This window comes from Mytilus californianus, unplaced genomic scaffold (assembly GCF_021869535.1).
Source record: "Mytilus californianus isolate M0D057914Y unplaced genomic scaffold, xbMytCali1.0.p SCAF_5, whole genome shotgun sequence".
In the NCBI taxonomy this organism is placed as follows: Eukaryota; Metazoa; Mollusca; class Bivalvia; order Mytilida; family Mytilidae; genus Mytilus; species Mytilus californianus.
In genome coordinates, this window is record NW_026262701.1 from 83,054,262 (window position 1) to 83,198,440 (window position 144,179).

Here is a 144,179-nt window from a genome sequence, read left to right on the forward strand (position 1 = left end):
GGTTTGTATCGTCAATGTCTTAGATGAGTTCGAAAATCTTTGTACCTCAATTATTTTTAAAAGAGTTATGCCCTTGGAAATATTAATTATATGGAAAATTGCATCTTTAGTGTACAATTCTTGCCAGAATTTTATGAAATTTATATCATAGGTTTATATCAGCAATTTCTTTGACACTTTTGAAAATAAGTGCTGATCAAATATTTTTAACCAGTTATGCCCCTTTGAAATATTAATTTTATTGGAAATCACATTGAATTTGCTCTGAAGCATTCCTTTCTCAAAGATATTTATCAACAGTTTCAAAGAACGAAAAAAAAAGGTTTATTTATTAGTTATTGCCCTTGATCCTTGGATAGAAAAAATATGTGCAATGCAGGGGACATTGGAACTCTGTTCTTTTATTAAATGTTAAACAGTAAGTTTTTTTTCAGAAAGTATGGTAGATCAACAGAAACTTTGAAAAAAAAGGTTCAGCACTGATGCTGGTAAAAATAAATAAATAAGCTATTTGACTGCACTCATAACCGCTAACACGACTTCCTTGAATCCACTTTAAAAAAGCAAAAACCTAACAAGAAACCCTCAGAATGATTAAAACTAAGTTTTGTTCTATTCTGCAGTGAATTAAGATATTTCAGAAACAATCTACGTATGGTAGACGACAAAATCTCACATCTGCCTTTTAAACTAAGAGAGCTGAAAGAGATTTTTGTCTTGCCTGCCCTAAATTTCATGGTTCAGTGACTGCTTTGAAAAAGTTTTAGATTCTTTGTCATGTGAATTTCTAACTTATTATGAGTAATAGGATAACTATATTTGGTATATGGGTTCCTTGCAACGTTTACATGTTCACCAGACAGGGTTCAGCAGACCTGACCTCATTGTCAAGGTTAAAGTTACATGATTAGGTTTATTTCTCAAACACTATAAGCAGTAGGTCAATTGTATGTGGAGTATGGAATGATTGTAAGGGTACGTGTCAGTCTGTCAGGTTTCATCTGACCTTGACCTCATTTTCATGGTTCAATGGTCAATGTTAAGTTGTATTTTTTTTGGTCTCTTTTTCAAATACTGTAAGCAATAGGTCAACTTTATTTGTATGAATTAATTGTAAGGTGTACATGTCTGTGTGGCAGACATCAGTTGTCTTTGACCTTATTTTCATGGTTCATTGGTCAATGTTAAGTTTCTGTAGTTTGGTCCTAATTTCACACACTATAGCTGAAAAATCAGCTATAATTGGAGTATGGAATGATTGTAAGGTTTATGTGTCTGTCTGGGAGGGTTCATCTGACCTTGACCTCATTTTCATGTTTCATTGGTCAATATTTAGTTTACCTGGTTACGTCTGTTTTATAGATATTATGAGCAATAGGTCAAGTTCTATATTTGGTGCATAGAAATATTGTGAGATGTACATGTCTACTTGACAGGTTTAATTTGATCTTGACCTCATTTTCATGGGTTATTGGTCAATGTTAAATCTTCCTGCTTAAGTCTGTTTCTTAATTACTATAAGCAATAGATTAACTATAATTAAAGCAAGGAATGATTGTATGATGTACATGTCTATCTGCTATGTATCATCTGACCTTGGCCTTTTCATGGTTCATTGGTCAATGTTAAGTGCTCACAGATTGGTTTATTTCTTTTATATTATAAGCAAAAGGTCAACTATATTTGTGTATGGAATGATTTTAAGGTGTATATGTGTCTCTTCTAGAGTTTATCTGACCTTAACCTTATTGTCATCGATCAGGGATTATGTTAAGTTTATGTGATAATTATAGTAAAACCTTTTATTTTTGTAGACTTTCAACATTAAATCAATTATGGTCAGTACAGCAGGCAAGACATTTCAGTGTGTGCACTCTTGCTAAGATGATGATGATGGATGGCTGGTTAAAGTCCAGCGGCAAATTATTATACATATTGAGGATGAGAACAATGTTATATGAATATATTAACCCTGCTTTGTACAAGACCGACACACTGAGCCGGATTTATAATGTGCTAGTTCACAAGGTAACAGTCCGCAGAAAGACGTGTCGCCTTATCTGGACACATTATTTTGACTCCGAGACGACCAGTCCTTGCTCTTAGTCTCGTGCTTAGCGGAGAAGCAGCAAATACCAATTTTAAAGTCTTTGGTTTGACCCGTCCTTTGTTTGAACCCACAACCTCCCGCACTTGAGGCAAACACGCTACCACTGAGGCGATCTCTTGTTATTAAAGAAATACAAATTATAAAATTTAACTTTTATTATATTTATTCTCAAAAACAAGTTATGTTCATTTATAAAATATATAACAATGTCAATATGGCAATCATCAATGAGAAAAGATAATAATTTGGTAAATATTGAAAAGGGTAGTAAAGGGTTTTTTTTGTGCAACATCTTTTCCTATTTCACTTAACATGCAAGAGGATCCTTATTCAACTTCTTAATTTTATGCAATATATTCATTTGCTTTATGAAAGGGATAAAATTATTTCTCATTTACCATTTATAAACAATTTTAGTTTCAATCCTTCTTAAACATATTTTTTTCTTTTCACAATCTAAATTGTATAAAAACAATCACAACAGTTGTGTTCTAAAAATTCTAGACAATATCTTAATATTGTTACAAACAATTTAACTTTAAATTCAGAATAAACACAAAAATGAGACTAAGTTCACATTTCTTATTTAAATATGTATGTTTCATCAAGCATATATTTGACTTCCATTGATAAATTCACACTTCAGTCAATATATTTTAAAGTTTGCATTAATAAATGTGCGTCACAATTTCTATATTCACAGTGCCTGACGAAGCAACATAATATTTTATGTTAAGTTGTCTACCTGCAATAACTTGAAAGAGGTTATTGATGGGGTAAAAAAACTAGAGGCTCTAAAGAGCCTGTGTCGCTCACCTTGGTCTATGTGCATATTAAACAATGGACACAGATGGATTCATGACAAAATTGTGTTTTGGTGATGGTGATGTGTTTGTAGATCTTACTTTACTGAACATTCTTGCTCCTTACTATTATCTCTATCTATAATGAACTTGGCCCAGTAGTTACAGTGGAAAATATTTTGTAAAAATTTACAAAAATTTACAAAATTTATGAAAATTGTAAAAAATTGACTATAAAGGGCAATAACTCCTTAAGGGGTCAATTGACAATTTTGGTCATGTTGACTTATTTGTAGATCTAACTTTGCTGTACATTATTGCTGTTTACAGTTTATCTCTATCTATAATAATATTCAAGATAATAACCAAAAGCTGCAAAATTTTCTTAAAATTACCAATTCAGGGGCAGCAACCCAACAACATGTTGCCTGATTGGTCTGAAAATTTCAGGGCAGATAGATCTTGACCTAATGAACAATTTTATACCATCAGATTTGCTCTAAATGCTTTGGTTTCAGAGATTTGAGCCAAAAACTGCATTTTACCCTATGTATTATTTTTTTGCCATGTCGGCCATCTTGGTTTGCGGGCAGGGTCATCGGACACATTTTTTAAACTAGATACCCTAATGATGATTGTGGACAATTTTGGTTAAATTTGTCTTAGTAGTTTCAGAGGAGAAGATTTTTGTAAAAGATTACAAAAATTTACGAAAAATGTTTAAAAATTGACTATAAAGGGCAATAACTCCTTAAGGGGTCAATTGACAATTTTGGTCATGTTGACTTATTTGTAGATCATACTTTGCTGAACATTATTGCTGTTTACAGTTTATCTCTATCTATAATAATATTCAAGATAATAACCAAAAACGGCAAAATTTCCTTAAAATTACCAATTCAGGGGCAGCAACCCAACAACGGGTTGTCCGATTCATCTGAAAATTTCAGGGCAGATAGATCTTGACCTGATAAACAATTTTACCCCTGTCAGATTTGCTCTAAATGCTTTGGTTTCAGAGATATAAGCCAAAATCTACATTTTACCCCTATGTTCTATTTTTAGCCATGGCGGCCATCTTGGTTGGTAAGCGGGGTCATCGGACACATTTTTTAAACTAGATACCCCAATGATGATTGTGGCCAAGTTTGGTCAAATTTGGCCCAGTAGTTTTAGAGGAGAAGATTTTTGAAAAAGTTTACGGACGACGGACGCAGGACGACGGACGCAGGACGACGGACGACGGACGCAAAGTGATGAGAAAAGCTCACTTGACCTTTCAGGTCAGGTGAGCTAAAAAAAGAGAATAATGAACTTAAAGTTGGGTTTAGACTATTATTTCACAATTTATAAGTATTAGCATTCACATTTGAAGAATATTTGACAGTCTTAAAAATATGATTAAAACAATTACATGTTAACAGTAAAAATGTAAATAGCAATATCATATATAATCCTTTGATAAAACATTAAATACATAAAATTAAAAAAAAAATAAACACATACTATCAACAATTCTCGACTATCAGTTAACATTTTAATGAATGAATGGTAATTTCCTGTGTGTAGTTTGGACTGGTACCTACATTTTTTCCTTAAGTCTATAGGGGCTTTGTAGTCACAGAAATATATACACAAAAAAAAAAAAATTTACCCAATATTACCAGTTATATCATGAATTTTTAAAGAAATAACATGTCTTCCAAAAAGACATAAGTTTACATGGAAGATTAACTGTACAATAGTATTGCTTTATAATTATGTTTTGGACAATGGCTCTAAATTCATCCAAACTATTGCTGATGATTTGAACAATCAGGGGCAGATCCAGGATTTTTGAAAAGGGGAGGCATAATTTGCAATAACAGAATTTTTGAATGATTTTTGCCAAATTATTTTTCAATCAAACGATGGATATATTTATGAAAAATAAAAATTGGTGTATTTTTCAAAATTATATATATTAATCTTGATTTCTCTCATCATTCAACACATAACATTTACTCATATACAGAAGATTCATATTATTCACAGCACCAAATTTCGATAACATTATAAATTGCACAACTCTGAACTAAATTTTTCTATCAGTAATAATTTACAAATTGAAAGTTTGTAAATTTATACCAGACAAGCAGTTCAAATGTCAAAACGAAAACAAACATAAAAAATAGATTAACAGCAATATTGACTTTTTTTGGTCCCTTGTATATAGCAATGATATGTATATATATGTACCAGAACTCTGAAAATGCCCTTAATTAAACATACTCTCTTTTTAACAGATATCACTATTGGAAAATAAATTCATAAGAACACAAGATACACAAACATTTCAGTATAGAAAAATAGGTCTTTATCTGAAAAAATTAAAACCAAAAGTGCTGAGTTATCATTAATTTTACAATTGCTGATCAAATCATAATAGAAAATACCTTTTTTTACAGTATATAATGATATTTTTACCGTAAGTACATAGTACTTAAAATATTTTATGCAGAGGTCAGTATGTGTAGATAGTATTATGAATAATATTGACTGAAATTGTTTTCTATATTTTACTTACAGCAAAAAAAGGCAAATATTACTCAATATAATATTTCGAGGCAGAATGAAAAATAAGAAAATATTGCATCTGAGTCATTTTGAGACAGCACTGGGATTCTAACATCAAGGAATTCATTTTGTCTTTTAAATTCTTGAAATTATAAAAGTCAACATATGATATATGTAATAAAACAAGTATGATTCCCATGTGAAGGACACATGTTTCTGGAATAACCGTCATCAAGTAAACTTGAGACCCAAAAGTTTGGAAAGCAATGAATATAAAACATTTGAGAGATCAAATTAATATAAAATACATAGCATTAAGGTGTCAGACCACCACTTCAAAACCCCTTTATAATCAACCAAATTTTTCAATTTCACAGTTTTCTAAATATTTTACATTGAAACTAGGTATATTCTGAATTGTACATGTATGGCCTGTCTATATGCCATGTGTAAAGTCTTGTTCAGAAGACAACTGCTAATTTGCAACTGAATGGTATAGATAAAACCTATACTTAACTCATATAGTTTGAATTATGTAAGTTTGGTAGACATTAATCTTTGTTTTATCAAGTTTCTATGACAACTAGTTTAAACAATTTTAGGTTAACAAAATCTTTCAGTTTTTATCACAGAAGCTGAGTTTATTTACAAATCTACCACTTCTTGATTGTCAGGCTTGGAAAGAATATCTTTTGAATAACTTTCCAATAACAGAATAAAAACAAACAAACAAACAAAACTTAAAAAAAAAACAAAAATAATAACAATTCAATCTTTCAATTACAGAATTTTATCTCAATTTTAATTGACAAAAATACAAAATGATTTAAAACACGATGAATAACGAAATAATAAATGAAAGACAATCCATGGAGTAATAAATTAACCTTGTCAACTATTTACATTGTTCCAACAGTATAATGGAAGACAGTATGATAACTTAGATCAACATCACTGTTTAAATGTCCAGAGATCCTTTTGTTGGTTTAACACCATATAAAACTCCCCATCTTTGGTCACCCTGTGATGTTCTCACTAGCTTGTCATTCCATCCTTGTACCAGGTATTCATAATCTTCCAATGAAAATTCCTGTAAAATTCAATAATTGCATTTATTACAGAAGTTTGGCAGCATGAAAGTTTTAACAGTGGTAGGTTTAATAGATATAAGAAGATGTGGTACGAGTTCCAATGAGACAACTCTCCATCCAATGTTCACCATATTTAGAAGATGAGACTAATGGCCCCCAGTGACTTTTATAGTTTTGCTGCTACTATAAGTCAAACTTCACCCGGAATACCTTGAACAAGGTAAACTCGCAGGTGGATTTCCTGCAGATGATTGGAGCCTTGTGTGAGTGTTTTAATACAAAAAAAAGTGAACAACTGGTATCTAATTTGTCATAATTTTTTGTATAATAACATTCAAATATGGCTAGTATTGTTTACATGAAATTTTTCGCAGAAGCTTGCACCCCTGAAGGTAATGGAGGCATAGCTAAAGACTCAGTGATAGCAAAAGATAACAAACATGCATAACCGATCACCGACACAAAAGCTGGACTACGTTTTAAGTGAATAAACTAGAACATTTAAATTTACTCAGTAATTTACGTGACCAATGTTTTGAATTTGATAATAAAGTAAAATATTAGCAGTTAAGAATCAGTATTATTAAAATCATGGCAAATCTTCATTAACCATAACAGTCATATATATGCAGATGACAACACAAATAGTCTATGTCCAAAATGGAAAAGTTAGAGGGATGAAAGTACCTTTTCCTGGAATTTGGGATTGAGCCTTGATATTTGCAGGAATTCTGGAATAGCCAGTTAAATCGTCAGGAATTCAGGAATTTGGGATTGAATTCTATCTTGATGCGGTAACGGACACATTATTTTCATTGGAACTTGGGATTTGGCATTTATTTTCTCTGGAATTGGGGATGAGATCCCTTTCTTATAACCCCTCCTCTCCCCCTCCCCCAGGTAACTTTTATATAACGTTGGTTTTACCTTTACAAAATCATCCTTTATTGTTTCAAATTTGACCAGTTCTTTCTTCAGTGATTCTACGAACAGATCTGTACTGTCGTCTGCTTTAACTTGGGTAAATCCAACATCTTCTAATACCTAAAAAAAAGCATTCAAAATAAAAATTGAGTAAGATAGTTTAACAACAGCAGCTTCTTATAGTAACGTTTTAAGATAGTGTTATATTGACAAAAATTGTAACCTAACAAAATTAGTTTGCACTTTTTAACTCTAATCCAATTCATCATCTTGTCAGTCCATGTTTTTTCATTCAGATATTTTAATTGTTGAACTTTAATGAACAAAATTACCTTTTGACCGATGTATTCAGATGTGCGCTGCTAAACTTGTACAATCAATGGAATTTGAATGAACCTTTTTTAAATTTTTAATTGTGTAAGCTGTGATTAAAACTAAAATTTTTAATCTCACTTGTCGCCTTGTGCATTTTATATCAAGTAGAGGTCATTCCACTTTTTAATGTTTCCTAGAATTGTTGGGCCATCTCTCCATACGAAAATGTCACAATTCTGGACTGTACTATGGCTATGTCTTAAATTTATACCCCATTGACCTTATGACTTCAAAAAAGCATCAATCAGAATTGGTCTGTAATCTTAAGTTATTTCTCTTTTTTTTCTTACATTGTATTTTTAATGACAAACAGAAATCCCTGTAGACAACACATATGTCAGTTTTGAAAATGCATGAAATAACTGCTGTGGGACAGTTAGCAAAAAAAAACAATCAATTAATATAAAAAACAAAAAGTGCTGAATTATTACAGGACAGCATTACCTTTCCATACGATTTTGGTGATAAGAGATTATATCCTCGCTGTTTGACATAAGCCTTGAAAGCCTCAGTGTGTTCACCCTCACTACAACAGTAGTCAGATATAAAAATAATTCCTCCAGGTTTTAGCACTTTCTGAAATTGGATAAAGTATGGATAGAAATATATTCAGTTGTGAAGATCATCATTTAACTCCAATTTGTACTCAGTTTATTATGATCATATATCTTATTCAAATAAATCAAAGATATTTTAAGATAGAATATTTAATATGTAGTTGTGCAAAGATTTTTTGTTGTTTACAGAATAGTTTTTGTATACAGCTAATGTCCATATTTTTTTAGTCATACATTGAAATAACTTTGTAAACAATAGAATTTTATAAAATGCACGAAATGGGAGATAACTGTTGATTTTTAGAAAGATTTAACTGCTTCCACTTTTCATAGTAATTGTCTATGCATTAAATTTTGGTTGGATTTTATAAATGGGTTTCAAATTTTAAATGTTGACATTGTTGTATAACTCAGTTTTAAAGATTTAGTTTTTTAATTGCATCTGAATGTCAAAATAAAACATTTTTTTTAAATGAAATCTTTTTTTGAAAGATTATATATCACACCTATAGAAAAATAAACTTTTAAAGATATGTCAGTATGATTGTTTATCAGATACAACTGGGACTAATACATCAATTGGTCCCATGATACAAGCATTTGAAAAATTTACACTTTTAGCAGAATAAGAGGTCTCTGGATTTTTCATATTTGAAAAGTATATCAAAAATAAAATGAACTTCAAAATGTTTAGATACCAGAGGTATATTTGAGATGTGAGTTTTTCAAAAAATTTTGATAAATATAGGATTTCTAGGCATATGCATATTCTTGGAAAAAGCCAGATGGAGCTCAGAAACATGATGGAAAATTAAAAACACAAAAAGCAAACATTCACGACTTATAGAAATACTTACATAGAGTCTTTTGAATAGACCTGGTTTATCGTTTATATGTAAAATGGTATCCCTGCTGTAAACAACATCAAATGAATGGGGTGGGTATTCTCTCTTTGTAGCATCTGCAACTTCAAATTCCACTTGCTATTAAAAAAATATATATCAATAATACGTAGTATTAGCTTTAATTTCAGATAATAATTTGTTGTCTAATTGAAATTAGCTGAGTGTCAAATCCGAAATTATTCTAACTTTGAGATTAAAAATATCCTGAACTGTCATTATTAATACTTTTTAAAATCAAATCAGCAACTGCAACAAAGCAGCAGTGATGTGAAAGTATAAAATTGAATTTTCCCATCATAACTGATCACTAATGATTTCTTGACAAATGTTTTATTGGAACAGCTGTTACTAAAGACAAAAAACTCTTTATTTTATCTTTTCTTTATAATTACATTTTTAAGATATAAAAAGAAAACTACAGTCTTGATAAAGTATTCATATAACTTCAAACTTTTTTTGTTAATTGTTAATTCATCCCAAATCTTGCTTTAGACAAAAACAAATTTGTTTAAAGGGAGTTAATTTCTATTCATAGTTTATTCCTGTATGATTCTTTTGTCGATGAAGAATTATGAAAAAGTCTTACATTTAAAAGTTGCAGAAAGGGAGACAATTCAAAATTCAACAGTATTTAAAGTAATGTGATATCTGAAGATTATTTCTTTTGCTTACTCTTATAAGGAGATTTATAAAAAATATTTACCCGTGTTCCACACTGCATTTACAATTTTGGCAAGATAAATAATAAAGAAATACATTTAAATAGCCGGTACATAAAAAACTGTTATAGTTATCCCTTAATTCAGCAGCTTTGAAAAAATAAGCAGCAAGCAAAACAAACGAAATTAGTTTTCAGAACGACTTATTCCCTGAGACAGTTAATTGTGTGTGTGCTAATCCACATTGGCATAAGTATATATATATATAGCAATCATAGTTTTTTCCTTAATATGACATTAAGTAGGAAAACGCAGTTTTCAAATACACTACCTCAACAGAAACTCCAACCTCCTCTCGTCTTTTCAAAGCCAAGTTAATCATGTTTGAAGACAGATCTATTCCAACTACTTTTACACCAAAATCTTTAGCCATATAGAATGCACTACCACCAATCCCACATCCAACATCTAAAACTTTCTGTCCAGGTTTAAGATTTAGTCTAGATACAAATTCCTGAAATAATATAATGCAAATTACTAATTCTGACTATTAAGATGGGTCAAGATAAAAAGTTAAAGCTGCCGTAGTAAGATACAATTAGAAAAATCCCCATAAGTCCTTAAAAAAAAAATGCTATTTCTTCTTGACAAATACTAATGCATTTCAACCAAATCCTTGTAACTGGTCAGTTGAAAAATGAGTAGGTACCATTTGGGGGCTTGCCACAAAAACATATTATTTCTAAACAAAATCGAAAAGTTAAAGTGAAAACAATTCCTTTTTATGACTTTTTCATGTGCGTTCTATACATTTCTTCTCTGGAGGTATGTTTAGATACATAATTTTGTTTATTCTCAGAAGAACTTCAATGAGTTCCTGTGTGTGATCCTTAATGTACAAAAATCTTATAAAAACCTGAAATACAGCCCAATTAGGTAATGTTCACCTTAAGTGAAGATCCTTGAATCAAAATGAAATGCAATATTAAAGTTATTTTACCCTTTCCTCCATAATGAGGACTTTTAATGTGTCCCCTCTCCTCCATAAAGACACCTTTTGAAGCCCTCATGTGATATCCAGTTGAAAGTTTTGCCATTCAAAAATCTGCATCATTGACTTCATCAAAGTTGAATCCAATGTTAAAAAAGTACTTATCGGGATGTTAGATATAAATTTCCTTGATGAAATAATTTTCTTGCCATGCATTATTATTTAAAACATGATGATTTACAAAAAAAGTTGCTGTAACAATTTCTATTGAAGTTTTTATTTCATTAGATAAAGCTTATTTTCAACATTTGAAAAAAAAACTTTGCAAAATATGTTTATAAAAAATAATTCTCCATAAAAATAGTTTTAAAAGGGCAATAACTCCAATAAGCAGTCAATGGACAATTTTGATCATGGGGCTATATTGTAGATCTTGTATTGCTGATTAAGGTCAAGTAACAGTAAATAGGCTAGTGTCACAGATTTTGGTAAAATTTTGCATACAACTTTAGCTCGTTGAATTATATCTGAAAATTGAAAAAAATAATGCCTTTATTTCTTTTATTTTCTGAAATATTACTGATTGAATTCTTTCAAAATAGGTGAACATTTGTATAGAAAGCACAAAATCAGCAAAAAACGTTCATATAATTGTTAAAATCATCAAATCATCAAATCTCCAATTTCGAACACATAGATTTTTCTTTTGTTGATACATAAAATTCCGTTTTAATGACATAAATAATCACATGGTCACCGACTTCATTGGTAGTGAAAAATGTCAAATATCGACATTTTACTGTCTACAATGCGATGCTATTACATTTGTACCTTTATTTTGACATTATGTGGTATTTTTTTCACCTAGTACAACACTTTGAATGATGAATACTGTTAAAACGAAGTTGGTGACCCTACTATTATTTTACATGATTAAAACGGAAATTTGTGTACCAACAACATATAGTTTTTTGGAAAATCTATGTATTAAAAATTGGAAATTTGATGATTTTAAGACAAATTTTAGAACTTTTTTTAACAATTTTATGTGCTTTCTATACAAATGTTCACCTTTTTTGAAAGAATTTAATCACTAATATTTCAGAAATTAAAAGAGATAAATGCATTATTTTTTCGATTTTCAGTTAAAGTTCAACGAGCCAAAGTAGTATGCAAAATTTAAAGAAAATCTGAGACATAGCCCATTTACTGTAACTTGACCTTAAAGTTACTTTTTATGGTTTCAAAATAAAATTTGTGGTATAATTGTCAATGAGACCACTATCAACCAGAGACCATATGACATGGATGTAAGCAACTATAGGTCAGTCTTCTGTGGATACATTTATAAATTCATAGAACAAAAGATATTTGTAAAACTTCAACTTTTTCTATATTAAACATATTCTAACCTTTGTTGTTTCATATCCACCAGTACTTATATAAGTATGTCCAAAAATTCTTTCATATCTTAACACGCCATTCATAGAGTATTGTTGATTATCTAGAAATTCTCTGAATGTGACAAAGCCGTGTGTATCTTCTTGTCGTTTAACTTTCTGTACTAACCATACTACCTGGTTATTGTTCTTTTTGTGCTGTAATAAAAGTAGACATAGAGTAAACATCAATAACACAGAAACCCAACAACAGAAATTAAACAAATCAGACATCTATTGTTTTCTATGCTGTCTTTCATAATGGACAAGTGTCCGCAATGCATAGAAAGAGGGTAAATTTCCCTTGAAAATGATATAATTTAGATTTATCAGCATATTAGAAAAATCTTGCAACAGTTTATTCCATGTTGGACCTAAAAATTAGAAACTTTTGGCCAAAAGAGTATTTTGTAAGATTGTCCATACTATGCTTTTCAGGATAACTCAGTTGTTCCTTTGCTGGATAATGCTTTAACATTACCTCAGAACCTTACATTGACACTCTAAAAGATAAAACAACCTGAGGGGAATGACACAGGTGTATATATTTCTCCCATCATGCAAGTTAGCATACAAAATACTCCGCCAAATTTCCACTTTTTAACCAATTTTTTACTCCTTTCCCAGTTCTGAAAATCTTCTAAACAAAATGTTTATGTCTTTGAATTATCTTTCCCTTAAGAAAAGTATTGATGCTAATAAAGATTTTGGACACTAGATTAAAGTTAACTTATTCAGTTAGCAATTAGCGATTAGTGATTAATTATATTCAGCCTTGCAGACAGTTTATTCCTGGATACTCACTTTAACATAACAAATAAGAGGTTTCATGCAGACCAGATTATTTCCCCCTTGATATACTCACTTTTACATAACTAGTAAGAGGTTTCCTGAAGACCAAATCAAGCCCATACACCTTCCCTTCTTCTTCTGATGGCATTGTGACTGAATTAAAGATGGCTTCATATAAAGCTGGATCACGATAATTTGTTGGGTTTTGATCTCTTGGTTTGTCACCTGTAATTTAGATCAAAAAGGTCAACTTATTTTTTATTAAATCCATTTGTATTTGATTAAATTAACAATTCACAAGGCTTGTTTTTTTTTTAACACAACGAAATTTAAACAATTTGTAACAATTTGTAACACAAGCATTTTTAGAATCAAGCATAATATCATTACTTACAATTTATCGTACCTCTCTCTATATATATATACTACTATGTATTTTTCTAATATTGAGAAAGAATTGTTAATAAGGAAAGGGAAATAACCCTTGTATTTGATTAAAATTGTAAATAAATTTCCTGAATTATCAAGTTGTTATAATTCTCTTACTATGATTCCTCCATTAAAGGCGAAAGAATCTGAGACTGTGAGGGCTTGAATAATTCAAGTAACATTATAAAAATTATTTCTCTATGATGACCTTTTAAAACTTTTTTAACATGTAAAACAAAAAAGAATTCTATGTGTTTCCTAAAGTATATATAGTACCTGATTGATGAAAACAAGATTCTCTACAGAAGAAATAACCATCTTCTCTTAACCAGGTCAGTGATTTTCTTAATAGGTCTTGTATCTCTTCATCTTCCAAATACATCAGAAGCCAGTTAGAAAACACCAGATCAGTACTGAAAATATTATCAGTATTATCAATTAAAATTATATTTTATTTTTTAGTTTTCTATGTTGTGTTTTTTGTACTGTTGTTTATTTTTTTGTCGTTATTTGTTTGCCATGGCATTCTCAGTTTGTTTTCGACTTATGAGTTTGAACATCCCTCTTGTTTCTAATTCGCTTCTCTTTTATCTTAAATTCTAATTGGCTATTCAAAGTTGTAATGAAATACAGAGAGTTACCTCCCCCAAGGGTGACTGGGGAATAGAAATATGGTCACCATTGGTCTTCCTTCGACCGGCGGTAAAACCTTCGCTAAAGGGGGGGCGTCCGTTTGGCTGTGTGGGATGTACAAGTTCGCAGTCACGTCCGGTCAGAATGGGGATGTTAAATCTGATGCCTCGTGTGAAGAGAGTGCCACGTTCTTTGCACGTTAAGAACCCTTGCAACAACTCTTTGAGGGATCCGTAGGTGGCCTGTTGCAAGGCTAAATTTCTGTCCTCATCCAATATACCCTCATTTTCCCGTGGCAGTCCAAATTTCTCCGACCTTCATCCTGGACGCCCTCTATTACAGGACCTACCTATTGTATTTATTGTTAACTTGTTCTCGTCCTGAACATGCATGAAATATTTGCCACTGGACGTTAAGCAACCAACAATCAATCAATCAGAGAGTTACCTACAATTATAATGACAATGTTGTAAAAGTTACTTCCCAATGAACTGCTGTTATTGTTATATAATTTAATTTTGGATGTAACACGTCTTCTGATTGGCTGAAAGTATTTTGTCTATCAGCTCATAGACATAATTTTGTTTTGTAACCTTGACGCCATCATTTTTTATGATTTACTCCTTAAAAATGGAATTTAGAATCAAATTATTAGGAATGGCTGTAATATTTTTTCTGTCTATTCGAAATGACCTCCAAAATGGGGTGCACACTTTTAAATAACTCGCTACACAGGGCTTTTCAGTGTGCACCACATTTTTTATTTTAGTGTTATTTTTTCATAGACAGAAAAAATATTACAGTCATTCCTTAAATATACCTGCTGTTATTGTTATATACACCTGCTGTTATTGTTATATATACCTGCTGTTATTGTTACATATACCTGCTGTTATTGTTATATATACCTGCTGTTATTGGTATATATACCTGATGTTATTGTTACATATACCTGCTGTTATTGTTATACATACCTTTGCTCCAGAAGTTGTAGTTTTGTGACATCAGAACACATGTAATCTATGTTGTTAAATTTACAGTTGTTTTCCATGTTTTTATTGAGAAATTTCTGCATAAAGTCAACAGCTATAACTGATTTACTCTTCTCAGCAAATATTGCTGAGTATCTCCTAAAAGTTTTAAGATAAGAAATTTCATTATGTATTTAAGGATTTGTTGCTATTACTTATAAATACCAATGATAGAAAGGAGATGTGGGGTATATGTCAATGAAACAGCAACCTAACATAACAAAAAGACAAAAAGACATCAAAAACCTTTCAATATTAATTTCAGTCCTTTCTAAATTCTAGCTAGTCTATGTATCTCTTAGGAGGAGTTACGCTAACAAGAGACCTTTATCACACATTGCAATATTGAAGAAAGTAAGTTAAATGCACATTCTCAGGTGTTCTATAACTGTATAAGTTTCATCAATATCTGTCTTGCTGCTTAGGAGTTTTGCTTACCACAGACCATTTAAAAAATATTGCAATACTGAAGTAAGTAAGTTCAATTATCTCCCTTTTACATGTTGGACCAGGATTATATTCCTGTATGCACATCCTCATGAAAAGTTTCATCAACACCCGTCTAGCAGTTTAGAAAGAGTTGTGGTTATAAGAGAATCCATTCAATTTATAACCACATTACAAAATTGAAATAAGTAAGTTTGATAACTAATCCCTTTAAAGGGGCATTAGCTTTAGATTTAGACAAATGAATTGGGAATGTGGCAGATGATGCTCCCGCTTGCATATACAATGTAACGTTATAAAGGGACATAACTCAAGAACAGTAAAAGTGACGCTACCCAAATTTGTACTTGATCTGAGTTTTGTGGTAATAAGTATTGTGTATAAGTTTCATTACATTTGGTTGAGGCAAACTAAGTTAGAGAACGGAAGCAAAAAATTCAGCAATTTTCCATTTGTAAAGGGGCATAACTCTAAAATGTTAAAATTCATGCCACCAAAAGTCAAATTTCATCTGTGTTTTGTGGTAATAAGCATTGTGTATAAGATATATAACATTTGATTGAGGCAAACTCAAGTTAGAGAATAGAAATTAAAAACTCAGAAATTTTTCCTTTTGTAAAGGGGCATAACTCTAGAAAGGTAAAAGTGATGTCACCAAAATTCAAACTTGATCTGTGTTCTGTGGTAATAAGCATTGTGTATAAGTTTTAAAAACATTTGGTTGAGTCAAACTAAAGTTAGAGAACAGAAACCAATTTAGGGACTTACAGATGGACATACAGATGGATAAGGGTAAAACTACGGCAGGGGCATAAAAATTCCGAAAAGACTGAGAATTGTCTATAAAAAAAACCAAACATATGGTAATATAAAATGAAAAAAATAGGAAAAAAGTTTAAACAACTCCTCAATGGGAAGTGCACAACTTCAATAGGTTGAAGTTTCAGAATTCTAGGTTAAAAACTATAGGATTTGATTAATTTTTTGCTTAAGGTTATCTTCATGAAATAATTAAATCATATAACTTAAGTGCCCTAAAAGTCTGAAAAATATAAGTTAATTAAAAAAAAAAAATCTTGGGTTTGAATTAGTCCATTTATCTGAAACTCTTTGCCATGTCAGCCTCAGAATAAAATTCTAACTTCAAAACCTTTCTTATTATGGAATCATAAACATCTGTCCTGACATTTATTGAAATATACACACCCAATGCCAGCCCCCAGTTCCACTACATCTTTACTTTTTAAATTTGGTAAATATGAAAGAATTTCTGGTTCTTCATCTTTACACAGATCTCTGGCTGAGGAATCCAGCATCATTTCCTCTAATGTTGCATCCTGGGAATGCTCCTCCCAGTATTTTGTCATAGCATTTCTTGCTGAAAGTAGAAATATAAAAATATGGATGTCTTTTGGTTATTTTTATTGTTGGATTGTTGTCTCATTGAAATATAACCATCTTCTTTTATTCAAATATCAAAAGCTGTTTTATTTATATGACAATATGTTGGGTTTTTGTATTGTTAATAAAATTTATTTATTTTCTTACATTTACCATTATAACCTAATAAGGTTATACATTTGTATTGAAGGATCCAAGGTGCCTGATGGCAGAGTAATATAAGTATTTCTTCTAGAGTAGCCTGTTAACACTGAGGTTGTGAGTTTGAACCTGGCATGTGTCAGGCACGTGGCAGATGTGTTCAACTCCAATCAAAATTGACTAGGATTGCCTGCCAAAAATCAATGAACAGCTTATTATTTAATCATTATGGTTCTATGCAGGCACTCTGGCTTCCTCCACCAATAAAAACTGGCCACTAGTGCTAAAAATGGCATTAAACACCAATCAATCCATGATATTTATACTGTGATTTCAATGACTTCACTTTTTTCTATATTTAGAAATATTTAGCCCCAATGACTCATGCACTTAGATTATTAAAATTCACCATTGTACTCAGTTAAAAAACACCAAAAGTGTTAAAAGTATTAATATAAGGAACAAATAGTCATCATGGATGATCTGTCCTCAAATTTGTTCTATTTAATGCTACCTTATACATTTTACTTCAAATCAGATTTAATTTTATAGAAACCATTTCCATGACCAGATATAAAATGTGTAAAATTTTGATTATGTCACTGTATAAACATGATACTGAATATTGATGGTATAATAATAATTTTGCATAACTGTCAGTCAATACACAATTTTGATTTCCATGTTTATATTTAAATGGGACAGGGTTCAAACTAGAAGTTGTGACATTAATCAACATCATTATCAATCCAGGAATTTTTAACAAATCTTTGTTATGCAAACATCTGTGTAGATGATTATCATTCACAAGTTTATTAAGAATTTCCAAGAGATACAAACATCACAGGAAACTGTGATGTTAAATTGCAAAATTTTTTGAATTTGAAAAAATATAATTTTTATTGGTATTTGTCTTACTGCATATATGACAAGAGTTTCATATTTTTTCTTCTATAATAATTATTGAGAGTCTTGAAAATAATCAAAATTAATCAAAACTAAACATTTTGTTACATTTATTGGATGTGATTGTTTACTCCTTTCCTATAGACTGGACAGATCACACCAGAGTTTTAAAAAAAATCATATTTTTTCAATCTTTCACTAATAATTGTTTCCAGAATTGATGTCACAGAGTACTTTCTTACCCCATACATACTCCTAAATTTTGTATTAAAGCGAAAACTGCAAACTAATCAAAATTATTTTAACTGGGACAAACTTTTGTGTATTGAAACTAGGACACCTAACTGTTTGATTTATAAATAGGATAAAGGAATGATTATATATGGTTGGAGTGATCTTGGTCAAAGTGTATGGACATACACTAGCCTTGAACTTAAGATTTCAAGTATACTAAAAATTCTAATTTATTTTCCATGTACAGTATAATTAGTCCCTTATTGAAGACTATCAAGTAGTTTCTTTATATGGGAACATTTTTATTCAATAGCTAATTTATATTTCACACAAACAAAATATGCAAACATTTAAATAGCTTATTTTGTTCCTTTAAAATATTACAGTTTTTATTAAATACATGATTGAATAATAGCTTGGGACAATTGATGAAATCTCTGTATGACCAAAACCTGAATCTATCTTGATAGTGCTGAAATTATATAAATTAAAAAACAAATTTAGAAAATATTTATTTTGGTTTGAATGTGTTACACAGTTAGCCCATTAAAGTTTTAGCATATTAAGCAAGATAAAACTAATTCTTAAATATTATTCACTACCACCCCCACCCCCTTTATTTATATTTTTTGCTTACTAAGGCGAGACATGACTTGTAATAATTGTAATTTTTTTTAAATGACTGACGTTTAAATTTTAAGTACAATGAAATCTCATTAAATTTGATCTTTTCGACAATCCACACATATAACTTCTTCATCGGGAAAATTTTCTTTGACCAAATTTGACCGAAAATTTGTCCCCGATAAATTCATCATAGATTACCTTAGCCTTAATATAGTGAAAGTGACTTATTGAAGTCAATAGAAAGGTCAATATATGGTATAGCCTAGACTTTAGATTTCTACATAACCCATACATTCAGCATACTTTATTCACCACATATTTCCATAACACTGAATAAACTGTATGATAAAAGTCCTCAGTTATTGACCTTTTATAGTGTACGAGTACTAAAAAAGAGACGGCGCAGTTACTTTCCTAAGTTATGTTGTACGTCATTATTCGGTTTCCCTGTTCTCGTCATCATTTCAGAATACATAATAAGTTAATAAAAACCTTAAATAAGGGAGTAACTAATTTATATAAGGCATAGCACTCTAGAAGATGGTGTGAATAGGGGTTACTGAATCCCATTTCCCTCCCCCTACTACGAATTCCCCAGTCTCCCCTTACTCCCAGACGTTCCAATATGTCCATATGTTTTACTCCCCTTCCCTCTTCCCCCGTTTTCCGCCCCATTTACCCCTCATTCCGAGGTTCCCTTATCCCTGTCCAACCCCTCTTAGAGGATCTATAATTTCTAACTTGTATCCGACCAATTTCCCCAGAATTTCAATCTCTAGCAGAGTCAAAGTCAAAAAGCTATTGAAATTTATAAGAATTTTGAAACTGAATAGTCTAAAATATTCCAAGGATTTTTCCGACTGTAAAATCCTTGATACTACATATTCAATATTTTACAATCACTTTACGCGTATCTATTAAATCATATTGTTATCCAGCGTTAGACATTGTTGTTGATAGCAATTTTGATTAAAATATCGCAAATTTTACTTGTCTTTTTAAATTTTTACCAACGTGATTTTTTTTTAAACTCGACCTCTAATTTAATTAGTTTAAGAATGTCTTCCTTTTCTTGCGATAAAGTTTCGCAAAATTTGCCCAAATCGACCAAGATTGTAGTTTTAAACGCTGGTTTGCAGGCATTCAAAACTTTTGTCACATGTAAAGCAATTTAGTGTTAGAACCTTACAGTACACATATGAAGCTGTTATCGGCTGTGAATTAAAATAAAAGTTTTAAAGACTTATTGAAAGTGACCCTGAGGTGAAAACAAATCCAGGGGAAATTGGCCCTCCCCAGGGTACGTGTTAAGGACTAATACTATACGTTTAGTCCCAGCTCTATAAATAAGGGTCTGAGATTAAAACAGTTTATCTCATTAAAACGATAAACCAATTTGATGAAAGAGATAATTTCACATAATCACATAGCTTTTTCTTTCATCAGATTTAAACAGTGTGTTGATGAAAAAAGAAATAAGATATGTGCTGTGAAATACGTTTCAGTTAACGAACGACCGAATCAATTCTTTCATTAACCAGTAGTTTTATTTCAAATATATAGTAAAATTATGAAAATTTAACTTACGAAACAAGTTCATATTAAATATATATACGCTCTTTGACTATTTTCACACAATAAAGTCTTACGATACTCGAATGTCATGAACAGTTCACGGTATAAATAAGCTCTTTAAATGTTTTTATTTTGTGAAAATAGCCACTGCCGCGCATGCTCAAATTTTTTAATCAATAATAGCAAAATTTCTATCAGATGATTCTGAAACATCTGGAACCATTATATAATACGAGTGCTAGGCTACATTAGAATTCAATTTGTTGATGTTTTATTTGTAAGAATAAGTCTGAAGCAATCTTTATAGTTACTGGGTAAGCCGTTTTGCTAAATACTATAATTTTTCACATTCTTTTTTCCAATTTCATACTATTGATTTTTATTACGTCGCTGAGTCAAATGACTGCCAAGATGAAACCATGATTTACTTCAAAGTTTTAACAACACGCCTTGCAACCCCCTTTTTTCCCCAAACCACCACCATCACCACCACAACAAAAAAAAAAATAACCAAAAAAAATAACCCCAAAAAAATAATAAAAAAAAAAACAACACACAAACAAAAGAAACAACAAAAAAATAAATAGTAATTATATTTAAAAAATATCTATACCTGAACTTTCTGTCATTTTGTCCGTTTTAGTTAATTGTATGAACAAGTTTAAATTTATTTGGAAATTTAACGAATCTGGCGATTTTTACTATTTATATGAACTGACCAACGAATTTGCTATGAATATTGATTTCAATTACTGCTACTGAATATTCATGACGCACACTTCAGTGGTGGGGAAAAACGTGACGGACAGATGGATATGTAGTAAAAATTTTCCGTTGGCTTAGTTCAAGGATAAATATGTCAGTCTAACTTAGAAGGGACTGTTGTTAGTAGGTATTATCTACGCACTTATATCTGCATAAAGGTGTAGTGGAATTAGTCATATGAGGCCATTTGTGAATATCAGGGAGGTGTCTCAATATTTGATCAGGTTACTGGACAAATACTTAAAGCTTAAAGAACAGTTACTATATTATTAGTTGAATAGATAAGAACAAGAGCATAATTATATATTAAGAGAAATTAATTGAATATTAAAGCAAATTGAATAAAAATGCTCAAATACAAAAAAAGGAGCGCCAGTGGTTCTTAATTAAATGTTTTAACATCTAAAAAAGGATTCAGGTTTGCCATAGGATTTAAAAAACCGAATGTATTTATAGTTTTTGTATAAGTACACGAAGCAGAGCCTAGACAATTTATCGTTGAAGCGAGATATTTCGATCCTACATTCGGTCGTCGGCGGCGGCGTCAATATTTAGGTTGAGTCAGTGGTTATTTTTTTTTATTAGACGTCAATACTTTTATCAAACCTTCATGGAATTTTATGAAACCTGGACATAAGCTTTTTTATGATCAATCTGAGATAGTATCCACAGGGAAATTTTGACTGATGATATATTTTTCCGTATTTTACGAACTTAAGTTTTTTTTTTGCAGTTATCATAAGATACATAAGATATAGAATTTCAGCTTTCAGACATCAATAACGTTGTAAAACCTTCATGGAAATTTACCAAACTCTGACAGAAGCTTTTTTATACCCAGTGCAATTTTTTTTTTCATATTTCCATCTTAAATTGTTGAGCAATTAAAATTAAGGTATAGTCTGGGGGTTGAAGTTGTTTAGACATCGACTGCTTTAACAAACTTCAATTTTATAAAACTTTGACAGAACCTTATTTATGATTAAGAGATCATGTCATGAAGCAAACATCTGAGAATTTTTTTCTTCTTATTTTCCCCACCTTTATTGATAAATAAACTTATATTTTTGCAGTTAATATTTCAATAAAGTCTGATGTTAAAAAAAAATAAACTTCAATAACTTTTGCAAACTTTTTTATAATTTAAGGAAACTTTGACAGACGCTTTTTAGAAATAACGTTTAAGGCAAAATTTAGAAAATACCTTTTTGTAATTTTAAGTATAAATTACTCATAACGAGATAACAATAGTGTATCCAAACTACAGAAAAGACCATATATGATCATGATCATCATATAAAACTCACAAAACATTAAAAGAATGATAAAGTAGATCGTGAAGCGGATTCGTGTGGTGACTTTACTGTGCTCCTCTTATTGAAGATCTGTCCAATAACAATTAAGAGTCAAAGATTATACTTTAACATCACAAGGAACCAAAGTAACACTAGTTTTATTTTCTTTTATGTTGCTACAAGTTTTAATATAAAAAACGATAATTTAAGAAAACAGCACAATAAACATACAAGAAGAAGGACTTATCAAATCAAACCAATATTGTTATGGCCCAGCCGCATTGTCATTTAACAGCTTCTTGTACGATTGACAATTAAGTTTTGATTTGGTATATGGCGGCCGGATGCGGCCATTTCGTCTTGATATTTTATAAAGCGAAACGCGAAAACATGAAGGCGAATACGCTAAATGTATTTTTTTTTTAAGTTCGCATTTACATGATTTTCGCGTATTTCATTTTCACATTTTCGCCTTTTCGTGTTTCGAGTGTTTTTAAGATATAATTTACAGAAACATAGTTATTACCAGTTTTAACCCCTAAATGAAAAAAAAATTAAATTTTTTTTTTTTTTAAATATCTAGTTTTAACAGTTTTAAAGTGTTCTTTTCTTTATTACTTGTAGAAAAGCGTTATTTACAGATACAAAAAAAGAAAAATAACAAAAATATCGAACTCCCAGGAAAATTCATAACGGATAGTCCCTTATCAAGTGGCAAATATTCATTTTATTCTATTTTAAAGTAAACTATGTTACAAGATCGTCAAGCGGATTCAGATGATGAATAACTGTGCCCCTCTTATTGAAGATCTGCACATTAACAGTTTTGCTTTAACTTCACAAGGCATAATATTGCATTTTTTCATTAGCGCCTAACATGCGATGTTGTTTACCGAGCCCGGAAATTTATATACGATCTGGGTAAACTTATCAATCCTTTAAATAAACTTATTTTAAAAGGTTACCAATTCAACACTGTAATTATATCTTTGAATATTGTTTGTATTGGTATAAATATTGATTTTGTAATCAAATTAAAATCATACTAAATAGTATTGTTATACACATATGCTCATTAACGGTACTACAATCTGTCGATACCTTTATTTTTGGCATTGCACAAGTTTATGTTTTTTCTCTGACTGTTAATGACGGCTTAACACTAAATCCATTGGATGTTGGATGTGCACTGATTGATATTTTAGTCTTTGATACATGATTTTTTATTAATTGTTATTGGCTTTGAAATAGCTGCCAATAACTGCGAGTTCTCTCAGATATGTCTTTTTTGTTGTTAGGGATGAGGGTTGTATAAGTACACTGCCACGTCCGGTCTGTGTTTTTGTTTGATGTTTTTTCTGCTTTGTATCGGTCTGATGAGTTAAGCCTTTTTCAACTGATTTTTATAGTTTGTTCTTATGTTGGGCTGTTACACCACTGTCTCAGGTTAGGGAAGGGTTGAGCGCTTACAAACATGTTTAACCCCGCCTCACTACCGTTTGATATTTTGACAGGTAAATGGTAAAAAGCCAATAATTAAGGCGACTTATTAGAGGCAGTATTTCTGGGTCTCTCAAAAAATCTTCTAAACCACGTACTTTTCATTTAAAAATTACAAAAAATTAAAGTTTTTTTTTTTATTCTTCACAGTGAAGTACTGCGTTGACTTGCTCCATATTTGAATGTGTATGGTTATGTTTTAGTTAATATGTAGTTAATCATATACTATAATCATTGTTAAATAGAGAGTCTTTAAGTGAAATACCACCGAAACATAGTACGTCACAGCCGGTTTCATATCAAAATTGTCGAAACAAAATATTCTCTTAATTTTGACAGTTGTAGGAATTTTACCCTGCATTTCATTGCAGAAAACTGTTCTTATCATAAACACATATCTTGGGTGTTTCAATACACCATTCTTTTTTATTTGATGTTCCTTCAAAATATTTTGGAACCTTGAGGTGACATGGTTACTAAAGCCTGTAAATTGGGAAAAAGGGACAAAAATTTGCTTGGTTTACTTCCGGCGATGATTATTTTCTTATATGCAATGAAATATTATGAGAAATTTTTACTGTAGTACTGGACAAGATTAAATTTTACTCATACCAAGTATTACTTTATTTGAAAGAATAAAAATTCTGCACATTTTTTTTCTCAGGAAATGCCAAGTTTACAAAGATTACTGGGGGAAAAATAATGGTTGTATTACCTCTTAATGAAAATTTGTAAATAGTAAAATAATAATGATAATAAAAAAGAAAAATGATAACAGTAGTTATTATTGCTATTATCATTGATCAGGTTTAAAAAATTGATGTTTACTTGACTGCCAAAGCATATTTTCATTTATTTAAAAAAGAAAAAGAAAAAAAAAAGCAAATTAAACTAACATCAATCTATGTAAACTTTGTTTCAAATCACTTTTCATTGTCCTATATAATAAAATTGAGAATGGAAATGGGGAATGTGTCAAAGAGACAACAACCCGACCATAGAGCAGACAACAGCTGAAGGCCACCAATGGGTCTTCAATGCAGCGAGAAACTCCCGCACCCGGAGGCGTCCTTCAGCTGGCCCCTAAACAAATATGTATACTAGTTCAGTGATAATGGACGTCATACCAAACTCCAAATTATACACAAGAAACTAAAATTAAAAATGATACAAGACTAACAAAGGCCAGAGGCTCCTGACTTGGGACAGGCGCAAAAAATGCGGCGGGGTTAAACATGTTTTTTGAGATCTCAACCCTCCCCCTATACATCTAGCCAATGTAGAAAAAACAAACGTACAACAGTACGCACAGTTAAACTCAGTTTAAGAGAAGTCCGAGTCCGATGTCAGAATAGGAAACAAAAGAAAATAAACAAAATGACAATAATACATAAATACATAAATAACAACAGACTACTAGCAGTTACTGACATGCCAGCTCCAGACCTCAATTAAACTGATTGAAAGATTATGTCTTCATCATTTAACCTCAATGTAAAATTTACGTCAAACTATAATGATATTATTAGCAGCTTTATCAGCCGGGACAAAAACAAATTCCTTGGCTAGTTCTTTTAGTTTATGTTTGATACGAGAAATAGGAAATTTATGGTTGTTGTCAAGAGTAAAATGTTCTTTAAAATGTTGTATACGTATATCAACTATCTTCATTACTGAATTGAAAAAGAGAGTCCAAAGATTTTTTGTCAGCTTTTTCCCGTTTTATCCATTTCAAACAGTAAGCACGAAGTGAGTCGTGGATGATATTACGACACTCATTCCAATTAATAATTGACGGGGGACGATATTTAGGTCCTTTACGGAGGAATTATTTTAACTCTCGGTCGCGAACGATGTTAAGGTCTCCTGTTATAACATGGGAAATGGGCCATAAGTGTATTCGGAATTACTACAATTACATGACGTAGGTGTATTTTCACTGATATTTACATCTTTACAGACTTGGCTATAATTAAACACAAATTTTCGGGTAGATTTCTTGTAAATATAACAAATAAGAGGGAGTTCAGTATTATCAAAATATCCAGGAATTTGTTCTTTAACAGAATGGTCGTTAAAAATACCGGCAATATTTACAAAATCAAAACCTTTATTGACATACTTAATTTTAATAAAATGTTTTTTTATGATCTTCAGAGCGATCAATTTTGGGAAACAGTTTAGAATAACAATATGCCATTATAATTTGAACGATTTCATACTTCGGACTGCAATATGAAATTGTGTTGCAATCCTCTAAAATTTTATTTAATTTATTTATAGGTAAAGAACAGAGCTTGGTTAATAGATAATGTCTGCCGTTGTTTTTTGAAATAGAAATTAGGTCCGAAATATTTGTATGGTTGGTCCGAAATTTTCTTTGATTGCGATTTTTTCTACGCCAATGAGAACGGTTTTTACTAACAGTTTTAGAAACTATATCCAAAATGTTAACAGAATTGGTTCTTGATATATTATCAATTACCGTGATATTATCATTAAGACCGAGAGGGTAGACTGTCTGTAATTTTTTAATCCAATTTAATTCAATTATTTTCCGTGATCGTACAAACTTTGAATGAGATTCACCAGGCTGCTTATTTACTACTTCTAAAGGTTGAACTGTTAAATATTTAATAGGATGATTGTGCTTTTTAAGGTGTTGATAAATGATACTTTTGAATGTATTGGGTCTTTTAAAATGATACAGGTGTTCTTGCGTGCGTTTAGCTAAATATCGTCCAGTTTCACCTACGTACTGAATACCGCATCCCGGTTTGTTTCGTGTGAGTAAATAAATAATACTGTTTGTTTTTCAAGTTATATCAGTTTCAAAATTTAAAGAAAATGTGCGACCATTAAACGTAGACCTTACCGTATTGTTGGTGGAAAGACGGGGACATGTAAGTCATTTTTTGGCATGACACTTATCGATAGAAGGGTAACCACGATTTTTATTGTTAAAAATGTTAGCGATGGTAGTATTTTTAGATAAGCGATTTTGAAGATTGAGACGTGTAGAACGAGTTTAGTATTTAATATTTTTCCATTTCTAAGCTTCATATTTGTTTTTTGTTATGTGGATTTTGTTTAGAAAGGAGCAAAGACTGGCGTCCAGAATATGAACCAGCACACAATAAATTGAATTATGTGAATATGATAAAACTGTTCGGCTAAAGACGTCAAACGCTATCCGTCTTAAATTACCCGAAAAATAAAACAAAAGATAGGGTATATCAGGGTAGCGACTGACGTCTGACTAAATAGAAGAATGGGGCTGAATGTGAAATACTACTTTTTGATAAATATTCCTAACGATATGAACATAGAGAAGTTCTCGCTCGGACACACACTCCATAATCTAGTAGTATAGATTATTCTTTAGGTTTATTCCCGATTGTCCCACTTTTTAAAATTTTAGAGTTCTGATTGTCCCACATGAAAAGTTCTGATTGTCCCACATTATTTTATGAAGTAAAATGTTCTTAAATAAACAAGGTATATATTGTTTGTTTTGCTAGATAAACAAGAATTAATTATTGCATGTTCAAACTTTTATTTAATATAAATTTTATAAAAGCATAAGATATGATTTTTTTGGTATATTATCAGATTAATGCACTTTTGAGTAAATAATATAACATTTATGAGTTATATTTATAAGCTTACGTTTATTTATATAAAACAAATATCAATACTGTGATTTTAATTTAAATTTTTTTCCGAAAGTTTTTAAAATGAATTAAGATATAATCCATGCAATTTAAAGAAAAGTGTAACTTAAAACTTAATTACGCTGTACACTATACACGCACTAGTTGATGGAGAGATGTTTCCACTAGTCTTTGCACTTTTACCAGTGAAGTCAGATGCCATTTACACAAGATTCTTTATCATACAGAATACAATCTGATGGTGGTGACGGCAACACCGTTAACTATTTGTAAAGCTTTATATTTCAGGGGGTAGAGGAATCGGATGGCTCATATTTTGTATATAGATCCATTGTGTTACGAAGTTCCCGTCTGTCATATAATCATTGTCCTTGACTTCATGTTCATGGTTTGGTGACTGCTAAAAACTGTATAGCTTGTTTTCGTCATGTGAATGTCTCATTTATCATAAGTTCTAGGATAACTATACTTGGCTACTAGTCTAATATATGGTATCCTTGCAATGCCTACATGTCCGTCAGACATCATCGTTCACATGACCTCGACCTCATTTTATGGATCTATGAACAAGGTTAAGTTTCAATGGCCAAGGCCATATCTCAGATGCTATAAGTAGTGGGTCAAATACTTTTAGTGTATGGAATGGTAGCAGGGTGTACATGTCTTTGTGACAGAGTTAATCTGACCTTTCCTCATTTACATGGAACATTGATAATGTTAATTTTATGTAGTACTAGTTGTCTAATATAAAAATAAGGAGATGTGGAAGTAAGCATTTATAGGCAACCGTATGGCCTTCAACAATGAGAAAGCCCATACAGTATGGTCGGCTATAAAATGCCCCGATATGGAAAATTTTATATAATTCATTTGAGAAAACTAACAGCCAAAATAACTAAACAATTTACCAAAAAAATTATGACAAACATGAACCAACGACAACCACTCAAATACCGGCACGATACTGACTTGGGACAGGCATATACAGAATGTATAATCCTTTTTTCAAAGACTTAATTTCTACAAAATACAGTAAGTTAGTAAAACATGCTGTAATAGTAGAATCCTAGTTTTTACGGTAACGATGTTTATGATCATACTTTTCTAAGACTATTGATGACGTCCTTACATTAGCTTTCAATAAGGGGACGACCATTTGATTTCGAAAGGGGGAGGGGAGGAGGATTTTGAAAATGAATAACTTGGCCTGGTATTAACTGAAAATAAATGACTTTGCACAAGACAGGATGAAAAATTGATATGTGATGTTTTTTTACTTAATATTATATTCTATGATTGATGATACTTCAATTGTACACTGATTGTTTACCTGTAACTATTCCTTCTACACCCTATACAAACAAATTAATCACTATCAAAACAATTCCGGATTGTCCCACATTTAAGCTTCCCAATTGTCCCACAAACATATTCCCGATTGTCCCACAAAATTTCATTACTTTTTTACCTGTAATTTTAAAAAGTGGGACAATCGGGAAGACACCATTATTTAGGGGCCAGTTCAAGTCCGAATTCGGGTGCGGGATTTTCTGGCTGTGCTGAAGACTCATGGGTGGACTTGGACTGCTCTTTGGTCGGTTTATTGTCTCTTTGACACATTCCCCGTTTTCATTCTCAATGTTATAAACATTAATTTAAGTCGAGTTCCACACACAACTGTAAGGTATGTGGTTTCTGGAATATATGCTCCAATATAGATGTTTTTTATGCATTTAACCCTGTGATAATTTTTTTCTCTCATTTTTTCCCAACCTACAAAGCGATTTACATCCGACCAGGAACATATATATTGACGTTAGATATACTGTTCCCAGATCCGACTGTCTATTAAAAAGTATTCGGTACATCTCCGCAGATTATACATCTAATGTTTGATGTATAGGGTAACAGAATCCACGGTCAAGGATGAATTAATTGTTTGGCAGCAAAAAGCCGTTTTATCAAAATTCCCACATTAAATATAAGATAAATGATGGCACATTTTCTCTTAAAGCAAAGTAAAATATGTATTTATTTTGACATTCAAATAAGCTATACGTCCTGGAAATGTTTATAACCAAAGTTTGCAATAAACTGTCTGAGCCATCAAACTTTAAATTTGAAAATAACGATATATTGTTTTTGACTAAAAATGCCATTACTGTTGTGAGCAGAATGTCATCTAAATAAAAAAATTCCGACTAAAAAAGGTGAGTCAACTGAAACGATTTCCATTCATTATCACTTTCAAAATACATTTGAAATAGATAAAGTCAAATGGAACCTTAGGCGCCCAGCGTCTCCAACATGGTTAAAAGCAGTCGATACTTGACAACACATGTAGGGCCTGTATGCGCAGAAAGACCATAGAATCAATTCAGAGTTAAGGTGGTCCGGGTTCCTCTTATGGCCGAACATATCTGTGTTTTAGTACATATTTTTTTTTTATATTTGACAGCCGCCCCCTTTTTCGACAAAGTTTTTTGAAAAACCTGGATCCGTCACTGACCTATCGACATATCAAACATATCCTATGACGAAGCAGTATGTCATATCATTCGTCAATTTATACTACTAACACATTTTATAATCGAGAACAAACACTAAACAAAGGCGGTCAACATATATATGACATATAAAGTCTAGATAACCTCATTCACACACAGCGAAATGTAATAACGACCCTATGTACATATTTACCCTGATAAATCCAGGGGAGTAGCGAGTCTTTTATAGAAAAGCACAATGTATTAAAAAGATATTCGAAACCGAAAGTTTCTGCGCCAAATTTCTCGGTTCATTTAGTACTGCTATATATCGGTCCTAAATTATACACACAGACAAGAGGCGACTATTGTTTAATTCAGGAAAATCAACTAAGATGCATGTAAATGAAACTAAAAGTTCCATAGCTATATATATATATATATAGTATATCAGCCCAATTGTCCATAAACTATACTTGCTATGCCGATAAATTAGAATATCTGCTTGGCAGAAGTAGAACAACTCCCCTTAATTTTAGTCGTTACAAGGTCGTTTTGTCGGGTGTCTTAATGACTCAAACATCTTATATATACTCCAATGTTGCCTCCATCAAAGTATGCTAAACTGCAGAGGTAATATCAAACTGGTACATGGGCCACATTGATCCTATGTTACACTTCAGCGGAAACTATCGAACATAAAATGTTGTTTTCTACCTTACTGAATACAGTTTTAGAATTGACCTGTTTGAGAATTTGTCCCCATATAACTACAGCAAACAGTAGTTATTTTTTCCAAGGTTTAATACCGTTAAAACCTTTTAGCTATTTACTGGATTAAATCAAATCGAAATCCGTTATGTTACGTTATTTTTTTTCTTTGGTCATGTTTTTTTCATCTTGCTATTTTGTCGCCAGTTTTCGTCGACCTCTGTTTTTCTTTTATTTCCTCTTGAATTCTCACCTTTTTAAGAGACGAGTATTCAGGATGTTCCGCCTGCAAGGCTTCCGGTCTGATGTTCGTCGATTTTTACGTTGGAATCAATTGCCACGTTCCATGCAATATAGTTTAGGGTTTTAAGAATATGCTACAAGAATATGCTCTGGTTCCTATTTTATACCTTTAACTTTTATGGTTATCAAATGAATATGGTTTTATCTAAATGTTATTCTTTACACACACACACTATTTTTTTTTTTTTGGGGGGGGGGGGGGGGGGGGGTAGTTTGTAAATTGCAAATCATGCGGCAAATTTTATAGTTGATGCCAGGCAAACAATCCTCAATTAATCATGAAGGACTGATAGAAACTGAAAGAAGAGAAGGACAGCTAGACCTCCTCCATGTCCTTACTGGCGCTTGCCTAAACAAAATCTTTTTTGTTGACTTAGTTTTTTTTATTAACCATGTATGAACACAAACACTGTAAGAATCTGGAATAAAAGCGCCATATCCATTTAAAGACAACTTTGAATGACTGCATTAAAATCTTGGAGATTATTTTTCGAAATTAATAGAAAGACAAAAATACATATTGTTGACCGTCATAAAAGGGAGTATATAATTGAAAAGAAAGGATATGGTGTGCCCAAAATCACTACACGCACACGTTAAAAGCAAAGGAACAGCGAAAAAATACGAAATCACAGTTTTTGAATTCACAAATACTGATACTTTTTTCCTGAAACATTTGCACTGTATTATGTCACAGGCCAAATATTTGCCTTGGGAAGTTTTAATGAAAAAAAACATCGGACGTTAGCGCCAAAGTAGAGTCACATTTAAAGGCCAGATTTTTAACCTAATTTAGCAAAAAAAATAAATTATCAATACCCATTTTGGTAACAGAAAATTTATATATATTTATTTATCATAGCATGATAGATTTTAATTTCAAAACAGGCCAACATTAATATGTCATGTTCATTAAAATGCAGCACTTATAAAGTCTCAATCTGATTACTGTGCACACTAATTGGTTTTAATCTGCTTCAAAACTGTAAAAATCACCGGTTATCATTTCTAGTTCATATATGAGCAACTTTTTTAATCATGTTTATCATACTATAGTTTATATACATTGCTCCAATAATAGCTGTATTTAGTATACTTGCCCTTGTCTCTAATTTTTTTACCTATATACTGTGTTATATTAAGGAACATATGTACATAGGTACCTTTTTTTAGAGACAAGTGCCTGTGAGTAAACGTCACACATTGTATTTTATTTCCCTTGGTTTGTTTCGTCAACATTTATATCCATATTCAACCAGATATAACAAAAATAAATAAAAGGGTAAGTATTATTTATCGTAATATTGTTTTCTCCTGCATTGTTTTAGTTGTAATCTCTGTTCTGCCTTTTTTTCACTCTATTCGGTCCTGCCTTTTTTTATTAGTTTATCCTGCCTTTTTTGTTTTGCCATGTTGCTCATCCTGCCTTTTTTTTTGCCATGTTGCTCATCCTGCCTTTTTTTTTTACTCAAAACTCCTGTCCTGCCTTTTTTCAAATTTCATCCTAGCCCTCCATAAAAATCAAATGGTAGCTCCCTAAGCTGTATTGCTTTTGGAAAAAAGAAAATAATATACACATACATGTGTAACTCGGATATCTTTCAGTTTTCGCGAACTGGTTTTCGTGGTCTATCGACAATACAGGTGAATGGACTAATTCGGCTTTAAAATGGGCTATAATGTTGGCCCTAAATGTCCACTGTTTTGCTAAAATGTCCTGCGCCTACTATGTCATATGTACTTTAGTGTGCAAGAATGCTAGTGGAAAATTTTAATCAATTATGGCCTACAAAAATTATTTTTGAAAATATGACGTAACATAAAATTGTGCACGTTTATACAATCACCTGACAATTTACATATCAAATTTGTTAATCTGTTTCTAAACAGAGATAATGATGTATCTATATATAAATGACAATGAACTCAAACACAATTGTTTGTGATTGTGGCGATTGTTCTTTTTTTTTTCCATTTTATCAAGCAAACAAATATAGATTAGACCGTTGGTTTTCCTGTTCGAATGGTTTTACACTAGTCATTTTTGGGACCCTCTAAAGCTTGCTGTTCGCTGTGAGCTAAGGCCCCGTGTTGAAGGCCGTACTTTGACCTATAATGGTTTACTTTTACAAATTGTGATTTGGAGGGAGAGTTGTATCATTGGCACTCATACCACATCCACTTATATCTAAAGATTGTGAACGGTAGGCGCCAGTAAGAACCAGAGCTAGATTATGCACGGAATCAAAATGTCCAAAATTCAATATACACTTGTAGTTTTTAACTTCTACTTCATTTGGTACCTTGTGGAAAGTTGTCTAATTAGCAATCATATTATCTCTTTAATTATGTTTTATAAGAAGTTGACTTTTCTCAAATAAGAAAAGATTCATAAATATTGTCAAATACAAAAAAAAAAAAAAAAAAATTAATAAGATTTTTTTTAATTGTCGAAGGGAAGCTTGTGAGTTATTCAGGTCAGTGGAAAAAATCTGAAAATAAAATTAGAATTTTTCCATGTGTTTTCAAAATTTCAATATTTAATATAGCTATTTAATCATTCAGCCTATCTGAAAATTGCACATATATATATAATAATTCTATATTTATCTAATTTATATTGACACCTTTAAAACAAACCTGTATCGAACTGATAAGTAGTTATTCATAAAAGTATCTTTTGTGGTAAAGATTGGATGACTGGTGTCAAGCTATCCAGCAATTCTCATCCTGCAATTCTCTTTATAAAAAGCTATCCTGCAATTCGTCATCCTGCAATTGCGTTTGGAAAACTACTCGAGGGACAATTCTATTTTTTTCAAAATTATGGTTTTAGACTTTTTTTGTTCGAAAAAAAAGACTGATATAGAAAATCAAAGATTTTTATATCCAATTAACAAATTTTTAATTTTAGTTTACAGATTTCCAACCCCACATTTACGGTTTTGTACCTAACATTTACATTTAAAAAAAATTATGATGACGATTCAAACAAATTATTTTCTGTTATGTCCATGATTTAATTCGTATACAGGCTTATTTAACCAAAATAGCGATTTTTAAACTCACATTAACGACTAAAAAATGTAGAATTTTGATGTAAAATTAATTTTCTCATGGAATACCGACAATAAAACTTCTATTTAAAACTTCATAACTCACGTTTGTGATTTTGTAACTCACATTTACAGTTTTGTAACCAGAAATTTTTAAAAGATAAATCATGTTGACGATTCCATTAAGTTGAGATGTATTTAGTCCATATGATATTATTCGTATTTACGCCGATTTATCCCACATTTGCGATTTTCTTACTCATATAAACAACTTGAAAATGTAGAATTTCGGTTTGAATTCATTATCACATGTAAAACCGACTTTTTAACATTTCTATACAGATTCAGAACTCATTTTTTCAATTTTTTTTACTCATATTTTTGACCGAAAAATTAAATATTTGAAGTCATCGCAACATAAAGTAACGAAATCATATTTTTTTTCTTTCAACATCTTAACTCACATTTGCGATTTTGTAACCCATATACGACTTAAATGTATAAAATCGATGTTAAACTTATCTTTACATCTATTACTGACAATAGAATTTCTGTTTACATCAAAACTCGTATTTGTGACCTTTTGAAAATTGTTAACGACATAACAACTCACAATATTGAGTCAAAACTTGCAACTTTGAAATGCATACTTGACCAGTAATTCATATTTGAGATGTCTAAAAAGCTTTTTATCTATAATTCAGTATGATTGTATCCAAATTTTGACAAAACAAGTCTAATGAACCAAAATATTTCGTCCGAAACATGGAAAAAAGGCAAATTCTATAAAATGCGCATTAGGGGTACCCACTTTCCAACCCATTGTTTCGGCAGTTCTTTATGGCTAGGGATTACATACTCTGCTTTAAAAAATAGTATTGGATAGTACTACAACGGAATAGCAAAGAATTTCTGGGGTAAGCATTCTTAAAGGCCGGAAAAATTTCATAAGACTTGTTTTGCCATAATTTGGATACTATCATACTGTATTATAGATAAATAGATTTTTAGACATCTCAAATGTGAATTACTGGTCAAGTATACATTTCAAAGATGCAAATTTTTGTTTTGCTTCAATATTGTGAGTTGTTTTGTTGTTAACAATTTTCGAAAGGTCACAAATGTTTTGATGTAAACAGAAATTCTATTGTCAGTAATAGATGTAAAGGTAAGTTTAACGTCGATGTTATACATTTAAGTCGTAAATATGGGTTACGAAATCGCAGATGTGAATTAAGAAGTTGAAAGAAAAAAAAATATTTTTGTTATTTTATGTTGTGATGACTTGAAATATTTAATTTTTCAGTAAAAAAATTGAGTGCAGAAATCGTAAAAATGAGTTCTGAAGTTATATAGAAAAGTTAAATAGTAACTGTTACATGTGAAAATGAATTTCAATCGAAATTCTACAATTTTAAGTTGTTTATATGAGTATGAAAATCGCAAATGTGGGATAAATATAATAAATACGAATGAACTTTTAAATAGAAGTTGTATTGTCGGTATTCCATGAGAAAATTTATTTTACATCAAAATCTACATTTTTAGTCATTAATGTGACTTAGTTTAAAAATCGCAAATATGGGTTTAATAAGCGTGGATACGAATCACATCATGGACTTAACAGACATTTTTTTGTTCGAATCGTCATCATGATTTTTACAAAACCGTAAATAAGGGGTTAGAAACCTGTAAACTAAAGTTAAAAATTTATTAATTGGATATAAAAAATCTTTGATTCTCTACATAAGTCCTTTTTTTCGAACAAAAAATGTCAAAAACCATGATTTTGACCAAGCGGAAGTGCGCTCAAGTAGTTTTCCAAACGCAATTAATTGCAGGATGAGGAATTGCATGATAGCTTTTTATAAAGAGAATTACAGGATGAGAATTGCTGGATAGCTTGACACTAGTAAAAAATAATCGTTTAATATAACAGAGAAAAATCTTTAAAACCACCGGTGCATAATCATATCGTTATCATAAAAGAAATGATTGTCATAATAGAGCTACATATATGTTTTCGCAGCCTATTTAAGTTCGCTCCAGTTCAATGTTATTTTCCAGTAGTGTAAAAAGGCCGATTCTGCGGCACTTTCCATTCTTAAGGGGAAATCTAGCATAAATCCAACTTTTTTTTTTACAATGAAAAAGGATCAGCATTTTAATTAGTCTAAGGGTAAATACAAATATGGCTTTTGCAAACAATGGTAGAGACACCTTAAAGGGATGTAATCCTAGGGTAGAAACAAATTATGGCTTTCGTACAAAAGATGGAGGAACTTAAAAGTTCAAAAATTACAGACAACGATTTTATCAACGATAATGTTTTCGAGGAAAAGGCAAAGGACCAGAGCCTGGAAACCCTGAAATGGAAGGAACTCCCAATCGGAGTGATTTATAAAATCCTGGAAGTGGTAGAAGTAGATGGGAAGTTTGGGAGGAGTAAGATCCTCACCTTGAAAAACAGAGAAGGAGAAACGACAAGGGTGTGGGCTTGCAGTATACTGAACAGAGAGAAGGAACCCTTGGAAGGAGCCTTTGTGAGAAGTACAGGCTTAGAAGTCAGCAAAAAGACCAAACAGGAGTACTTTTCTTGCAACCTTGTGAGAAAGTAAGTCAAAAAAAAAAAAAAATAATGGGCCGGGTGGGGTACAAAAATTTTTCCGATCCGACATTTTTGCCGGATTGGAAAAGTTTTTTTTTTTATGCTTGAAACGGAGCACATCATGAAGTGAAGCGGAATGGAGCACATCGTGAAACGATGTGTGGAGTGAAGTGTAACGGAATGATGTGTGACGTTTTTTACGGCGCATGCGCATTAAGGCCCTCACTAAAAGTGGTGGAAGGTTGTCGGAGCTTATCTTTTTCATCGGAGTAGTTTTTGAGGCAGGTGGTGATTTTCCCAAACTCAGCATCATCAATTTGTTCATCACCAGCCAAAGCAGTACTAATACATTGTTCAACCAAAAATTTTGTGGACTGTGCCAATTGCAAGGTGTCGCGGTGTTTTTTCTTCTTTTTTATGATACGCCTTGAGATCAGTGTGAGTACCATCACGCCAGTGGCACTCAAGCAAGCAAGGGATCCTAGGGGAAGGGAGGATATAATACCTATACTGGTCAAAGCTGAACTCATGGTGCAGCTGGTTAACACCAAACTGCCTACAGAACAAGCACCCAGTGCTGCAGATACAAATTTGTCCAGACGTTTGTCGATCTTCAAGGTACGTTGATACTTATGAATATCCGCGTTGAGTTGGTCTTCCATACATTCGACTTTGGTCTGTCGGTATCCAGAATCTAAATCATCCATTTATTTATAGGAGCATACCGAGGAGGGGAATATTTTTGAAGGGGCTGTTAGCACCTAAGATCAGACCAGCTCCGTCGTGGAATTGCTGACCACGCTTCAAGTAGAGTCCATCACCATAGGTGATCCGGGCGTTTGAAGGTTTGAGGTAGAGACCGTTGCCACTAGGTTTAAGGTGCAAACGCATCCACCACGTTTCAGGTACAATCCAGACCCTAAGGACTTGTTGACAGCTACACCACCAAGACCACTCAAGGCTTCAACACCCAAGGCGGGTAGAATGGTTTTTGCTAACATGGGGAGTGCCCTCATTGCCAGCCCCGCCAACATGGGTAGGAAGCCACCCACCTTCTGCATGTTTTCCTTCAATTGGGTCGCACTCAACTCTAGGACCATACCACCAGTACCCTTTTGTAGGAGCTTGGCGATCTTTTGAACCTGGCGGGTGGTGAGCCACATCTTGTGTTCACCTTGCAGGTTTGCGTGGGACAAACGAATGGAGACCGGACAACCTTTCTTAGCCGCCCGTTGTAGTTTATCAGCTTGACCTTTTGTCAAACTCAAACCATGTTCGTGATAAGTCATTTATTTATACCTCACGAAGATGAAAGCGGATGGTGAGATGTTCACCCCTGAAATCGATGGGCCTACCATCTTGATCGGTGAGATACGTTTGCATGCGATTGATGGTTCGCAAGGTCACCGGCAAGTATACTAGATTCTTTGGGGTTTGAATGATCTTCATACCAGGACCGTCTGCGGGAAAGAAGCTGTAGATGGTAGACTGCTGTGTACCATTTACATAACTTCCATGGATGATATCACTATTCACCAGAATGCTGTTGATGCTGATGATATTTACAATGTGTTCCCCTTCCGTATAGCCGTTTGTGATCATATCGAACGTGTAAATCTGCCGCTCGAATCCCAAGACGGTGTTGATGCTATTGACAACGTTGAAGTCTACTTGATAGTGTCTGGCGAGGGTCAGCGTTGCTCTTAGGGTCGCCCGGTTGGCATCGATGATGATCTTCGTTTTGTGTTTGTTGAGCCGTAGCCGCCGCTGGATCTCATTGTTGATGTCTTCGATGTCATAGGAACCTGTGCTTAGTGCGATGGGAAACCAGTTGGCACCATCGTCGGGGGAGTAGCGGAAGGAATTGTTACCTGTATGAATGTTGGGGATGGAGTTATAGGTTTCCAGGTTTACTAATGCTATCTCGTAGGCCTTGGATTCCTTGAGTTGTAGTGGGGGGGTTGAACCGGGTAAGGATTTGGCTTTCGTTTCCAGAGACGATGAAGGAAAGCCCATGCTTGTGGTCGGTGTTATTAGCAATTTGCTGCAACAATGTGTTATCCATTTATTTATGGTAGACCATTGTCACATATTTTTACTTCCACTCTTCGATACCGTCATACTGCTCCTTGAGTTGTTTTCCAGCTTTCACCACGATTGCATAGACCTCGGCGGGACGACTGGCAAAGAGGAGTTGTAGGTGAATTTTATCTATTTACTTTTAGTACACAACGTTCATCTTCTGACCGTCGGATTCAAACTGTAGGATTCTGTCGGAATTGACAAGTGCAAACGCTTCGGTGTTGGCTGGAACATTACGGGCGAATTCGGCTCTGATCTGAATATCCACCGTGGATTCTTTAAGACGCTCAGACTGATGACTCACATCAATCACAAACAAGGGGTACAAGTCGATGAAATCGGAGGGATTAATCCCACCATTACTGAGGAGACTGTCCATGTTATGGAATTTCTTTCTGAAGTCGGGGGCCTCTTTGAACACTCTGGCGATCCTATTTTCGTTGAAAGCTGCATTATAGTCGACTGCTGGATAACGTTCAGCGTTGAGGGTGACATTGATATTTCGCAATCGACAGTGATCGAACACGGCAGCATTATGGGTTTGGTCACCACTTTTGTTGGTTTGGAAGACAACAATGATATATCTAGGCTTTTCGCGACCACTCTTGGCAGCTAGGCGCCAGTTAAACTGTGAGGCTTGGGGAACGGCTATGGAATCGCACTGCCTCATTCGAAATCCACAGTGGATCTTGGATTTACTTTGGATGGTTTTGTACAGTTGCATCTTATTTTCGTCTGAGGGTGTGATGTGAGGGACGAACCACGATAGTTTACTCAGGACAATCTTTGCCGGATCGTTGACGGCAGCTGCTCTCAGAATGGCATTAGCATTTGAATCGCGAACGAGTGAGAGTTCGTGCCTGAACCCGTACACTATTTTGTTGTAATCATCTGAGAATCCAAAAATATGTTTTAGGGGGATGGCAAACGAAAACGATCCTTTGTTGGTGGGCTTGGTGATAATGTATCCATGGCGGGCTGCAAATTCAGTGTTCTCAGCCTCAGCATCGGTGGAAGAATCCTTATACCACAGTTGGTTGAGACCCTGCGATTTGGAGAAGTCGTCGGGGTAGGTTAACATTCCCAGCATAGTGGTGGCAATGCCGGGGTTGTTAATATGTTCGATCTGCTGACCGGAAAGCCTGTAACTGATGCTCTTGAAGAGATACATGATACCATTATGGGTGAGCGACACAAGATCGCCATCGACATATGCTGTGTCATCATTCTTGAGAAGTCGACCTTCCACCACGAGATAACTTTCGGCGGGGTGTAGGAACAAATCCTGGGTTTCGATGTTGATTCGGATTTCAGCACCGGGATTGTTCAGCTGGGCACCGGCTTGTGGTTCGTATTCTCGAACCTGATATTCCTGGAGACTTTCGTCGAAGGTCAATCCTTCGGTGATTGTAAGAATGTCAGACATAATGCATTTATTTATAGCGTTAGACGAAGTCGTAGATGGTTTTGATACCAGAGCCGGAGATTAGATTGTTTAACCGAACTTGTTCTGGCTTTTTGCGTTGAACACTAGGCTGTTGAGGGGTTTTACTGCGTTTTCTGGGGCGGGTCACTTTATCAACCACATGGTCGACGGCTTTGGAGGCTCCTTTTTCAACACCTTTCAAGGCCGCATAGGTGGCAGCACTCACGGCCTTACTTCCTAGGGTTTTGGCGGCAGAGGAAGTTAACATGCGTCCAGCCAAACTGGCGATTGTGTCAAACAGTCCTTTACCACCGTAGGCGTACTTTCGAGCGTAACCTTTCTTGATTTGCAACATTTATTTATAGGATGCTACGATAAAGCGCCTTATATTCATCGATTCATCGATATGTTTACCCTTCTTCATAGCATCGATAATCGACACAATTTCGTTGCGCACACCATTATTTCCTGCTCGGTATGCTGCAGCACACAGTTCCAAGCGATCGAGAAGCTGCTTGAAGTTGGAAGGAAGACATATGGTTTGCAGCCCACTACCAAACTTATCCTTCTTGTAGATGTGGGACACGATTTCCTTCCACTTGTAACCCTTATTCGCCTTCGGGGTTCTCGAGAGGGTGGAATTGCCTTGATACGTGGCACCGGAACTTTTCAGGATCTGTGCATAATCCTCTAGGTCTTCGGGCTCGAACGATTTTGGATTCTTTTTTACCATGAGTTCCCAGAGGCCAAGGGTTCCTTTGTACCTCACACCATCTACGAAAATATCATCATCGTCAAAAGTAACTGGTGAGCTTCCGATGAAGATACAATCGTTTTCAGATCGCAATCCAAAGGTGTGGTCGGCGGAAGGAGTCATACTGAGCTGCAAATACTGCTGTGCTCGAGGTCCGAGGACGGTGTTTGTAGGTGGTGCGATGGGTAGTGGATCAGCAAACTCGGGCGGTGGAGGAGGGAGGGCTGGCACTGCTGCAGGTAAATCTTCGAATGTTTTGGTGATTTTTGAAGCTGCTCCCCGCTGAGCCTCAACCACAGACTTGAACACCCTGGAAAGGTCTCGGCTGAGTCCAATCTTGTCGAGACGATGCTGCATATTACTGGCTTGAATCTTCCGCTTGGTGTCTTGCAACTCCCTGGCAAGTGCCTCACGCTGCTTAGGGTCGGTAATTTTGATAAACGTCATTTATTTATAAGATCGAACGTTGTCGAACGCCCCTAAGCGTTGGTGTGAACGCCCCTAAGCGTTGGTGTGATCGCCCCTAAGCGTTGGTGTGAACGCCCCATAGCGTTGGTTTGAACGCCCCTAAGCGTTGGATCGAACGCCCTTAAGCGTTGGTGTGGACGCCCTTAAGCGTTAGGAGAAACGCTCCCAAGCGCCTGGGGGAAGGTTCAGACGCCTTTCCCTATCGCTAGGGGTATCGACCGTATCCACTACGGTTCCCTTTTTCTTTGCAAGATTAAAGTGTCTGCCGCATAGGTCTTTACCAGGGCGGCATGGGTGTGTGCACTGGTGGCCTCGAATCGTCTTGGTAGGGCATTGGGGTTGAGAAAAGCGCTCCACCTTACCATATAGACGGCCAGAGTTCCACGCGTCGAAATCACCTCCACTGCTATCGATCGTGCGGGTGATTATGTGACCGCATTTCAAACACATACTTATCATATCTACTGGGTTCCAATCAAACTTACATTTGCATGACCAAATACTCTTTGGCTTAATAGGATCCATAGGACCAAACTCCAGCTCCAGTTCCATCTCATTCTCCGACTCCTCACTCTCCGACTCCTCATTCTCCAAAATTTTGAATTTTTTTTTTGTAAGCATCCATATTACCATTGGATTCCATCCCTTTATTATAATTAGTTTACATAGAACTCTTCTAATTTGCGTCGGTAATTCCCTGCTAACTCGGTGCTTGTGAGATCGATGGTTACAAATCCATAGGGTTGGGACCAGCAATGCTTACACAGAGCGTCAAATTGTTCCTTGGTAAGATCGTTGCAGTGATCGCGCCGAATATGATCGAGATTCTTAGCATCTTGCTGGAAGAGACAGATAAAGTTTGCATTTTCTCGGATCGTTTGTTGGGGTAGTTTGAAGTAGTTCTGACACAGGTAGAAACAATCGACGTTGTTGTGACGACCGCGCACGTAGTAGTCTTCACACGTTTTTTGTTTGCTCAGCATCAAGTCGTCGAACACCATGAGGTTTTTGCGGCTGGGATCGAGTTCCCGGGGGTCTGGTACATCGCTCCCTTGCTCGAAGAAAAAAGTGTCGATACCACTCGGGTGTCGTGGTGGTGGTAAGGCGTTGACCACATCGATCAACGAGTAGGGTGACTTACCCCTACACTGTAGGAGGTCTCGGATATCTTCCTTAGGGAAGCCTTTTCCCAGCGCTTGCTGCAACAGCTGGTAGATGGGCAGGTGAAGCGATTTTCCGAAGACGTATAATCGATCGTAGTCGAGCCATCCATCGCGCAGGAGTAGGTTGTTCAATAGCGTTGTTTTACCACAGTCCGACTTCCAAATGATCAACCCTCTGATCAACCGCTGCGGTAGGAGGTAGTGATTGCTCCTCTTGGGGGCGTTGGCACTGTAGGAAATGTCTTCGACGTTCATTTATTTAAATAAAATAACGATGATCTTCTGCGTAAAATGTCGTAGGAAGACGGACACAGTTAACCCTGGTGAAACAATTACCAGCAACGGGCGACGGAGGAAGTTTGGCAACTGCAAGGTGTGCGGTGCCAAGAAGTCTCAGTTTGCTGCTACAACCGATGCAGGGTTCATGAACAAACTAATCAACCGATTACCCATGGAAATGCATCTCCCCGGACACAACTTCACCGGGCCAGGGACTAAACTTAGCAAGCGACTACTCCCCGATGGCACCCGAAGGCTTGGTCCAAACCCATTAATCGAGTGGACCAGGCTGCATATCACCACGATCTTTGTTATGCCCAGCACAAGGATACAACCGCACGCAACTCCATCTGTGACAAAGCTATGCTAGCCTCGCTTAACACCATTCCCAACCCTACCACACGCGAACGCACGGACCGCAGCATCGTCGGACCCATCATCGGTACCAAAGCTCGATTCGGTCTGGGTGTTAAAAAAAAAGTTCGCTGGACCGATGATTTAGCTGAGGAGTTGCACAAACCAGTTCGACGTAAGTTTCAAAAACGCCGTGTGGTAGTGGGTGGTGTGGATGAGACCTGGGCGGCCGACCTTGTTGATATGAGTGCCTTTTCTAGGGACAACAAGGGAAATAAGTTCGTCCTGAGCATCATCGATGTCTTCTCTAAATATGGCTGGTTGATACCACTCAAAAACAAGAAGGGGGTGACGGTGCGGGATGCCTTTCAAGCGGTGTACAAGGAGCGTATGCCCAAGAAGCTTTGGATAGACAAAGGCACTGAGTTTTACAACAAGGGTGTAAATCAGCTGCTTCAAAAGCATGATATTGAGCTCTACTCCACCGAAAATGAGGAGAAGTCGAGTGTGGTTGAGCGCTGAAATCGCACCATGAAAGAGAAAATGTTCAAATATTTCTCGGCACCTACATCAATGTTTTGGATAATCTTGTTCGCCAGTACAATACCACCAAGCACCGATCCATCAAAATGACCCCTGTCGCCGCAAGTCACAAGGAGCATGAAAACAAGGTGTATTGGAACCTTTACGGCAGCATACCTCCCATAAAACCACCGCGATTTCATGCTGGCGACAAAGTCCGAATCACCAAGAAGAAAGGTACATTCGAAAAGGGATACACAACCCGATGGACCGAGGAAGTATTCACCATTTCCCTAGTGTTGAACACTCAGCCGCCCACCTATAGCCTCAAGGATTTCAGCGGCGAGGAAATTCATGGATCCTTCTATGAGCCCGAACTTCAAAAGACTGATCAAAACATCTACCGCATCGAGAAGGTCTTGCGCCGGAGAACCTGGGGAGGGATAAAAGAGCTCTACGTCAAGTGGAGGGGGTATCCCACGGAATTCAACTCTTGGGTCAAAGCTGCAGATGTGCAATAGACTAGTCAAGTTTTCTTGTCCTAATTCATAGGACAGGAAAACTCTGCTGTGTTACCTTATAATTTCATAAGTTTCGCCTTGATTCTGTCGATGCGCTGGTCCTCCTCAGATATGGAATCCAATTCGCGCCGGCTCCTATCCGTCGTGTGATAAGATTTCACCTTCTGTTCGATGGTGTTTATTTTCTTTTGAATCGCCATGCTTAGATCTACATAGTTCTTCGCATACCATCCTTTGGTTGCCGGTTCATGTGCCGCCACCCCCTCTGGAAGATTGACGATCGAGTATCCCTGCATATCCAGGGCACCACTCATCATACCGCCGGCCATAGGCAAACACTTCACCACATCTTTCTCGAGACCGTTCAGGTGTTTTTTCATCGCCTCTTTTGAAATTGCTTCAAGCGCAGCCTCCAGGTCATTGATGTCTTTTATACCATCTTTCATTTGTTGGGTTACCCACCGTTTTGTCACAGCATCCGAGCTGTCCTGGGGATGTCCTAGGCTAGTAATACGATTGTCGTTCATATCCAAATCCTGCAGCATTCGCCAAAGGGATGCGCGCTTTCTTGCATGAGATCCAAACTTATCCATTTATTTATAGAGTGAGAAGACCGCGTCCTCTAGCGACTTCCCCGCCGACAGCATATTCAACACGTACAAACAAAAGTGACCACACACCACCGAGCCTCGCTGCTGTAATTCATCGGTGCTATATCGAATTTCAGGCTGTAAGTAGTTCACCATCTCGTCAGGCGGTGGCAATCCATAGGAGTCAAAGTAATACTTTACCGGTCCACGTTTTTACCAGCAGGTCCAATGCGTTCCAGGACCTTCCCAGCTATCGTGATTCAAGATTCTACATTCGATGCGGCGCGGGCTGGGTGGTAGGGTATCTCGCATGAACACCCCTCTGAAACATGGGATTCCTAGGTCCTTGGTGGCTTTCACAAGGTCTACATTCGAAAGAGGTTTATTTGGAAGGGTTATGTTGTGCACACGTATGCTGCTCATTTATTTTATCCTAGCTTGCTGAGGTGTTGTAAAATCCTGTAATAATTTTTGGTAAATTCCATCATCGCTAAGATCTTTTCAGCTTCTTGTTCTTTAATCTCTTCAGCCTTTCTCTTCTGAATCTCCAAACGGTCTCTGAGTTTATCTTGTTTTTCATAGAGTTCCATCTTCTGGCGGTATTCATTAATACATTCTTGACCCGAACCAGCATACCTGGTGAATTTTGTATAATTGTTGCGTTTACTTTTACCCATTACTTTATTTATATGAATCAAAAGTGGCCTTTAGATATCCTTTTCGATTTTGTAATGTCCATGGGCAAGAGTACTGATCCCATCCTCCAGAATATGTCGCTTGTCATCCTTGGCCGAGAGTGCTATTTTGTTGATTTCCTCGGTGTAGATCTGGTGAATGCGGCTGCGGATGATGTTCATCGGCTTACATATTTCCAGCTGAGTGTCTAGGCATTGTTTGTACTCATCAAAGGTGATGTTTTGTTTGATGACAGACTTTGTTACTCCTTTTGCTCTCTTGGTGGTAGTGTGGTCGTTCATCTTGTAGGAGTATAACTTTGCCCGGAGACCTACAAACTCTGTCATCACTTTACCACCACACTCGTCCTTAAACATTCCAACCACCTTTTTGTTTACACCGGTGGGAATGCCTGAAGGATGTTCGGTAGGGTAGCTGGAGGTATCGAATTTTTCTTGGACGTGTGGTGTAATATCCTTGGTCTTAATCTCATAGGCCAAGCTGTCAGTGTCGGTAAAGAGCAGCTGGGCGTTGTCACCGTACATCTTCCTGATGAAACCGTAGTGAAAGTCATACATCAGGGTCTTTGAGATGTCCAGAATGCAGGCTCCCAAATACACAGGCCTATCAAACTTAAGCTTGATCTTTTTCATGTGGACGGCTGCTAAGTTGTTGGTAAAGACGACCCGACGATCGAAGTTGGGTTTGGCCACAAGCTTAAGTGCCTGCTTCTCACTATTGACCAGTCTGACGTCCACCCTCTTGCGGATGTTCTCCATGGTCTTTCCGTAAACTGAGACATTCATAAGTTTGAAAAAGTCTTTCTCAGAATCGGTCTTAGCTTTGGTGCGGAGAGCGGTGTTAAGATCGATGTAGTGTTTGAGCCATGGGGATTGTCTAAACCTAATAATCCGACGTGTTTTGGTGAGTTTCATGCCCATCGTTAGGTACATTTTGAGATTTCCGTAGTGGAGAGTATACTTTTCGCGCTTACCTAGGTGAAGCACTAGCTTTCGCACCTTATTTATCTCCACATTCTCTGGAGCTAGTGGATAGTCATTGTGAGCATCATGAAGCTTTTCGGGGTACTCCAAATCACACTCCATCATGGCACCATATTCATGGTCATCGGGGTACTCTAGGATCTCCCCAATCTCCTCTGGCTCTACCCACTCAAAGTCTCCCGTGGGCAGAGATTGTACCATCGCCCATCCGTAGAGGTTGTTGGCGTCAAGATAGGTCAAATACTTAGTTGGCTGGGAGCTATCAAAATTCTTCATGTAGGGATTGTTAGCCTTGCCATGTCGATGAGAGATCATGGCGACACCTCCTCTGGTTGCATTCTCAAACATCATCAGCATATTTGGGTCCGAGAGGAGTTCTAGTCTCACTCCTGTACATTTTAGCATTGCATCGTAGGATAGTCCTGGAGATGTGAAATAGTGTGCAGGGTCGAGTTTAAAGTTAGCCATACATATATTCCTGAAGTCCTCAAAAATATCCTCCAATATGGCTACATCACTTTCCAGGTATAGATTGTGGTAGTACCGCAAAGTCTTACACCTAAATTCCTTAAACACCTGCTGAGCATGTGCATAGTCCTCGTCGCTGATGTGTGTGCCATAGAGTTTGCTGAAGAATTCCTCCTTGGGTGGTAGTTGTGTTTCCTCTAGCTTGGCAGGTCCATCCATGTAATCATAGGGATATACTCCCTTCCTGATCATCAGTTCATATCGATCGCCAAAGCACTTCTTTATTGCCCCGAATTGTTCCTTTGTAAGATTCCCTGCCAAGGTTTCCAGGGAGTTCGGTAGAAACCTGTATGAATCTATGAATCTCATCTCCAATGCTCCATCTCTTCTTTCGAGAAGCTGATGTATTTCTCATCGGTTTTAGGGATGCAGTTTATCTTACCTTCTCCAACTCCTAATTCGCTCACAAAAAGATGGGCGTCGTATCCACTCAAGTTGTGGAAAACAATGGGTACATGTCTTGGAATTGGAAGTCCAAGTTGCACTGGTTGTGTGCTGCGCCGCGATACTTACCTGTGAGGTGATCGTGGTCGCGAACCTTGTCACCAGCTAATTCACCACTGCAAATGTGACAGTTTGTGGTTGCTTCAAAAATCTCCTTATCAGCGTCGGTCATCTCTATAGGTTTGTTTTCCTTGTAAAGCTTAGCAAACTCCTTAACTTCCTGCTCCATGCACTGTACAAACTTTTTAGCTGCATCCTTTCCACAGTAGATGACTGAGACTTTGTAATCACCGTGAGCATATTTCACCCTATAGCAAAAACCTGATGGTCGATGTTGTTGATATGCCTTTGTGTAGGCCTGTAATGGATCTGGCTGGCAAGTGTCGACCTTCTCCGTAAAACACTCGAAATCCGCATAAATGACGAATGGAACCCTCGTCAACTTTTTGTAGTTATGGAAGGCTATGTGGGTTCCTTCCTCTGGCATCTCGATCCTTACTGCATCCTTCTGACTGCAATACTCCATATGCTCATCCAGGATATCCTATCTTGAGAAGTGAGACAAACACCTGCGGCAAAAGAACAGTTCATGACCATGCTCTGAGATTTGACAGCTCAAAAGTCGAGATAGGCTCTTAATCCAGCAATAGTGTTGCTTGCTCTCATTGGTCAGGAACAGAAGATCCACATGTCTCGAACCTGTATTCTTAGATATTCTGAGGGGATATATTTGGAGGTCATCTTCTTCATCTTCACCCTTCTTTACACCGTCAAAGCCAAAGACGTTAATGTTTAGGTCGGTGTTCTGCCTCTCGAATTTTTCAATGGCCTTTAGCGTGACTGGAAACTCAATGCCATCAAAATTGAAATTCATCAGCCCACTTTTTGTACTGACCCACCCGTTTGGTACAGTTTTTGTCAACTTCCTCATGATGTAGGGCTGAAAGAATGGCCTAGCGTAAGCATTCCTGATCAGTATTCTGCACATTGATGATAGCTTTCTTTTGAGCGAGCGGTTTTGGCAATGCTATGTAGGAACTGCCCTTGAGAGGTTTAAACTTGTTTAAGTTGATTTCTAGCTTTTCAATATGACCAAATGTCCACCCACTACCTTCACGCGTGTATTTAGCCATATTTTCTTTGACCTTCTCGACCATAAATGCTATTTCGAACTCAAGGTCTGTGGATTCGGTGATGGTGGTAAGGGTTGATCTAAAGTGGGGAATGACGTAGATATTTTCTCCGGTCGCTGGGTTTGTTTTTACCATCTCCACCTGTAGTACTAATTGCACTTTTAGGGCCTTCTTTTTGGTGAGTGCATCTGAAATTGTGCTGGCGATAGTGCTTTGACTTACATTAAAAAACGTTAGCATATCATGCTGTTTCAAGGGTTCAATGGTGATTGTGCCAAATACACCTTTCAATGCATCGCGTCGGTTAACAATTTTGATTTCCTCTTCAACGGGGGCATTTTCAATGTTTTTTTTCACCAGTTCGGTCAGGTCAGCTCTCCCTAGTCGGGAATAGTTGGTAATTCCCCGTCTTTTGGCAATGGTCTTCAGTTCCTTTTTGGTAAAAACCTCTTCGCGAGTAAATTTGTGGGCAGTATTGGTCTCAATTAACTTAACCAATTTCCCCTTGGGTTTCCTACTATATCCCTTAAGACCCTCCTTCTTTGCGATTTTTCGAAGTTCTTTCATGGTGGTTTTCACCACAATATTCCCTACAACTGGGGTATCCTCCTGCTGGCGTGGTTCTTTACTGTGTCTCCAGCAAAGCCCATCTTTCCCTGGTTTACTCTTACAAAACTGCCCCTTCTTTCTATTTAGTGAAGCACCACAAGTTTTGAGTTCTTCATTCTCTTTGAACTGATCCATATTCATATCAACACTATTGGATGTCATCTCTTTATTTATTTCAATTTTATCCATTTCACTTGTAGCAACACGGTCCTTTAAGGTGTCTCTACAATTGTTTGCAAAAGCCATATTTTGTTTCTACCCTAGGATTACATCCCTTTAAGGTGTCTCTACCATTGTTTGCAAAAGCCATATTTGTATTTACCCTTAGACCAATTAAAATGCTGATCCATTTACATTGTAAAAAATCTAAAGTTGGATTTATGCTAGATTTCCCCTTAAAAATGGAAAGTGCCGCAGAATCTGCCTTTTTACACTACTTTTTCCACACATTTAGTCATAATCGTCTCTACTTGAGGATGTCTTCAGCCTCCACAATGAAATTTTCAGAACTCCATATTTCGTTATGTCAGGACCTACCATGAAGGTTGCTAAAATTGGGTCTTTTCGTGACATTCCCCATACGCTTTTGCCAAGCGCGAATAAGTGTCGGTATAAACTACCTTAACAAAAAAAAAGGAATGCATTTGGCCGAAATTTGTCGTACCTCCGATAGCATTTGGTGTAGTATATTTTGATAATAAATTAAGGTTTTATTTTTAAGTAGTTAATTGGTTTATAAACTTGCCGACTCACTAAACTGAATAAGGTCCTAAAGACTTAATGTTAAGTTGTGAGTGAAAGGCCGAGTTTACATATGAATAATTCACTGATGATAAAGATAATCTTTATTATAATGATTATTCTATAATGAAATACACTAAAATTTTCTCCAGATCTAAAATTTCTTAAACACTTGTAGAACCATTTTCCTTGCATAAGAATCATACTCGTGACATGTTGAAACAGGTTTAGGGGACGACGATTTGTTTTTATGTGTTGGGAGGGGGTGTTAAGGGGCCCGTCCTCCCTCATGGAGCTACCTACCTATTTGTACATTGTTAATGTATATATAATTTTGACATGTTCAACTCCAAAAGTTGCCTAGTCTGCCCCCCTCCCTCCCCCCACCTTTTTGAAAATGTTAGATCTGCATCAGGCCAAGGGGAGGAGAATTTATTTTGGGGGATCGAATGATTGAATTTTCATTTGCATTGAAAAAATCTTTCTTGTACACTTTCAATTCCTCCCGCCCCATCCGATCCCAGAATATCAAAAGTGTCATCCCCTTATACATATATAAACTAAGGGTTTCCATGACGCCTACAAATGACAAATGACATAGTATTCAACATTAGAATACTTTATTTACACAATAACAATGTACTCTGAATTTCATTGCACCAGTGATACGAATAATTACATGCTTTTGGTTTGTAGTTGGGTTGGACACATAGTATTCACTGTTTAGTTGAGCTAGAAATCCTCCATGATACACTATTTAATGTCAATTAACTTTTTTTTAACTTGTTTTTGGAGTTCGGTATTTTTGTTATTTTACTTTTTGCACAAAATTGTATTGAGATATAGCATCCTGAAATATATATTACATATATACATAAAATATAATAATATTTATTTGCTTTTGTATCAGTATTTTTACTTTTCACGTAACAATGCTGTGAGCACTTTAACAGTGTGTGTGAAATTTATTTTAAGATTACATAACTATTATCTGTAACCTACTGACTAAAGTGCACTCGACTGCAAATTGTTAAAGTACAAATCCTTGATAATATTTTTATAGCCTTGTATCTGCATAAAATAGTAGATGGTCACTGCTCCTACATTCTGGGTTGTATTTTTTGGATCGTTAGAGGGTAACGGCACGGTCTTTTGGCAAAAAAAAAATAGTTTATACAATATTTGTGGGCGTGGCATTTTATGCCAATTAAATTACAAGAAGTCGGTAGATAGGTCACTTCAACAGTCAGACATCATAACAACTAAGATCTCCTTTTTTCACACACAACATTCAAGAAGTCGGTAAATAGGTCACTTCAACAGTCAGACATCATAACAACTATTAGATCTCCTTTTTTCACACATAACATTCAAGAAGTCGGTAAATAGGTCACTTCAACAGTCAGACATCATATCAACTAAGATCTCTTTTTTTCACATGCAACATTCAGGAAGTCGGTAAATAGGTAACTTCAACAGTCAGACATCATAACAACTAAGATCTCCTTTTTTCACATACAGCACTGGTTTATAAAGATATTCTTCACCTCTTAATCACAGTTGATTTTTGTAAACTTTTTATGTTGAAACATCGATTAATGTGCGACCGCTGTGTTAGAGATGATTCAATAGTTTATAGTGTAATTTCACGGTGACATAGATTCTCTATATCAATTTGTCACCTTTTCTTCAGTTAAATACATTATTTAAACGACACATTCTGTTTAAAAATCAGGTGAATGAATCTAATACCTCTGAACAATACACGTTGCACTTTCGTAATATTAGTATTTTCGCACGATATAATATCTTACCTTCTATACATTTCTAGGAATATAATTGGTTAAAAGCGACCGCGTGGGACCGTGTGGGTTAGTATGCGTGGTTTATTTTAATACGTGGTTCGTAGTGGTATTACGTCCCTTTATAAAAACAACACGGCGTTGAGGAAAAATCTGAAACGTTTCAACAGACGAAGAAATTTATGATGAACGATTGAGATAAATGCAGAAAACACATTAAAAGCTAACAAGTTGTTATTGATGGCATTTGTTTTTGTATAGACCAATGAAAGTAGGTTCTTTATATTGAAGACTTGATCACTTTGATAGTTCACTAGTCTAAATGCCACCTGTTAAGAAATTCGGTAAGATAAATTCGTTACTAATACTAATATTATATATATATATATACAAGTCTAAATTGAAAACAACGTTCACACCTATGATTGCGTTGGATAAAAACCGTAAATTTTATACGTGAGCATGCACAATAAATTTCTTGTAAGAGGGATCTACATACAGCACAAACAACATTTTCCAAAAGACCAAAAAAGTGAAAAAGTATATTTTAACAAAACGCATTTGACTAACAGGTCGAACAACAAATGTTCTTAAACCCTGCATGCTGACTGCCATTGGCGATTGCCAAATAAACGGATCACCAGATGTAACAAAATGGATCTTATTTATCAATTTAATACCAAACAGAAAACAATAAATATATATAAATATACTGCAAACAGGACGACTTTCTATCCCGATTGTTAATTTTCTTGGTGATCAAACTGGACTAAAATAGTCCCTTTCATTTTTCTGTATTTGAATTCCGTCACATTTCATGCATGTTCGATTATATAAATTGTTATTTTAAGTACGAAAGACTGTTTTAAATAAGTATATTAAAAGGAATTTGGAATAACGGCTAATATTTCAAATCAATACGGTACTCTGGAAATATTTTTTAATGCAACATTTTAATTAATATCTTAATGAACATATCAGGGGATTTTGGGTAATATAAATCTCGATATCTGGTACTAAAAAGATGCATTATTGAATATAGAAATAAGGAGATGTAGTATGATTGCCAATGAGAAAACTAGCAATCAAAGACCAAAGGACGTCACAAAGTCGGATGTGAACAGCTACATGTACCTTGCAGCCTTCAACAAGGAATTATTAAGCCCATGCCGTAAAGTAAGTTATATATAAAAGGCCTTGGGTGGCAAGATCTGAAACAATTCAAATTAGAAAACCAACGACCTCGTTTGTACTATAAAATACGAATAATAAATGAAAATAAAAACCGTAATAGCTTAGGTATGTTGATCGACCTTTTGTCTCATTTTATTCATTTCTCTTTGCCGAGTGGTCTAAGTAGATAATGTGCAGAAAACAATAGTCTGTCAACACTGAAGTTGTAATTTCGAACCCCCACGTGACAGGTGCGTTTGACTCTAATCTAAATTTACTAGAATTGCCAGTTTTCCTCCACCAATAAAAATAAAGCCAATAGTACATAAAGTAGCGTTAAGCACCAACAATCAATCAACCAATCTAATTAAATTAATATGAGGCAGGCAATACCTGTGAAAGGGGACGAAGTCTATATAAAATTTTTTTTTTTAATTCAAACATATGTTAAGTTCTAAATCTGTTAAAAAAGAAACGGAAATACCGTAACGTTTCCGATTTTGGTTCTGTTGTTAGGGATTTTAGTTATGACGTCATATTCAATGTAAACAAAGAAACGCTATCATCAGGTAACGTTTTTTCATATCAAAGAATAATTAGAAATGAAATTGTTATTGTGTTCCTTCCTATATTTTACTGGACTGATATATACTTCACTCAAAGTCTCATGACAAACGAGACCGGAAGAAGGAAGTAGATTTCTGCGCAAATGCGGGAATTAAAAAAAGTTACAAAAAAAAAAAGTTAACGATTTTGAGTTCATTAGTACAATGAAAATTTCGGGAAATTTTCCCGATTTTTTTTTTTTTTTTTTTTTGGTTGATTTTTCTACTGTTATAGATGACCTCGTCCCCTTAATATGAGGCAGGCATTACCTGTGAAAGGCGACGAAGTTATATAATTTTTTTTTTTAAAAGAAACGGAAATACCGTAACGTTTCCGATTTTGGTTCTGTTGTTAGGGATTTTAGTTGTGACGTTATTTTAGTTATGACGTCATATTCAATGTAAACAAAGAAACGCTATCATCAGGTAACGTTTTTTCATATCAAAGAATAATTAGAAATGAAATTGTTATTGTGTTCCTTCCTATATTTTACTGGACTGATATATACTTCACTCAAAGTCTCATGACAAACGAGACCGGAAGAAGGAAGTAGATTTCTGCGCAAATGCGGGAATTAAAAAAAGTTACAAAAAAAAAAAAGTTAACGATTTTGAGTTCATTAGTACAATGAAAATTTCGGGAAATTTTCCCGATTTTTTTTTTTTTTTTTTTTTGGTTGATTTTTCTACTGTTATAGATGACCTCGTCCCCTTAATATGAGGCAGGCATTACCTGTGAAAGGCGACGAAGTTATATAATTTTTTTTTTTAAAAGAAACGGAAATACCGTAACGTTTCCGATTTTGGTTCTGTTGTTAGGGATTTTAGTTGTGACGTTATTTTAGTTATGACGTCATATTCAATGTAAACAAAGAAACGCTATAATCAGGTAACGTTTTTTCATATCAAAGAATAATTAGAAATGAAATAGTTATTGTGTTCCTTCCTATATTTTACTGGACTGATAAATATATATTTCACTCAAAGTCTCATGACAAACGAGACCGGAAGAAGGAAGTAGATTTCTGCGCAAATGCGGGAATTAAAAAAAGTTACAAAAAAAAGGTTAACGATTTTGAGTTCATTAGTACAATGAAAATTTCGGGAAATTTTCCCGATTTTTTTTTTATTTTTTTTTATTGATTTTTCTACTGTAATAGGGGACTTCGTCCCCTTATTAATATGAGGCAGGTGTTACCTGTGAAAGGGGACGAAGTCAGAAAACCTTTAGACTCCCGTTAAGGTGGTATGGGAGTATGAATTAAAAATTGATAGAATTTTTTCATACCATAGGCGGATCCGGGGGGGGGGGGGCCCCCTTTTGTGGGAAAAATTTGGTTGATCATTTAGGGAATAACTGAAGCATGACTGGAGCGGGCCCCCTTAATAGGTCAGCCAGTGCTCCCCATCCCCCCTTATGAAAAGTTCTGGATCCGCCACTGCATACTTTGCTTAAATGTAGTATATATTGTGATATGTTCAAAAATATAATAAAAAATGATAGGTTACCGAGCATTTTCTGAAGCTACAGGTTGTGACAAAATGACACATGGATTATACAGGGAAAAACATCATTAATTATGCGATTAGAAGCTACATGTAAACTGAATGATAGAATTGTAAAATAAATACGAGAAGACAACTTTTGGAAAATGCTTTGATAATATTATAAGAAAAGATAGGGTCACTGTACAATTTTTCGGGCTAAAATATAAAATAGCAAAATTTAATTTAAATTCCTTCAGAAAATTTCAGAGTTACCTCACCTTCAATTCATATGATTTAGATTTAAAAAATAGATACCTTTTCATATATTGCGTATGTGAAAATGTAACCTTTTCCCATAATGTTTGGGTTTCATGTGGTGTGTAATGTAGGAGTGGAATACCAAAATGTCAAATATGAAAACTTGGTTGATTAAAACACAGCAGGAACACCAAGAACGGTGACAGACGAAGAAGTTACGGGAACTTTATTGACCTTATCATATTTTTCTGATATTTTCCCGACCATTCCAGCGGCACATCATAGCACCTTGTATACAGGAAGTGCCACTAGTAATCTCAATTTATATGGAAAATGTGGAAGGTGATATACGATACTATTAAATATGGATGCCTTGGAGACATGTCAGACACACCAATACAATGGACAATAACACTATTGAAGCTAGTAAAAACTTGAACAGTTCTATGCTTTCGAATGGCAACTATTCAATGTCTCAAATAGCTTATAACTGTTGTCTTCTTAAAACGTACAGAAAAAAAGTAAAATAAACTGACGACTGCTAAAAAAAAAAAACACAAACAAACAAACATGTCGAGGCCTTTAGTTTTCTCGTTTGAATTGTTTTACATTTGTAATTTCAAGGCCTTTTATAGCCAAGTATACTGTATGACTGTATGGGTTTTTCTCTTTTTAGAAGGCTATACGGTTGCCTATAATTGTTTATATCCACTTCATTTGATCTTTGGTCGATAAAAATTTAATATAAGATGTCGTATGATTGCCATTCCAACAACTCTCCATAAGAAATCAAATGACACAGAAATTAACAGCTATATGTCATCGTACGGCCTTCAAAAATGAGCAAAGTCCATACTGCACAGTCAGCTATAAAAGGCCCCAAAATTACAAATGTAAAACAATTTAAAGGAGAAAACTAATGGCCTAATTGATGTACAAAAAATGAACGAAAAACACATATCATGTAACACAGCAACAAACGACAGCCACTGAATTACAGGCTCCTGACTTGGGACAGGCATATACATAAAGTTGTCTCATTTGCAATTACACCACATCTCCTAATTTTTATAAACATCTGAAAAACATCACACCATAAAACAGTATAGAAATGGGCTTGAGTCATATAAGTGTTACAGTTTCAGCTTCTATATACATAGAGTAGAAACACTCTAACAGTGGTCATGAAAGTGTCTTATTTTCTTGCTTCAGACTTTAAACTCTGATTGAAGGTTGTAAAATTCAATATACATCATATCTCATTGGGATGCATGACCTTTGAGTAATGGGTTTGCAAGTGGCTACTGTGAATGTAGAAGGTGATAACATAAAAACATTGGTCTAAATTTGTGTGACAAGGTAAATGTTGCTAGAAATAATCATATTTCATTGTTTCTTCACCATGTTTACTGCATCGCGTTATGTACAAATTTCTCACTTCTTGCTAATAGATCTGGTGATGTGAAGTTGATTTCTCTTTTTTCTTCTCATTGTATCATTTTCCTTTTTTTTACTCTTTTGTGATGGTAAGCCATCATGCATGTTATTGTATATAAAAAAACAAAAATTGTGTCAATTTTGCTCAATACCTCAGTGTAACATGTAGATCTAGGTACATCATTATGAAGATATGCGGTTGTAAATGACACATTCTATGTAGAATGATTTTATAATTTTGAATAAGAAAAATATATGTCAATTGTCATTATTAAAAATTCAGCTTCGTTTCGGTGTCACTTCTTTTTCTTTTGGCAGTAAGTTTGTCACTAATAAAATTATTGAAATATATGATAAAGAAGAGTTGTTCTGCGAAATCATTTTTGAAATTATTTATTAAAAGGTATGATTTAAAACTAAAAGATGTATTTTTTTTGTTAATTGTCTGCGTTTAATTTTTTTTATGTCATACAATGCTTATTTTTTATTCCTTGAAAGTTGTTTTGTATTTTTTTTTTATAAAAAGGTATTTATATATAACCTAACTTCAGAATCTGTTGAAAAAGAAACGGAAATACCGCAACGTTTCCGATGTTGGTTCTATTGTTAAGACATTATGTTGTGACGTCATTTGCAATGTAAACAAAGAAACGCTATTGTCAGGTAACGTTTTTTTTTTATCATATCAAAATCTGAATTAAAAGAATGTATATTTAAATGGTTAAAAAGACTGATAACTCTGCTATTTAAATGTAAACGAAAAGACGTGTTGCTATGAAGCATCGAGTTGATAAGGTACAGATATGTACCAAAACCAACGTGTCACAGTGATCCTTAATCATAGCGATCACCATTATATGACTTCATACAACTTTGAATCTGCATGTCTTTTTGTTAAAAGTATAACGAAAAAACAACAACATTAAAGCAAAGTCAACCATGAATTATAAAAAGGAAATTATAAGAATATAAATGTTATTGTTATTGTGTTGTCGTCCATACTCTTTCCGGTAATCATACATATTAATTTTCGGGAAATCGTATGACATATATTGCAGCGTCCGCCAGGGGAAAATGCAACTGTTTGAAAAAGTTCGAAAAACGTTTACGATTATGATTTTATCAGTATATTGATTTTTTATTTTGATTTTTAGAAGTTTTATTGATTTGCTTACTGATGTAAGGTACGTCCCCATAACATTTTACTGAAATCCCGAGCCAAAACGATACCGGAAAAGATTTCTGCGCAGATGCGGGAAAATAAAAAAAGTCTGAAAAAAAAAGTTAAAAAAAGTTAACGATTTTGAGTTCAGCACATTATGAATAATATGAGGCAGGCATTACCTGTGAAAGGTGACGAAGTCTATAATATGAGGCAGGCGTTACCTGTGAAAGGGGACGAAGTCTGTATGAATTATATTTTTTTTAATTCAAACATATTTTAACTTCAAAATCTGTTCAAAAAAGAAACGGAAATACCCTTACGTTTCCGATTTCGGTTCTGTTGTTCGGAATTTTAGTTGTGACGTTATTTATGTTATGACGTCATATTCAATGTAAACAAAGAAACACTATCAGGTAACGTTGTTTCATATCAAGCCATTCAAGGAATTATTAAAAATGGAATTGGTATTGCGTTCCTTCCTATATTTTACTAGACTGATATTTATATAAATTTTACTCAAAGACTCATGCAAACGAGACCGGAAAAAGGAAGTAGATTTCTGCGCAAATGCGGGAAAATAAAAAAGTCTGAAAATAAAAAAGTTAACGATTTTGAGTTCATTAGTACAATGAAAAATTCGGGAAATTTTCCCGATTTTTTTTTTTTTTTTTTTTTATTGATTTTTCTACCGTAATAGGGGACTTCGTCCCCTTATAAATTATTTTTTTTTAATTCAAACATATTTTTAAGTTCTTAATCTGTTAAAAAAGAAACGGAAATACCGTAACGTTTCCGATTTTGGTTCTGTTGTTAGGGATTTTAGCTGTGACGTTATTTTACTTATGACGTCATATTCAATGTAAACGCTATCATCAGGTAACGTTTTTTCATATCAAAGAATAATTAGAAATGAAATTGTTATTGTGTTCCTTCCTATATTTTACTGGACTGATAAATATATATTTCACTCAGTCTCATGACAAACGAGACCGGAAGAAGGAAGTAGATTTCTGGGCAAATGCGGGAATTAAAAAAAGTTACAAAAAAAAAGTTAACGATTTTGAGTTCATTAGTACAATGAAAATTTCGGGAAATTTTCCCGATTTTTTTTTTTTTTTTTTTTTTTTTTTGATTTTTCTACTGTTATAGGGGACTTCGTCCCCTTATCAAGCCATTCAAGGAATAATTAAAAATGGAATTGGTATTGCGTTCCTTCCTATATTTTACTAGACTGATAAATATATATTTTACTCAAAGACTCATGCAAACGAGACCGGAAAAAGGAAGTAGATTTCTGCGCAAATGCGGGAAAATAAAAAAGTCTGAAAATAAAAAAGTTAACGATTTTGAGTTCATTAGTAGAATGAAAATTTCGGGAAATTTTCCCGATTTTTTTTTTTTTTTTTTTTTTTTTTTATTGTTTTTTCTACCGTAATAGGGGACTTCGTCCCCTTATTACCATACAATTTATCTGTATTTACTACTAAGTATATAACAGCGTGACTGATATCGATGACGTGACGTCATAGAGTTGTAGGGGTTTGATAAAGCTTATGTACCTTGACTGATATCGATATCACGATTGTCATTGATTGTATTACACATACAGTACACTGTACCTGTATTTACTACTACGTATATAATAAAATGCTTATCAGTTTGCGTTCAAGAATATTTAAAGAAAAATATGCCGACTCGCACTTTCGAAAAAGTGAAACCATAACCCAATGGGTGTTATTGTTTTCTTACAGTATACTACTAGTAGCTTTTTTTCTCGTAGATTTGACGTGACGTATTTCATTGCAGTTTTGACGCGTTGAGTGAATTGTTAACGAAACACAACTTGCTTTCAACGTTGTTTTTACACCATGCAGGCTTCTGCTTTAAACTTCATTAAGATTATTCAATGCATTTCATATTTGCTTATAGTTTTTATACAGAAGACACCAATTCACTCTTTCCTAACAAATTGAAATGTATATACTATTGAATATAATTTCGGCAGAAAAAAACCTTAATTAATTTCAAATCAATAGCAAGAATTGATATGGATAGTTAGGTTTACATAAGTTTCGACCAATTTTGGGTGAACTTTTATGATACTTTGCAAGTTCTAAATCATGGAAAATTTTGGTATTGTTCGATTAATCTGGATTTAGTAATTAGTCCATGCTGGATAATTTACGTTATATATATGATTATGACTCTTCAAGGAGTTATTGCCCTTAAGTGATGATTTTTGACTATTTTTTGTGTTTTTGCTAACTATCTCGAAAACTAAATGTGTCAAAACTATTAAAGATTTCGAGATAACTAGCAAAAACACAAAAATTTGTTTAAAATCACCATGTAAGGGCAATAACTCCTTAAAGAGTCATCCAATGATTTCAGTAATATAAGAACTATTTTAGGTCTTGAATTGCTGATTATTTTTGCTGTCATAAGATTTTTATCTTTCAATCATAGTTGTTGTGATATTAGTCAAAAACAAGAAAATTAGTAAAAAATCTTCTTGTAAGGACAATAGCTCTTAAAAGGAGTCATCCACTGGCTTCCATCATTTCTCATGTTTGGAGATCTTGTATTTCTGATCATTTTTACTGTAAACAGTTTCTATCTATTAAAGTTTTCTAGATTACAGGCAAAAACCCCAAAATTAGTCAATATTGTCATGTAATTTCAATAACTCCTACTAGGAGTCATTTTATTTTATTTGGTGAAATTAATTGTATGTATATCTTGATTTTGGAGCTTTTTTGCCATTGTCAGATTTCTCTATCTATATTTGTATTGTGGTTTTCAAGCTATGAGACAATTAGTGCACTTTTCCCTTATGTTATATTTTAAGTCATGGTGGCCATGTTTGTTCTTAGACAGAAATTAAAAAAACAGAAACTTTGAAGTAAATACCCTAAGGATCTTTCAGCCAAAAGTTGAAATTATTCTCTTAGATTTGGAAAAGAATTAAGGATGCCAAGTGATGGCGACAGCTTATATAGCCTATAGGGCCAGGTGATCCTTAGATTGTACAACTGAGAGAAGACAGACACCAAGTGATGGCAAAAGCTCAAATAGCCCTTTGGTCCAGGTGAGCTAACTATGAATATTTCATTGACAACAACTCAAAAGCATGTCAGATTTTTCCAAGATGTTTAGGGTAGATAGATCTTGTTAAACTATCATTTTTGCAATTGACACTTTATCCTAGCTCCTACAATTTACAAAATACAATGTAACAGCAAAAAACTGTGAAAATCAGTAAAAACTTACCTTTCAGGCCAATAACAAATAAATAACAATAATTGTTTTATGGGTAGATAGAGGTTGTCACTCTGGTGATTTTTACATTTTACACTTTTAACCTAGCTTCTATAGATTTATGTATAATAGCCCAAGAACTGCAACTAGAGGCTATAGAGAGCCTGTTTCGTTCACGCCTGAACATAAAAAGGTGTAATAGACTTTCTCTTTTCGATGAAATTATTGTCCATTTTTAGGATTTTTTTCCCAGGAAACTGTCACCATGGGCAGAGATGCAAATTAATGCTTCAAAAAGATCAATCTTTCATTGGTGGAATGTATGCTTATTCACAGAAAAGATCCACATGTATTTGCACCTACCACAATCAACTTTTTTGTGAAAATTTGTCCTTTAAACAAACTTATTAGTAAAGGTTATCTTACCAATGTTGTAATTAGATCTTTGAATATAGTTTACATTGGCACAAATATCGATTTTGTCATCAGCAAATTAAAACATAACTAAACTTGTATTCTTTCAAATGGTTTTTTTTGGATGTATAAATACACATCCACATTCATTTTCTATATAGAGATTTCTCTATCTATATATTACATTATACATGTTTATTAACAGGTTAACTCCTAACTATCCTACTGCCTGTGGATACTTTTATTTTGGCATTGCACAATTCATGTCTTCTTTGACTGTCCATGACGTTAAAACATTAAATCCCTGGGATGTGTTTTAGTTGATTTTAGTCTCTGATCATCTGATGCATGATTTTTTATTATGAATTGTTTTTGGCTTTTAACTAGCTTTCAGTAACTGCAAGTACTCTCAAATCGTACTTTCGTGTTATTTGACCTGTTGATACAATTTGTAATGTATTTTGTTATTCAATGTTTACTTATTAAGTGTTATATCTCGTCTCACTATTTTTAATATTTACCACCTTTGATAAGTGTTTAGTATGACAATAAATTTTTTACTTTTGTTCTCGTACTAGGAACAACAAAATTATTTTTATTTAACTGTGTACGTTATTTTATTTGGTGGCATTTTGTCCAAGGTTATGCTTGTCTTTCTGATATGGTTTTAAATCTAACCCCCTTGTTTTATTAATTTTGTATTTACATTGTGTCATAGATCAAATTTATTCATTCAGTGTATGTTCACATGTTTTTGTTAATATGTCTTTTGATTGAGTTAAGCCATTTCAATTGATATTTTATAGAATGTCTTTCTATGTTGTGATGTAACACGATTGTTTCAGGTAGGGTGAAGGTTGGTGCCTATTAAAACGTTTAAACCCGCTGCATTTGTTTGCACATGTCCTAAGTCAGGAACCTGATGTTCAGTTGTTGTCGTTTGTTGATGTGGTTCATAAGTGTTTCTTGTTACTCGTTTTTTATATAGATTAGACCGTTGGTTTTCCTGTTTGAATTGTATTACACTAGTCATTTTTGGGGCCCTTTATAGCTTGCTGTTCGGTGTGAGCCAAAGCTCCTTAATGAAGGCCGTACTTTGACTTATAATGGTTTACTTTTACTAATTGTGACTTGGATGGAGAGTTGTCTCATTGGCACTCATACCACATCTTCTTATATCTATTTAATTTAAAAGTTTAAAAATATCATGAAGCTTCATACTATAATTTAAGTAAAAACACATATATAACATACATAAAATCCGAAATAATGCACCTTCATGAAACTTTAAAAGCCCATAGAAACAGATATAAACAATTCAAATATACCAACTTGGTCTTTTTTACCTTAAATACATGTAATCAACTCACAAAACTGCATGTGATGTTGTATTTATTCAATATCAATAATATATTTTAAAACTGTTCAATGTAAACACTGATTCAAACATTTAAAGTTGATTTCTGACAAAATTTTCCATTGTTCCAATTGAAATTTTTTTTTTTGTGTGTTTGACAAATAAAAACTGGAAAATGATGATGTTTAAATTAAGGCCTTCTTGATTGTATTCTATAACTACACAAACACAAAAAAAAATCCAATTTCGAATAAGAACAATGCTAAAAATTTTGTCAGAATCAACTTTTTATGATTAAATCAGTGTATATATTGAACAGATTAAAAATATTATTGATATTGAATAAATACAACATCACATGCAGTTTTGTGAGTTGATTATATGTATTTTCATCTATTTAGAAGATAATTTTTGCATCAGATAAATTAATCAATGACTGATTCTCTTAGAATAAATTTAAAGGTCCCAGTGATTAAACTACACAGAGAACAATAGCTTTTGTATTTATTCAATAGGACAGTTGAACTGATAAAAGTTTAAATATCTTGACCAAGGGGAAACGACTCTGTGGAAGAGTTTCATTTGGTTCGCAATAAAGAATCTGATAAACTGATAAAGCCACATAAACTTATCATTGACCAATGAACCATGAAAATATGGTCAAGGTCATATGAAACCTGCCAGACATACATTTACACCTAACAATCATTCCATACACCAAATATAATTGACCTATTACTTATAGTATCTGAAATACCGACTTGACCACATAACTTTAATCTTGATCACTGATCCATGAAATGAGGTCAAGGTCATGTGAACCCTACCTGACAGACATGTAGATGTGCAAGGAACCCATATACCAAATACAGTAATCCTATTACTCATACTAAGTGAGTATTTCACTTAACAAAAAACTGTAATTTTTTTCAAGCAGGCACTGCACCATGAAAATGAGCTCAAGGGCAATGGACAAATGACAGACAGAAACTTCGTAACATAAGGTATCTGTATACAAGGTTTGAAGCATCCAGGTATTCTAGGTTCTGAAATATAAAGCTTTAAGCAAATGGTTTACACCCTCGCCACCACTACCGCCGGATTGTAATCCCTATGCCTTGCATACGGCCATTTTTGTCGATTTAGAGACAAAAACAAGCAATGAACAATATGTTTCAGAAATGAGGCAGACATAATTAGTGTGTGTCAGGTTGAAATTAATTTCTGAGTCCTAAATGCTCCTTATTTTTGGTCCTTTAATTTATAAGTGCTAAAAGCTTTTATACTATAGTTTGTGAGTACTAAATGCTCCTGTAATTTGTGAGTACTAATGATCCTATAATTTGTGAGTATAAAATGTTACTATAGTTTGTGAGTAATAAATGCTCCTATAGATTGTGAGTACTAAATGATCCTATAATTTGTGAGTGCTCAATGCTCCTATAATCCATGAGTGCTAAATGCTCCTATAGTTTGTGAGTACTAAATGGTCCTTTAATTTATGAGTACCTAATGCTATAGTATGTGATTACTGAGTTGTCCTATAAATTGTGAGTATTAAACTGTAGTTTGTGAGTAATAAAAATAAAGTAAAATAACAAAAATATCAAGCTCCAAGGAAAATTCAAAACAATAAGTCCTTTATCAAATGGCAAAATCAAAAGCTCAAACACATCAAATGAATGGAAAACAAATGTCATATTCCTGACTTGGTACAGGCATTTCTGTATGTAGAAAATGGTGGATTAAACCTGGGAAGGTTAAAAACAGAAAATACAGTTTATATTTATGTAACTGACCTCCATTTGGAGTTACAACAATGTTATGTTTACATATTTAAGAAATACATATTTATATCATTGTTTTTTATTTTAATAAATCATATCAGCGACAAAATACACACATATTTTTACAATATTATTGTACATAATAAGCAATATGTCACTGAAATCATTTTGTCATAATTTATCAATTGAAGTCAAATCAAAGATATTCAGTACCATTTGGTGGTCAATTGTATATCAAATGTCTTTGCTTCATAGAACAACATTAATGAAAATTACTCCTTTATCAAACAGAGTACTATAAATTCCTATGTATTCGATATCAGAATGCCAGTTCTTATCATTGTGATATTCACTCGGTCGCAATAATTTCTCAATTCAAAGTACTTTTTTTCACATCTATCTGAATTTATGACTTTGAAAGTATTGTTTCACTATATATCCTTTCTAAATGTGTGGATGAAAAGCTACATTTCAAACAGTTGTGAACTTGTTTTATAATTAAAACAAACATGTGTACCCCCATAATGCTTTTGAGTATTTGGATGAATCAAATGATTTATCAGCATGCTAAAATAGATTTTTGTAAGACATCATCAATTATCTTGACTTGACCTCCTTGTAAATTTTTTTTTATAATTCTTGATAAATAATCATTTTAACCTCTATGTTTGTGATGTTTTTTATGTTTCATTTTATGTTTCATTTTATGTTTCATTTTATGTTTCACTTTGTGTTCCGTATTATGTTTAACATCATCAGAGGAATGCATTTTGTCCATTTTCAATCTTTTTACTTTCTTATGCTTTGATTTCTTTCTTTTTCTATGCATTTTAAGTTCATCATCAGAGGATAAAGAATGACAATGTTTTTTCTTCTTTTTCTTTTGATTCTTCTGTCCATTTTCCAGGTCAGAATCTGAAGATGAGCTTTCAATTAGTTCTTTTAACTTTTGCACTCTGAAACATACATAAAATTATATAATTAATCTTGTTTATTCTAATTTTGCAACTTTATAAGTTAATATACATGGAATGAGAATTATGATATTAATTTAAAATTTACATTGCAGATGGCAAATTTTGACATGGTTTTTATTAATATGTTCCCATATTTCAGACACATCTTGAAAAATATGTGATATTAAACTAGTTATTGATTGAATTGCACAAATAAATTGATTTTTTTTCAAGTTTGTAAAACAGATGCAATATTTTTGATGCCATTGTGATAAAAAATTATAATTGTAATCATGAAGTATATTTCAAAAAACTTGTTTACCAACTTTAGATGGTTTTATTTTCAGAGTATTGTGTCTTGACCAATAAAACATTCAAAATTTATAATTGAAAAATAAGCATGTCCCTAGGACACAATGCCCAACTTACATCTCCCTCATGCAAAGCTATCATTCCTTGCCTGGCTTTGGCTATACTTTTTGTCCATTTGATTTTCATTCGCTCTTCGATTTTTTAATTAGGTTTGGATTTTCAAATATTTTGGCCTCGAGCATCACTGAAGAGACATTTACTATCAAAATATGCATCTGGTGCAGGAAAAATTGGTACCGTTTATGTTATTACACTATCAATTCAACGGTCAGTGAACAGCAAAATCAGGGTCAGACCCTAATTTGGCATACGTTTTAAAGACTGGAAGACTTAATGCCTACCTACTATTGTGTCTTGGGCATTAAAACAAGTAATTGTTTAATTTTTATTGTTAATGAATCCGTCATTAGATCTTCAAATTTGTGAAAACACAACTTTTTAAGATTCACATTGAAAAATATATAAAGCTGCAATTACTTTTTAAAATGTCTTTTACCTCTCTATGTCTATCACCCATACACAATTTTAATATAGTATCTTCCAGCCATAAAACATTTCCCATAACTTACTTTTAATACTATAAATTCAGAAATTATTATATGCATTTTTTATTGGAATTGTTGGACAATCGACACAAATGTGAGTGTAATTATTACAATTTCCGAAAAATACTGCTTACAAATAATACAATCAAAGTTCATAATGTAATTTTTATTTTTGCGACACCTATCTCCTTGCAATTTTCACATTAATAATAAAATTGCAAAAAATTATGAATTTACAATTAGTTTGATCCATAAGTAGAAGTTACAATGACATTAGCCATGGTTAAATACCAAGAATGTTGATAAATTATCAGCTGATTAATTTAGTAATTTTGATGCTTTCTAAAATGCAACTCCCTCAGTCAAAGTTCAACTTAGTTGACATTGGACAGTTTTGGATATTCTTTCTGTACTGCTAATTCATATTCCTATGTATTTTAGCTTCTCCCCCCTCCCACAATTATAACTCTGAGCATGGAAGCACATCCAGAAATATGCATTAATTGCATCAACTTGCTACATTTTACTTCTATATAACGATAAGATTTTGAGTATGTAAGAAAAAATATATTTTTCAGCTGGAAAACTGTAAAGTTCAGGTATTACACCACATGGGAGGTAACTCTTCACAACATTTACTTACCTGTCAACAAAAATGGATCGTTACAAAACTGGAATTTCAAAGGACAAAAAAGAAGAAATTCAACCTATCCCCTCCCTCCAAATTAACTCTTAAGTACAAAAAACACTATTAACAAGTCATTTGTACAATAATAAAAATTAAACAAGAAATGTAAACTATGAGTATTTGGCATGCACATAAAATGGACAACAGGTCCTTCCCTGAAGTCCATGGTCCTCATGTCTATGACCCTCTCTCCAGATGTATTTCTCTATATACATGTTATAAGTGACCTCAATATAATTGGCACGTGTTTATAAAGTACAATTATGTGCCCTATATTGAGTGCCATTTATATTGTGATAAACAGGTTTCTGTAATTGCTAATTTCAATGATTTGTGTTTTTTTAATATGTGATTTCAAAATTTGCACTTATTACAAAGCACAGAAATATTATCCAACAAAAACAATGTAATACCCAAAGAATAATTATTCATAAAGAAATTTGTACCTTTCTTCTTTTTCTTCTCTTTGTTTTCTGTCTCTCTCTTCAAAATAGTGCTTCATTGGATCTTCAAAACTCTACAATCAACATCAGTTAATTCTAAACATTAAATTCTAATATTAAAACACAAGATACTTAGATGATTTTTACCTAAAGGCTTTTCATGGACTCAGACTTAACAAATGGACATTTCTTTGTCCTGTCCTCATGCAAGCTTTACATTTTATTCTCTGTTAATAACTTCTTAACAAAGACCTTTTTAGTCAAAACATTGGGCCAGTATATTTCCTTTTCTATAAAAAATAATGTTATTTGTTTTTTTACCTATTGAACTTGGTGGTTGAACCTTTGACCAGCTTATCAAATTTCACTACATCTGGAAAATTATCTATAAACATTTAGCATTACCAGTGATTACCATCTACTTTCCTATTCCTTGTACAAGCATTTTACAGATGAAAGCAGCTGGTTTTCACAGTTTTTATCTTTATTGTGTCAACTTAAAATTATCCATTTGTCCTATGTACGGTCAATGGGGTGATAATATCTTTTTATAAATGGTGTATTATTTATGACCTTTCAGATGTGTATCCAGAAATTTTGAAAAGGTGGGGTTCAGCCTAATTTTTTCCATTTTTGATGCAATTTTAAACAAAGGTCTGAAAATATGGCATTTTTGTGGGAGTTCCTTTTTTTTTTTTTTTTTTTAATTTGCATTTCCTGTTAATCTTTTATGAAATTATGAGGCTCATTGGTCTATAACAGTCTGCAGAGGAAAAAAATCAGAGTACTTATGCTGCCAACTTTAACTTGAACTCACCCATTTCAGTCTTTGGTGAACTTGTGGAGGTTCTATCTGTATTCCTTTTTCAGGACATTTGTCTTTCTTGTGTCCATACTTCTTGCATTTAAAACCTGAAATTATATATTCTTAATGGTATAAAAATGTTCACAGCATTAACAAGTAATGAAAACCTATAAATAGTGAGAGAGCTTCTTAGGAATTTCCCATACTGTAAGCATGAGCGATTTATTTAAGTGACTTTCACTTGTAGAAAATTAACATGAAAATAAATTGTCATGAATATGTAAAACTTGGATCTTACTTATTTAACTACCATCAAGTAAATTTGAAAATCATGAAATTAAACTGTCGTGAAGTGGGCTAAAAAGGACTAAATGAAAAATAAAGTATCAATGAAAATAAGTTAGTTTTACAGTATGCCATATTATTCATTGGTTTTTTTTCTTGAATCTGCAAATTTTCATTCTCAAGTTAATCTGTTTTATACATAGAACTAATCCCCAATTGATAGTCAAAGTGTCACTTAGATATATTTCCCCTTTTCATGGCCCTTCCACAAAGTGGTCAGGGCTATATAGTTTTACCCTTATCCGTCATTCCACAACAAACAGTTATACAGATTTTCTTCTAAATGCTTTCACATATTGAGCTGATTTTAAGTATGTGGGTCTACTATGATGAGTGTATGCTTGGTTCCGCTCCACTGATTTCTGCCGTAACTACAGGCTTTGGACTTTGAAAACAGTTATACACTTTCATTCTCAAATTTCAACTCCTAATAAAATGCTCCGCTGGGCGCAGCTTGATACGACCGCAGAGGTCGAACTGTGAACAGTTGGGGCAAGTATGGACACATCATTCAAGCTTGATACAGCTCTGAATTTGGATTGTGATTAAATATTTGACACAGAATAGGTTTCTGACACAGAATGAATGTGGTCTAAGTCTTAAAATTTTTTTAATTTACCTATTATGGTCCAATATCCAAAATCTAAATACATACACGGTTAGATTCAGCATATCAAAGAACCCCAAGAATTCAAATTTTGTTAAAATTAAACTGAATTTAATTTTGGACCCTTTAGACCTTAATGTAGACCAATTTGAAAACGGGACCAAAAATTAAGAATCTAAATACATGGTAAGATTCAGCATATCAAAGAACCCCAATATTTCAATTTTTGATGAAATCAAACCATATCATTATTATTTGCTTTTATATATAAATAAAAAATAACCAACTTAAAATGAAAATTTTAAAGAAAAAAAAAAGGAAAAAAATAAAAAAAAAATCCCCCTCCAATTTTTTTAACCCCCTTATGATTCATCATCCCCAAACTCAATCCCAGCCTTCCCTTTGAGGAATGGTACCTTGCAGTACAATTTCAGAGAGATCCATACACTTGAACACAAGTTATTGTCTGGAAACTAGAAAAATGCTTATTTTTGGCCCCTTATTCCTAAAATTTGGAGGCAATTACCCCCCACATCAATCCCAGCATTCCCTTTGTGATATGGAACCTTGTAGTACAAATTCATAAAGATCCATACACTTACACACAAGTTATTGTCTGGAAACTAGAAAAATGCTTATTTTTGGCCCCTTTTTGGCCCCCAATTCCTAAACATTTCGGCAATTACCCCCAAACTCAATTCCAGCTTTTCCTTTGTGATATGGAACCTTGTAGTACAATTTCAGAAAGATCCATACACTTACACACAAGTTATTGTAATGAAACTAGAAAAATGCTTGTTTTTTGCCCCTTTTTTGGCCCCTAATTCCTAAAATTTTATATACATATCAAGTGTAAACTTTGAAATCATAACGGTTCTCAAGATATAGAGTGGACACGATCTTTACCATAGGACATGGGGTTGTCAACTAAAAGCAAAGTTTTTGACCTAGGAAGTTGTACATACATTATGACACACCCTCTGATGTTGGTTAATATACATGTCAAGTATAAACTTTGAAATCATAACGGTTCTCTAGATATAGAGCGGACACAATTTGTTACGGACAGACGGGCGGACAGACGGACGGACAGACTGATCACTATAGGGCGTCCGCCATTCGGCGGGGCCCCAATTTTCCCCCAAAATCAATCCCAGCATTCCCTTTGTGATATGGAACCTTGTGGTACAATGTCAGAGAGATCCATACACTAACACACAAGTTATTGTCTGGAAGTTACAAAAATGCTTATGTTTGGCCCCTTTTTGGCCCCTAATTCCTAAACTATTGGTACCATAACCCCCAAAATCAATCCCAACCTTCCTATTGTGGTATTAAACCTTATGGTAAAATTTCATAGAGATCCATTCACTTAAACTAAAGTTATTGTGCGAAAACCAATGTGTCTTCGGTCGACGACGACGACGCCATCGTTATACCAATATATGACAGCAAAAATTGTTTGCAGTCGAATAAAAATGGCTTCAAGATTTTTTAGTGAGCAGGGCCATTTGTGTCAGTCTGACACATCTAGCCTTTCATAAGGGTAATTTTTTTACAATGTTACTTCTGAAATGACAAAATAAGAATTAACCTTTAAATATGGATTTATGCTTACACTGAATTGAATCTTTATCCTTGTCTCTATCCATTTAGTTAAAACACTTCTGATAAAATCATTTCATCTTCTGATACAGACATTGACAGATGTCTACAATAAAAATGTCCTTTTAAAACAGTTTCAAAAGCAATAATAGATCAGCATTCCAATGTCCTCCACATATGTGATCTGTCCATGGGCAATAACTCCAAAATCTTTTGTTGTTTATTTTTAAGATCAAACAGTATTTAAGATTCTTATATACTGTTTGATTATCTCACAATACTTTTACTGTTGAAATGTGCATTCGGTGCAGAAAAGTACTTACTGTTAATGTTATTACAAGAAATGTAGACATGTCAAAATGAGAATTCTAACGATATAATTTACTAAAGATGAATTATTTCCATGGGAAATAACTCTGTAAAGCTTTCATTTCAATCAGAACCAAAGTTAATCTGGTCAAAACCGTTTTGTCCCAAGTTGTTCAGGCACAGGTCGATCCACTCCCAAATTTTAGAAAATATTTACACTTGAATAAATTATTCATATTTGACTAGTAGTTCTTAAATATTGTTAAATTTTAAGATATAATCTGATAATCATTATAAGAGGGTAGGAATGCCCTTTACCGTCAGGTGTCAAACGGTCATTTCCGGCTACCATTTGCGTCAAATTGATTTAAATTTTATCGTGATTCCTCAAAATATCCTTATCGTGATTCGTCAGAGGTCTCAAATAATTACCCGTTACCGTTATATTTGGAAAGAATTTAACCTTATTCGTCAAAACCATTCAATTTTTTTATCATCATATAGAAAATGTACATTTTATCGTCAAGCACCAAAAAATTACCGTTAAAATCATTTGGCAAGATTTTTTACCGTTATTCGTCATGAAGGTACCCCAATTACGACCCTCTGATAATAGCAAAGGTGGATGATCAAATGAGCGCAGTAAATTAATGCATGAAAATTTGGACAGTTTAAATGAATGGTCTAGATCTAATACTTAGAAGTTAAAATTTAATGCTGCTAAATGTAAAGTATTACATATTATTATTAATCCTGACAATGACCAACAATATCGTTATACCATGTTAGATGATTCAGAAAATTTTATTGCTTTATCTAAGGTGAATGAAGAAAAGCATCTTGAAGTAACTTAATTTCGAGTCAAATTTAAAGTTCGAAAAACATATAAGTAGTATTGTTAATAAAGCACAGAGAGTTTTATCCCTATTTCATCATTCCTTCTACTTAATGGATCAGGATATGTTTCTTACTCTTTATAAATCAATTGTTCGTCCACTGTTGGAATATGCTACATGTGTTTGGTCTCCATACCCATACTTAAAGACAGAAATGACATGATTCAAGTCTACAAAGTGTTACATGGTATTGATCATGTTGTTGATATCAACTGGATGAATCTATTTACATGTTTACTTTAGCACATCTAATACAACCAGAGGTCACTCTTTAATACTATTTAAGAAACAGTGTAAGACAACACAAATACTTTTTCAATTAGAGTAGTGGATCAGTGGGATAACCTGTCAGATTTAACAGTGACGGCAAAGGCTTTGAATAATTTTAAGTCTGCGTTAAATGGCGAAAACTGGAACCCTTATAAATTTATAAGTTCGTGTTAATTGAAAGCACTAATATACATGTAGAAAAAAAAAACTTGGTCAAGAAAAACTCAAAGGCAATTGATACAACAAATTGCAAAACAGAGCTCTGTTACTGTTAGGTTTCAAAACTGGTTTAGGTTTAGATTTTTTCAACAAATGTAAAGTTGATTCTAAAAAATGGCGTCAGATATTAACTTGTTTCTGCTCTGCTGTTTGACCTTATGAATGAAGATGACGAGGATCTTGCATCTCATGCCACAATCTTAAACAGCTACAACATAATTCTATCGTGCATTCTACTTATGAAGAACAGAGCTCATATTCCACAGGTACTCAACTATATTGATTGTGTGGTTTCAACTTACAGCAAAGAAGAGTTTAGAAGATGTTTTCGGATAAATCTGACCACTTTCCGTAGACTGGTAGGGGAGTTAAGAGGCTTTATTAAGGACTCTAGATCCATAACAATAGAGAAACAGGTTCTTATTTACATAAAGTATGTCTCAAGCCAGATGACTCTACAAGCAATTGCGGACATTTACGGAGTTTGTAAGTACTCAGTATTTCAGATTGTTAGAGATCTTGCTGTTGTGATATTATATGTGAAAAACTTCCATCAAAATACATAACATGGCCTAGTAGAAATCAGTTTCCTAAAATTGTACAGAAGTTTAAAGAGAAAAGGAGATTTCCTGGTGTGGAAGGTGCAATTGACAGGACACACATTCCTATTCACACACCTAGAGAGTTTTGCAAGAACTACATAAACAGCAAATCTTTCCATTCAATAAATCTACAGGGGATTTGTGATAGTGATATACATTTCTTAGATGTTGGTTCACAACTCTTGTGTATTAAAAAACTCACCAATTTATGGAACTTTTGAAAACAACACTGATGAGATGTTAATAAAGCGGTTAAAGTCAATTTGACCTGTTAAGTGCTACATGAGCTATGCCTCTTGCAAAATGATGACATGGTTGAGAAGGTGCCAGTGATATGGAAGAAATAAATAACCTTTTTGAGGTGCAGTACTACCTGTGACATTATCTTATTAATGGTGGCCATAAAAAATATGGTCACCATGATGGCCCTAAATGTCCATCATTATACCCCCTGCTGCCTAATTAATACACAAGGTATTAATCAAAAACTAGTCAAGGATAAAGAGAAATCATGACTGCATTGAAGTGTTAAAATTACATGACTTACAGGTAAAGTGTCTCAGGAAAAATATATGACTTTTTGTGTTTGTCAAATTTAATAACTGTGATAATGACAAGAAAATTCTAAAATAAAATGAAATAATTAAACTAGTTGAACATATAGCTTCCTAACTTTTTTTTTGTAAAAATTTTCTCATGACTGTTTGCAAATGTTGTTTTGATGTTATAACTTTTAAATAATTCTATCAATTTAAGTTATTTTTTACATGTATTTTTTTGCAAGTGAATAATAAATGAATATCATCTTCTAATATAATGCAAACTTTCACAACGCCTGCCTTTTTCCATTAAAAAAGTGTTTCTCAAATTAAATTTTCTAAAATCAAAATTGTTTATACTTACTGCATTTAACATTGTTTAACAAATGTTTAAGATTATCTTTAGGACTTATTCTTAATAAAATTTAGGCAATTCATTATTACTGTATTGAATAAATACATGTACATGATGTATATTCAAAATATTCATTACAGAAAAATTTGATATTTTTTTTATTGTCATATAAACATATTACAATTTAATCAAGTTTCTGACAAAAAAAACCCAAAACAAACATTATAATGCAAAGAAATAATTCTATAAGAAATCAAAACACATGGAAAAAAGTTATTAGGTTTCTGCCCTCAGTTCTAATGACTTTCTTTTATAAATTAAAGGAGCCAATATTTTAAACATGTTCCATGTTATATAGGTTTAGCAATTTTTTTTCTTTTTGTTCTTGGTTAAGATTTTATTCATAAGATTCAAGATTTTATTCATAAACTGGTCAGAAACATTATTATGAGAAGGTAAACAATTTTCAAATAGATTATCTCTAAGTTGTTATGTTAATTTTACAAACAATTCTATCCTTTAAACATGTTAAAGGAATTTTTATTCACCATTTTCTATTTCTAAATTATGACCTCTAATTCTTTACTATGTGAAGCATTTGAGTTGACTGTTTTTATCATAAGTTTTTATTTTATTTTCAAAAATATTCTATTTTTTTTCTTAACATTCATTTTTAATCGAGGGCTTTAAAGAATCTAATTCATTCAAGTCCCTGCAATTATTAACTTTATCTAAAAGGCATGAGTTGAGTGAAATATTCTTTGCAAATGTATACCAAGAATATGTATCATGCATATGCCAGTCCTGCAGTTTCGACAATATAATACACAGAACAAAGAGTGATTTAATTAATAGACCATAAAAATGTCACAATCTATATAGAAGTGTACTTTATTTTTTCTGGAGACAATTTTTGCCTGTTAACTGACAAAATTAGCCAAACTGAAGATAACATATTTGATAAGTTTACAATTGTTTCAAAAAGCAAGATAGTTTTTTCTTTAAATAATTTCTTTGTAAGTCTCTTTAGTGATTCTTCATGAAAAACTCCTTTTGAGATTTGAAAAATATCAAAGATAAACAAAAATAGTTTATTCCTATACCATATAATGATATTTGTAGTTTTCCTGAATAATAATCATGATAATAGATTGTACAACTTTGTTAACAAAATTTATTGTTAAAGGATTGATATTCATGATATTGATAATTTAAATTTGTGAATAAACTGGCTTGTTAAATTACTTGCTTCATGGTTCCTTTGAACATATCATTTGCATGATTATAAGTTATAATTAATAATAATTCATTTAATAATGCAAACGAACAATAGAATACCATGTACATCATGTACAAAAACTTTTTTCTTACTGAAAGAATAATTATTTAAAGGATTCTCTCTTTTGTTTTCAAATGCTAGTCAATAACTTATCTTTGAATTTTTGTCATTTCTACTCAAGATTCTTTCCAAGAAGAAGTTAAAAGAATAAGAAGCAAAAATACAAATAAAAAATAATAATAAATTAAAAAAATAAAAACATTAGAAAAAAAGGAAAATATGTAAATTTAAAGACAGAAAAATCAACAAATGATATGAATTAACAAAGTCTAAAACAAACATTCTATTCTACATTTTCAAGAAAAGGTGAAATGTCAATTTGAGAAGAAACCTGAGTTACCTGTACAGGTAAATTTTAATGAAACATACAAGCTGAAAACTATGAATGTAGGACAGAAAGTCACAGGACAAAAAGTCATGGACAAAAAGTCACGGACAAAAAGTCACAGGACAAAAAGTCACAATTCAGTTTTGAGATTATTTTTCTTTAAACAAAAAAACACTAATTTAAAAAATAAAATTTTTGTTTTTTCTTGAACTATTATATATGAAGCAACTTTGTAATTAAAATGTATTCAATAAATGTCAATAATGATCAAATGATTGTTATGAAAACAAAATGTCAAAGTGGCTTGGTACTTAAATGGCTTCATTGTGGCAAGAAATATATCCTTTGCATGATTAGAATTTAATAAATTTTCATTTATTAAGGCTTATGAACAATTTCCTAAACTTAAAAATGAATATTTGTAATAAAAAGAAAATATTTCAGATCTTTCTCTTATATATTCAAACAATTGTCAACAAATTATTTGTGACTTTTTGTCCTGTGACTTTTTGTCCTATCAAATTTGTGACTTTATGTCCTGTGACTTTTTGTCCTGTGACTTTCTGTCCGTTTACCGAAAACTTCAACCCTGATTGATTTCAACAGGTAACATAATTAGATAAAACATCAACCTATGTTTTATGACCCCAATAAATGGCCACCATTTGATGGTGACCATACAAGAGGGTGGACATAACTAAGAGGAAGTCACAGGTTGTACTGTACATAATCCTTCTGACACTGCAGAGTCGAAGAGATATACAATTGTAGACAATCTTTCCATGTGAAAATAAATGACAAAAAACATTCCATAGAATTTAATATAGAGTAATCTATGATAACAAAGTTTGTCATAAATGCTGTATGAGTTATCACGATTTTTGCCTAAAATTTAGCCACAAAGTCTATGAATTATAAAATGTCAAATTATGGAAAAGATGCTGACAGACACACAGAGTCACATTATAGTTATCTCCTTTGAAATGAGATGTGCCAACTGCATACCAATATCAATGACTTATCAATAGTGGTTCCCCATCCACTAACCTAATCACAAACTCTGAGTTTAACTTTTAATATATATAGACTGATTGTAAATAGGGGCCAAACTATTTCTATGGAAATGAGTTGTGCTTATCTTAATGCAACTGCACATATATACCAAATACCACTGAACTAGTAAACATATGTATAATGGTTCCCATTAAACTGATCTAATCACAAACTTTAAAAATTGTAGATGTTGCTCTTGTACTTGAAGGTCATTTCAATTTACTTCACAGCTTCAAGTAAGGTTTGACATTTTGCTGTTTAATTGGATCAAGTTAACTCATGGACATGTATTCCACATCTCAGTATTTTCCAAATTGGTAAAGAATCTAAAGTGTTTTTAAATTGCAAATACAAAAAGACTTCTGTCAGACTAGAAAAAATAACAAAAGAATGAACAAAACAAATAGTGTTTAGAATTAACAACAATTAATTATGTAGAACAATTCATTAAGATAACTGTCATGGTCATTGAAAGCATCTGAATCTGCATAAATTTTGTCACATCTGCCACATTGCATTAAAATTGCTGCCATTTTAACCCTTAAACCTAAACCCCAAACCGCCTTCAGACGCGGTTTGAATGGTTTATGGAACCAGTTTTGGTTTGTGAACTAGTTTCAAACTGGTTTTCACCAACAAATTGAAAGTTTATTAAACTTAAACTGGTTTAGCACTAACAAAATATGCCGTGAGAACTCATTCTTCGTTAAGACTGTGATCCATTGGAACCAGCTGGACGAGGGTAGGTCTTTTCACCGCCGAATACCACCGCACACCACTGAACACCCCAAAAGTGAATTGAAACTATTAAAAAATCAATAATGTGTGTCAATTAAAGCAGAAAACTGTTGAATTTGTTGATTTTTTTTCGCAATTTCAAAAACTAATCAAACGGAGAATACACACAGCGTTTGTGAAAGTCTATTTATTATGTCATTGTTTCTGTGAATCAAATACATAATGATTCAATGTATATTTCAATATAATTATTCAAGGTATTTTTTTGGTTCTGGGCAGATGACTTCTTTTTTTTATTTTGTTCAATATATATATTTATGTCATTTTAGGGTCTGTTTTGTCATTCTGTAGTTCAATTTCGCCTTCCTGATACTGCCTTAGTTTTTAACAAACAAACAAATAAAAGTTATATTTCTTTATAAATATTTGTTTGTATTTTTTATTCTGGACAAAAACGACACTTCATCGGAATATTAATTTACTGAACAATTTCAGGACATGGGAGCTTGGATGACAAAAACTGTATATTTCTTGTGTTCGGCAGTGTTTTGCGGTGTTCAGTGTGGTGGGTTCTTCTTTTTCTTCTTCCAGGTATGGAACCGAATTCAATAATAGAATGTATTAGGTCCCGCAGTTACTCTCCTATTCTGTACGATGTTAAAATTCGGTCTCATTTCCTTTTATTTGTTAATCTTTTTACTTAATTACAAAAATGATAAAAAAGTATAATTATGGGTGTTCGGTGGTGTTTTGCAGTGTTGATGACTCTTCTATTCTTTTGGGTGTTATTAATTGGTCTCGTTTCCTTTTTATTTGTTAACCTTTTTACTAAAATACGTGAAATAGATAAGATAACCTAATAAAATATTGTCTTTTTTCATAGTTTTAGATTATTTTGGGGTGTTCGGCGGTGTTTTGCGGTGTTCGGTGATGTGCGGTGGTGTTCTGCGGTGAAAAGACCTACCGGCTGGACGAAGATGTAGTGTGCACCAAGTCAGTCAAGAGCTTCAAAACAGCTCTCCAACAGGCAACACCGACAATAGATGCTCTCTCTCCCGTGGAAAGCCAAATTTTGGCATAACGATACAGACAGATATAGAATTGTTAAGCTGCGCACACCTATATAAGTTTTTATTTTTTAATAAGTATAATATATATATTATTATGCTATGAGAAATTTAATTAGGACATTCCAAGATGAGGGGGTCAGTAGAAGTCCTGGCTTATTCAAGTTATTGATTGACACGAAGATATTCCTTTGACCTGACACAGTGTTAAGGTAGTCTGAGCTCAGACACAGTGTTTTTTTAACTCAGTTATTGCATGGTTAATTTTAGTGTGAACTTTTTCAACTATAAATGATGTATAAAGCAAAGATACATTCAAATAAATTATTTACCTCAAACACCAACAAGTTAAACTTCGGATATCAGTCCGTCTACGTTGTGAGTTTTAGTATACAATTGCTAAAAGAAAGAACAATCTTGTACAATAATTAAGAATGAACAAACGTGTTTTGGTAGTATGCTCAGACATGATGACTGTTGATTAAGAGAATTTATGAAATATCCTCGTCTTATATGAAAGATTTTATTCTAGTTATGTTGACAAAAGTTCACAATAGTTCAAAGAATAACGGGTACGGGTTCGAACTCCAGTTACTATAAAATACAAATTGAAAGTACAAACTGAAAGTAGAATTTTCTCCACAGTCCGAATCACTTGAGAGTGAGTTGAGAGTTACAAATGTATGATATGAACCAAGGACATATCCCAAGTATAAATTGATCAACAAAAGACTGTTTCGTAATCAGTGTGTTTTCTAAAAGAAGGTATTAGCAGTTCAATGAATTGAATTAATATCAATTTTATGTGCTCACTCACTGGCTGACACATGTAATGATGTATTTGTTTTTCATGTTTTTAGCCCATGCAGTACAGACATGGTAGGTATCTATACCATGGAACACCACAGAACACTTTGAAAAACTACTGTAAACACCTTTTTATATTTTTTCACCCTTATTTGAATTGCCTTTGAATGAGGATAAAATCACCATGATCACTCAGAATGGAAATGGGGAATGTGTCAAAGAGACAACAACCCGACCAAAGAGCAGAAAACAGCTGAAGGCCACCAATGGGTCTTCAACACAGCGAGAAAATCCCACACCCGGAGGAGGGCTTCAGCTGGCCCCTAAATAAAAATGTGTACTAGTTCAATGAAAATGGACATCACACTAAACTCCAAAACATATAAATGAACTAAAATAAAAAAACATACAAGACTAACAACGGCCAGTGGCTCCTGACCTGGGACAGGTGCAAAAATGTAGCGGGGGTTAAACATGTTTTGTGAGATCAACCCTCCCCCTATACCTCTAGCCAATGTAGAATAAACAAACACACAGAATAGGTAACAAAAGAAACTAAGCAAAATGACAATGATACATAAATTAACAAAGGACTACTAGCAGTTACTGACATGCCAGCTCCAGACCTCAATTAAACTGACTGAAAGATTATGTCTTCATCATATGAATATCAAGCACAATCCCTCCCGTAAGGGGTCAAGTATCAAACCATCATAAAATATATGAGAAGAACATAACATGTACCATAGTTTGTTTAATTTTCCATTGAAAAAGTGTGAGGGTATCTACACATACACCACAGTTCCATATCAACCCTCTGATTGGTTTACCAGAAGATTGAAAATAGTCATGTGGCGTATGTTAGATACCTCACACTTTTAGCCAGAACCTACAATGTAACATTTTCTTTCCTGATATATTTTTCAACTCTAAATTTTTGCTAAAACTATAGTGTTGGGTAGTTGTCTCATTGGCAAATACCCCATATCCTTTCTTTTTCTTAAAATAAATACAACAATGAATTTTAATAACTGTATTATTTTTAAAAAATGTGAAACTAGAAGCCACATATATAAATCATCTGATCCTGGAGAATGGCACACTGGTAATTTCACTACAAAAAAAAATGCATAAAATTCCATTATGCAAACATTTCACTACAAAAAAGGATGATATTCCAAAATGCATATATTCCTTTGAATAAAAGACACCACATAATCCACAAATTATGAAATACTGAAATAATCACAAATATATTTAACTTCCACTATTAAAATTGAACACACATCCAGTGAACAAACTTCCAACGCCTCCTGTAGCACTTTTTGATGGTTCACGATTTTCTGTGCGATTCTGAATTTCTGTGCTGTCTCCATGTTTAATTTTCTTGCAAATGCTTTCGCTCGGTTCAAGGATATTTGAGATATCCTTTAACATCTCATTGGAAGCCCTTTTATATTTTCTAACACTCTCCACTGACCTATGGCCTGTTCTGTTCATGATTTCTTGTTCTGGGACTCCTGCCTGGTATAATGTCGTGGCACATGTCCTTTTACCAGAGTGGTTAGTGAAATACCCATCTATTCCGGCTTCTGCACACATGGTTTTCATGATATTAGACAATTTGTTGACCCCTACCGACTGTTCACCAAACTTAATACTTCCTTTATCTAGCGGTCTCCTGTAAAAGGCTGTTCCATTTAAATCACGTACAATATTCAAATATTGTTCATATATCTTAAAAAGTACTGGATTTTGTAGATAGTGTTTTAAGTTTTTGGCACTTAAGTTCCGCTGATTGAGTCCACCTGAAAAAATGAAGTATTGACATTTAGTGACATTTAAAACATACACTGAACAAAACTAATTAATGAAATATGAAACAGTTTTATATTGCCTGGATTAGGTAAAATGTAATAAGCATACACGCTACGCAAGATATAATATACCCGTTTTTACAATGAATTTGCATAAATGAAGCACCTGTTGTAGCACGGACCTCAACGAAGACACCCGGATTTTCTGAAAATCGTCAGTCAAGTATTGTGACCAAATTACACAAAAAGAACGAATTAAAATACACAAGAAAAGAAAATACTAAAAAAATGTAAGAAAAATTTAACTGACCTTTGTACGTTTTGTTGGCTCTGCCCTTGAATAATATATAGCTTCCCGTCTGATCCTTTCCCAGTTCGAACTGGTCCACGGACAGATTCCGATGCTCATCTACACCTCTGAGTCCAAAAAGTTTACTGTTATAGAAAAACATGGTATTCATTATAGCTTTAGAACTGGTACTCCCAAGCAAACCCTTTTCCCAGAGAGTGCTTTCTGTTTCCTCGCTTATCGCCTCTGCCTGTTTAGTAGTGGTGCCTATACCCTGTTTTGTGAGTTCGGTCATGCGTGCGCTTAAAGAACGTCTGAAATCATAAAATACACAGTCTTTTTCGTCCAAAAAGTTCATATGCACACCATTCTCTCGGTGAAATCTCAGTATGCCAACGCATAAAAGATATAATGTGAATTGGGGGATACGGCTTACCATCTTTTCTTCTGGTCTCTATTACAAACTTGCTAAGCCACTGATTTACATCATTGGCGGTAAACTGTAAAAGTTCTGGAAAGCACAATAATTACTTTTCATTCGCGCAACTCTCCAGTCGTTAAATGTGGCGACACTCCAAGTAGTATTTTTCCGTGTATTTCTGCTTTCAGTTTACTTAACTAACTTATCAATATCAATATCTTCCACAAAAGAATAGCGTGAATTCTCCTTACAATTCACAGTAACAGCCTTTTCCAATTCTTCAATAATATTATCCGCCGTAAGGGGAACCTGCGTAAGTTTAAAATCTGGCAGGTCATCCATTTCAAAATCCACTTCATATTGGTCCAAAGCCTGAGAAAGAGTTAAATCCTCCAGCTTTTCGAAAGCAGTAATTTCATTTTCAACATCTTTGCATGTTTGTGATAATGTAAGATCGTCTATACTGTTGTCCCATTCAGGAATTACATTCAAAAAGTCAATGTCACTGATCTCCATTTTTGCAGCCATTTCATACGACTGAAACGCGCAAACTGATAATTCAGCGGGAAAGGCACTTTTCATCACGTGATATCAGTTAATTGTGACGTCTAATGAACTTTGACACATGTCATTTACCAAATTAAAAATTTGATTGGGTATGTGTAGATACACCACAGGATGGACTAAATTTAGTCCCTCCTATGGTGTATCTACACATACCCAACACTTTTTAATTTGGTAACTATAACCCGTATCATGCCAACAACTGGTTTTAGAATAAATGTGTTTATTTCTGATGCAAAGACCCTATGAGTGAATAAATATTAATACCAAAATATGCCATTTTTAATGACCTGACAACAGTATTGTAACTATCCCTTCTGTATAAGTCTGTTTAATGGTTTGGTTAACTTTTGAAGTGAATGTCGACATTTTTGTTCTTTGTATAGAATATTACCATAAAAGATTGGATGTGAAATACCTGAACGTATAAGATGTCTGCATGTTGATTTATATTTACGAATGACGTCCTTGTACCGATGATAAAATGTAGTAAATGTTTTGACTAGAGGATGAATACATTTGGGATCAGCCTGCCTTCATTCTCTGCTGGTTTTTGTCGGTTTGTCTGCGGAGGACCATCCGATCAGCATGCCTTCATTCCCTGCTATGTATAACTGCTAAATAATAAAAATAGAAATAGACGTACATCACCACAGAAACAAAAAGAATGGTCTTTAAAGGGATGAATATTGTCATAACAGTATACTTTCTGAAAAGTCTTCACAGTCTATTTTCTAGTCTGTAAACTACATCAAGTTTATGATGAGTCACTTAAAAACAGCTTCTTCAAAATGAATGATCTTGGTAAGTTCTCAGTTCCACCAGAAGATGTATGTGCTATTTTAATAAAATAAGGGATTGAATATTTTGGATATCTTACATTGTCTAAAGAAGGGAAAAATAACATTTTTTTTTTGACTGATTTCAGAAAAAGTTACAGTGAAAAAATGTCATTTAAAACTGTAATTATGACATGCATGAGTTAATTTCCTTTCCTTTAAAAAAAAAATTGTCTTGGCTTGTAATTCCATAAGATGGAATTGAAATTACATGCTGGTCAATTCATTAGAATGAAAAAGGTGAAAAAAAAAGAAATTAAATATGTTAAATGCTTTTTATACGACCGCAAAAAAATTTTGTGGTCGTATATTGGTATGACGTTGGCGTCGTCGTTGTCGTCGTCGTCCGGCGTCGTCGTCCGAATACATATTGGTTTTCGCACTCTAACTTTAGTTTAAGTGAATGGATCTTTTTGAAATTTGACCATAAGGTTAAATACCACAAAAGGAAGGTTGAGATTGATTTTGGGGGTTATGGTACCAACAGTTAAGGAATTAGGGGCCAAAAAGGGGCCAAAAATGAGCATTTTCTAGTTTCCAGACAATAACTGTGGAACGGTGTATGGATCTCTCTGAAATTATACTACAAGTTTCCATACCACAAAGGGATGGTTAGGATTTGCTTTGGGGGGTTATGGCTCAAACCGTTTAGGAATTAGGGGCAAAAAAGGGGGAAAAACAAGGTTGTCCTGGTTAATGGACAAATACTTTAGTACAAAACATAATTTAAAGCAGTGTAAGGGAGATAAATCAAATACATCATTGAAATTATCTCCCTTACACTGCTTTTAAATAATGTATAAAGTAATGGTTAATGAACAATAAAGATAATCTAAAACAGTGTAAGGGAGGTAATCCAAATACAACGTTTTGGTTACTTCCCTTACACTGCTTTTAAATTATGTTTAAAGAAATGCATATTTATAAAGGAAGACCAGTAAAAATATCTGCAAATGTTTTCATCTTTTTTTTTTACAAAAAAATCCATATGAAAGATTTGACACTATATTTTTATTAATTCTATTATAAAATAGATTAAGTTAGCACTATGGTAAATATTTAAATGGGTAATTATGGTTGCCAACTCCATTGGAAATTTGAATTGAGATTATAACCATATCTTGAGGGAAAGAAATTTTGGGGGAAAAAGGGGGGGGGGATAAAAAGAAATTGTGGGGGGCCAATTTTTTCTCATTTCAGATTTCAGAAATTAAAAAGAATTATTCTTCAAATATTATTTTTTTTTCAAATTTCAAATATTGAAAAATTTCAAGAAGTAATCTTTAATTGCACAGTATGGCGCATTAGATTTGTAAAATCTTTGATCACATTTATTTATTTGTTATGCCGAATCTAACAGTGTATTTAGATTTTTAATTTTGGGTCCAGTTTTCAAATTGGTCTACATTAATGTCCAAAGTGTCCAAAATTAAACTTTGTTTGATTTTAGCAAAAATTGAATATATGAGGTTCTTTGATATGCTGAATCTAAACATGTATTTAGATTTTTGATTTTTGGCCCTGTTTTCATTTTGGTTTGTTTTTATACGACCGCAAAAAAAATTTTGTGGTCGTATATTGGTATGACGTTGGCGTCGTTGTCGTCGTCCGGCGTAGTCGTCCGAAGACACATTGGTTTTCGCACTCTAACTTTAGTTTAAGTGAATGGATCTCTATGAAATTTTACCATTAGGTTCAATACCACAAAAGGAAGGTGGGGATTGATTTTGGGGGTTATGGTACCAACAGTTAAGGAATTAGGGGCCAAAAAGGGGCCAAAAATAAGCATTTTTGTAACTTCCAGACATAACTTGTGTGTTAGTATATGGATCTCTCTGACAGTGTACTACAAGGTTCCATATCACAAAGGGAATGCTGGGATTGATTTTGGGGGTAATTGCCTCCAAATTTTAGGAATTAGGGGCCAAAAAGGGGCAAAAAACAAGCATTTTTCTAGTTTCATGACAATAACTTGTGTGTAAGTGTATGGATCTTTATGAATTTGTACTACAAGGTTCCATATCACAAAGGGAATGCTGGGATTGATGTGGGGGGTAATTGCCTCCAAATTTTAGGAATAAGGGGCCAAAAATAAGCATTTTTCTAGTTTCCAGACAATAACTTGTGTTCAAGTGTATGGATCTCTCTGAAATTGTACTGCAAGGTACCATACCACAAAGGGAAGGCTGGGATTGATTTTGGGGGTAATTCCCTTGAAATTTGAGGAATTAGGGGCCATAAAGGGTAAAAAAAACCAAGCATTTTTCTAGTTTCAGGACAATAACTTGTGTGTAAGTGTATGGATCTTTATGAAATTGTACTGCAAGGTTCCATATCACAAAGGGAAAGCTGGGTTTGAGTTTGGGGGTAATTGCCCTAAATGTTTAGGAATTTGGGGCCATAAAGGGGCCAAAAAACAAGCATTTTTTTTCTTGTTTCTAGACAATAACTTGTGTTCAAGTGTATGGATCTCTCTGAAATTGTACACATACATATGAACCTCCCAACGGGAGTACAATAATCCTGTTTTCAGGGGTCTCCTCCCGACCTCTCGTTGAAGACAAAAAAATCCAGTGTATGAAATATTTCATGTATGAAAAATTTCAGCCCAACATATCTGGTGTAACTGACATTACCTGAAGTTATATTTTACCTGTAAATCAATTAACATGCATAATTATATGGCTTCACTTGTCACCTTGGGTGTCAAACATACTGGTAATCAACGATTTTTACCTCAGGCTAATTGCCGTTGTGTAATAAAACTTTGTTTTTAAAATGAATGTTGGGTTACTTCCCTTGATTTATCCAGTTTTAAGTTATTTTCCTTTAAATAATGTAAATTTTTAAAAGAATATAAATAAAATATAAATTGAACAAATAATCATAAAAGGATGGTAATTAAATGATTTTAAATGTCTTAGGACAAATAAAAAAATAATAATTTGAAAATTATTTGAGGGGTCTATACTTCCTTTCAAGGCTTAAATTGAAATTTATATTCTAACTATGAACCATGATCACAGTTTGAATGTGTTACTTATCATGCATTAAAAATCTACTTGCATAATAAAGATAAAAAAAAAAATCTTCTTGCATATAGATATAAAGGAAAGATCTACTTGCAGAAAGATAAGCAAATGTTCTGATTGCAATGAATAATGGTATAAAAGATATGACCTAAAAATTTAAAGAACATACTAAAAAAGAAGAATGTTAGATTGAACAAGTTCAAAGTTTAAAAAGATAGAGAAAATTTATAAGTACAAGGGTACTATAAACATAATACATTCGGATGGTAAGTTGAAGAAAACACACTTTAACAGACAATTTCTACAGCACATGGTTACATTTACGACAGAATTTATGTCGATTAAAAACCTCCTGATCTGAGTCCTAATCTCCTGACCAAAATTTCCCAAACTCCTGATCTGAGTTTCACAGTCCATCACATGTATGTGTACTGCAAGGTACCATACCACAAAGGGAAGGCTGGGATTGAGTTTGGGGGTGATGAATCATAAGGGGGTTAAAAAAATTTGGGTTTTTTTTTTTTTTTCCTTTTTTTTCTTTAAAATTTTCCATTTTAAATTGGTTATTTCTGATTTATATATAAAAGCAAATAATAATGATATGGTTTGAATAGATAAATTAAAATTTTTTAAGTTCTTAGACCACATTCATTCTGTGTCAGAAACCTATGCTGTGTCAAATATTTAATTACAATCCAAATTCAGTGCTGTATCAAGCTTGAATGTTGTGTCCATACTTGCCCCAACTGTTCAGGGTTCGACCTCTGCGGTTGTATCAAGCTGCGCCCCAGCGGAGCATTTTATTCATTGTCAAATTATAGATGAGAATACTCAGCCATAAAAGTACATGTATAAATGAACTTGATTTTTTGAAACTTACTGGAAGAGATTTTCACTAAAAACCAGAGATTAAGAACTCTTGAAAATTAATGGTATATTTGAGAACAGGAATATCTTGTTTTTCATCCTTGCAGTTGCAGTCAGGTCATCAAAAATTTATAAAATCCAAATTTTACAACAATATCAAGATGACCCCAGACATAAACAGATATTTACAAGTTTAATGGCTTTTATTTTCATTAAGGATATTCATGCACTACTCTTGTTTTTGGCTTTTTGTCAAATATTTGAACTCCTCTAGTTTTATCAATGTAGTGCCATTAAAAATTCTGCCTGCTAACCCTTAAGTTTCTTTTCATTATTTTATGAACATATAGTTTTAAAACCATTTTTGAAAATCTTGTAAAATCCTTGTTACTTTTTCATAGTTTTTGAGAAAAATAGGTGTCAATGTTAAATGTATGAAAAAACTAGAAAGAAACATTCCTGCCAAATTTTTAATAACCTTATAACTCAAAAACAAGGACACTATCCTTACATTTTTTTTCTGCTGTTTAAGTTCTATTATTAATACACTATCAATTGATAACAGTCTTTTAAAAAGCTTGCTATTTTGAAACAGAGGAGCTAATATCTTTAACAGAGGACTTCAAAATTGTGATACATTTTGTACCTGTCAATTTTGCTTAGGTCAGGTAGATTGATATCAGTGGTAACGAAAGTTTACCTAAAATAGAGTTTCTATCAAAGAACATCTTACTAAATCTTCAGGATCAATCATTACTTAACTTTATAATAGAATATTTTCCATTAAAAACCAAGGTATTTGAATGTTGAAGTTATCAATCATATAAAAAAAAAGTGAAGCCATCTTGCACAACAATCATTGTTTGGCCTAAAAAGACAAGGGAAGTAATATTATGCAAGTCCTAAAACAAAGACTGACACCTTTAGTATATTTGATTTTCAGAATACTTGTTTCTTGGCACAATTAGTATATACTTGTTCTTGTCTAGTTAACAGAAATGGTAATAGCAATTGGCTTCGAAGGAAGTGCCAATAAGATTGGTATTGGTATAATACAAGATGGAAAAGTGTTGTCCAATCCAAGGCGTACCTATATAACTCCACCTGGCCAAGGTATGTAATGACTTGTTTTAATATTTAGAGTTTGAAATTAACACTTGTCAATTAGCAAAATATGAGTAACATTTTGTATTTGGCATAACAGAATGTTAGGGACAGTCTGGTGTTGTTTATATAATTTTTGACTTGCCAATATACCTTATAGTAAGGGCTCATTGAGAACCTGCATCCATTTAAAAATCTTGGAATTATAGCATTTGTTGAAAAATAAGTTGAAAGTAGTAAACCGAAATTTTGAATTTATGATCCTTTTAAAACTAGTATATTGCCTTATGTAAATTACAGGTTTTTTGCCCAGAGACACAGCTAAACATCACCGAGCCAATGTTCTAGTTGTATTAAAGGAAGCTCTTGATGAGGCTAAAATAGATCCAAAAGACATTGATGTTGTGTGTTATACTAAAGGTTAGTTTGAGATTCATTTTTTATACGACCGCAAAAAAATTTTTGTGGTCGTATATTGGTATGACGTTGGCGTCGTCGTCGTCATCGTCGTCGTCGGCGTCGTCCGGCGTCGTCCGAAGACACATTGGTTTTCGCACTCTAACTTTAGTTTAAGTGAATGGATCTCTATGAAATTTTACCACAAGGTTCAATACCACAAAAGGAAGGTTGGGATTGTTTTTGGGGGTTATGGTACCAACAGTAAAGGAATTAGGGGCCAAAAAGGGGCCAAAAATAAGCATTTTTGTAACTTCCAGACATAACTTGTGTGTTAGTGTATGGATCTCTCTGACATTGTACCACAAGGTTCCATATCACAAAAGGAATGCTGGGATTGATTTTGGGGGTAATTGCCTCAAAATTTTAGGAATTAGGGGCAAAAAAAGGGGCAAAAAACAAGCATTTTTCTAGTTTCATAACACTAACTTGTGTGTAAGTGTATGGATCTTTCTGAAATTGTACTACAAGGTTCCATATCACAAAGGAAAAGCTGGAATTGAGTTTGGGGGTAATTGCCGAAATGTTTAGGAATTGGGGGCCAAAAAGGGGCCAAAAATAAGCATTTTTCTAGTTTCCAGACAATAACTTGTGTTCAAGTGTATGGATCTCTCTGAAATTGTACTGCAAGGTACCATACCAGAAAGGGAAGGCTGGGATTGATGATGGGGGTAATTGCCTCAATATTTTAGGAATTAGGGGCCAAAAAGGGGCAAAAAACAAGCATTTTTCTAGTTTCAGGACAATAACTTGTGTTCAAGTGTATGGATCTCTCTGAAATTGTACTGCAAGGTACCATACCACAAAGGGAAGGCTGGGATTGATGATGGGGGTAATTGCCTCAATATTTTAGGAATTAGGGGCCAAAAAGGGGCAAAAAACAAGCATTTTTCTAGTTTCAGGACAATAACTTGTGTGTAAGTGTATGGATCTTTCTGAAATTGTACTACAAGGTTCCATATCACAAAGGGAAAGCTGGGTTTGAGTTTGGGGGTAATTGCCCTAAACGTTTAGGAATTGGGGCCAAAAAGGGGCCAAAAAACACATTTTTCTAGTTTCCAGACAATAACTTGTGTTCAAGTGTATGGATCTCTCTGAAATTGTACTGCAAGGTACCATTCCACAAAGGGAAGGCTGGGATTGAGTTTGGGGTGATGAATCATAAGGGGGTTCAAAAAATTTGGAGGGGGGGGGATTTTTTTTTTTTTCCTTTTTTTTTTCTTTTAAAATTTAGCCATTTTATGTTGGTTATTTCTGATTTATATTTAAAAGCAAATAATAATGATATGGTAGGAGATACACACCAAACAGGATGTGTAAATTATTATATAATAAGTATTGTGCAATAGCAAGAAATTTTCAATTGCGCAGTATTGCACAATAGCAAGAAATCTTCAATTGCACAGTATTGTGCAATAGCAAGAAATCTTCAATTGCACAGTATTGCGCAATAGCAAGAAATATCCAATAGCACAATATTGCGCAATAGCAAGAAATTGTCAATTGTACAGTATTGCGCAATAGCAAGAAATATTTAATTGCACAGTATTGTGCAAAAGAAGATACTTCGTATAAATTGCTTATTTCTTGACCAATTTCAATGGGGTTTTATTCTTGAATTCTTGGGTTTCTTTAATATGCTGAATCCAACCGTGTATTTAGTTGTTGGATTTTGGGCCCCATTTTTAAATTGGTCAACATTGAGGTCCAAAGGGTCCAAAATTAAACTTTGTTTGATTTCATCAAAAATTGAATTATTGGGGTTCTTTGATATGCCGAATCTAACCATGTATTTAGATTCTTAATTTTTGGTTCCGTTTTCAAATTGGTCTACATTAAGGTCCAGAGGGTCCAAAATTAAACTTAGTTTGATTTTAACAAAAATTGAATTCTTAGGGTTCTTTGATATGCTGAATCTAAACATGTATTTAGATTTTTGATTATGGGCCCAGTTTTCAAGTTGGTCCAAATCGGGGTCCAAAATTAAACTTTGTTTGATTTCAACAAAAATTGAATATATGGGGTTCTTTGATATGCTGAATCTAACAATGTATTTAGATTTTTGATTTTTGGGCCGCGTTATCAACTTTGTCCACATTGAGGTCAAAAGGGTCCAAAATTAAACTTTGTTTGATTTCATCAAAAATTGAATTCTTGGGGTTCTTTGATATGCTGAATCTAACCATGTATTTAGATTTTGGATATTGGACCATAATAGGTGAATGTCCAATTTAAAATTTTTAAGTTCTTAGACCACATTCATTCTGTGTCAGAAACCTATGCTGTGTCAAATATTTAATCACAATCCAAATGCAAAGCTGTATCAAGCTTGAATGTTGTGTCCATACTTGCCCCAACTGTTCAGGGTTCGACCTCTGCGGTCGTATCAAGCTGCGCCCTGCGGAGCATTTTATTTTTTTATGAACTTAATTTGGTTTTTTCACCAAGTTTTTTTTTCAGTATGAACTGATTGATGATTCCATAATTCAATATTTTTGGTCATTGCTATTTATGGATTTTTCCATATAATTGTTGTTCTCCAAATAAAAAGATATATTACATAACATTTTAATGTGTTTTTGAATTTTATTGTATTTTTACAGGTCCAGGAATGGGTGCCCCATTGGTATCTGTTGCCATTGTTGCCAGAACAGTAGCACAGTTATGGCAGAAACCAATCATTGGAGTAAATCACTGTATTGGACGTATCCCTAACTTCTCAGTGATTTTATATTTGTTGCTATTTGCTATTCTTAAATACTATTTACCTGCCAACATTTCAAAATGCCCATGGGGTTTTCTGTGCAAGATAGCTCTCATAGTCCTACAAAACCTTTAAAGGTGCCTTCAAATTTATTTTAATGTTGTTTTTTAGCTTCTTCATACTTTTACAATCCTATACCCATGTTAAAACTGATTGTTTTGTTTTAAATTGTGGACAAAATTCTCTTTCACAATTTCAATTTGGGAGCCTCCATGAGGGAAATCCCCCGCAAATAGTGACAGTTGGCAGGTATGAAATAGCATATATTATTGTGGATCTTCAGCAACAAACAACCTAATGTGGATTCATTTATTGTAGTAGGTACCAATTTTCATGGATAAGGGAAAATTGTTTATTCTTTAATATTTGATTTTGTGGTATTACAACAGTCTACATACATGTGTATATAAAATTCGTAGAGTCATCTGTACATACTAAATCCAGGAAAATTGGTTTCCCGCAAATAATAATGAATCCACAGTATATGATAAAAATTGATATTATTAAAGTCATTAAAGAAATACTTTATAGCCAGTGCACGATTCAGCATTTAGAAGAATGTGACTTGTTTTCTGGGAGTTTTCTCCAGTCTTTGCAATAAGATATTTTAAGGATGGGAAGATCTTGTCAAGTCTTATTCAATTGAATAGAAATGTTGTCATCCAATTCATTCATTGGTAGAAACTGTATATAAATTTCAATTGCATAATTACCAGCCATCATATGAATGACAAATACACACAACAGAAATAGTAGGTGGAAATGTAAATAGTTTATATCAGTTTTAACCTTAAATATAAACCAGATATAGAGATGGGTAGATTAATAACAGGTGCAGAAAACCCTACTGTTTTATATGTTAGTGGTGGTAATACACAGGTAGGTGTTTAATCATATGTGTTTATTTCTTGAGAGTGTTTAGGGGGAGATCTTCATACTGGTATATGGGTATTGCATTAAAATAAGTGCCTATTGTTCTGAAATATTTTTTTTATTTCACAATCTTAGTAGAATACTATAAATCATCAGCTTTGGAGATCAAATAAAGCTCTAAATAGGGAATATTCATGCAAAACCCGTTTTCTGCATGTCAGTATTTTTGAAATGGCAAGAAAACCATATTGTAAATGTCATAAATTTCAAGTGATATGCTTGGAGGAATATCGGAGATATGATGTTGCTAACAATAAAATTGATTTCTAATCTTTTTTCTTAAAATTTTCTTAACTAAAAACATGTAAGAGGTAAAAAACTGTGATGTATCTTCGTTTTTCATTTTCTTTCCCTACATGTGAATGTTGTTGTGTTGTAGAAATATTGAATCATGTCAGAACAAACACAGATGATCTTTCTAAAATAAACACATGGTATTCTTGTTTTATGAGATAAAAGGACAAATTTCTAAGTTTTGGCAGTAAAAGATGCTCTAGATTTTTATACGACCGCAAAAAATTTTTTGTGGTCGTATATTGGTATGACGTTGGCGTCGTCGTCGTCCGGCGTTGTCGTCGTCGTCGTCGTCCGGCGTCGTCTGGCGTCGTCCGAAGACACATTGGTTTTCGCACTCTAACTTTAGTTTAAGTGAATGGATCTTTATGAAATTTTACCACAAGGTTCAATACCACAAAAGGAAGGTTGGGATTGATTTTGGGGGTTATGGTAATAACAGTAAAGGAATTAGGGGCCAAAAAGGGGCCAAAAATAAGCATTTTTGTAACTTCCAGACATAACTTGTGTGTTAGTGTATGGATCTCTCTGACATTGTACCACAAGGTTCCATATCACTAAAGGAATGCTGGGATTGATTTTGGGGGTAATTGCCTCCAAATTTTAGGAATTAGGGGCCAAAAAAGGGGCAAAAAACAAGCATTTTTCTAGTTTCATGACAATAACTTGTGTGTAAGTGTATGGATCTTTCTGAAATTGTACTACAAGGGTCCAAATCACAAAGGGAAAGCTGGGTTTGAGTTTGGGGGTAATTGCCCTAAACGTTTAGGAATTTGGGGCCAAAAAGGGGCCAAAAATAAGCATTTTTTTCTAGTTTCCAGACAATAACTTGTGTTCAAGTGTATGGATCTCTCTGAAATTGTACTGCAAGGTACCATACCACAAAGGGAAGGCTGGGATTGAGTTTGGGGGTGATGAATCATAATGGGGGTTCAAAAAATTTTGGGGGGGGATTTATTTTTTTTTCCTTTTTTTTCTTTTTTTCCTTTTTTGTTTCTTTTAAAATTTTCCATTTTAAGTTGGTTATTTCTGATTTATATTTAAAATCAAATAATAATGATATGGTAGGAGATACACACCAAACAGGATGTGTAAATTATTATATAATAAGTATTGTGCAATAGCAAGAAATTTTCAATTGCACAGTATTGCACAATAGCAAGAAATCTTCAATTGCACAGTATTGCGCAATAGCAAGAAATCTTCAATTGCACAGTATTGCGCAATAGCAAGAAATATCCAATAGCACAATATTGCGCAATAGCAAGAAATCGTCAATTGTACAGTATTGCGCAATAGCAAGAAATATTTAATAGCACAGGATTGTGCAAAAGAAGATACTTCCTATAAATTGCTTATTTCTTGACCAATTTCAATGGGGTTTTATTCTTGATTTCATGGGGTTCTTTAATATGCTGAATCTAACCATGTATTTAGTTTTTGGATTTTGGGCCCCGTTTTTAAATTGGTCCACATTGAGGTCCAAAGGGTCCAAAATTAAACTTTGTTTGATTTCATCAAAAATTGAATTATTGGGGTTCTTTGATATGCCGAATCTAACTGTGTATTTAGATTCTTAAATTTTGGTTCCGTTTTCAAATTGGTCTACATTAAGGTCCAAAGGGTCCAAAATTAAACTTAGTTTGATTTTAACAAAAATTGAATTCTTAGGGTTCTTTGATATGCTGAATCTAAACATGTATTTAGATTTTTGATTATGGGCCCAGTTTTCAAGTTGGTCCAAATCGGGGTCCAAAATTAAACTTTGTTTGATTTCAACAAAAATTGAATATATGGGGTTCTTTGATATGCTGAATCAAACCATGTATTTAGATTTTTGATTTTTGGGCCCCGTTATCAACTTTGTCCACATTGAGGTCAAAAGGGTCCAAAATTAAACTTTGTTTGATTTCATCAAAAATTGAATTATTGGGGTTCTTTGATATGCCGAATCTAACCGTGTATTTAGATTCTTAATTTTTGGTTCCGTTTTCAAATTGGTCTACATTAAGGTCCAAAGGGTCCAAAATTAAACTTAGTTTGATTTTAACAAAAATTGAATTCTTAGGGTTCTTTGATATGCTGAATCTAAACATGTATTTAGATTTTTGATTATGGGCCCAGTTTTCAAGTTGGTCCAAATCGGGGTCCAAAATTAAACTTTGTTTAATTTCAACAAAAATTGAATATATGGGGTTCTTTGATATGCTGAATCTAACCATGTATTTAGATTTTTGATTTTTGGGCCCCGTTATCAACTTTGTCCACATTGAGGTCAAAAGGGTCCAAAATTAAACTTTGTTTGATTTCATCAAAAATTGAATTATTGGGGTTCTTTGATATGCCGAATCTAACCGTGTATTTAGATTCTTAATTTTTGGTTCCGTTTTCAAATTGGTCTACATTAAGGTCCAAAGGGTCCAAAATTAAACTTAGTTTGATTTTAACAAAAATTGAATTCTTAGGGTTCTTTGATATGCTGAATCTAAACATGTATTTAGATTTTTGATTATGGGCCCAGTTTTCAAGTTGGTCCAAATCGGGGTCCAAAATTAAACTTTGTTTGATTTCAACAAAAATTGAATATATGGGGTTCTTTGATATGCTGAATCTAACCATGTATTTAGATTTTTGATTTTTGGGCCCCGTTATCAACTTTGTCCACATTGTGGTCAAAAGGGTCCAAAATTAAACTTTGTTTGATTTCATCAAAAATTGAATTCTTGGGGTTCTTTGATATGCTGAATCTAACCATGTATTTAGATTTTGGATATTGGACCATAATAGGTGAATGTCCAATTTAAAATTTTTAAGTTCTTAGACCACATTCAATCTGTGTTAGAAACCTATGCTGTGTCAAATATTTAATCACAATCCAAATCCAAAGCTGTATCAAGCTTGAATGTTTTGTCCATACTTCCCCCAACTGTTCAGGGTTCGACCTCTGCGGTCGTATCAAGCTGCGCCCTGCGGAGCATTTTATTTCATGTGGAATTATTGTACTGAAAAGATGAATGTTCAACAATATAACAAGTATATTAGAAATAACTATTTCAAAATGTTTTACCAGAAGTGTATTTGGATGTAAGTTTTAAAAAACTTTGAGAAATTAAGGAGTTTATGGACAAAATGCATAGACTCGGTATTCAGAGTGGTTACAAAAAATTGAAGAAAAGTTGAAAATGCAAAGCATAAATCCTTAAGTTCTTTTACATCTTTTAAAATTATATTTTATATTTAGGTGATAGCTTATTTACAAAAAAGATACAGAATATTTGGAGAGACTATAGATATTGCTGTTGGAAATTGTTTAGATAGATTTGCCAGAGTACTAAAGGTATAATTAAAACTAAAATTCAGATTCAGATTATTTTATTGAAAAAATACAAAATACAATGTTAAAATTTTTTGATAAAATACCAAGCAATTATCATTTAAAATGAAGAGCACTCATGGCAAAATATAAAAAAAAAACCACCAGGAGCCGATCCAGCCATTTTTAAAAGGGGGGGGGGTTGTTCCAACACATCAACACATGCAAGTCATATAAAAAGGGGGGATTTCCAACAATATGTCCTCATTCAAAGCATTAGTTGTCGAACAAAAACTTGGGTTCCAACCCCTGGAACACCTCCCCCTGGATCCACCACTGCCCACATAGGATCATATCAAAGTGTGTTATTATCATAACATCAATTTTCATTGTTTCAGCTATTTATTGGATGAACACAACTATAATTTTTGGATACAGATTCTCCTTTAGAAAATGTTATCTTATATATAAACATGTATAGATAGCTTATATCTTGTATACTACTTGTAAAGAAGATGTAAAATAATTTTATCCTTTGTGTCAAAATTTTGTTTTGAAACTAAAAGATTTGAAATTTTAACAATATAGATTATTGTTAGTGTTTCATTCAAAGAGATATTGAAAGCATTGCATATAAGAGGGGGTGGATTGAGGGCCCTTCATTTTTATACTTTTATTTATTTTAGCTCGTTTTTCTCTATTCTTTATATTTCAGCACCCCATTTTTAGCTCACCGGGGCCCAAAGGGCCCCATGTGAGCTTATGCCTTCACTTGGCGTCCGTCGTAGTCTGTCGTCGTCTGTCATCGTCGTAACTATTTCAAAAATCTTCTCCTCTGAAACTACTAAGCCAAATACCTTCAAACTTTAATTAAATGTTCCTTAGGGTATCTAGTTTATAAATTGTATCCAAAGTTTTGATCCATCGACAAACATGGCCACCATGGCTAAAAATAGAACATAGGGGTCAAATGCAGTTTTTGGCTTATATCTCAAAAACTAAAGCTTTTAGAGAAAATCTGACATGGGGTAAAATTGTTCATTTGGTCAAGATCTATCAGCTCTGAAATTTTCAGACGAATGGAACAACCCATTGTTGGGTTGCTGCCAACGAATTGGTAGTTTTAACAAAATTTTGCAGTTTTTTGTTATTATTTTGAATATTATTATAGATATATATAAACTGTAAGCAGCAATAATGTTCAGCAAAGTAAGATCTACAAAAAAGTTAATGTGACCATAATTGTCAATTGACCCCTTAAGGAGTTATTGCCCTTTAAAGACAAGTTTACACAATTTGTTCATCAAGTTTGCTAACATTTAAAAATCTTCTCCTCTGAAATACAGGTGAGTGATTCAGGCTCTTGAGAGCCTCTTGTTCTTTATTCTTTATTTTTTTTTGTCCATTTTTCTCTATTCTTTATTATTTTGGGCCTTTATTCTGCATTTTTTGTCCATTATTCTCTATTCTGTAAACCTCATCCAGACCCTCATATAATGTAATTTATTATACTTGTATGTATTTTAATTGTGATGTTTCTTCACTTTGTACAAACTTAGTATAAACAATTTATAACAGGTTAATTTGCTCTAAATTCACAGAAAAAGAAATGTCTTATTACACTTTAATTGCTTACTTTTTTAAGTCTTTCATGTAAATGTTAATATCAGCTGTGGCTAGATAGAGCAGTTTGATTAAAGTTGAATGCGAACCAAGAAAACAGACCGTGGGTTCATTGCATAGGATAGACACACACTAAGTTAGGGGCACTCAAGTCACCCTTACCTGAGACAGCTTTAGAAACGGAAACTAATTCATTTGATAAATGGATAAGAGACAGTTAATATATTTATATTTATTTATAGCTTTCAAATGATCCAAGTCCTGGTTACAACATTGAACAAATGGCTAAAAAGTGAGTTAATTTTTGTTAGAGTTAGAATAATAAGGTAGAATCTTCATTTCTTTTGAATTTATATTATCTGAATACTGCATGTAAATTGAGAAATTATTGTGATGTTTTTATTCATGCCAAAAATGCAACAGTATCATGTTCACAATGATAAAAACTCACATTTAAATTTCAGTAGTGTTCTTCTTTCGTGAAATTTTGCAATTGCATTAATTAGATTTTACATTTCTGCCAGTTGTTTAGGATTTGCAATAATAAATGCGCCCAATAATTTCTGAATTTACGGTAGTTAAATTTCTCCTGAATAGAAGTTTTTTTTAAAGTAAACTCCTTTTATTGCTTCCATTAGTAAACCAGAGCTTTGGCATATCAGAAATGCCTCTGATCTTAAAGATTCTAAGAATTCCTTTGTACTAAGGATATTTAATGTTGTAGATTTTGATGTACCTTAGACATATCAGTGATGCTTCAGTCCAAAATAATTGTGAATCAGAATCTAAACAATAACCATAAAGATCTGAAATTACAACAAGGATTCAGAACTTCTGGTGAAGGTGATAGTTACTTTCCTGAAAATTCTCAGTTTTGTTACTGCAAATTACTCCTCAAGATACTGAAACACAAATTTCATACAAGCACCAAATAGTGTGCTTCTGCATGTAATTGTTTCTCATAAAATCATGAGAAGTGAATTCTCGAAAGCTAATTGATGACATAGAAGTTAGTAAAATGAAGGTGGGATAAGCCATTTGATATATATATAAAGATGTATTTTTCAGGGGAAAGAAATATTTAGAACTTCCCTACACTGTCAAAGGAATGGATGTGTCATTTTCAGGACTCTTGTCATTTATAGAGGTATGTTTAATCATCAGTAAAAAAATTCTTTATATATAGATTCATTTTCTATTTATCATAGGGTATAATGTTTTTGACCCTTCAGTCCGTCTGTCAGTTTCTCTGAAACCACAAACAGGGGTGTGGAAATGCTATGTCCGACTTACCTGACTCGTACATTTGACCGACTGGACAAGCATATTTTTGTGTCTTTGTTGCCTGTGGACAAGTAAAAAAAAAATGTCGCTGGACAATTTAAATTTATATAATCATATAGAAAAGTACTCAAAATTTATTCATCAAAGTAGAAAAAATATCAAATAACAAGACGAAAGCAACATGTTTAAGTAAAACAACATCAATGATCAAGAAATAGATCGATTTTCAAACAACAAAAAATAAGTATGTGGACCAAGTTTCATTAATAATCTGATTTTTTCCCATTGATCCGTGATCGTCGATCAGGTTATAGCAAGGATACACTGCAAATGGTCATTATTAACTTTGAAAACTAATGACCAGTCGAGTTGGATAAGCATCTTTAGACAGGTCACTGCTCTGAGTTGACCAATGGAGAAGAGGCACCTCATAAAAAATAAAATTGTTTGATGACAGGAAAGGAAATCAGAAGCGGGAAAGGACGAATAGTTTGAAAATAAATGGAATAGAGGATTCTAAAATTCTATAATGTTTTGATTTTCTCTAAGTTATCTAAAAAAAATCTCAATTTTACAACTGGCCTACCAAAAGTTTTATCTTTTAAAAGAAGGAGGAGGGGTTGCAAACAACAATTCAATAATTCATCAATTATTTGGTTTTCATCTCTTCATTAACTTAAAAACTTCGCACAGGCTCACAGTGAAGACATATAAGTCATGATGTAATTTCCCAGGTTCATGTAAGCTAGCATCGTTAAAGGTTGCAAAATTGGTTTCTAGATTCTTTAGTTAAAAGTTGATTTTTTGGTTGGTTTCTACCTCATGGGTGTATACTCTACTTATCTTTTTATCATTCTATCATACAAAGACCATGAATACCATTTTCATTGTGTTTCAAAACAGTTTTAGAAACATACACGTTTACAATAAAATACATCTTCTTCATTCCAAAATTCATTAAGAAATCAGGGCAAGTGACTTTTCTGCCAGACAAGTAAAATTTACAATTTCTCTTGCTCGGTGACAAGTGATCACAACAAATATTTCCACACACCTTACACAACAGAATATCATGAAACCTTGTAGATAATTAGGAAATACTATGTAGATGTGCATATCGACAGTTAGGAGTTATGGCCCTTTGAACTTAAGAATTTTTACCTAAATATACTACTTCAGCAGTTTGTTAGCTCAATTGCTCTGAAACCACACAAAAGAATTTCATGAAACTTTGTAGTTTATGAGGACATAGTATGTAGATGTGCATATTCACAAGAAATTTTTATCAGTTGACTTTTGTAGGAGTTATGAGATTTTGAACATAGGAATCTGGTGAGATTTTGTTTGCCAAGTGACAATGTGGGGTGACAAGGTGGGGGTATGTGAGCTTGCTCACAAAGGTTCTTTCAATTATTGATCATTTTGCAATGAGCAAAAACAATTCACCAGCATATTTATTTCTGTAATTTCATAGTACATTCATAGGTGCAAAAAAAAGTATCCCTAAAAGATATTATATTTAGAAATAATATTATACTACCTCCTTAAATAAAACAAAACTGTTGAAAAACCAAATTGACTAACAAAACTGCAAAATTTGATACCACAAACAAATTAATATGGTACTTTTACAATGGACATATTGCATTGCATAAGTTTGTAAATTAAATTTTACATGCAAAAAATGTATTATAAAACAATTTCAAAATAAGTTGGAATGAGTTTTCCCTAGATTGACATGATTGTTGACTATGAAAACAGAATGATAAAATTCTATACTTGAATCTTACTACCAGGAAAAGGCCCCTCAGGTTCTGAAGACAGGAGAATATACACCAGAAGATTTATGTTTTTCTCTTCAAGAAACAGTTTTCTCTATGTTAATTGAAATTACAGGTAAGAATTGTTTTACTTGTGTACTTGGCATGCTATTGTAAAATTCAATTCTACAGAAGCATAAAATATTTTGTACAGGAAAAAAAATGGCATATGTCAAACTAAAAAATCAGGAAATTCAATTAGATTCAATAGTAGATTTTTAAGCTTTGATTTACCTTAATTCCCTGAATACTTTTTTGTTGTTGTTTATAAAATAATGTTGGTGCATTTAATTTCATACATGTAATGTTGGCATAAGCTGCAAACAGAGTAACAATAAATAGGTAATAGAAGTAGATTTATTCTAGACTGTTTCAAAATCCGTGAATGAAATAAAAGGAATTGATTAATATACCCAACATATGTGAATATATCTGCAAAACTTGTATACTTTCTTTTCCTGATACCTTAATGCATTATACTTTCACATATCCTCCTTTTAAAGAAAGAAACAGAAAGCAATTAGAAAAAAAAAATAAATGAGATCCCAGAATGTTTAAAAAATAAAAACAGCCAACAGGTGAATGATGTGGTGATCTGCCACAAATGACAGATTTTTCTGATGAAAATATAAAAGATAACAAGGAACCATAAAAGGGTTAATGCTGATTACACTGTTCACTGAGCATAGAAATGTGATAGCAGGAAATAAGATTCTCAGGTTAAGGTGGTACACCTTGACTAAAATTAATTTGGCTCGTTTAATTTTCATAAAATTGTGACAAAATATTTACTTTGACCCTTTAACAAAAATATAAAAATTTCAAAAAACTTGAACCACACACATTATCCGAAAAAATTCATTGGATATAATGCAGTTTGACAAACACTGATTTTGATCATTGAGAAGCTTAATATTTCCTTAACAATAGAATGTGATTAAAACATTCAGCTGATTTTTACAGAGTTATCTCCCTGAAGTGTCATGTACCACCTTAAAGTTTTTGGTTAAGGTAGTTTAGCATGAACTTTCGGTCATATCAACTTTATATGTTGATTTGTATACTTGTTCATTGTGATTTGATTTTTTAAAACAATATGACTAATTATAATTTTAAGGTGGCTGGGGTGTCTTCCTCCATCTTGGATTTTGAAGTAGCAGATAACAATCGGTCTTGATCTTTTATGAAATGTGCAATTTTTGCTAGTAGTATGTAATTCATGTGTAAGACTTTTCATGTATTATAGAAAAATATGTGTTTTATCATATTTATGTCTGTATTTTCTAAAAAACACAATACTTTTGTTTGATTCATTTTTTTTCATCTTTGCCAAATAAGGGGAGATAACTCAGATTAAGTAATTTTTATAATAGAAAGTGTTGTGAATTTACATATTTTAATATGTACCAAGAAAAGAAGTCTGGTGACCCTATTTTTTCTTTTTCTTATCTGAAATCATGTTATAAGAGCTATCTTCTCACATTTTATCTTAAATTTCTATGGTGTAGTTTTCTTTTTATTAAACAAAATAGGATTTTCCATGTATAATCTATACAAAATCTGACAATTTTGCACTCCCAGTAGTAGTAGCGTGAAAAATAGTCCGGTGACCCATACTTTTTATTATATTTTGGAAAAAAGCATGATAAAAACTACTTTTGACAAATTATTAAAAAATTCTATGGATTTTAATTAAGAGCCCCCATCCACCTTAAGCTCAATTTCATTGTTCATTGAACATAAACATTGGATATTGTCCAGGGCTTGGTGTCCTATATCTTGTTAATTAATAATATCCAAACTATAACAAGTTTAAAATCTTGCAACTGAATATTTTATTGCAGAGCGAGCCATGGCACATTGTGGATCTCAGGAAGTTCTCATTGTAGGTGGTGTTGGATGTAAGTATGTATAAGGGAAAGTGAGATGTGCTTTTAACAGAATTGAGTCTAAAGTTAATGATGTAGATATTTTTCAACATCTCTTTTAAGGTCTTGATTGTTCTGTTGAGTTTTGTTAGATTATATTAGTAATTTTTATTACCTTACCTGGTCCTTTGGGCCATGTTACCTATTGTCATCACTTTGCATATATTGTTTGTATTGTTTGTCTCTCCATCCAATTGTCTGTATGTCATGTGACCATTGTCTGTTCATCCTCCATAATTTTTTTTTTAAATCTTCTCCTCTGAAACCAACCATTCAGCGGATTGAAAACTAATTTTGTTTGCTAAATGATAGGATGTCTGCCATAAGTTTTGTGATTTTGTCCAGGTCCATCAAACAACATGTCCATTGTGGCTAGAAATAATATACAGGGGGTGAAACTGCAATATTTGTCTAATATCTCAAAAATCATATAAATATGAGAAAAACAAACGTGTTAAAAATGGTCAGTAGAACTAGCTCTATATCAACCCAAAAAAGTTCTGACAATTTAGGAGTTATTTTCCCTGAAATGTAAAAATCTTTTTGGCTGTACTTGGCTATTGTCTTGAAACTGAAGGAGCTAATTTTAAAGTGTAAATTTCAAACAGGATCAACATGGCAAGATCTTCATACTTTAAAATTTCACAAAAATCTGTCTATCCTTTATGCCTTTATTGCCCCTGAAAGGTAATTGCTTACCAATTTTCACATTTTTTGCTGTTATCTAGGAGCTAGGTTAAAAGTGTAAATTGCAACTTTGATAACCTTAACAAGATCTATATGCTCAGAAAATCTGATAACATGTTTTGTAGTTATGGCCCTTTAATATTGATTTTTATTTGTCTTGGCAGTTTAAGGCTGTTAAAAAGAGATCTGGTAGGGCAAAAAATTACTAGTATATGCTCAAAAGCAGACTTATAATTTTTCACAAAATGAGCTATACATGCTCAGGTGAGCCTCTTGTTATTTATTCCTCCAACGAAGGTGGTAGGGCATATGAATAAATTGTTGTCACTTTATTTTTACAACTGTCTGTATTTTTCGATATTTTCTCTTAAGTCAATTTTTAAAAATAAGAAATGGATGATCTTGTATAGTCTTACAAGTTTCAAAAAACTTTTGAGTCCCTATGACAGGTAGACTATACTTGAATGTCTGTATCATTTTTGTTTTATTAGATTAACTGACTCATGGAGATGTATTGCTGATGTTACAATATTGCAATTCCCTTAGGTAGCAATAAACAGTTAGGATAAAATATTAAAATTTACTCTCATAAATTTTAGCATCCCCTCTTCCTTGCTTTCTTGCAAATTAAGCTTACTGTTTGTGTCATATATGTGCATATGTATGTGATCAGAATCTTCCATAGATTTGATATCTAGTAGTTAAAATGGTAAAATATAATTTCTTTTTGGTGTATCCATGGCAACTATCTGCACTTATTTGCTATAAAATATTGCAAAAAGGGCGGAAAAGATGTCACATATTTCCCAAAAATTTGCCAGAAGTAGAATTTCAATCCCTTGGAGTGATACCTTTTCTGAAACTGTTTACAAATATCTATCAGGAAATCAAATAAAAATCATATGTCTTTCATCTCATTTTTTTGTAAAATTGCTCAAAAACTTCGTGTAGAAAAAAAGTGTTTGTAAACATTACATTAATTTCTGGACCTACGTCCGGTCTAGCTATGAAAATACAGTCAAACAGAAAATAGCCCATAAAACATGAAAAAAATACTCTTGATGTTCTTATAAACCACCTTTGAAGGCTAAATAAGTACTCAGCTGTCTAAAAATGAATTTTATTGCACAATAACTTTCTTATTTGAAAAATCCACAGGGGCCGAAATGCGAAACCAAACTCCTAACTGTGTATTGCTTCCTTAAACATTACAGTGCATTTCTATAACAGATGGGTCACTAAAGTCCTTCATTTCACACTTGAACAACTTTAAGTTTTAGTGACTCCCATTTCTCAGATACCAACGATGACACATGATCCATTACATCAACACATTCTCTTATTTAGCATGTTTAGTGAAATTCACTAATGTTTTGAACATTACTTGAGTTATCATAATTTGGCTAGATATTTACGTCCATATTTAAGGCAAGTATGATATAAAAATAAATTATATTGCTTTATTTAAATTCATAAAACTTTTTCATAAATTTAATAATGAACATTTTTTAGATGTCAGTAGTAGTATATTACTGGTAACGATATTTTGCTGCTATATTTTATTCTTCATTTATGATAAAACCGATTCTAGAACTTTTGGACTATCATAATAATTTAGAAACAGTTTTGGATTTTGGTCCATGTTGTTACGTTTACATAAATCTTATGTCCATGTTCATGTATCTAGACACATTATCTGTTTTGTTATCTTGTTTTTTATGAAGTTAAGTGAGAGAAAAAACCAACATTTCAGCAGAAACATAGTTAATAATATTTATAGACAAGCATTTCTGGTTGTAGGCAATAAAAGACTACAAGAAATGATGGAAATTATGGCAAAAGAAAGAGGAGCAACTTTATTTGCGACAGATGAAAGGTAGATTTTATATACTCACAATTTTTTGTCAGAATGCAAGATAAAGGGATGCTTCTCCAGCAACCCGTTTGCCAACATAGCTTCATATTTTAGAAGGAAGATGACCTTGATGCTTTGTATCTTGTAAACAAAGGTCTTATTTTAGGAAGTTTCTGTTGGGCATATCAGAGGTGTGGAAATATTTGTTGTGATCCCTTTTCCCTGCACAAGTTAAATTGTAAATTTTACTTGTCCAGAAGAAAAGCTACTTGCCCTGATTTATTAATTAAATTTTGGAAAGAAGATGTATTTTACTGTAAACGTGTATGTTTCTAAAACAGTTTTGAAACACAATGAAAATGGTATTCATGGTGTTTGTTTGTATGTTAGAATGATAAAAAGATAAGTAGAGTAAACACCAATGAGATAGAAACCAACAAAAAAACATATTTAAACTAAAGAATCTAGAGGCCAATTTTGCACTTTTTTTTCAATACTTGCTTACATAAACCTGGGAGATTATATCACAACTTATATTTTCTTTTTCTTCACTGTGAGCCAGTGCTAAGTTTTAAATTAATGAAGAGATGAAAACCAGATAATTGATGAATTATTGAATTGTTGTTTGCATCCCACGTCTTTTCCCCCAAAAAAACCTTTGGTTATGGCCAACTGGAAATTTGAGATTTTTTTAGATAACTATGCAAAATCACAAACATTATAGAATTTTAAAATCCTCTATTCCATTTATTTTCATACTATTTGTCCTTTGCCACTTCTGATTTCCGTTTCTTGTCAAAACCGAGTTCTTGGCTCAACAATCTAATTTTTTAAGAGGCGCCTCTTCTCCGTTGGTCAACTTCTGAGTGATGACCTATCGAAAGATGCTTATCCAACTTGACCAGTCATTTAATTTTCATTCATGAGAAATTAGAGCTTGATATTAAAAATGACCATTTCTGTTGTATGGTTGCTATAACCTGATTGACAATCCTGGATCAATGGGAAAGAAATCACAGAATATTAATGAAACCTGGGTCTGCACACTTATGTTTTGTTGTTTGATAATCGATTTATTTCTTGATCATTCATATTGTTTTACTTAAACATGTTGCTTTCGTCTTATTCATTGATATTTTTCCACTTTGATGAATAAAGTTTGAGGACTTTTCTATATGAATATATAAATCAACATTGTCAAGCAACATTTTTTTTAACTTGTCCTCGGGCAACAAAGACACAATAAATTGCTTGTCTGGATGGTCATATGTACGAGTCCGACATTTTCACACCCCTGCATATAACCATTATCATTGATCTCATTTTCATTTTTCAGCAGATGCAAAAATAAAGTATAGATATTATTTGTCAGGTGATGTTTTTTTCCCTTATATTGAGTAAAAGGACAACTGTATTTGGTATATAGAATCATAACAAGGTAAACATATCTGTTAGACAGGGTTCAACTGACCTTGACCTTATTTCATTATTCATTGATTGATCAATATTTAGTTTTTTTTATTATGTCTGTTTCTCAGCAATAGAGAAAATATATTTGTTGTATGGAATGATTGTAAGGTTTACATGTTAGTCTGGCAGGTTTTATCAGACCTTAACGTCATTCTGATGGTTCATTGGTCATTGTTAAGTTTTTGTGATTAGATTTTTTTTCAGTCTTTAAACTATCAGTGTTTTTCAAAATGTTTTTGATTCTTAACGCCTTCACGAACCATGAAGATGATTGAACAAAAGTCTATTTATAGAACCTCCTTAATCACTAAAATCCATAAATTATTAATTGATTTGAATAGTAATTTGGACTTTTCAAATGTTTTCAGAAAAGCAAACAAAACAAAGAAGCCCCCCCTAAAAAAAGATAAAGTGAAAAAAGAAATAACATTAATTGATTGTCGTTTCCAGTAAACCTAATATTTATTAATCTGCCACCAACCGATTAAAACTCTTTATAATATATTTACAATGATTTACAATTTTCATTTCTAGATTTTGTATAGATAACGGTGCAATGATAGCTCAGGCTGGATGGGAGATGTTCAAATCAGGCCAGATAACACCTTTTGAAGAAACATTTTGTACACAGAGGTTTGTTTGTTTAATTTTTTATACAAATTTTCCTATTTATCAATATTAGAGTAATTTGAAAGTCTGTCATACTTATCTTCTTATCATTTGTTATATTGGATACTTCATGTTTTACAATAATGTTGAATTTTCATCATGATCTGATGAAACAGCAAGTAAATCTAACTCTTCATAGAGGTGTTTTTAAACACTGCATTTGTTTGAACGGTTAGTTTTATACTAGTATAAAAAAAGTCACCCTAGATATTTCAATGATAAACTTTATAAAATGTATAGAACTCTTTGAAAAAAAACCTATATTTTATTTGCAAAAGAGGTCTTTACAATTGTTTGACGGAAGACATATAAAATCACTTTGATATTACATTAGAAAGCCCAATTTATATTTTGTGCTGAATTTATGTAGGATTAAAATAAAAACAACATGTATAGTCACAGATTTGTCTATCTACATATTTTTTATTTACAGATATAGAACTGATGAAGTAGAGGTGACCTGGAGAAGTTGACAGAATCTCGCAATGAACTTGTCTTATCTTGTAATAAATTTTGTAAAAAAATCAGCTGTATAGTGTTGACCTTTTATAACTTGATAACAACAATTCTTCAGATTTTGCCATATAAAGAATATTAGCATAGCATCCTGGACAAATCTCTGCTTTGTGTCAAAGCCTTATTGATTCTGTTTACATCATCTTATGCCTGACAATTTTTTTAAGTAATTGAGAGTTCGCTAAAAGTCAATTTCAGTTCTCATATCTTAAGAATGTTTGCTACTCTTATTTTTGAATTTTTGTCAGATATTTTGAATCCTCTTGTTTTATTCATGTAGTGACAATAAAAATTTGCCCTCTCACCCCTACTTTTTTTCATGGTTTCATAATACATAAAGTTTAAAAAGTCATTTTTGAAAATCTCATAAAATTCTTGTTATTTTTCATAGTTTTTGAAAGAAAAAAAGGTGCCAATGTTAATTATAGTTAAAATATAGAGAGAATCATTTCCTGCCAAATTTTCAATGGCTTATATCTCAAAACAAGGACACTGACCTTGAATTGTTTCTCCTTTTTTTCATTCTGTTATATACAAACTATCAATTAATACAATCTTTTAAAAAGCTTGATATTTTGAAACAGAGTAGCCAACATCCTTAACTTACTGGGTGATTTTGCTTTGAAAATGCACCATCTGATAACCTCTCTTTACAAGCAATGGTCAGTTCATATTTGTTGTCATAGGCTTCAATAATCTGTGAAAATAGGTGCTGTATAACTACTTAGACCAATTTGTCATTAAGCACAGCTGTCCCATCATGTTGTACATTTTGTAGCTTGACTGGTGTGAGAACATGTTTTAACATACACTATTTTAATGCCCCCCCCTGTTAATTACACTTTTCCCCAACTTCACATAACAACCAACTAGGATTGAAGAACACATGTGCTCTAGAAGTCATTTCTCACTCTACATACAACACCCACCTCGGACAGGTGAACACAGGGGTTCAAAAAGTGTTCCCAAACTACATATAATACCCACCTAGGACAGGTGAACACATATTCTGCAGAAGTCTTCCCCGACTACATATAACACCCACATAGGTAAGACAGGTGAACACGGGTTCTCAAGAAGTCATTTCCGACTCTGCATATAACACCCACCTAGGACAGATGAACAAAGGTGCTCCAGAAATCATTTCCCATTCTACATATAACACCCACATAGGACAGGTGAGCACAGGTGCTCCAGAAATCAGTTCCAACTCTACATATAACATCTACCTAGGATAGATGAACACAGGTGCTCCAGAAGTCATTTCCGACTCTACACATAACACCGACCTAGGATAGATGAACACAGGTGCTCAAGAAGTCATTTCCCACTCTACACATAACACCTACCTAGGACAGGTGAACACAGGTGCTCCAGAAGTCATTTCCGACTCTTCATATAACACATACCTAAGACAGGTGAACACAGGTGTTCCAGAAGTCATTTCTAACTCTACATATAACACCTACCTAGGATAGATGAATACAGGTGCTCCAGAAGTAATTTCCCACTCTACATATAACACCCACATAGGACAGGTGAGCACAAATGCTCCATAGGTCATTTCCGACTCTATTGCTCTAGAAGTCATTTCCGACTCTACATATAACACCTACCTAGGAAAGATGAACGCTGTGTAAAGCTGCTCCAGAAGTCATGTCAGACTCTGCATATAACTCCCACCTAGGACAGATGAACACAGTTGCTCCAAAAGTCATTTCCCACTCTACATATAACACCTACCTAGGACAGGTGAACACAGGTGCTCCAGAAGTCATTTCCCACTCTACATATAACACCCACATAGGACAGGTAAACACAGGTGCTCCAGAAGTCTTTTCCCACTATACATATAACACCCACATAGGACAGGTGAACACATGCATGTTTTCATTTAAGAATTTTCTTTTAAAAATACGTGTATGATGGTTTCCATTTCAAATAGATGATGATGATGATAATTAATGAAGAGTGGCAAATAATACATGAATATTAACCATGTTTATGACTAACCTGATGAGCCTGATTTTTAACATGCTGGTTCACAAGGCAACAATCTATAGGATGACGCATCATGGCATGGCACCATACCATTATGGCATAGCACATTGTTCTAACTCGAAGCCGTCTAGAATTTGATCATAAGACTTGCCAAGTTATGGACCTCATGCAATATAAGTAGAAAGTGCCAAGTGATGTATTATTTGTCCAAAATGCTTAACATGATAATTTGAATAATTTTAACTAATTTGTCAAAACAACACTTATCTAGTTTAGTATATATTCCGGGGAAAAAACTGGATGGATCCATCGGCATAATCCCACTTTTTCCCCTCAGCGTGATTTGTGGGGGGACCAGGATCAGGCCTATTTGTCACCCCTAGCAGTAGCACGAGAGCTCATTTTCCCCCTTGTATTGTAAGTCAGTGACGTCAGTTAATTCATTTTAAATTGTCCATCAAAGGATAGTAACCATAACATTATTTTAGCGTTACCACGCCATCATCGTAGCATTATACATTCAATATCAGGAGATTTTTTTCCAGATATATCTGAAGCATAGTGTCAGTGGCGGATCCAGGATAGTGTGTAGAGGACATTAAATCTCATGTTTCTCACAATTTATATGATTTTTTAGAATAAATCGTCCCCAAATTTTCGCCTAGCTCCGCTCGGCAGTTTTTCTTACGTTTTTAGGAATTACGACCTCCTCAAAATTCCTGGATCTGCCCCGGAGTCTGATAAGATGATCACATTCATTCTCCTCCTTGAACCATGGGTATGTGTTACGAGACTTTCTGTAGTAGGTCATAAGGCCCAATGGTCAAATTCATGTTCTAGTTGAAGCCCACAAGAAGATGGAATTTGGTTGGATGGTAACAGTTGTTGTTTGAATGTTTAAAAAATTGATATTTAATAACATATCTCGTGTTTATCAAATTTGATGACATCTTAGAAATATATTAAGGTCTACTTGTTTAACTATGTTTGCTTTTGAATAAATCATGACATGTCCATTTTCTATCTTTGAATGATAATCTCAGAATTTGCTTGGATAGTTCTGTCTGCCTTCAAGCTCCACATTCCTAAATGTTATACAGTTAAATTCTATGCACCCTATAGTGTCAAATTCTGTCACCTGTAGATATATAGGTCCATAATTCTGTTACATTCACATACAAAGTCCTTTCAAGACATTTGCACCAATAAGTAATGTGACTTCGATGTAACATAGACTGTTGGGACCAATGATAAATAATTCTATGAACCTCTTGTGTTCTTGTGCTATCCCTTTCACTTATCACGTTCAAGCGATCAGAATCAATTGTGCTGACTCTAGACCTTTTAAGTGACACGCGTGTAGACAAAACGAACACAATTCGTACCTAACATTTCTTCTATGTAACCCAAGCCGAAAAAAAGATTATTTTAACATTCCAGAGATCACTCTGTTCTTAAGAAAATACGGAAAGTATATGCAATAACTGGCCGTGCAATTTCGATGAATATACAAAACAAAATCCGTATTGTGGGGGAAATATAGGTAAGGGGGAAGAGTGGCAATATGTATACGTATTGTCAACTTTCCGCGGGGGAAGAATGGCAATGATCCAAAATTTCTTCGGAGGGAAATTGAGATCATGCCAGTTTTTCCCCCGGGGGAAAACTGTCATTGGGGGATAGAAAAATGGCTATACAACATCGGAGTGCCCGACCTTCGACAGGAAACCTGGAAATTGCACACGCTTGATAAAACAAATTAACGTTACGTTATGAAGTTCAACCTAGAATTCTTTTAAAAAACACAAATGCATATGCATATACATAAATCAACCATGCATTAGGTAAAATGTCCTTGAACAAATCATGTTATAATTAATATTTATTATGTTATGTTCATTTATGTAATTGACGTTATAATGATCTATGGATAGGACAATTTGCACTACAATATAGGACCAAACACCCCAAAATACATCAAGTACATGTGCCATTTATATGCTAATCAGAAATATCAAATCGTATATGACAGGGTCATACCACAGGTGTGTAGTTTATAGTGTACTTACATCTCTCCGTTGGGTACATTAACCAACTCCTACTACTGTTTGTTCATTAGAAAAAGGAAGAATAAATTGAACTAGTATTATGCACTTTCAATCGATGTTTTCTTTTCGTCATAGTGGTCACAGAAAAATACTCCGGATTTTGCTATTTTTTTATAAGACCGTCTTAGACGTATAATTGGTATACCGTAGCCTTCCATCCGTTTGCAAACACTTCGCAAGATAATTCAAGTTTGTTCTTACCGATACTTACTCCTTAACACACACCCTTTGGATTGACAAAAAACTCCCTTTCGGTTTTGACGAATTTCAGTTTCGTCATATCAGAGTTATAGGACTTTATTCATGAAAATGGTGTACAATAACGTACGCAGCTTTGCTGTGATACTTTTTTCATGCAATTTCATAACATGGATAGAAAGAATCAGAATATAAAGTTATAGTTATCTTTCATATGGGACTTTTTAATAGTTATATTTAAGACAATGTCCATGATATTATTTTACTAACTTCTAATAAGATGCATTTTAAACGTTCCATTTTATTTTGGCCACAATTTCAATTTTAATATCCACAAGCCAGACGTATCATGCGCCTTTTGCGGGTGCCACATGTGGAGTAGGATCTGCTTACCCTTCCGGAGCACCTGATATCACCCCCAGCTTTTGGTGGGGTTCGTATTGCTGAGTCTTTATTTTTCTATGTTGTGTTTTGTGTACTATTGTTTGTCTGTTTGTCTGTTGGTCTTTTTATTTTTATCCATGGCGTTGTCAGTTTATTTTCGACTTATGAGTTTGAATGTCCCTCTGGTGTCTTTCGCCTCTCTTTGACGAAGCTGTTTATTAAAGACTTGTGTGTCTTTACATTTAGAAACCACCAACTTGTCCTAAATCAGATAACAAATTTCCATAACTTTTGAAACTTAGAACAAATGTTCATTTCATTGTGTGACTCTAATGTGATCATGTCCCTATAATTGGTTCGTTTCAATCGTTTTAAGATTAATTGAATTATTTAATTTTAAGAGTTTTAAATAGCGAAACAATGACTTGTTTCAAAATTTGTTTGAAATCTCTTTTACGTGTAAATGGATTTTTCTTGCAGCGAATCACAAGTTTCAGACGGACTAAGGAAATAAGCTGATGTCACAATTTCCAAACTTATCTTAATTCTTAGCTTCTCTTTTCAATACATGATATTTATAAAATAGTCAATGGCAAGTGTCCATCTCTAAATAACCGCAAAAATACACTACTGTGTTTTGACTTGAGTCTGGCGTCAAACGAATTTAGTATGAGTATATCACTTAATAAATTTGATTGGTAGCGCTTTTCTGGATTTGACCTTTAGCAGGAACACTAAAACCACAAAAAATTGAAAGCCACAAGAAAGAAGGTTCTTTTATACGTGAGAGGCTTTATGACCAAAAGGAACCAAAAAGAATTTCCAAATCAATCTAAGGCCGACTTTGCCTTTGGGAGTTTGAACCTTAGTTTCTTAATAACTTCTTATTAAATTTGCCAACGGAGAATTTCAAAAAAGTATGTCATAAATCATGTCAATACAGAAGCACTGACTACTGATCGAGCTGGATATAGCTTCGGCAACTATATAGCAGTCATCCAACAGTGGCATCGACCCAGCGCTAGAAAATGAAAACAACATTTCACACAATTGGCGTGTCCGAGGTGCTTTTCTGGATTTCCTTTCACCAGGAAAGCTCAAACCCAAAATTTAAGACATTTAAATGTCAAAAGCCAATTTCACCTAAATATTTCACACCAGGGCATTTTCCAAACATTCTTCAATCTTTTCTGAAATTCACCGTATCATAGATTCAAATAAGTACTTCAAGGTTTTAACAACTTTTGGTGTATATTCGAACATGTGCCTACATTTTAAATGCCTAAGATGGCTAAAAACTGCCTTTTTCTCAGATTTTGCTAAAATTTATAGTACTTATTAAAAAAAATATGTAAGAAGGACATCCTTTACCAAAACTATGGGAAGTAGAGCTTTATTGTTCTTCGAATACAATTTAATAAATTCTGGTTGGAGACGTCATTCGATGCAAGATTTCACAAACAAATGTAACATTAGCAATATTGTCTTCAACAGCTTTATGCAGTATACTTGAGACATGTCTCTGTCAGTACTAGAAACACATTTTAAATTAATTGAAATATGTAAAATTGTTGGTTATCTGTGTGAAAACATTATATACAAAGTTTAATATTCTATTACTAGTTAGTTTTAAAGATTTTGACTCTCCATGTATCAGTTAAACGAATGAAAGGAAATTGAACCTACCTTTTTGTTTTTTATTTTCTTCTTTATATAAAAGCAAATTTAAGATCATGGAAAAAAATAGGTATGCTTAAATTTCAGGCCAATATTGGCGTTTTAACCATGTACCCATCTCCTTTTATCATTTAACAGTTTAGACATTGTCGAAATTCCTTTGCATTGTTTTAATTGTTTTAAATTTGCCGAACAAATGTTGCGTATCAACTTTAATAAAGAATGTTTACATTCTTGCGCTATTAATTAACTTGACTGCTATCTACTTAACCATGTTATAAAATGTCATGTTTCAGGTAAAAATAAAGTCACACGCGCTAATTTACGTTGGTTTACGGTGTTTATCTACACACGGTATTCATTCCCTCCAAGGAAAATATTTTATTTGTAATTTGAAGAATGATTTGATGCAAAAAAGAAAGAAAACAGTATGAATTGATATACATTTACCGTACTCCATGGATAATAATTATTACCCCCAAATAAAGAGAGAATAAATACCAGACCTTAACATTCAAAACAGAGTCTAAACTGTCTAAAGTCAGCTTTTTATGATGGAGTTGTAACCTCCGATTTAGTGCAATTACATAATTCTTGAATAAGTTACGTTACATATTTATCTATTTATTTATCTGATTTATTAAGAAGGGATATAGTTACGATACTGTTGTCAGGTCATTTAAATAAGTTTCAGAGGAGTTTCTTTGAATACGCAAAATAAGTCATGCTCCTGGTTTGCTGTATCATAGAAACTGCTCTGAAACATATTTATGTATTTTAATATCATCGAGTCATTGATTTTCGACACGCGTTGCTCATTGTCTTATTTTATATGTAATTTTTCTGAGTTTGATTTCTCATGTCTTCTTGCAGAGTACATTTTATTTTTACTACCATTTCTATTTGTAAATATCCATCTGCTTATTAAAGCCCTTTAGAATTAAGTTCATGTATTACCACAATTAGTTTCGGACGGAAAATGCAACGATTTCCCGCCATTATGTATTCGAAATTTTGCCATCCATATGAAAATAAAGAAATGTGGTATGACATTCAATCAGACAACTATCCACTATCCTCGAGAGACAAAACAACGACGATTTAAACAATGATCTGTCACCATACGGCCTTCAACAATGATCTGTCACCATACGGCCTTCAACAGCAATAGGTCACAATACGACCTTCAACAATGATGGGTCACCATACGGCTTTCAATGATAGGTCACCTTACGGTCATCAACAGCAAAAGGTCACCATACGGCCTTCAACAATGATAGGTCACCATACGGCCTTCAACAATGAAAAACTCATATCAAATAGGTAACTATAAAAGGACATGTTATGACAAAATATGAAACATTCTAAAAGAGAAAACCAACGTTCTAATTTATTCTAAAACAACAAAAAGGGCAAACAGAAACCATCGACAAACATTGGATTACAGGCTACTTACATACGACAGGCACATGAATGTGTGTTTGTGGCGGGGATGGATTTACGTGTTACTTCACGTAATTTATATCCGGAATTTTGTCATCCATAGCAATGACTGATTAGTAAACGTATAACTATGAAAGGATCTATTTACAACTATGGAGTTTAAGTTTTCAGAACATTTGCATGTTATAAGTTTGCTGAATATAAGACGTGTATTTGATAATTATGTCATAGTATGTTTTATAGCAGTTAAAAAAATGAGGGCAAAAATGTCACATCTCATTGCCAATTATAACACTTTCGTTATCTCGTAAAAGTTTACAGCTAATATCATGAAACGATTTATGGAAAAAGCGTTTTAGTTGCAGATATTATTAAAACTGAGATCACTATGTATATATATATATATAAGTCAGCTAATTATTTATCTGTAAATGAATTCACCAAACGCTATTGTAAGCTAGAATATATATCTTCGGCACATAAGTATCAAGAACAACGATATCACGTCCATAGACGCTTAATTGGGTTTTTTCGACTTAATAAGATATTTTCATTAGATGTTTCTTTATCTAATGCATTCCTTTCTATCATTAGCACTATCTCACAGTGGACAATAAAATTAGAGGGATGGCATATGTAAACTGCTGCCAATGTATGAAAGGAAAATAAATAGAAACATTACACACAACTCTGTACAAAAGGGGTATGGCGCAGGCGCCAGTGATATAGCCAGGCAAACTAGTTATGTTACATTAAACAATTTATTCAATTGCAAGATAGCAGGAATCATAGAGAAACACAAAATTGTAGTCGAGAAACGCAAGGAATCAAAGTGAGAAAGAGAAAATCTTTAATACTTTTTTATAATAGCATAGTTCGTCATAACTACAGTTTATATTAATGATAAGATTGTAAAACAAGATTAATTAATTTATATGACACGAACAAAATGCATCATGTTTCACATCACAACGATAATTTACTAGAAAATAAACTATCTAGAAAATAAATGTAGGTAACTTTGTTAGCTTACAGTTACATATCAATTAACTGTAATCATCTGTACGACATACATCCAGTTGGACTATTCGGTATAAATGGTTATAATTTATTTTACCCGTGTAAGTCCTATTTCGATACAGGACCTAATTCAGGGGTATGAAAAGCAGAAAGGAACAGCATTAGCAGCGGAATGATTATTTAAAAGTAAGATATGCTTAGACTTCTGTTTGTTTCATTTTATGTGCTCAAGAGGTATTGAGTCGTGTTTAAAATGTAAAAAAGTCAGTTCGAAATATAAAGTCGTGTAAATGAGTTGTTATGTATAACACTTTTCAGCTATTTTTAATTTCCTGTTGGTATTAAAACGTTTTTACAATTATCTAATTGTTTAAATTCATCTCTATATGTGCTTGATTTATTGAATTCAAGTCAAACTCCGCTCAAGTGAGCATCGAGTGAAACAATTGCGAATAACTGAACGTTACCGAAGACATATATCATTCGATTTTGGTTTCAATGTAGAAAGAAGTCCAAAACCTTGCTGTTCGTTGGTAGAGGGTACTAGATAACGAATAAATTGATCTTTAGTAAAAATTGATTCACTACTTGCGAATCTCGAAAATTGTTTCTTGTTAGTTGCATGTGCTTGAAACCAACTTGAATATTAGAAATTCAGCAGTTACAAATCAGGATAAAACAAGAAACCAAAATAGCACAAAAATACGAGAGAAACAGGTAAGATGTACTTTAAGTTATATTAATGTATTAATATCAGAGTAACATTTAACACATGCATGCATTGTCATTGTAGTGGTAATGTCGGGTTTTCTCTACGAATCTTACTATCTATTAGTTGTAACTAGCTTTGAACTAGCTTTGAACTAGCTTTCAGTAAATGCTAGTACTCTTATTTCGGTGCATTATGTCTATTGTTTTAATGTTCGTGGTTTTTGGGCATCGTGCCAATCTTTTGAGTTCAGTCAATTGCAACGGACTTTACAGTTTATTCTTATGTTGTGCTATGTGTTACACCACTGTCAAAGGTTAGGGGATGGTTGGGCACTCACAGAAATGTTTAACCCCGTCACATTCTTTATGTGCCTATCCCAAGTCAGGAGCCTATAGTTCAGTGGTTTTGATTCATGTCTATCGTATTTGTTTTTGGAAATTGTTTTGTTATAAATTAGGCCGTTATATTAGTTTTCTCGTTTGAATTTTTTCACATTATTCATGTAGGTGCGCTTTATAGCTGACTATACGGTATGGATTTTTCTCATTTTTGAAGGCCATACGGTTGCCAAAAATTGCTTACATTCACCTCATTTGAACTTTGGTGGATAGTTGTCTCATTGGCAATCATACCACATCTCCTTACTTTTATATTACTAGTATTACTACATTGTTGCATCATTCACATCATGCCTCTATTCACAGCCTTTAATTTTAAATCGTATTTTCAGTCATTCTTGTGTTGATTCATTTGATTTATAAATAGGAGAAACGTTGACGACACGATAAAAAAAAACCAAACCAAACAAACAAACAAAAAAAACAACACACTCCCTTAAAAAATATAAAACACATATAGAGGTTTGCAAAAAAATTATATACATTGATATAAAAATAAGAACATGTGGTATAATTGCCAACGAGACAACTCTTCACAAGAGACTAAATAACACAGTAATCAAGAACTATAGGTCACCGTACGGCCTTCAACAATGAGCAAAGCTCATACCGCATAGTCAGCTATAAAAGGCCCCGAAATGACAAATGTAAAACAATTCAAACGAGAAAACTAACGGCCTAATTTATGTACAAAATAATGATCGAAAAACAAATATCATACACAGAAACAAACGACAAAAACGACAACCACTGAATTACAGGCTCCTGACTTGGGACAGGCACATACAGAATGTGGCGGGCTCTAACATGTTAGCGGGCGCCCAACCCTCCCCTAACGTGTTACACTGGTGTAACAGTGCAACATAAGAACAAACTATAAAAATCAGTTGAAAAAGGCTTTAATCATCAGATGGATACAAACAGAAATACTTTATAACAAAAACACAGAGACAGGGTACTTAAACATCCCCACAATAAAAAGACACTAAGTACAGATCTGAGAGTACTCGCATGACAGCTAGTTCAAAGCCAATGTGCATGTGTCTGTCTTATCTCAGTAACCCCTTAACCCAGCACAGGTGCATGTGTCTGTTCCATCTCAGTAACCACTTAACCCAGCATCATGTGCATGTGTCTGTCCCATCTCAGTAACCTCTTCACCCAGCACCATATACAATGTGTCTGTCCCATCTCAGTAACTACTTAACCCAGTACAACGTGCATGTGTCTGTCCCATAACAGTAACCACTTAACCCAGCACCATGTGCATGTGTCTGTCCTATCTCAGTAACCATTTAACCCAGCACCATGTGCATGTGTCTGTCTCATCTCAGTAACCACTTAACCCAGCACCATGTGCATGTGTCTGTCCTATCTCAGTAACCATTTAAGTGGTTGTCTATTGTTATCTCAGAGACTTGAGATTTGCAGATGCATTGATATCATTTCAATTCCTGTTATTAAGGCCAGAAAAAGATGCAGCACATTTTCCGTCTAGTATAATGTAGAGTGGTTGCTCCTACATGTAAATTACATGTTATTTAATATTTCTTTGTTTCTCTCTTTCTCTCTCTTTAAACTTCAACCCATGCTTTTGAAGTATAAGGGTGCTTTCGTTCGCTGTCTAAATACGCCCTTGTTTCCAACATTTTGTTTTGACCATTACTGTGACGACTTTCCAATAACTCGTAGTTCTGTGCACATAAATGTTGCATACACATGAAAGTCTGCTATAAATGCACACTTTAAACAGATAAATTAATTATTTAAAATTTGTCTGCAGGCTAGATATTACAGAAATAATTTCGCTGTTTCCTCTCTATCATGTCTTTATCCTTGAGAGAATGAAAGGATGATTTGTCTTTGTCATCTTGATATTAATCTGATGTAACTATTAAAATATGTGATGAATTCGAGAGTGCAATGTTTATTTTCACACAAGTAACGTCCAAATGACAAATGCGAAGCTCAAAATTTTGATTTTTTTATCTATAAAATTGAGAAGATGAGGTATGATTGCCAATGAGACAACTATCCACCAGAGTTAAAATGAAGGGGTAGTAAGCAATCATAGGGCACCAACAGTGCGGCCTTCAACAATGAGAAAACCCCAATTTTGTTTAGTAGTAAAACAACTTTGTGACTGAAGACTTTTCTGTATTTTTTACCGTTGCCATACAAATCTAAATTGTATTTGTATTTCCAGAACTTATTAAATAAAAGAGCAATGGACATAGAGAAGAGTTCAGAAGAAAACAAGGAGAAGAGCAAAGATGACATTCCATTTACAAAATTCCAGATACTTAGAAATGTAGCTGTTATTAGCATTGGATTTTTATTTATTTTCATTCCATTCCAATCTATAACAAATCTTCAAAGTACTTTAAATAAGGAAGAAGGACTCGGAACTGGAGGATTAGCTATCATCTATGGAGCTCTTGTCATATCATGCATGTTTCTGCCTTCTTGTGTGATCAGTCATCTTGGTTGTAAATGGACTATTGCTGCCTCTATGGTCTGTTATCTTTTGTACATGGCAGCTAATTTCCATGCTGTTTGGAGTCTTATTGTTCCAGCTTCTGTCATCATTGGGTTAGGAGCTGCGCCATTGTGGTCTGCTAAGTGTTCATATTTGACCAGGATGGCTATGTGGTATGCTCTTTTAACAAATTCTACTGCACATCATGTTATGAGCAGATTCTTTGGATTTTTCTTCATGGTTTACCAAACATGTAAGTTGAAAGAATTAAAGATTTGTTTTTGAACATATTTGAAATCAAAAATGAAAATCTATCTTCATTAGGTCCTTTTTTGGTTTGATCAGCACTTTAACGTTTGTATAAGGTTCTTAATTTTCAAATATTGCGACCACGAGCATCACTTAAGGATGTTCGCTCCTCTTGTTATTGAATTTTTACCAGATATTCGAAATCCTCTGGTTTTATCCATGTAGTGCCATTAAAAAAATTTGCCCGCTAACCCCTACTTTTCTTTTCATAATTTTATTACATATAGTTTAAAAAACCATATTTGAAAATTTTATAAAATCCTTGTTATTTTTCATAGTTTTTGAAAGAAAAAAGGTACCAATGTTAAATGTAGGAAAAAATCAAGAGAGAATCATTTCCCGCCAACTTTTCAAAGGCTTATATCTCGAAACACGGACCCTTCATTTTTTTACGCTTTTTTATCTCCTTTATTTGTATACTATCAATTTATAACAGTCTTTTAAAAAGCTTGTTATTTTGAAACAGAGTAGCGAACATCACTTAAGAGACATAAATTGTCAAATGCACATCTGCTGTAGTACAATTGGTACCGGTTATGTTATTTGTACTCACGCCTGATAAAAGTTGCTTCTGAAAGGATCTTGTTTGAAAAAAAAATATATATAAAACATTAAAATAACTGATTGAAGGCCAATAACGTTACATATTGAGTATGAGTCCCCATGTTTGTCTTGTTTGGAAAAATAACCTCCCTATTTTGTTGTTTTTATTTTGTGATCTTATTCCTATTTTATTGTAAATTATTGTTTTATAGTTTCGACCGTATGTAACCAAGGTTAATGCAGGAATTAATTACTGCAATGATATATTATATGATGTGTTTTATCATTTGATTTTGCCATTTGATTAGGGACTTTCCGTTTTGAATTTTCCTCGGAGTTCAGTATTTTTGTGATTTTACTTTTTACAGGCGAAATTTGGGGAAATATTATCTCATCTCAAGTGCTAAGCGAGCGAGTTGAAGATAATTTTACACTGACAGCAGATGAACTTGGGAAATGTGGAGCCAATTATGACCCAGGTATACAAATGAACAATACAAATTTGGATAGACCAGATAACTCAAAGGTATTCCTTTATTGAGAAATCATAGCTAAATTATTTTATAAGCCAAAAAAAAAAAAAAAAAAAAAATAATAAAAGACAAAATAACTTTTAACAGTAACAATAAAATACTTCAACATTGTAAAAATGTTTTTTTTAAATAAAAAGACAGACATAAAAACCTCTGAAAAAATGACAAAAATTTTAAGATTATCATAAAATGAAATCGTGTAATATATATTCATCCATACTGGATAAACTCTGACATCGGATAAACCAAAATGAATTTTGACTTTATTTTACATTTTCCGATTTCATTTTAGGTGCACATTTTATGTTGGATTAATATGGCTAGTGTTACGTTTGGGTTTTTAATTGTTGTCTTATTCCTACAAAATATACCTGGAAACAATAAAGACCAGAAGCAAAAAGGCAAATTATTTCTCAGTTTGATGATAGAAACATTCAAACACTTATGGAAGTCTCCATACCAGAAATTGTTAGTGATATTAACTATATATAGCGGAGTTGAGCAGGCATTCATTGCGGGGGATTTCACTAAGGTAAGATCGTTAAATTTGTTTGTTACATAAACAAGTTGGCTTAGTATTTAGGGTAAATAAAAAAAAAACACAATTGTGTGTTCTGATAAATTCTTGACGGATATGTTCCAAATGTCATAACCACAACCCCGTTCTCTTTCCTCGAATGTGGCATACTGACTTAGACTTATCACAGGGTTTGTACTTACAGGAGTCACACGATGTAACTAGTTCAGCATGATTTGCTTACCCTTCATGAGCACCTGAGATCACTCCCAGTTTTTGGTAGGGTTCGTGTTGCTCAGTGTTTAGTTTTCTATGTTGTCATTGTATTTGAATTGTAAAATAAAAATCCCACCATTACTGCATTACAATAAACAATTAATGACGAGGTACTGACTTGTGACAAGCACATGATATATGTTCATCTATTGTTTTTCTGAGATCTTAACCTCCCCCTTTGCTTAAACCAATAAAACACAAATAAAAGAAAATACAAATAAAAAAAAAGTACATGAAAGGCACTAAACAACTTAACTGTAAAACATATTTTTTTGTATTCCCATCGCACACTATTATATATTATATAACAGAAGTTGAGCATATTATTTATATTCCACAAAGTGAAGAATTCCTAAACAATGATAGCATGAAAATTATTCATATACTATGTCTATTTTAATCGTACTCACAGAAGTTATATTTGTGTTTTAGTCCTATATTAGCTGTACTATAGGTATAGGGAACGTTGGTTATGTTATGATTGGTTATGGTATTGTAAATGCCATTTGTTCAGTGAGTTTTGGTAAGCTTATGATGTATGTCGGGCAGATTCCATTGTTTGCATTTGGTAAGTTATATTTCTTTGTTATAAAGAAATCATTCACATAAGTATTATCGAGTGAATATCATTCAACTTTTGAGCATAAAATGATTCAACTCGACAAGGCCTTCTAAAAAACTAAACCATTTGAAAAGGATTATAAGTGCGTGTTACTTACCATCCATCGAGAATGTTGCTGAAAGGTAACAAAGTTCTACCTTCTAGGAAGTTCAGGGAGAAAAGTGCTGATATTTTTTAACGCAAACCGGTACCCTCTTTTCGTACATGAAAGCCCAGCCAACCGACATTCACCAAGTTATAGGCCAGATTTTCACTATGTTCAACCCGTCAAAGTATAGGTTGCACTGCAGTGATAGACAATGCAATTTCCAATATGAACTCCTTTTACGGCTAAAACTGTACAACTTTTACTATAAAGTTTCGTAAAAAATTATATCTTTGAATGGAATGTTCATATGCACTACTTTTTTTTTCAAAGGTCAAAACATAGGGCTGTGCGGCATATTTTCACCATTTATATTCCTTGGACCTCAGAGTTCATTCGAGGGGTAACAATCTGCTCTATTACACTCTGAGCTATGTGTGTGTTATTTAATTTATTGTACTGAATGATCTGCCATTATTGTCTTTTACTTTTTTTAAATTGAAAGTAATTAACAAAAACTTTATGTACATAACAATTAACGTTACATTTAATAGAAAAGCAACAAAAAGAAAGATGTATCTTTTATTTTGACATTCTTTGAAAAAGTTCCGAGGCCAAAACGTCGAACATGAGCATTGTCTTTAAAATTATTGATGTAAATTTAATTTATTTTTCTTGAAAGTATCGATTTGGATTGGTCTGCAAGAGAGGGTGTCATTCCAAAATTGTCTCCCGGTGAGCCGTGGGATAATGTAAATTATCTCCCTCTTATTTGCCAATCAAAATCTGGCATTTTACCTAAAAGTATAATAAAATAAAATATCTATGAATATTAAACATCTCCCCAAAAAAGGGGCGTGCTCTGTGAAACAGCTGTATTTACAAAGTTCAACCTAAACAGCATTTACGTTGACGATATATTGCATTTAAGTTATATTTATTAGTTTATGTTATATATTGCCTACCTAACTTTAATTATTGCACCGCGGGTAAATTATCACGTTGTGATTGGTTTAACGCCGTCACGTGGTGACCCCCTATTGATCCGTAGGGGGTTAGTAAATTTCATAGAGGGTTCATGACGTCACGTCTACTGCTAATGGTGACGTCATCTATTAATGTTGTTGTGTTTCATTCTTTATTTTTCTACAAAACGCAGCAGAAAAAGTCCCGCGTGCGATAAATTCGTTATACAGTTCGCTACTGACCCCCTACGGATCCATAGAGGGTTAGTAAAATCCATAGGGGGTGAGGCCGAATATTAATAGGACATATTCGTTGAAATGAAAAAAAAAGAATATAACATTTTTTAAAAGTTATGTGTCTTCTGCTATTTTTTTTTGGCAAACCAAAACCGTTTGATACCGCTCCCTGTTTTATAATCAAAACAAAATCGATAATTTTGATCCTTTTTATTAAGAAATGTTACTTATTTAATTTCAGCTTTTGTTGTTCATGGAGGAACTCAAACTGGTTTGCTACTATGGCAACCTCAACAGGAACCAGTATACATAATCTATATATTTGCCGGTCTATGGGGGATAGGTGACGCTGTAATACAGGCTCAAGTAAATGGTGCGTATAGTACATATCTTTTCAGGTTGAATATTTAGAAACAATGTATGCAAAGGTAAGGTATTTATTAGGAAATTTAGACACTCTTACGATCAACCAATCTGTAGTATCGACAGTAGAACCTGTAATTTCTATTTGTTAGTCTTGTATGTGTTTTTAATTTTGGTTCTTTTATATAAATTGGAGTTTGGTGTGACGTCCATTTTCGCTGACCTAGTATACATTATTGTTTAGGGACCAGCTGAAGCCCGCCTCCGGATGCGAGATTTCACGCTGTGTCCAAGACCAATTGGTAGCTTTCTGCTCTTTGGTCGGGTTGTTGTCTCTTTGACGCATTCCCTGTTTCCATTCTCACGTTTAATTAAAGTAGTAATGAGCAATCAAGGTACATTCCGATGTCCATTTAATGTTTCATAAGTCAAGGTATAAAACAGACAACAATGTAACTATAACAACTGTAATCAACTTTATATTTTGACGGTGTAAGCGTCTTCTGCTATGCATGAGTCATTAGTCACATGATATCGAAATTCCAAAACGCATCAAGTGTCCCAGCCAGGAACATGACAAAACCGATAATAATGTCCAGATTGGAAGTAGTTGACATCTGGAATATAAATCAACAAAGATATCACTTGTGAGTTGTGACACTGAAATTTATAATGGTGCTTGAAGAATTTCTGATAATGTTAGTAGTTCTTCCTTATAACCTTATTTAACTGAATTTAGAGTTAGGAGTATACTTAAGTTATAAAACTTGCTATAGTTCGAACAAGCTCTAGCAAATCATATCAACAAGAAAGCGTAAACGCTATAGGAGATGACACATGGTATGCTGCTGCTCAAGAATGGGAAGATGATAATAGAAAAAGTGAATTCATTTCTAATAGTCAAATATGTACTGTTCAGTTTTAATTTACATCAAATTCGGGAAACAGATCAAGATCTGAAGCAGAACTTCTTGACACCGTAGTATTCTATTACAAGTTCACAACGATGTATGAAATATAACTAAGATTGTGGAGTGCGAGGATTTTTTTTCAAATACTTTAATATATAAAGTTGTCCGTACTCTTGTAAAAATAGCACTCTTGGTTTACATTTATTCATTAAATTTGTAATGTATTATTTATGTGTACTATTTTGTTTGACCTATTATTTCAGCGCTATATGGGTTTTTGTTTAAAGACAACTTGGAGCCAGCATTCTCAAACTATCGTTTGTTCGAAGCTATCGGTTTTCTGATTGCCTTTGCATGGAGCAACTTTCTTAAAACATATGTTAAGCTGTACATATGTATTGGATTTCTGACGGTTGGCATGGGAATGTATGGTATAGTTGAAATGTTAGAACGAACTAACAAGAAAAAGGGTCTGGATTGAACTAAGCATGGTACATGTCCATTGTATGAACAATGTATCGATATGACAGAACAAGGCAACTTTGAGAAAATTGTAAATTATTACACCTTAATATGATTAAAAGCAGAATCATGAAAAAATGCCGACCTCTTTATTGGACAACTTATTATCATTGGAATTCCTAATGTACGGAGACTGCGTGCAATTGCACATGTCAGAGTCCCTTTTCTTTGAATGAGGATACAAATAAATACTAAACAAATATTAAGTATATTTTAGACATTGACAATAGCGAAATGCGTACATGTATTTATATAGTTCATGCCACTAAAGATAAACTGTGAATAAGCACCAACACCGGGAAAGTTGCCATATTTTGGACGGCAAGTTTTACAGAATTTTAAGACAGTGACTGAATTAGAGATATAATTCCTGACATGTAGCTTACCTGAGAAGAACTGAGGCTAAAGTAGACTATTAAAACAATTAAATAATAAAAAGAATAAAATTAATGCCAAATATGACAAAGATAGTGATTTAGCTTCACAATAAGTTTTTGACAGAGATATACTTGTTCTCTTATATTGCATTATTCAATTCAAATCTGAAGATTGGTTGTTATTAAATTTCTTTAAGGTTCATTATAACAAACTTTTGAAAAAATAAAAAAAAAAAACATTTAAAAATATTTCTGCCAAACAATTTATGACTTATTACATATCAATGTGTTCATCATGGTCATTACTATCATAGTGTTACATTGATTTAAATATTAAATGTCAAGTAAAAGAAATATAATACCAAATGTAAGTCCTTTTGTAGAAAAAATGCCCTGTATATCTTCTGTCTTCTAAAACTATGAAAAATAAAAAAAAAACATTCTTTGTAACTATATCTATGTGCTACTAATGTTATTTAATGCATTAATTGCAAGATTTCAATTAAATTCTAATGTTAGTGTTTGGTTTTCATTTGAAAAAAATATATGAAATCTTCCATCTTGGAACTACTTTTGGGAAAAGTATGGAAAGCATGTTTTAAAAAATCAATGAATGGTAAAATGTTATATAATATAAATGAAGTTAGAAAGTTACCATGGTGGGTGATTAAAATTGAACCTTATTGTACCAAATCAATTAACTTCATCAGTAGATAAAGAAAATATCTGTTTTTTGTTAAAAAAATATAAATAAAATTTTTTAATGCTTATTACCTTCCTTTTTACATACAAAATGTATTTAGTATGTATACCAACAGATAGCAAAACATTATGAATTACGTGCATTTGTTCCATGCAAAAGGCCATACATTGAACATAATTTGTTTGAACCAACAGCTTTTTGTTTCTTGATTATATTGTTCTCTTTGGCAATCATACCACCAATGTCATATAAATTTTATATTTGAAATATTGCTTGTTTCATTGTTTGGATTATTGTATTTGATTATCTAGACCAAGCTCAGACAACCTTATTTTTGAAGTGTTGTTGTATAATTAAATTATTTGTAAGGAAAGCATCCTTATCAAGCTATTGCTGCACATTAAATTATCATATTGTACTTACATCTATAAATCAATCAATTTCAAAGAGGAATTTGTAAAATCCTCTAGCAAATGATCAATTTCATAAGGTTCATCACAGTCTTCATATAAAACTTCATATACAGCATCTTTGTCTCCATCTTCATTCTGGATAACAGAAATTACCCTGCCTGTATACCACTTTCTGTTGTTGTTTTCCTCCACCCATTCATGTAATATTTCTCTCCCAACAAATTTTGGTCCAGAACATTTGCGTTTTGATCTGAAAACAAAAGAACAATTAATTATTTATAAACTTCAATAACAAGTTTAATAACAATTTTAATTATCCAAGTAAATGGGATGGTTGCATTTTTTTTATTGTAATTTTATAAATGAATTAATATATTGTTTTTTTTTATAATAAATCAACATTTATATGTGTAAACGCTGATTAGGGACAACTTCAATTTGTGTAGGCCATAACCATCACATAGAAAATTTAATAAAATGCTCCGCTGGGGGCAGCTTGATACGACTGCAGAGGTCGAACCCTGAACAGTTGGGGCGAGTATGGACACAACATTCAAGCTTGATACAGCTCTGAATTTGGATTGTGATTAAATATTTGACACAGCATAGGTTTCTGACACAGAATGAATGTGGTCTATGAACTTAAAAATTTTAAATTTACCTATTCAAACCATATCATTATTATTTGCTTTTATATATGAATCAGAAATAACCAATTTAAAATGGAAAATTTTAAAGAAAAAAAAAAGGAAAAAAAATACCCCCCCCCCCAATTTTTTTAACCCCCTTATGATTCATCACCCTTAAACTCAATCCCAGCCTTTCCTTTGTGGTATGGTACCTTGTAGTACAATTTCAGAGAGATCCATACATTGAACACAAGTTATTGTCTGGAAACTAGAAAAATGCTTGTTTTTTGCCCCTTTTTGGCCCCTAATTTCTAAAATTTTGAGGCAATTACCCCTAAAATCCCAGCATTCCATTCGTGATATGTTACCTTGTGATACAATGTCAGAGAGATCCACACACTAAGACACAAGTTATTGTCTGGAAGTTACAAAAATGTTTATCTTTGGCCCCTAATTCCTTAACTGTTGGTACCATAACCCCCAAAATCAATCCCAACCTTCCTTTTGTGGTATTGAACCTTATGGTAAAACTTCATAGAGATCCGTTCTCTTAAACTAAAGTTATTGTTCGAAAAACCAATGTGTCTTCGGACGACGACGTCATACCAATATATGACAGCAAAAATTTTTTGCGGTCGTATAAAAATGAAACATATGCAATGGATTTAACATAAAACTTTTAAACACCTGAGGTATATGAAAATTGTCATCAAATTTATTGAAACTTTATTGTATATTTTAGGTCTTTTCATCCAAAAGACTGTTTTTCTAGTTAATGCTAATCCTTTTTTTCTCAAATGTAACCTACTTAATTACACTCAGTTGGTTTCAAGTAACAAGAGCAACATGATGGGTGGCACATGTGGAACAGGATCTGCTTACCCTGCAAGAGCACCTGAGTTCAAACTCAGTTTTTGGTGGGGTTGGTGTTGCTCGTCTTTAGTTTTCTATGTTGTTTTTTGTGAGCAGTTGTCTTTAGAACTTTTTTTTTCGTGTCGCTGTCAGTTTATTTTGAAATTATGTTGTGAAAACTCTTTCGCATCTTTCCACTGTCTTTTGCAACCATACAAAATGTACTAGTACTTTTGATTTTTAGTACACATTTAAATAATAATATATTTTACCTTTTAGCAGCTTTACTGGTATTTTTTACCACTGCTTCATCTATCTCTGTGTCACTTTCGACTGTCAAGGGTTTTCTACGTCTTGTCTTCACTTTACCAGATGTCTGTTGGCTTGAAATGCTTCCTAAATATGGTACCTCAGTGTACTGAAATAAATAAGTAAAATGTAACATGTGTAATAACAGCTACTAACTGATTGGTCCTTTAATTTTTGTTCTAATGTTCTAATAGTCATGATAGTATTACAAGAATTCTTTCATCTAATATTCTAACACACTTTAATTTGTACACAATAGGAGATTTTACATTGCCTATAATTTATGTGTGTTGTACAAAATATCTGAACAAAATGTATGTTACCATCATAATTTCCATATATCCACTGGACAAAGCCACAATTATTTCAAGCAAAATATTTCAGTTTTATTTACATTATACAATAAAAAAAATATGCATCGCTGTAGTAGTATTAATTACTCAATGCTTGATACTATTTTCTACATTACACACATCAATAAAGAGATAAAATTAGCCTTATTTTAACACTATTGTTGTTCTCCTGTTTACAGGTACATGTACATAAGTTCCAAATACATTACAGTATTTGACTTAATGGATTTCAACAGTTTAATAGTCAATGCTTTGGTAATGCTATGTTTTATAACAGATCTTTCTTTTACTCTACAGTTATATATATTTATAAACCAAACTAAGTACATAACTCTCTCAGGTAAACCTCACCTAAAAAAGATTTGGCTATTATATATGTCACTGTTGATTATATAAATATTCACATATTTAAGTACAATCTAGGATTTAATTTTTTGGGACATGATAGTACATGTGGAAGATTATTCCTACATGTTAAAAAAAAAAGCAAAATAAGCGCATCTAACACTTCCTTACCCATATGCCAGGTTCTCTTATTCCAAGATATTTTTTGTAGCGTGGTGAAACTAACTCAGGAAGTAAAGCATTATGGTAGAATGCTGTTAGTTTAGGTATCATCTTGGTTTGCCAAAGTATTGTGTCCTTATATATTCGTTCTATATGTATATCATATGGATTTAATGTTCGCACGACAAAATCTATCCACGGTAAATTACATACATTCAACAAACCCTGGCATTGAAAGTAATAGTTATGGTTTGTTTTAAGTTTTAAATTGTTCGATATCTTTTCAAGGCAAAAGTTTTTTACTGACATTGAAGCTTGTGTCAAGTTAATATTCTTGTCATGAACTAAATTTTTAATTTCAATAAGTCCTTTAGCATTGTTTTCCATAACTATTCCATCAGGACTTCCTCCTAAAAATTTATGATTTTTGTCAACGACAAGTCCTGATTGTTCAACTTTGGTGTGTATATTTTCTTTCTGTTTAATATTTACATACTCAGTGATGGTAACTTTTTCCTCTTTTATTCCAATTCTTGTAGTTTTGTTGCCTTTGAACGTACTGTATAGGAGTTGTTTAATCAATGGTGCTATTTTAATTTTTGAATTTCTTTTTACAACTGAGCCAAAATTTGATGCTGTTATGCGTTTTTTTCTTTCATCTTTCCAAATTTCAGAACATAGTTGCAATGTCGTTTTTTTTTCAATTTTGATGATATCAGCTTCAGGAATGTCTATGTTTTTATTCAAATAATTTACTTTTAATTTTTCGAATTCTTCCGACGTAATATCTGGTTCAACCTGTAAAGATTCTTTTCCATAATGTTGTTTTGCTTTCTTTGTATTTGATTCTTTTATTGAAGACATTTTTCTTTTCCATCGATTTTGTTTGATACTACACTTGTCTTTGGTGGTATTGTTATTGTTGATACATTGTTTCCGCTGTTCATAAAGCTTTTCAAAATATACACCAGGTGTTGATTTAGTAGCTTGCTCCCACACATTTGGAGACCAAGTTGGCCCTTTGTTGAATCTTAATGCAGTGGCATAGCATCTTGTATGCCATGATCCTCTATTACAGTGATTTAGCATCTTTCCACCATCAAATTTCGTTCGCATATGCATCCAGCATTCCGCCAAATTAGTTGTGAAGTTACCAATTAAAGATCTTGCCTTACGTGCAACATTGTTCAGGAGGAGAGCCAGATCCCGTCTCATTGCAGATTGTAAGGATGAACCTTGAGTCCACATTTCTGATTGTTGAAGGAAAATGTCATCATCACCATTATCATCATCATCATCATCATCAATTTCATCTGTTTGTGCTTCATTACTGTGGTTTTTATCTGAAGTCTGTTGAACTTTGCAAAAATCTTCATTGCATCTAGTGTGATCTCCATAGATGTGTGATGTCGTATTTCTGATATCATGTTCCAAATTTTTAATGGCTAGTGTTTTATTTATTTCTGATGACCTCCTTCTTATAGAACACCGGACAGCACTAACAATTCTTATTCTGGTCCTTTTACACAGCTTGCCTTTTCCTTTATAACTAGGATTTTCATTTACTAAATTTTCTAAATTACCCCTAAGACACTTGGTAATGTGATTAGCACACTCCATCTTTTGTACCAATTTTCCCCAAACAGGTACACGTTGCATAATTTGTGCATGAATGGATGAGTCGCCATCTGCAATAAAATGCATATAACGGACTCCAAAATCGTTAGCCTTCAAAAAACCCTCAACAATTATGTCCGACTCCATAGATTGACTTGATTCAGTCAAGTTTTTGAAGCATTCATGGTCTTTTGGTGTTATTCCTAGGGAGTTACATCTATTGCAAATGTAGCAATATTTATTACTGATTCCTATGTGCAAGAATTTTTTAGATTCTGCACCAATTATAACGGCAACTCCTCCAAGAGCGTTATAGGAGTGCTTTTTCGACCTTTTGCTCCATCCACCATCACAGATAACCGTTATGGATGGAATATCTGGAAGGGAATGTTTATTTATTAACAAACTAGTCTATACTTTAAAACCTAATAAAAACATTTCACCACCACCACTAACAAAATGCCAATACAAGGGTGTACATGTACATGTAGATCATACTAGATGTGCAATAATGTTTATATTTTATGTTCTTTTGTACATATTTATGTTCAAATGATTTTTTTTTCTTCTAAATATGTTAAAAATGTGTCATCATTATTTATTGGTTTTAAAATATTTTATCCTCCCATCCCCCCCCCCCCCTTTCTTCCCCAAAAATGTGCTTGTCCCAAATCATAAGCCTTTAATTCAGTGGTTGTGTTTTGTTATTCTATTTCATATAGTTGTTTTTACTTTTTAGTTTATTCAATTTGTATATGCAGGTGTATAATTAAGGCTGTTGTTTTCTGGTGTGAATATGTTTATAATTGTCTTTAAAGTGATCTTTATATAGCTTGCTATTTGTTGTGTAAAAAGGTTATGTTTGATAAATACATGTAGCAAAAAGATGTCAGCATTTGCTCTTGTTGAAGGTCTACATGCAACTGTAATTACAAGATGAAGAAAATTAATCAACTTATTGTTGAAGGCAGTACAGTGACTTATATTTGTTAATTTTGGTGTCATTTGGTCTCTTGTGAAGAGTTGTCTCATTGGCAATCATATCACATCTTATTTTTTACATTGATATTTTGTGGCGGCCAGTTTTTATTGGTGGAGGAAGCCGGAGTGCCCGGAGAAAACCACCGACCTTCGATATGAAAACTGATAATCCTAGTCAATTAAGATTGGAGTCTAGTGCACCCGCACGAGCGGGGTTCGAACTCACAACCTCAGTGTTGACTGGCTGGTGATTACAGTAGTAACTACTTAGACCACTCAGCCACCCAGGCCCCCTAAATTATGTGAAAGATGATATGTATATCATTATTTTTTTTAACTGTCTCCGCACCCTAAATAACCAATTTTTCATCCTAGCCCCCCCCCCCCCCCCCCACACACACACACAAATCAAATGGTAGCTCCCTAAATGGATGAATTTGATATATTTTATTCATTTTTAACACTTATACCAGTCCTTCTAATTTAGTCCTTATAAGTTATGATATTGCATATTTTAGATATATATAAAGAATTGAGAAATTAATTATTACAACATTTTTCAATCAAGATATTTTTTATTGAAAATGCATAATTTTTACAGGTACATAAAACTACAGGTAAATGAAGTTACAGGTGTCTTATTACCTATCACCTGGCATTGCTAGGTGTTAAAATTTAATTACTATAAAAACAACAGCCCCCCAATAAATGATGACAAAACATGGTTCTGACATTGGACTCGGACTTCTCTTAAACTGAGTTTTACTGTGCGTACTGTTGTACGTTTGTTTTTTCTACATTGGCTACAGGTATAGGGGGAGGGTTGAGATTTGGAACTTCTATACAATATAAGACAACAACAAAACCAGTGCAAAATGTAATGATTGCAATGCTATAGTCAGTGCAAAAGCCACCTGATGAGTTTCCATGCCAGGGACGAAACATTTTTATCTTATGTACTATTAAATCATTGTAAATCACTGTTTATTAAGAATTTACAATAAAAATAGAAATAAGAACATTTAAAATGACTAACACTTTCATAATTTCATTACTAGAAGTAATTGACCAGGTAAGAGTGGTTTTTATAGTAATGTCCACTCAAAATTTCAATCGACCAGTATTTGCCAGTATTTCCCGGTGTTTACCGCCGGCATGGTCAATACTAGTATTGACCGCTTTTTTGCCAACCTTGAGATTTTTGATTTTTGATTTCTTTTTTTGTTAATTCAGCTCCTATTATCATGATTGTCATTTGTCAATGATCATAGTTTTGTAAGATATATATATAATTGTATTAAAATTATGCACACCTTCATGATATCTATTCTTTTCTATTGCTATCTTTTTCTCCAAGTCTATGGCCGATGACATTTCTTCTTCTACCATCACTTTCCACCACTGATTTATTTCTTTTTCAATAACACTAAAAGTGTTCTGTGCCATAGTTGGGGAAACCATGCTTGCCAATTGTTCATTTAGGTGAGCTAAACCGTTTCCGCTTACTATCGAACCCCACACAGCTCTGACATTGATGTCATAGTGACGTGTTCCAACGTTCAATAATTTGGGGCTAGTCTCAAAATGAAATTTTTTTCCACATCCCGTACATTTGGCAGCGAGAATTACAGCGAGTCTAAAATGAGCTACCTGGGATTCCAAAATTATTGGAACTGCACCTGAAATAGCCTTTTCTCTTGCTTTATCACAAATAATAGCATGACACGTTATCTCGGAAACATATTTTTGTAAACACTCTAAGTTTATTATTCTATATCCTGTTGCAGCTATATTGTTAATTTCAACACTTCTGAGTTCTCCATCAACAGACCTGTACACCTGGAATTTCTTTTTTATAGTTGGCTTTAGAAGTTTAATAATCCTTCTGTTGTTAGCAATAGCTCTATGCTTCTTTATTATTCTTACTCCAGTCCCTTCTTTCAAAGTACACTTGAAAACATGTTTGACATTGCCTGAACCAATTCGTATTCTTCGTCGTTTTGCTCTGTGTTTACCAGGAGCTAAACCAAATATTCGCGACTCTTTCTTTTTTCTTGCCATTGTGTAAACCACAATAAATAAATTGAAAATAATTCTTTACAATGTAACCTATTGTAATGGCAACCAGTTGCTCTCCATAGGTAATATAACTTAAAATACATATAAAACAACAAACATTTTAAATTATATCTTTATTAATCTTTCATGTAAAATAGACAACTGTATATGCTCTAATAGAAAACAAAATTCATTTAGAAGAATAAAAATTGTATGACCTCGTCATACATGATCATCAGATCAACGGACATAAAATGGGCTTCATGGGAGATCGAATGAATGGTTTTGTAATCAGTTCGTGCATTTCAACACAAAACATAGTATCTTACCACAATTCAATCTGTTTTACAAACTTTACTAACTGTTTTACTAAATTCCATTTGGTTTCACTTTGTGAAGATCAGCGATCAGCCTTTTAACAACTTCCGGTAAATTCAGGATATCACTACGCCTAAATATTCCCTAAAAAAATACGGATAATTTATAGAATTTATGATCGTTTCCAACCAAAAAACATATTACTGTAAACTTTTATATGATATATTAAATAATATTTTGTACATCATAAAAAAATCAATGATTATAAATGTGCGTAGAAATATTGAACTTTAAAAGGAAAGTAGAGACGAAGACAAATAAAAACAAACTGGTACACATGATTATAATTTAGGTTTTACATGGTAATTGAAATTGTGATTGTGCATTGAATACGGCTAACATTTTCCTTTTGTTGAAAAAAATTCAATATTAACTGAAAAAAATCTTGTATATGAAAAGTTAATAATATTGATAAAGTTACTGTTGCACTACGTTGGAAAAATTGCCACCTCCATGATTTCTCACATGTTTGTACGCAAATTGATATTTTACTTCATTTATCCAAAACAAAGGACATTTTCAATTCTTGTATCCCATAGATGTAATCCTAAGGTATTGTAAATTTATTTAATATATATTTAAAACTGTCTAATATATGCGTCCCATTTTTTTCCCAGAGCTGTGTATGAAAAAATAGAACGTTCATTTCTATTTTTGATAAGTTTCAATCAATAACTTCTCATGCTTTCGATATTGATTTATTATACAAAATGGGATAAATATGTATAGAAAACAACAAGAAATCAATGTTTGGGTTTGATATAATATAATTTTGAGGGCATTGAAAAGTCGGCCATTTTTTTATTCTTCAACAATTCTGTTTGTTATGATGAACCTTAATAGGTATGATCATTGTATCAGTAAACTGAATAAAAAATTGAGACACATTTTTGTGTTGCTCTTTAATAATTAAAATTTTCAAAAACTATCTACGTCTACAATTGACAACGACAGGTACAATGTAATGGGTCGTCTCACATATAGTGATGATCTTGTATGAATATTACTAGTAGTTTACTGACATGAAACATATATTTGGCTGTTTGTCTGTTCAAGTAAAGTTACCACAACGACATTTTTCTTGTTTTGGTTGTAAATAATTTGTTAATTAAAAGTCACTTTTATTTGACATCTGAATATTGATAATCATATAACTGTTACAAAACGGAATGACCTGGATACAAAGAGATTTATATAACCATTATTATCGAGGCAAAGCTAACCTCTTAAATACTTTCTCTTGTCCAGTTTCGTAAGTCAATGATAATGGACGAACTCCATCAGACTTTATACATTATTATCTAGTTTACACGACAATATCCGTTATTTTTAGTAGCAAAATAATGTTAAATCGAATATGTATTATTTCTAAATCAGTTATCATTGAAACGACATCTGTGTTTCACCTGTCAAGTGTAGGTTTTCAGTCGGTGTCGAGAGTTATTGAAAAGGTATACTAAAAAAATGCAACATTAGTATACCGCTGTTAAATAGTCATAAATCGATTTAACTGAAACAAATCCGGGTCACAAACCAAAACTGAGGGAAACACATCAACTATAAGAAGAAAACAATGGAACAACATCAACACTGAACTGCTACAAAAACACTATGAAACTAATTAGCATACATGATTATATTTATAAAAACCAACGCGATAGTATATTTCATTGAATACTTAGAAAATTTAAACTTCCATGATCAATACATCCGTGTTCTGACATTGAAGTTAATAGTGAACGAATGAAAGAAAGAAAATAAGGCAGGAATTTGTTCTTTTATTTAAAAAAAGAAATTTACCTGTATTATCTAATCATATAATGCCATAGTAAAATATATATAAGGATTCAATTCTGGACTGTCCATATAAAAATATGGGCGAAATTGAGAAAAATATGGTATTTAGAAAGTTATGACAAAACATAATGATTTGTTTAGTGACATGAATATTCTCACAAGTTTGTTCTACATCTATACCAATTCTTCAACATTAAATCCACTTGAGGCATAATCCAATAAAAACTTTTTAGGCCAATATTTGATTTGTACTTAATTTAGTTTAGGATAAAGTCTTATAAATGGAAACAAAAGGGACAAATAAACAAACTGTAAATACTATATAATATACAATTACGGCACTCTGAGAAGGAGGATATCCCAGATTGTCAAACCTGCGAAGGGTTAAACCAAAGGGCTTTAGCCCGAGAGGAATAAATCTTAGCACGATTGAAAATTTCGTATATCTCCCGACTTTAAGGGCCATAACTGTTTTATTATATCGAAAAAATATTGGCATTTGATTTTGACTACCCGGCGGTGAATAATATGGTTATTCACCGAACAGTACAATTTGTCGAGGTTATTCACCAGCCCTGCCGATTTGGACGAAAATATCCGAATTAATTCACACCATCTGATCTTTCAGACGGCAATAGATTGTTTTTTCAATTATACTGTGAGGTATAATAACGCTAATTGTTACGAGATTATAATCATTAAGCTTATTCATCTTGGATTATTTGTTTTGTGTGGCCTTATAAGATGTTTACATAATTGGGTTGTGACCTATTTATAGTTGCTTCCAAAATAATGTATAATTGTGCAGTTTAGAAATCACTGGAAAATCGTAGATACTGATGGAAAGATTAGAACTTTCTATATGACTTGCATATAAATAGTTTCATAATGATCATAATCTACGATGCATAATTTAAACTTCTACAATGTTCTGGAGGTTTTCGTAGTAACTATATATACAGACACCAAGATTAGACTTATTCAGAAATATACTTGTATTCTAAGAAGATCTCTGGATTTATTGGATTGACACTTTTATTTACGTTAACAACATCATACTAGTTTGTGAACTTATTTGACATCTTACTACTCGTTAGATTCCGTTACAGTTAAGAGAAGAATTCCGGATAAAGAAAAGACTATAGGATCGAACATTCAGATATTTTAACAGTTAAGTTGACATTTGTATAAAATTTCTTGTTAAATTTATTACTAATTTTTGCCTTTTGTTGGCTACAACTTAAAGGTGATTTCCGGCAGTAACATAATTATGACATATTTGTTCGAAAACCTTGGGTTTTGCATATGCAATAACTGCAGATTTGACCTAGTCATATTCCTGCCGGGAAAATTAGTGGTTACTGGTTATTATGCCCTGTTATGACGTCAGAAGCGTTTTTATTAACAATGGGGGACGAGGGACGTCGACTGAAATAACAGCGAAATTTGTTAAAGAAATAAAGAATACTAATACTAAAAGAAAATCGGAAATCAGCATTATAATATTCCAGGACAATAGTTATAAACGGTTTGGAAGCTTCGCAATACATGAAGTTATTTCAGTGGAGGAAAAAAAATGTCTGATCTTTCCAGACGGAATGATAAATTCTTTCTCCTTTTTAAAGCATTTGTATAACATGTGATAAATAGATTATAACATGTCCTTTTCCATATCCGCCCAGGTATCATTCCTCAACCCATATGAACCCTCGGCTAATGCCTTGGGCTAATATGGGAGTCTCGAGATGATACCAGGACCGATAAGAAAAAGGACATGTTATAATCTATAATTATCTTTAATATCGTTCCATTTAACTTTACAGCTATTAAGGAACATGAAGAAAGACAACCTGTTTTTTTAATCTTTGATAATGTTTGACTTACTTTGCTTTGAAAGTTTGGAATAATTCATTTTACTTTTATAATAAAACCGTAAGAAAATAGGAATGTATTCACTGCACTGAACATATTGGGATATTTCATATAGAAGCGCTGGAAGACACATTTTGTAAACTGGTGCACGATGGGCTTAACTCTTGTTGACATAACAGTAATTTCGTTGTACATAATTGAAATGACATACAAAAAAATAAAATAACAAAAACACCGAACTCCAAGGAAAATTCAAAACGGAAAATGGCAAAAACAACGAATAGGACAACTGTGCCATGGGAATCATTGATAATATTCAAAACAGTGTTTACATGTCGAATTTCGATTAGAAAATAATATTTGGTAAAGTCAATTGTTAATGGAAAAAATAATCGATGAATAGAGAACAATGGATGTGAACTGTGTCTGTCATTATGAACAAAGTCGATATTTCATTAATTCGGTAATCAAACTGATGATATGGTTTTTGAACAAACAATTATAACCTGAGATCACCTCCAGTTTTTGGTGGGGTTCGTGTTGCTCAATGTTTAGTTTTCTATGTTGTGTTTTGTGTACTTTTGTTTGTCTGTTGGTCTTTTACTTTTTTAGCCATGGCGTTGTCAGTTTATTCTCGACTTATGAGTTTGAATGTCCCTTTGGTATCTTTCGCCTCTCTTTTATAAATTTCCAGTTTTTGTTACTTTGGGATTATATGAGATTCTGTCTATATTTCGGCTTAGCGCGTCTGGCGTACACCATTTTAATCCTGGTATCTACGATGAGTTTATTTATGTAACCATAAAAGATGGATATATTTACAATAAAGATATAAATCAATCAAATGTATCAAGTGGTTAGATTTTTACTTCAACGGTTTCAACTGCGATTCCCTATAAGCTTTTGTTTGTTACCCTGAATTGTCCTCTGATTTGAACATCGTTAACTACTATTGCCTTAATTTAGCTTAGATTGTTTCAATTATTGGGTTCAATACGCACTACCTCCGTTATATGTTATTATTATATTGTATCCAATTAACGCCACCTTGAATTTGACTAACTGAACTATTTCCGAAGCTCGAATCATTTCGGAATATACGTTAGCTTTGTAACAAGTTTCTCCCAGAACCAAGCATTGTAGCCAGAAGGAAAGTTGAGTATAATAGTCAACGAATTTGTTCGCATTGCAAAATTTAAATTTGATTTTAAAAAATAAGTGTTCACCTTGATTCTTACTTTTAGGATAAAATAACAGTATAATATGAAAATACTGCTACTATTTGACTTGTTGCCAGATTTTTAATAAAAGTTTCATTAATAGCATAGTATAAATGAAGAACGTGCCAAACATGAATAAGAGTAATGTAGTAATATGAAAACAATTATAGAAGTTTTATATTATGAAGAAGTGATTTTTCATCAATCATTCCATTGTGACATTGGCTTCCCTGATTTTTAAATTTCCAGGTCTTCTACCTTCTGAAATATAAAGCTTTATACAAATAGTTTACATCGTCGCCGTCGCTGCCACCGCCGCTTCATAGTAATACCTATGTCTCGCATACTGCGTCTTTCGTCGCAGGCGAGACAAAAAGCATCTTATGCAAGTTTGAAACGATTTTAAAATCTGTTTTAAAATTCGTGTTATCTTAAAGTGTCATTACACAAATTTTCTAATCAAGAATATACTAAATAAATGTTTAACCTAACAGTAAAACACTCTTTTGATTTTTGTAACAGAAAAGAAAGAAAAATAAACAGGAAACGTTTGTTTTTTTTTAAACATTGGAACAATATAATGTCACTGTTTATAATTTTTGATGACACCTCTGTAAACGTGGCGTTACAATTAAAAAAAAACCCAACAAAACAAACATGAAATAATATACAGTAAAAGAAGATATCATTTAGATTTTTATGATAATTCAGAGATGATAGAAAATCAAGACCAGAATGTCCGTTCTAGGAATTGATGCCAATTTAAGAGATGATGAAGTCCCAAAATCTGTGTTTATAAGAGTGTGTTTTTGCGAATCGCCATGTTATGCCTTCACTGAGATACCGCTCATCTAGGTCATTCCACTTGGTGATTAACTTGTTATTAGTCAACAAACAGTGTAAAAAAACAAAGAATTCATGTCTTATGTCGATAAAGTCCGCGAATAGAAAAAATTATCACTAATTCAAACGGATAAACGCGTGTTGAATGTCCAGAAAGGATTTTACAAATTGCTATAATTTGCAGTATACTACTGTTGCCTTTAATTATATGCGAACTCCCCGGCAGTTCCAGCTCCGATCCGCATACTACTTTACACTAATGTGATTGGTGAAGTAAAGGAAAAAAGTTCCGGAACGGAAACGATCACTATACGGAATTTTTATTATATGCGGTGTTATTATATGGTCAGGCTGTACGAATGATGCTTACCTTTGGAATAACTCTGAACTGAAAATGCCTGGACAAATCAGATTACCTGGTATGATTGTTAATGATATAATTATCTTAAGGACAAGTACGTAAATGAGCACAGGTCACCAAACGGACTTAAAAAATGAGCAAAACTGATGCAGAATAGTAAGCAATAAAAGGACCAGGGATGACAAAATGTGAAATTATCAAAGTGGGAAACCACCAGCCTGATTTATACGAAGAACAAGTATGGCAAACAGTAATCAACAATAACCACTGTATTACAATGGAGATCAAGCTCATCAGCTTAGATAGAAATATTGACACTATTAAGAAATTTAGTGTCACAAATAAAAGAACGTTCAATTCAGTCTTTCAGAGCTACGCAGCGAAATGAGGTAATATTCGTTCGAGTGGAAGAGAAGATATAGATGTATCATTAGTTACATAGTGTGCGAAGCTCGAATCCCCATATGGAATTTACTGACCCCATATATATCGTATTAGGTCACTAGCACACTGTGTAACGAATTTATCTTACCGACTATCTTAGCATGTGGCATTTAGACTAGTGGCCCATCTAAGTGATCAAGTCTTCAATACTTAGAATTAAGAACCTACTTCCATTGGTATATACAAAAACAAATGCCAACAATAACAACTTGTCTTAAATGTGTTTTATGAATTTATTTCAATCCTTCATCATCAATTTCTTCGTCTGTTGACACCTTTCAGATTTTTCACAACATCGTGTTGTTTTTACAAAGGGACGTAACACCACTACTAACCGCTTATTAAAATAAACCACGCCTACTAACCTAAATGAAAAATGCACGGTCTCCATGCGGTTGTTTTTAACCAATCATTTTCCTAGAAATGTATAGGAGATAAGATAAACATTAATATTGTAGGTTTAAAACTAAAACAACGAAATAATCCCGGAGACTATTTTACATCTTTAATGTATACTTGTGGTTGTGATTCTTTTCTGCTGCAATTCTAAAAGGAAATATGTCTTACAAATTAAAAAAATAAACTAAACTAAATGCTTAACATCAGAGGCGAGCATCATAAGTAAAATATCGAATCCTATATAGTATCCTGCCTTCATTTTACGTACTAGGTTGTTGATAATAAACTACGCGTTTCTTTCCGTTAAATGATAACAATGTATAATCGAAGTAATAATACAAAGTGCAATATAAATTTAAAAAAAATTTGGGGGTCATATTTCTATTATATTTATTCTCTTCAACCAATCTCATTCGTAATGCAGATAAAATTCAAATACACAATTAAAACATTAATCACTGATGTCGGTTTCTATGTTGTATCTAAAATAATCATGGTGCTTTCTCCGATCGGCCAATACTATTGTTGAAAACACAATCTAATGAGCCGTATCTTTTATCACAAATTCATCGTTGTAAACAGTTTTCTCGTGCTCGTAAATAATAAATCTAGTTCTCTACTATAAGATTCAATGTCAGGTTCATATTAGGGTTGGTGTTAAAAGTTATTGTAGCAAAAGATCGTTTATACAAAACAAATAAAAAAAAAAAACAACAAAAAAAAAACAAACAAAAAAACAAACAAAAAACTGCATCATTGTCTCTTTGTCACATTCCCAATTTCAATTCTCAATTTTATGTAAATTGAAGGGATTTAAGAATCCAATCATTAAGGATTACATAGGCTAGCCTTATGACATCTGTCTTTGTACTGGCATTAAAAGTGTTTGTAATTCCGTTATATGGATGGAATTTCAGTGGTGTTTTTCTTGTGTTACTGTTATCGGCTGAAAAAAATACTGACACATAATTTGGTTCACAACATAAGCTATATTAAAGGGATACAACTCAAATTCTTTCATCCTGAAAAAATTAAAACCATGGTGTACTTGATATAACTGTTGACATCCATCTCTCTAAAGGATACGCCTTGGTTTCAAAGATCAACACTGTCGAAAGGGAACGCACAAAAGGAAACATTTAAGAAAATTCAAATGTTTCAAAATAATTTTGTTGATAGTTAAGCTATGTTTAAGCGTGTTACCGTGTGCGTACAAACCAATTCTCAAATGTAGAGTGCTTTTGCTGCCAATAGATAACTGTAAAGCTA

The 144,179-nt window shown here is 33.2% G+C and overlaps 5 protein-coding genes and 3 long non-coding RNA genes across 10 annotated transcripts; 4 read left to right on the forward strand and 4 right to left on the reverse strand.

The window, feature by feature from the left end:
• Nucleotides 1-2,261: 2,261 nt before the first annotated feature.
• On the forward strand, nt 2,262-4,412 carry LOC127703202 (uncharacterized). The gene is made up of 2 exons (XR_007982758.1): nt 2,262-2,886; nt 4,202-4,412. It is a non-coding gene; the product is annotated as an uncharacterized LOC127703202 (long non-coding RNA).
• Nucleotides 4,413-4,534: 122 nt separating this feature from the next.
• Nucleotides 4,535-21,627, reverse strand: LOC127703188 (uncharacterized). Of its 2 annotated transcripts, none has more exons than XM_052207717.1 (11): nt 21,240-21,627; nt 16,949-17,120; nt 15,239-15,394; nt 13,908-14,044; nt 13,276-13,427; nt 12,384-12,569; nt 10,312-10,494; nt 9,274-9,399; nt 8,304-8,435; nt 7,488-7,604; nt 4,535-6,559 (listed from the first exon to the last, which is right to left on the reverse strand). In XM_052207717.1, exons 1-11 carry the CDS (start codon nt 21,253-21,255, stop codon nt 6,428-6,430), a joined length of 1,509 nt encoding a protein of 502 aa, XP_052063677.1. In that variant the 5' UTR covers nt 21,256-21,627; the 3' UTR covers nt 4,535-6,427. The 2 variants fall into 2 exon arrangements, with proteins under 2 accessions (XP_052063677.1, XP_052063678.1); XM_052207718.1 differs by lacking the exon at nt 21,240-21,627 and adding an exon at nt 20,639-20,702.
• LOC127703201 (uncharacterized) lies at nt 20,816-61,861 on the forward strand. Its single transcript, XR_007982757.1, has 3 exons — nt 20,816-20,940; nt 61,197-61,333; nt 61,743-61,861. It is a non-coding gene; the product is annotated as an uncharacterized LOC127703201 (long non-coding RNA).
• Nucleotides 61,862-65,124: 3,263 nt separating this feature from the next.
• On the reverse strand, nt 65,125-79,537 carry LOC127703196 (retinitis pigmentosa 9 protein-like). The gene is made up of 5 exons (XM_052207730.1): nt 79,475-79,537; nt 71,441-71,533; nt 68,883-68,977; nt 68,069-68,139; nt 65,125-66,017 (listed from the first exon to the last, which is right to left on the reverse strand). Exons 2-5 carry the CDS (start codon nt 71,472-71,474, stop codon nt 65,717-65,719), a joined length of 501 nt encoding a protein of 166 aa, XP_052063690.1. The 5' UTR covers nt 71,475-71,533; nt 79,475-79,537; the 3' UTR covers nt 65,125-65,716.
• Nucleotides 79,538-79,726: 189 nt separating this feature from the next.
• On the forward strand, nt 79,727-108,518 carry LOC127703190 (probable tRNA N6-adenosine threonylcarbamoyltransferase). Of its 2 annotated transcripts, none has more exons than XM_052207721.1 (13): nt 79,727-79,907; nt 88,768-88,891; nt 89,183-89,302; nt 91,942-92,043; nt 92,908-92,981; nt 96,571-96,666; nt 98,508-98,557; nt 99,334-99,412; nt 101,346-101,445; nt 103,214-103,270; nt 105,785-105,860; nt 107,844-107,942; nt 108,412-108,518. In XM_052207721.1, exons 2-13 carry the CDS (start codon nt 88,777-88,779, stop codon nt 108,449-108,451), a joined length of 1,008 nt encoding a protein of 335 aa, XP_052063681.1. In that variant the 5' UTR covers nt 79,727-79,907; nt 88,768-88,776; the 3' UTR covers nt 108,452-108,518. The 2 variants fall into 2 exon arrangements, with proteins under 2 accessions (XP_052063681.1, XP_052063682.1); XM_052207722.1 differs by having other exon boundaries at nt 79,734-79,803.
• On the reverse strand, nt 80,968-82,449 carry LOC127703200 (uncharacterized). The gene is made up of 2 exons (XR_007982756.1): nt 82,077-82,449; nt 80,968-81,757 (listed from the first exon to the last, which is right to left on the reverse strand). It is a non-coding gene; the product is annotated as an uncharacterized LOC127703200 (long non-coding RNA).
• Nucleotides 108,519-120,662: 12,144 nt separating the features above from the next.
• On the forward strand, nt 120,663-127,219 carry LOC127702789 (protein unc-93 homolog A-like). Its single transcript, XM_052207093.1, has 5 exons — nt 120,663-121,167; nt 121,979-121,986; nt 123,525-123,660; nt 125,243-125,374; nt 126,539-127,219. Exons 1-5 carry the CDS (start codon nt 120,663-120,665, stop codon nt 126,754-126,756), a joined length of 999 nt encoding a protein of 332 aa, XP_052063053.1. The 3' UTR covers nt 126,757-127,219.
• Nucleotides 127,220-127,366: 147 nt separating this feature from the next.
• On the reverse strand, nt 127,367-132,161 carry LOC127703187 (uncharacterized). The gene is made up of 4 exons (XM_052207716.1): nt 130,950-132,161; nt 130,044-130,189; nt 128,301-128,540; nt 127,367-127,591 (listed from the first exon to the last, which is right to left on the reverse strand). Exons 1-3 carry the CDS (start codon nt 132,153-132,155, stop codon nt 128,303-128,305), a joined length of 1,590 nt encoding a protein of 529 aa, XP_052063676.1. The 5' UTR covers nt 132,156-132,161; the 3' UTR covers nt 127,367-127,591; nt 128,301-128,302.
• Nucleotides 132,162-144,179: the final 12,018 nt, after the last annotated feature.

Excerpts from the sequence above, each read along its gene's own strand:
- LOC127703190 (XM_052207721.1), top strand. The coding sequence starts at position 88,777 with ATGGTAATAGCAATTGGCTTCGAAGGAAGTGCCAATAAGATTGGTATT. Across the intron at positions 99,413-101,345 it reads GACTCTTGTCATTTATAGAG|GAAAAGGCCCCTCAGGTTCT; the intron begins GTATGTTTAATC and ends TCTTACTACCAG. Across the intron at positions 105,861-107,843 it reads TTATTTGCGACAGATGAAAG|ATTTTGTATAGATAACGGTG; the intron begins GTAGATTTTATA and ends TTTCATTTCTAG.
- LOC127703188 (XM_052207717.1), bottom strand. Across the intron at positions 14,045-15,238 it reads CTACAACTTCTGGAGCAAAG|TACTGATCTGGTGTTTTCTA; the intron begins GTATGTATAACA and ends TAATATTTTCAG. Across the intron at positions 6,560-7,487 it reads TAAAGGATGATTTTGTAAAG|GAATTTTCATTGGAAGATTA; the intron begins GTAAAACCAACG and ends TGAATTTTACAG.
- LOC127703196 (XM_052207730.1), bottom strand. The coding sequence starts at position 71,474 with ATGGATAGAGACAAGGATAAAGATTCAATTCAGT. Across the intron at positions 68,140-68,882 it reads TTCACCAAAGACTGAAATGG|AGTTTTGAAGATCCAATGAA; the intron begins GTGAGTTCAAGT and ends TGTTGATTGTAG. Across the intron at positions 66,018-68,068 it reads AGAGAAGAAAAAGAAGAAAG|AGTGCAAAAGTTAAAAGAAC; the intron begins GTACAAATTTCT and ends TGTATGTTTCAG.
- LOC127702789 (XM_052207093.1), top strand. The coding sequence starts at position 120,663 with ATGGACATAGAGAAGAGTTCAGAAGAAAACAAGGAGAAGAGCAAAGAT. Across the intron at positions 123,661-125,242 it reads GATTCCATTGTTTGCATTTG|CTTTTGTTGTTCATGGAGGA; the intron begins GTAAGTTATATT and ends ATTTAATTTCAG. Across the intron at positions 125,375-126,538 it reads AATACAGGCTCAAGTAAATG|CGCTATATGGGTTTTTGTTT; the intron begins GTGCGTATAGTA and ends CTATTATTTCAG.
- LOC127703187 (XM_052207716.1), bottom strand. The coding sequence starts at position 132,155 with ATGAGACGGGATCTGGCTCTCCTCCTGAACAATGTTGCACGTAAGGCA. Across the intron at positions 130,190-130,949 it reads TAAGAGAACCTGGCATATGG|TACACTGAGGTACCATATTT; the intron begins GTAAGGAAGTGT and ends TATTTATTTCAG. Across the intron at positions 128,541-130,043 it reads ACCAGTAAAGCTGCTAAAAG|ATCAAAACGCAAATGTTCTG; the intron begins GTAAAATATATT and ends TTTTGTTTTCAG.